Below are 121,896 nucleotides of genomic sequence, written 5' to 3' on the forward strand. Positions count from 1 at the left end.
GAAGGCTTATTCAGTAACCTTGATAACTGTGGCTATATGAGCCACATGAACATACATTAATTTGCATGCAAATCTGATCAAAAAGCTATATACACTGCTCTGCCCTGGAGGATTTCAAAAACCATTGCTTAAAAACCTTTATCACCCTGATGAAGCCTCTTCCTAAACATCAAAAACACCCATTGCATCCCAACTGTGCATTTGGATGTATCCAAATAGTGATCATTTGTCCTCAGGCAAGGTGGGTATAAACATTTTTGCTGCTATTTTAAGGTGAAACTGAGGAAAGAAGGTGAATGAAAAAAAATCAGTGACTGACTTGCAATTTTTAGTCATGTGATAGAATTTGAAGTTATACCTATTAAGCTATTTCCCAGGATGCCTTGTGTCAGATTCTCTGATTCATCATCTTTCAATTGATTTTATGATCTTCATTGCATAAATTAGGGTCTGATCAAAGTTTTCTGAGAGAGATGTGAGTACTGATTTTGGCAGGGAAATCTAAATTGCTTTTGCCCTGTTGAAGTTCAAGCAAAGCTGTACTGTTTGTACAAGCCTTCCATTCTCATCCTCATTGGCTTGAATTTTGTTTTCTTTGGAAAGCGGTGACAAATAAACAAAACCTTCTATCAAAAGCAATGAGGAAGTCACAGTTTACAATTATATTCTCTTTAAAAAAATTTAACATCATTACATTTATTCCTTATATGGTCAGCGATCTGTCCACCCCTGCATCCTCTGAATGTGGAAGACATAATGGTGAAATCATATTGGCCTTTTGTTGCCAGGATCGGGCAACAAATTAATGGTCCAGTTATGAACATATTGTATGTGTTCTATGAGTATGTTGTAAATTACTGATAGAGTGTTTTTGCCCCCTTGGTTTTTAAAATGCAGGGATCCAAACACTGCTATTGATGAAAAGGAAAAGCACAGCCCCTACTAACTGTCACTCATCCATCAGTTCCTTCCAGCATGCCCCGATTTCATACAGTGCCCAAGAATTGACCCTTTCCAAACCTGGACGATGAAATAGAATTGGTGATATGGTAAACTCCACTGAAACACATCTATCCTGTGTTCTACTAGTTTGACCCCATCACCAGAAACTGTGTGTCCTTGGCATCAACTACACTGACTAGTGCATGAAGAATTACATAAATTATTTTGACTTTACTTTTTCTTCTTCAAAATGAAGATGGAAATCTCTTTCTAACAGAAAACATAAGAAGCTTTGGAGTTTATGCAAGAATATGCCATTCATATTGACATACACCTGAACATGAGTTTTCTTTGTGAGTAAAAGCAGTTTGAAATGGTAATGTTCCATGTAAATGTACTTGTAATTTTGTTTCTGGAACTTTTCACTGCCTGTTGGTGGTTACAAGTTAGGTGTTTTGCAAGCCTACTTGATATGAATTGGTCTGTAGCTTATACTTCACAAATTGCCCTCTGCTAAAAAGAAGCACAAAGTTTTCCAGGCCTAGCTACTGAGGGTAGAGTCCTGGGGCATGGTGACAAATTATGTGGAGTTTTCTTAAAAACAACAACAACAACATAGAATTTAACACAGAATTCAAAAAGACGTGTATTCTATTTATTCATTCATTACTCAAACATTTACTCACCACTTATTGTTTCATCCACACTATATAGTCCCTGGGAATTCAAAAGTAACTGAAACAACTTACTCTTCAAGAATCCATAGTCTAGTGAGGAAAGTGGGTAAATATTTATAATCAGATAGATAGTTGTATGAAAGTCTAGAAAGATGGATGATAGATGATGAGACAGTTGTATTTTATAGTTCCAAGAAAAAAATGAACTTGATTTTCATTGCTTCAAATCCACATAGCCTTCCTTGGAAATATCTTCTCAGTAAATTAGGAGAATTCAATAAGAATTTCTACCTTTTTGGACTCTGATTCCCTAGTGCAGGGAAGAAGAGGAAAATGATTGATTTTTACTCACATGGCTGCATGATGGGCCATCATCATGGTCAGAGTCAACTCTGCAGCATAACTCACGGTTCTTATCTCTGCAGCTTCACACAGGGCTCTGAATGCTCACACAGGGGGAAGCAAACTGATGATGGAAATCTCTTTCTAACAGAAATGTAGGTGAGATGAGCTTTCTATTGCTTTAGATTTATTCTCTCTCTCTCTCTCTCTCTCTCTCTCTCTCTCTCTCTCTCTCTCTCTCTCTCTCTCTCAGCAAGTTCTAAGAAGGGTGGACTGTAGGCTCCTTGAAAGACCTCATTATGCAGAAAGAGGATTTGAGAAAGACTAGAAGGAAGGGAAAGAGGAAAAAGGGAAAGAAGAAAGGGAGAGAAGGAGAAAAGGAGGGAAACAGGAAGAAATAAAGGCATGCAAAACAGCTATAGAATTTGGAATAAGAGAAGTGTTTTAAATAACAAAAAATAACAACAAGTTGCACATCATCAATTAACACAGGGAATGAAGAAGTATTTTGGGAAGTAACAGCTAGTCCACAGTCCTTTCATAAATGGACTTTATCACTGGACAGTCATCTATTATTAAATATACTAGGTCAATTCTTACCTTGCCTGCCTGTCTACCCATTAGCAAAAGCAGCAGGGTTAATTTTTCTGTAACCAATTCTGGTGTGTGGAGCATACTAGCTGATCTAGAAAATAACAGTCTTTGGAAACAAAATCCTAAGGACCACAGCATATAATTCTCCCATTCTAGAGAGTATAATTGACATAGATGGTGGAAGTCATACACAATCACATGAACTCTTATTAAGGATTAAGGAAGTTCAAAGATTATTGTTTAAAGCCCTTTCAGAAGGGAGAACAGCTCACTATGTGTTGGGCCCAGGCTCTGAGTACTCCTCCTTTCCTGGATGTTCTCTTCCCTGATAACATTTCTTTACTATAATCAATCAATCAATTGATCAATCAATCAATCAATCAATATGCGTTAACATGCTCTGAGAAGGGAGATTCTCTCTCTTAAAATAAGAGTCAGGTCTCCTTTCTTTGCTTAATATTTACTGAATATTTCCTAGGACATGCAATTTGCTACAACTTTCTCATATTTGTCACAGTAATGAATACATACAGTTGTTAAGCACATCAAATAATATTTTTCTCCTGGAGGGAAATCACAGAAGAAGAGGATTGTCAGAAAACAATTTTAGAAGTTTACATTAAACATTGTTGCTGTGTGGTTAAATAATGAAACTTAAAATGGTAACAACTTCTCAGTATTTTCATTAAAATGGTATTTTATAAAGTTACCTCTAATTAGGATAATAGTGACATTGAATCATTCATTCAGTAGATATTTATTGAGAACCCACTATGTGCAAGTCACTATTCTACGCTCTGGGGGAAAAGTGGTGAACAAATTGACCTCTGTTCACTCATATATGGAATGTAAAACAGTAACAAACATTCTAACAAAACAAACAAAAGCAAGCTCATAGATACAGAATGGTAGTTACCAGAGGGGAAGGGGTCAGGGGAGGCAGAAGTGGGCAAACGGGGTCAAATATATAGTAACAGAAGAAAACTTTACTTCACGTGGTGAGTATGCAATAGAGTATATAAATGTCAAATTATAATGTTGTATCACCTAAAAGTTATATGATGTTATTAACCAATGTTATCCCAATAGATTTTTAAAAAGAAAAAGACTGCTTTCTTATGTGAAGTGTGTATTTCAGCAGGAAAGACAGACAATCAATGTATAAACAAACAATTATATAAGATGGTTTCAAGATTTCTGGCAAAGATGGCGGAGAACTGTGTACTGTGCTTACCTCCTCTCATGACCACATCAAAATTACATCTAACCTGTAGAACAACCATCCCTGAAAATCACCTGAAGTCTAGCCCTACAACTAATGACACAGAAGAAGCCACCTCAAGACTGGTAGGAGGGGCTGAGACATGGAACAGGCTAGTCCCACACCCTCCTGTGGTCCATAAAAATCAGGAGGGATATCTCTGCTGTGGAGGTGCCAATGGAGGAGCAAAGGATCCCAGCACCATATCATGCTCCCCAGCCCAGGGTTCCAGGGCTGGGGAGAGAAGTCCCCATCATTTCTGGTTATGAAAACCAGTGGAAATTGTGGCTGAGTGAGATGGAGGGCTGCTGGAGTCCCAGGTGCTCCTCTTAAAGGGCCCACACATGGACTTACTCACTGATGGACTCACTCTGAGCTCCAGCACTGGGGTAGCAGCTTGAAAGCCACCAGGGACATATGCAGTGGAAGAAAGTTTTCTGACTTCAGGGCAAGGGCTAAAGGTGCAGCTTTCTCCCAGAGGGAGGAGCTGGTAAAAGCCATTATTTCTTTGTTGTGATCTACCCCCTCCCAATATGCAGATGTAGGCGGCCTGAATATCTGAGTTTCCATCAACCTAGTTAACACCATTCATCTGCCCCACCCCGATGATTCTGAGACCCCAACCCTCCCAACTTCCAGTGGCGTTTCCATACATAGCGCCTATCTGTCTCATGCTGCACACTTTCCTAAAAATCTGTCAAAGGTTCACAAAATGCAAACAAACTACATCTGTCTTCAGTGTGTCCTGTAGCTCTGGATGAGCAGCCCTAAGCCTGGCAGTAGCGACAGCTGGTCTTGGTTCATGGCTTGACCTTTTGAGGTACCTCCAAGGAGAGTGCAGGCTGTGGCCATCTGCTGATTGCTTTATGGCTCATGCCAGATGGCCCAGGGCAGGGAACAGACTGTGGCTGAACTTAGCCTGAAGTGGGTTGTCTCCCAGGAGGATCCAGGGCTGGAAAAGATGATGACTAGCTTCAGATTTAACCAGAGTATCACCCAGCTGCCCCCAAGGACAACACTGGGCAGACTCGGCAAGCACCAGAGATCTGCTAAAGTGAATCCTGCTCTGTAGGGTCAGTCCTACACCACAGTTCCTCACTGTGGTCACAACCAGTCCTCACAACCAATCAGCCCAATGGTCAATCCCTCCCATTGAACTGCAAATATCAACCAAGGCTCATCTACAAGAGGACACGCATGACCCACATGAGGGACACTCCTGGAACACCTGGTTCTGGTGACCAGGGAGACTGCGCCACTAGGCCCCACAGGACACCTACTACATAAGATCACTATACTAAGACTGTAAGAAATGGCAGCCCTACCTAATGCATAGAAACAAACACTGGGAACCAGCCTAAATAGGGAGACAAAGAAATATGTCCAAAATAAAAGAACAGAACAAAGTTCTAGAAAAAGAACTAAACAAAATGGAGACAAACAATCTACCAGATGCAGAGTTCAAAACACTGGTTATAAGGATGCTCAATGATCTCAGAGAGAACTTCAACAAAGAGATAGGAAACATAAAAATGGAGAAAGAACCAGTCAGAAATAAAGAATAGAATAACTGAAATGAAGAATGCCTTAGAGGGAATCAACAAATTACATGAAGCATAGGATGATATCAGCAATTTAGAAGATAGCAAAAAAACACCTGATCAGAACAGCAAAAAGAAAAAGAGAATCCAACAAAATGAGGACAATTTTAGGGCCACTGGGTCAACATCAAGCATATCAACATTTGTATCATAGGGCTACCAGAAGGAAAAGAGAGAGAGCAAGGAATTGAAACCTATTTGAAAAACAATGAGGAAAAACTTTCCTAACCTGGTGAAGGAAATGGATATTCAAGCCCAGGAAGTGCAGAGTCCCAAACAAAATGAACACAAAGAGGCCTACTAAAAAATACATCCCTAATTAAAATGCCAAAAGTTGAAGTCAAAGAAAGAATCTTAAAAGCAGCAAGAGAAAAGCAGTTTGTTACCTACAAGGGAGCTCCCATAGGAATACCAGCTGATTTCTCAACAGAAACTTTGCTGGCCACAGGGGATTGGTAGGAAATATTCAAAGTGATGAAAAGCAAGGACCTACAAACAAGATCACTCTACCCAGCAAAGCTATCATTTAGTATCAGAGGACAGATGAAGAGTTTCCCAGACAAGAAAAAAACTAAAGCAGTTAATCATCACCAAACCAGTATTACAGGAATCTTAGAGGGACTTCTTTAAGAGGAAAAAAAAAAAAGATAAAAAATTTTAATAAAATGGCAATAACTACACATTTATCAACAATTAATTTAAATGTAAATGGATTAAATGCTCCAATCAAAAGACATAGGGTGGCTAAATGGATAAGAAAATAAGACCCATACATATGCTGCCTACAAGAGTTTCACTTTAGATCAAAAGAATGCACACAGATTGAAAGTAAAAGGATGGATAAAGATATTTCATGAAAATGGAAATAAAAATTTAAAAAATGTTGGGGGCGGCCAGTTAGCTCAGTTGGTTAGAGCGGTGCTCTTAACAACAAGGTTGCTGGTTCGATTCCTACATGGGATGGTAGGTTGTGGCCCCTGCAACTAGATTGAAAATGGCGACTGAACTGGGAGCTGAGCTGCGCCCTCCACAACTAGACTGAAGGACAACAACTTGATTTGGAGCTGATGGGCCCTGGAAAAAACACAGTGTTACCCAATAAAATTAAAAAAAAAAAAAAAAAAAGGCTGGATAGCAATAGTTATACCAGAAAAAAATAGACTTTAAAACGAAGACTATAACAAGAGACAAAGAAGGAGCCAGTAATCCCACTTCTGGAATTTATCTGAAGAAACACAAAACACTGTTTTGAAGGAACATGCGCATCCATATGTTCATTGCAGCATAATTTACAATAGCCAAGATATGAAGGCAACATGGATGTCCCTGAATGGGTGAATAGATAAAGAAGAGGTGGAAGGTGGTACACATATACAATGGAATATTACTCAGACGTAAAAAAGAATGAAATCTTGCCATCTGCAGCAACATGGATGGACCTAGAGGGTATTATACTGAGTGTAGTACGTCAGACAGAGAAAGACAAATGTCATATGATTTCACTTAGAAGTGGACTCTACAGAACAAAATAAACACACAAATGAAACAGAACAAATTCATAGATACAAAGAACATTTTGATGATTACAAAATGGGAGAGGGGTTGGGGTGGTGTAAAGGGGGGAGGGACTAAGAAATACAAAGTGATGTAGGTTATAGCATATGGAATATAGTCAATAATATTGCAATAACTACGTATGGTGTCAGATGGGTACTACATTGGGGTGATAGATGGAAGGAGGTTTGGGGGGCAGGGTGAAAAAGGTGAAGGGATTAAGAAACACAAATTGGTAGTGACAAAATAGTCATGGAGATATGAAGTAAAGCATAAGGAACATAGTCAATAACACAGTAACAACTATGTGTAGAGCCAGATGGTACTATACTAGTCAGGAGGATCACTTCTTAAATTATACAAATATCTAATGACAATGCTGTACACCTGAGATTAACATAAAATAATATTGAATGTCAATTCTAATTGAAAAATTAAAAAGCGGGGGAAGGTGAAGAGGAATAAGAGGTCCAAATCCCCAGGTATAAAACAAATAAATCATGAGGATGTAATTAATGTACAGCATAGGAAATAGAGTCAATGATATAGAGATAGTGTGGTACGGTGTCAGATGGTTACTGGACTTATTACGGTGATCACTTCTTTAGGTACATAAATGTTGAATAACTGTGGTGTACACCTGAAACTAATATAATATTGTATGTTAGCTGTATTTTAATAAAAACCTTTAAAAAATTAAGATGGTTTCAAATATGTATAAGTGCTAGGAAGATAATAAAATGTTACAGTGAGATAGAGAATGACTGAGTCAGTGTGGGGTATGGGGGCCATTTCAGTGTGGTCAAACAAGACCTCTCCGAGCTGAAACAAGAATGATGACATGAAACGAGATGTGCAAGGATCTAGGATAAAAGCATCCCAGGTAATGGGAACAAAAAGTGCAAAGGACTTAGGACAGTCAATATTTTGAATATCAGAGTATGTTTTGTACAGTTCTTTATAGCTTGAAGCACTTTCATATATATTGTTTCATTTGATTCTCACAACAACCGTGGAATATGGGTACTACAGGTAATATTATTCTCACCTTACAAATGATCAATCACACACCCAATGGAGGATCAGACAAAGTCTTACGATGCCTATGCTTTCCAACACATTGTGATAATTCTCTGTGTTTCAATAATTATGAAAATGATATAAGTTATCTGAGTGGGTGGTTTAATGCCATGATTAGCCCCCATTTTTGTCTTCCTTTTGTATAGCAAGTGAATAAAGCTGGAACTCCAAAAACTTTTACTTGAGTTCCAGTCCTGCCTCAGTTGCATGTGCTATCTTGCTGCCAGGTACCACAAATGGATTGTCCACTCACCTACTAAAGTCAAACCCTCCACTTGGACCCTGGATCCTGGTTACTCTAGCCTAGTAAGGACATCACTGCAGAAATTCTCCCCTCTCTCTTGCATCATTAAATTTTGTTTCTCTACTGGACCATCCCCATGAGCCTATTAATATGCAGTTATTTCTCTCACCTAAAACAATGTTCTCCTGACTTTTTATCTCCTGTAATGAGCACACCATGTATTGGCTCCTCTCTTTACTAATACTGCCCCAAAGAATTGTTCATACTTATTGTCACCAACTCTTTTTTTCTTATTTGTCATATTCTCCATAGTCCAGCTGATCAGAATGAAAACTTTAACTCTTTCATCGTCCTTCTCTAATCTGGCAGCAAATCCTATTGACTCTACCTTCAAAACACATCCAGAATCCAACCATTTTTGACCACGTCCACAGCTTCCACCCTGGTCTAAGCTATCAACATCTCACACCTGGATTACTATAGTCTCCTAACAGGCCTGCCTGCTGCTGCAGTCTATGCCCAGTGCAGCAGCCAGAAGGATCCTTTTCAAAAGTAAGCTAGATTGTATCACTCCACTACTCAAAACTCTCCAGTGGCTCTCATCTTGCTCAGAGTTAAATCAAATGACCTGTAAGGTCCATATGATCTGCCCCCACCCCCAAGCCCAATAGACCTTATTTCCTACTTCCCTCTCGCCAGCTCACCCAGTTCTCCCCACACAGGCTTCCATCCCCTGACTCATTTGCTAAAATGTGAGCTCCACAAAAGGCAGGTTCACACATGTATCTCAAGAGCCAGGAACAGTGCCTGGCACATAGTAGGCATTCAGTATATATGTGTAGAATGAATAGTCCATGCCTACCTAACATAAAGTTAGGTGCAGATTTGCCTGATTTTCACTTAATCTAATTAGTGTATAGAATTCCACCAGATCATGTCACATTCTTAATCACTGAGTAAGATATCTCTTAAATAAGTAAAAATACAAGGTGTAAGACTCCATCTCACTATGCATTACAGACATAGCCATTTATTAACATCTCTCATGTACGGAAAAGCCACTCCATCGGCTGCTGCCTCAGTTTAAGGGCCTAATCTCCACATTGAGGGAAATATTGCTTCTTATTATTCAGATTATTGGTTCACCACTACTTAAGGGCCTAGAAATAGTTAGAAAATATCCTTAAAATAAGCAATTTATTCCTTCCCAAACAGAATCAGAGCTACTATTGAGTTTCCTTTGGGATCAGTGAAAACTGCCATGAGAACATACAATTGTTTTTAACTCGTTCACATAAAATTGAAAATGGTTATTTATGAATACAAACAAAACAGTTTCTTATACTTCCCCACCCTTCATTCTTGCTTAAGGAAGAAATCAATAAGGAGATTCTAAACCCCAGACACCGTCCTACTGACCTCTTCTATAGCTTTTCTGTAGCATTTGAATCACAGCACAATACTCCAACACATCTGTGTGCAGGTCTCCTTAATCAGGCCTATTCCTACACAGTTTGTCTTACTTTGTTTTAAGGAACAGGATTCTCAATTTCTAAAAAGCTCTACAAGGTCGTTATAACTTGGAATTGAAGGAAACCCAAAACTGATTGCCTAGGAACTATTGTTGGATTATCTAGTCTTCAAGCATTTCACTTTCATTCATTCCTACAGACATATATCTAACTTGCTGGCCTGCTACTAAGCATTAGGCCAATAGGTATGGCTCTGCTTTTAACATAGTAAATGCAATGTTGGAAATAGGTATAGTGTGCTCAGTAATACAAACGAGGTGTGTTTGCCTAGCCCTGGGATTCAGAGAAAACTTTTTTGGACAAACTTATGCCAGGGCCAAATTTTCAATCCAAGTGTAAACTGAGCAAAACAAGGTGGAAAGGGCATTTTCAAATTCCATTGATCCATTTTCACCAATTTGGACAAGAGAAAGGTTGATGCCCAGTATTTTAAAGGAGGCTGCATTATCTGTTTGTCTTAGTTTATTTTTGGTTTCTTCACCTTGGCTGAGCTGACTTGAAGTAAACTGTAATCCCATATGTAAGATGTTTGATTTATTTTGCCTCCCATGGTATAAGCTTTGTCATAAAAAACTAGTTGCCTGGTCTGAATTTTGAGAGTAAAACTAGTATATCCTGGATAAAGTCTAAGTAAAAATACATTTTAACTCTGTTAAAAGACATTCATTTTAATAATCAGTTAAAATCTTGATTGTGTGAGATTTTTAAAAGAAGTAGTCAGCTTGAGTTTTGTTTACCAATATAGGAAGAAATCCTAACTTAAAAAAAAAAAAAGAGGACTATATTCCAGTTTCTTCAATCCTTTGTTAGTTTGTCTTCCTTCATGCACTCACTGCGCTTGTTTCTCTAACATAAGGGAGGGACTTTATACATTAAAGCAAAGCTGTCTTTGTAAAAAAAAAAAAAAAAATCTGCTGGTTTTAAATTTCAGTTTTTATTTCACGTATACCCTATTATAAAAAAGTTACAGATCATTGCTATTTTTGCCTACATTTCACCCTACAGAAGTCCCTTTATTAAGAAATGAGAGTTAATGAAAAGTAGGGCCACTGTTTATATGGCTCTAAATATCACTGGGGAAATATTTCGTGTTTACATTTTGCTGAACTATTTATAGCAGGGCCTCATACTACTGTAAAGCCCTCTTTTCCCCATATAATGGATATCTTTGTGCCTGAATTCTACATACTTATATGGTTTACATTTTTATCCAGTCTGACCACATTTCATTCCACATTACTTTGTCCTCCAACCCCAGCTATATCATAGCAACACCTTCTGGCAGAATGGAAACACTGAAAATCTAGTGAAATAAAACAGCGCCTGCCTAACAGTGTCTTAAATCATTATCAGGGAATGCAAACTAAATTTAGCTTTTTAACAAATCTCTCCTATCAATTATTAGGGTCTTTTCTATCCCCACTGGTGGTCTTGAAAGCTCTCAATTTTAAGCGTCTGAGTTTCTTCCTCTGAATTAATGGCTAATACCTATTGCTGTATTTTACCTATATTTTACCTATTTAGCATGGTGTATTTATAAATCTAAATCTTCAAAAACATTTCTTGCCTGAAGTATGTTATCGATGAGTGAACTTTGGAATCCCTCTGGTGGCCCGTTTTAAATGAGACATTTCTCATACCCTCTCTTAGCCACCAGCCTCAGCCATCCACCCTCCTATCTCTATACCCCCACATCTAGCCACCTTATGCCACCCCTACTCCTTGCCACACACAATTCCTCACCCAATCCTATGAAGTATATAAATACAATGTGAACAATTTCTACAAATTCTTAATATGAGGTTGTGAGAACATTTTGCCCAGGACATTGGATTTATAGTAAAATACTCACATTTTATGACACTGCTGAAAGTTAAAACTATTGCCAGTTCCCTGGTTCCTCAATTAAAAATCGTAGCTCTGGCTTCTTCCTTACTTAAATAGGTTTTAGAGATGAATTTTAATTTTTAAAGAATATATTTCTGTGGCCCTTGATGACTTGTATTTCTTTTCAGTCACCTGCTTTAGTCCCTTTAAACATTTCTTTAATTTCAGTAATTCAAAATCCCAAGCAGAGGACAATTTTGCTGAGAATAAACCATGGCTTGGGGTAGTTACTGTGCATACGTGCTGTCTTTCCCTGGCTCCTTATTTTTACCTACATAGGAGTGAAATCTTTGTGGGGCTGGCCCTTGAGTTATGAAGGAGGCTTTCAAATAGATAAAGTCTTGAACTGTGCTTAGAAGAGATTAAGAAGTTATTTACCTCAACAAAAATAAGATGTCTCCTTGACATTATATGTTGTCCCCTTGACATTTTTGTCATTATCTATGTTTCTAGTCAATGGTCTCAGAATTTCACAGCATTCAATGTTCAGTTCCCATGAGTCTGTGGTTTTTCTGTGTAGATGTGCATTGCCTCTTTCACTCTCACTTGGATGATATTCAGTCTTTAGGTCTGTGTTTGCTTTTATTCAGAAAATGAGAATATTTAATTCACTATTTAGAAAAGGAAAGGGATGAAAGTAGTGACTGTATTGATACTGAGATCATCAAGTCTCCTAAATCTTTTCAAACACATGGCTGGCTCCCTGAACATCTCAGAATGCACCTTCTTCCCTCTTATTATAATGGATTTATGTGAGTACCAAAATGTTACATTAAACATCACTAGTCATCAAATCCAAGGTCTCAACCACCCATTTTATTAAAGTAGACTGCAGAGAACTGATTATAAAACAATAGTCAAAATATTATCATAGCATGGATCATGCTTTTAAAAATGATAATAATCAAAAATTCACATACACACATACTTTAAAAATAGTCAAACAGATACAATGTCCACGAGGAGCTAAATATAAATAACACTGCATGTGTTCAAAGTCAGCAAAGAAAAAACGTGAATGGCATCTGTCACTGCCTTTTCTTAACTGTTGCACTATACCATATAAGAAAAATCAAACAGCAGCATAACTTCTTTTGCAGACATCTTTTCCCTGTGGTGTCTGATCTCCAATTCACTTTCATATACTGTGTGGCCTCAGGGTGTTCAGTGTTTTTGAAAGGAGGTTGGAGTCCACATTTTAATATTTTTAAGGGGATGTAAGCAATTCGATATAGCAAATAGAAGATATGTCCCATTGTTATTTGGCTTTTTAATAAGTAGTCACTGTTCAATTATAGCAACCAAATCTCCCACAGCCTGGTGTTCATCACTACTCTGATGAAGGTTTTCTGAATCTGAAACCATGTGATTTGCAGACTTTCATGAGTAACTGTTTCAACTGTTGTCATATGGTCCTAATTATTTTAAATTGGGGGATCTGGCTGACAATACTAGAAACATGGATACTTAGCACCATCTATTGTTCAAGAATAAAACTGTATTACAAATAAAGGAGAAAGTCATTTTCGAGGTAACCCTTTTAAAGAGATAGTTTGTATTAGTTTTCTATTACCGCTGTAACAAATTATCACAAACAACACATTTATTACCTTTAAAGTTCTGTAGGTTAGAGGTCTGCAACAGGTGTCACTGGGCTAAAATCAAGGTGGACAGCATTCCTCCCTGGAAAAGCACCAGTTTCCTTGCCTTTCCCAGCTTGTAGAGGACACAGTTTTTAGAGGCTACTCACATTCCTTGGCTCATGGCCCCCTTCCTTTCCCTTCAAAGCCATTCTTTTATAGTCACATCTCCCCCTGATGCTGACCTCAGCTGAAAATATTCTCTGCTTTTAAAGACTCATGTGATTAGGTTGGGCCCACCCACCCAATCTATACAGAATATTCTCCTCATCTCAAGGTATTTAACCTTAATGACATCTGCTAATTCCCTTTTTCCCTATAAAGTAACATATTCACAGGTTCCAAGGACTTGGATCCAGACGTCTTAGGGAAGTCGTTATTCTGCTTACCACAGGTTCTGAGAGTTAGAGCATTAATTAAAAACCTTCTGCAAATGTCCAAAATTTAGTCCTTGACGTTTGGTGGAATTGATGGTATATTGTCATTTATGTTGGAGGCAGTAAAGAGGAAGGCTGCACTCTACGTTTGCAATGTTTGTCATTTGTATCATTTTAGTTCTTATAAATTCAAACTACAATTGTTAATTTTCTCTTACTAATGCATAGCAAGTAAGTATTCTTAAAATGGCCATTCATTAGAACGGTCTAAGTTTAATATTCCTTTGGGGAAATCTCCATCCTTATTTCTCCTTATCTTTCAACATCCAACCTTTTCCCCTCACCCCATCTCACTCTTCAATCTGGTCACCGATGTGCACACCCCAGGTATACACACATCTACAAATATAAGCGTCATGAGTTTCCAATGTTTAATTTCTATTCTACTAAGGGATTCTGCTTTGAATGTCTCTTTTATACCATACAGTAGTCCCCCCTTGTCCGCACGGGATATGTTCCCAGACCCCAAGTGGATGCCTGAAACCACAGAAAGTACCAAACCCTATATATACTATGATTTTTCAAAGGCATACATGGCTGTAATAAAGTTTAATTCATAAACGAGGCACAGTAAGATATTAATAACAATAACTAATAAAACAGTTAAAACTATTTACTGTAATAAAAGTTATGAGGATGTGGTCTCTCTTTCTCAAAGCAGGTTATTGTCCTGTACTCACCTTTTCTCGTGAACCAAGAGCACTTCACGGCTTCCCTGTGGCATATCCGAATGGCGAGCATCACTACTCTCGCGCTTTGGAGGTATTGTAAGTAAGGGTTACTTGAACTCTGCAATAATGAGACAGTTGACCTGATAACCGAGAAGGCTACTAAGTGACCAAGGCGCGGGGAGTGTATGGAGCGTGGGTATCAGGCAAGGGGCTTAGTCACTTCCGAGGCGGGATGGAGCAAGACTTCGCGAGATTTCATCACGCTAGTCAGAACGCTGTGACGTGTAGAACTTAAGAATTGTTTATTTCTGGAATTTTCCATTTAATATTTTCCGACCATGGTTGACTATGAGTTGCTGAACCTGCAAGAAAGTGAAATAGCCAGTAGGACTACCGTGTAGATAACGTTCCCACTCCCCTTACAACACTGACATACCATCTGTCGTTAGTTATTCTTATGTCTTTTCTGTAGTAAGGTTAGTGATAGACAACTTTGAGAATCAGCATCCATTTTTATTGTATTTATAGTGGTAAAACAGACGCACAGTGCTGCTGGCCTTTCAGGATGCTGCTAGTGTTTGATCACTAACCTAGAAGAAGAGGCAAAGAGCAGTTGCTAGACGAATGCCTAGCAGACTTGTCCATTCCTTCTCTGACCCAGAGACACGGGTGGCAGTTGAAAACAGAAGCCAGTTTTGGGCTGACAACATTGTTCATAGTTCTCACTGATTTATAACCAATACCCCCACTTTAAGATCTCTAGGGAGGCCGGTTCTCCCAATGGTTAGAGCGCAGTGCTCATAACCAAGGTTACCAGTTCGATTCCCATATGGGCCAGTGAGCTGTACTCTCCACAACTAGATTAAAAAAAAAAAAAAAAAAGACTTGACGTGGAGCTGATGGGTCCTGGAAAAACACACTGTTCCCCAATATTCTCCAAAATCTCTGGGGGAGAGAAAATACCTAGAAAATAGTGTGCTCTGGCCACATTCACTTTGAGATGTGTTTGATGTTTCTCGCTTCAAAATGGGAACAACGGTCATTTTGGAAAATAGTGGTCAGTCTCTTTACATAACTTCTCAAATGGGGTAATAAAATAAAAGCGCTGAGTTTTTAAGAGGACTTGAAAACCAATGTAACCATTTAAAGTCTATCAGAATATTGTTCTCAAAATAACTAGAATATATACAACGATTATGATTTATAAATCATGTTCATAGCCATCTAACTTGATAATGACAGCTATCCTATGGGACAGATACCATTTTACAACTGAAGAAGCTAACACTCATGTCTAATTCACTACGATTCTAAAAGAGCATACTTGTTGACAAGGATATGGAGAAATTATCACTATTATGTAATGCTGGTGGGTAAAGAATTTTTTCCTCAGTGAAATCAGTCACTTTTAATGGCAGAGAGCCACTTTTTATTAGTTAGTATATAGGTTCAGTGGCTACAACTAAGACTCCAAATAGCAGGCTTATACACACTAGAAGTCTACTTTCGACATGTGATAGCTCTGTTGTAGGGAGTCCTGAACTGGAATGCTGTCAGCGACATAGGCTTCCTTCAATGTTCTGCTCCAGAATTCCCAAAGCAGTGGGTTCCAAACTCAGCTACACACTGGAATCACTTAGATATTTTTAAAAACACTGATGTCTGGCTCCCACCCCAAGAATTTCTTATAAGATTGCCCCCAGTATAACTTTGGGCATTAGGATTTTTTTTAAAGCTCCCCAGGTAATACTAAGGTGTAGTAAATTGATCCAACTTTTCAGAAGGGCAGTTGACTTTATAAAAATGCTAAAACGTGTCTTAAAGTTAGTCTTTGACCCAAAATTACCACTATAAATAATGTGTTCTAAGGGAAAGCGTAAGAATGTGAACAAAGATTGAAATGAAGTGGTGTGCATCTCAGAGCTGTTTATGATAGCAATAAATTGGAAATAACCTATGGCAGAAACTGCGGGATAGTCAGCAAAATCTATTTTTCCTGCCTCCTGGACACACAGCTGGAGTACATTTCCTGGCCACATTGCCTGGCCTCTTCTGCTGGTAGAGATGATTTGGGAGCCATGTTCTAAATGATGGAATATGGGAAGAAATAACACAAAGAGCTTCAACTCTTAGTCCACAAAAACCTCCTGAGTGATGCTCCATGCTTTCTTGTCCTGCCATTGGTGAGATACAAAGAATTCAGTGAAGAAACCCAAAGCTCTAGATGATGCTAAAACTACTCGGGGAAGGAACCTAGGTCCTTCCTGGAATAACCACATGGAAGACTATCTCCAGCCAGGAGCATACAGATTATGTTTCATGTGTGAGAGAGATAAACTTCTACTGAATGAAGACACTAAGATTTTAGGATACAGCAGTTAGAGTTGACCCGAATACAAAGTTTAGATGTCCAATAATAGAGAAATTAGGCAAATAAATGTAAGTGAATTTCTTGCAACATAGACTTTCTTTGGATGACTTATTGGTTGCAATCTGGGCAGTAGACAAACCTGAATATATGTAAAAGCATGTATTTTCATTCTGTTTTATTATCATCAATTTTAGTATCAGGCTACTAATTCATGCACTGCTATTCATTTGACTGTAATCACCTTTATGTGCTTAAGCTGAGATTGTTGTGTTTTACATCTCTGTTTTTGATACGATAAGAGGTAGCCAAAAAAAAAGGAAAGTCACCTTTAATGGTGCCTAATTAAATTCTTTAAAAATTAAATGACACTTTCTGATCAGTGTTTTGTCATGGAATCATAGAATTGGAGAGTTAAGATGAATTAAGTGTTGATTAAGCCAATCACTCAGATAGCTTGAATTCCAGCCACATTTAATCAAGGAGGCATCTGCTTTTCCTTGAACACCTCCAATTATGGGGACTCAATGATCATAGAATAAAAAAGCACTTAGGTTTTGTGTGTCTATTTGTTTTGCAGAGCTAATAACAAAGATAAAAAGAGGAAAGTAGGCAAGAAGACAAGCTAGCATTTATTGAATGTCTATTGACCAGGTCCTAGGTATAGCTCATCCGTACATATTATTTCATTTAATCTTCACAACAACCTTTTAGGGTTGGTGTGCCCATTTTTTCAGAAGACCTGAAGCTTACAGAGTTAAAATAATTCATATATCTGCCAAGTTGACAGGTCTACCAAAATGATAGAGGCAGGCTTACCCCACCAGAGTACGCTACCTCCTGAACCTTGAAAGGAGAAAATAGGAAAAGGCAGAGGAAAAACAACATTTTGTTATTGATTGGTGGGCTGACATTTGTTTACTTGGAGGAATGGGCAAAGTGGCATTTTGTAAAGCACTTGGCTTCTAGAGTTACAATGCTATGATTTACATCCAATTTCTTCTGCTTCCTAACAGTATAACCTTGGGAAAGTTTCCTTCCATCTCTGGGCCACAGACTTCTTATCTGTACAATGGAATAATGTATGATATCTACATTTTGTCGTTATATTGAGGATAGTTTGAGAGGATGCTGATATAGTGCTTTGCATGATGCTTCACTCACTATCTAGTGAGCAAAAAGGTGCAGGGTTTGGTGCACAGAGAAGGGAGGATGGCCATAGCTGCATCAATTAAAAAATTAAAATACCTCAAGGTGTCTGCAGTTTTCTCAGAGACATATAAATAGATATGAAAGTTATACAAACACACATATAGTTTTAAAATAGCATAGATTTTATTTCAAGTTCACATAATTCTCATCAGGCAAACATTCTAAAATATCTTGTGCTTTGTACGTGAACATGATTATTGATGTGTGTTTTGAAATACAACGCTAGCCATCATCAGGAATTTGTAGTTGGTATTCTCCACTCTCTTTCCCTGGACATTTCCTAGTTAATTCTTGAAAGTAACAACATAAGATCTTAGGGATACAGTCTATAATCATTAAATACAGAAGGAAAAATCTAATACTTTCATTAAACAGCAAAAACCATTCCTTTAGCATAGTACTCTCAACTTTCAAGTACACTGAATTCAGGTTTTGAATATTATGTCAAGCAAATTAAGTACTCTTTGGTTTCAGAACATATTAAAATAAATGACAAATATAAAAAAGATCACATAGATATATGTAAATTGTGTTCAAAGGAAACCTGAGGCATTTTCTTTCAGGGTTTCCATTTTGTAATTAAGTGCATGCAATGATATCAGTACTGAGAGAAAAGTAAAGGAGTGTGTGTCTAATTGGGGTATTAACAGCTCAATTCTGGTTGCCTGTGAGAATCAGGAAGAGAGAGAATGCAAAATGGAAAGAAGTGTCCTGGTGAGTTACAAAAGAAGAGCATTTGGAACTTTGTACTGCTACTGAGGAATTAGACAGGAAATTATGCAGAATTGAGGAGAGCTATTTGATTATAGAATGGTAATGGTAAAAAAAAAATCAATAGAACTCTTTTAGTAAATAAAATGCAGTGGAACCCTAATGTATAAACAAGCTAAAAATGGAGTTGCTCTACTGAAGTAGGGTATGTAGAACGTCATCTAATTAACCTCTCTTCTATTGAAACCCAAACCTCTTTAGATTACAGTTTGAAGATCTGTTTCTATCTGAATGCATGATAGTCACCTAGAGATGCTTGTTGAAAATGCAGATGTCCAGCTCCCAACCCCAGGAATTCTGATTCAGTTAAGTCTGATGTGGGATGTGAGAACATTTTTATTACTGAAATGCCCTCCTAGGCATTGTGATGTACAACGAGGTTTGGGAAATACTAATAAAGCTGCCCACTACAAGCTTTTTAAGCTAAGGATGTTGAATAGATTCTACAAATAACTTACCTCTTCAGGTATTTAACAAAATAAAGCCATGTTATAGGTTGATGTGGGTAACAACAGCAACAAAGTAGATTAGTCGCTCTATATTTAGCTTGAACTGAATAATGGAGGCAATGGAAAAGGTTAAAGTTATATGGTTAGAACACGACCAAAGCTTGGCTCAAGAATTTGGCAAAAATGAAAAGAATATACAAATGCACCCAAAGAGAACAGAATAGCATCTCATCTCCACTATGCAGCAGTCACTACAAGTGGCTAAAAAGCATGGACCCCTTCATTCATTTTCTTGAGCATGAATTCATGCTCTTTCCACTTAGCTGTTTGACCATGACCAAGTTATTTAATTAGGACACAAGAAAGTACAGGGGTCCCAGGAACGCTTCCAGGGATGATCCTCAGCCACCTGCTGTGACAAAGAGGATAACTCACAGAAGGACCCCAGCAGCCAAAGGAAGCCACAGAGCATGATTTCAGCTGCCACTGGAGAATAGTAGTTCTCCCTGTCTGTACTTTCCAAACCTCATGAAAATGTCTCTCACTTAGCAGAATTTAACCCAGAAACATATTGGGAACGAATTCTGAGAATTATATCTCTGGAGTTTTCTCCAACAGAAGGAAAATGTAGAAGGAGGCAAGTGAAGCTATATTGTTAACAGACAATCCAGTGTCCCCATGTCTGTTTGCTATGTTTCAATGTCTTTCGACTCTGCTCACTCGCCCACCATATTCTCTCTTGCTCCTGGTATTTGCCAGGCTGTTAAGAATCCAGAATTTGCCCCAGCCAAATGTTTGTATGTTGCTTACCACAGATACGAATGCCACAAAAGTCTGGCAAGAATACAATGAAAAGCAAGAAATGCCACATCAAGTTTTATAAGGGCTTACTACCTGATTTCTGTGAAGATGACCTGATTTCTCTCAGGGCTCATAGGCGCACAGTAATTTCCTCAGCTAACTGACACTATATTCTTTTACTCTTCTCAGGCAAAGAGAAGTTCATTTTGAGATAATGTTATAGCAACATTGCCTTGGGCCACTTGAAATATATGAGTCAATTGTTCCTTGACCATCTGTAATTGGTACTAACTTAATTCACTCCTCTATGCCTTTCCCACCCTTCCCCAGCATTACGCAAATACACACCAATACAGTCCTGTTTGGAAATGAGAAAGACATTATTGAACCGTAAGATTTTTAAAAAGTAAGTCCAGGTCCTTATCTGTCCCTAGGGCCATATTCTAAAATGGAGTGGAGTTAAAATTAAATTGACATCCCATCCCTTTTGGAATAAGATTGCTATACTTACTAATACAGAGTGCTATATACATTTTAGAAATATACCCAGGAACTCACAAAACCAGGTTAAATTTCTACTTAGGTAGTTAGTTGGCAATTTAGTCCTCTTAGAAAATGAAAAATTCCCTGTATACATTTTATAGCATATAGACAAAAAAAGAAAAAAATCATAAGAGAGGATAAACCAAACCATGTCAGTATTAGGAAGATTCAAATGTACTTAAAAACCCAAATGCACAAAGTATCTATAAAAAAACTTCCAAGATATGTTTCTGTCTCATTTTTTTCCTAAATATTTAAAAAACAGAAGGTATTTCTAGAGACATGTACACATGTAGCCTGGGCACTAAAACTAACCAAAGAACTATAAAGTCCTATGAGATTTTTCAAGGGACTACCTCTAATTAAAAAGATTTGATATAAATTTAAAATAACTTAAATGTTACATAATGAAACAATAAAAGAGAACATACCTATCTTGAAACCCAACTAGGGTGAGGAGGATTCAGAGGATATAGTTCTTATTTATGGGCAACAGAATGTGTATATTAATTTTTAAATGTTTAACTTCCTAGAACAAGAAAAATGGCAGCATCCTTCATTCAAATTCATTTGTTTTTATTCCTCTTTTTCTACAAGTATAGGGATATTATTCAAATTGTTATATATATTTGATGATATACATATCATCAAAATTTAATTCAAAAGTAATCACTAGTGAATCTTGTAAGTAAAATCATTTATTTAACACAGTGTTTCAATTTTAAATGAATTCCCATTTCTACATCAGTTGGGACAAGGGCTATTACATTGCAGTATACAAAATTAACACTTTTTGATAACTAAAAAGGAATCCCTAGTCTTTCCTTAATAATAACCAAATTGGTCCTATTTATCCACCTCCAGATTTTAATCAATGCTTCTGGTTTTTAGTTGAAATATTTGTAAAACTCCATCATGAATCCATTGCTCATTTTAAAAAGATTAAGGTAGAATTAAAGCAATATGAGGACAGATGTTATATATTGATAAGCCTTGGACTTGTTTAATACCTGGTATGCAAAATGCACTCAAAAGTGAGTCAAGAAAATAGTATGGGCCTTAGAAGAAACAAGGAGAGAAGAATGCTAAAGAGAGAATGTTTTCATTCCATGACTTGACCCCTATATATCTCAACCACTCTCTCAGTGAAAATTCATTAGGGAAGATTCTTACTTTTTGAAGTATTTATCTACAAAACTTGTGATTTATGGGCATTAGCCAAACATGCTGTGCAAGGATTTACTCATATTTTGCATGGAAGTAAACAGTAATTAGGTTAACACCTAAAAATAACCTAAACTAAGAAAAAAACCACAATACCATCAAACACCTTTTTGAAACATTCTTTTACCACACATGACCCTACCTCTTTATGGCCCATTGTTTCACTTCTCCTCTGTCCACGCTGGTATCCATTTATTATTTCACACCCGCTATGTGTGTTGTATGTGACACCTTCCTGGGTTGCTTGGTTTACTGCTGACAATTCCATGTGGAACATCTGTTGCTCAGATGCTCAAGTCCTTTCTGTATTAATCACTTCTCATTCAACCCTAGAATGAAGGGAGTTAATCTCATCTCACAGGAAATTATAAAATCAAATTGATAAAACTAGGTCTTCTGAATTTGTCTGCATTTCCCAAGGGAGGAAAAAATATGCATATACATTAAACTAGAAGGTGTCCATATTCAACCCACAAAACTATAATCATATCAGTTTATCGTTAGTTCCGTATTGAGGTTGCAAAGTCAATATAGATAAATATAAGAAATAGGCTCAACAAGTCTTTTAATGTTATAAAGAAATCAGAAATCTCTAGGAAGTCATCCATCCAGTTATACTCCTAAATTATACCTATAAATTCACATAATCTAAGAAGTATCCCCAAATTAATCCTACCCATTCTTAACAAGCTAAGGTAATATTTGATTTTTCCCTACCCTTCTCCCCCATATAAAATCTTATGTTTTTTGAGAAAAGGACATAATTTTCTGTTTAGTACACTGTAAGAATTCTCAGGGACTTGCTGTCAAGGACGAGAACTTAAAGATGGAAAAAGGACATTGAAGGAATTCACTGATGAGGAGGAGTGAAAACATACAGCAGGAGCAGTATTCCTTTGTATTGGGTGTAACAAATCAGACCTCAAAGCTAATTTAAGACAGGAAGAAGAGGCCTATATGGCTTTTTGAAAGTGAAAGAGTAATTGTGTCTACCTCAATAAAAGAGGTTTAGGCAAAATCTGTTGTGAAGAGTAACCTGGAGTGATTCTAGCAGCCAAAGTCAATGAGGAGCTCTCCAATCACTGCAGACAAGTTTCAAATGTTAAATGAGTTAAGAGTTGAAAAGTGTATTTTGTCAGGAAATGTATGCTCAAGCCACTCAAGCAATGAAAATTAGATTATTAGAAAAGCCAAAATCAGAAGAAGATAAAAGTGAAAGTAATGGTTTGCTTAGAAAGGCTGTGGAATTAATTTAATTACTTAAATTAATAAACATTAATATAAACTCTTATGGAGGAAGGTACAAAAACTAGAATCTATAAAATTGATCATCATCTTCCACATATTGAAGAATACAGTTTCTCTGACACAGGTCTGATTTTCATGAGGACATATTTTGCTCTTTGAAGAGAACAAATGTACTCTTTTACCTTTAAAAAGCCCAAAATATCAAGTGTGAGATAAACTACAGTAGTATTGAACATAGTTTTTAGTACCCTTGTTAAAAGTTTAAGCTTTGTAGAAATTTACATCCAAAACCAAAACAAACTAATTTAGTAAGAGTGACAATGAGGGAAAAGAAACACCTAATAATCCATAGATATGACTGTCATATAACTACAACAAATAAAGAATAAATGAGAAGTAGTTTAATCAACGCAATAAAATGGTCAATATTAAACAGAGAGAGAAAAACTGGTCCATTATTTTAAGAACTATAAACAACATTATACTAGGTTATATCTATCTATCTACCTATCATCTATCTATCTATCTATCTATCTATCTATCTATCTATCTATCTATCTATCATCTATCATCTATCTATCTATCTATCTATCTATCTATCATCTATCATCTATCTATTTATCTATCTATCTATCTATCATCCATTTTAATCCAGGTATCTAGTTTCTTAATAATACTAAAGAAGGTGTGTGTGTGTGTGTGTGTGTGTGTGTGTGTGTGTGTGTGTGTGTAGGAAAGGCACTCAGATTAATGCTCTAAATGAGAGGATCTCAGAGAAAACTATAGAGTTACCGTGTTTCCCCGGAAAATCAGCCCTAGCATGATTTTTCAGGATGGCATTCCCTGAATATAAGCCCTAATGCGTCTTTTGGAGCAAAAATTAATATAAGACCCGGTCTTATTTTCTGGGAAACACGGCATCCTCCTTATTTTCAACTTCCAAAAATAGGACATTTACCTCAAAAACCCATATTTTTCTTAGCATAACTAATGGTGGTACTATCATTTGGCAACATATCAAAAACTTTTTTGAATTAATATAGCTGTAAATTCTACCTTTCTTTTTTTTTTTTTTTTTTTTTTTTTTCTTGTGTAAACCCTGTTTATTGTGTATAAGTATACCAAAGTATGGCCTCCCCCCAGCACAACCAGAAATCAACATAAAGAGACAAATATACAGTGAAAAACGTTTGTATTTAGAATTAGCCAGCTCAGTTTAGATGATCCCAATTTTGTTGGCAACATCCAAAGCATCGTAGTCAGGAGCCAGCCGAACATATGCCTTCTTCTCTCCATCAGGCCTGATCAGGGTGTTGACCTTGGCCACGTCAATGTCATAGAGCTTCTTCACAGCCTGTTTGATCTGGTGCTTGTTGGCCTTGACATCCACAATGAACACAAGTGTATTGTTGTCTTCTATCTTCTTCATGGCCGACTCGGTAGTTAGGGGGAATTTGATGATAGCATAGTGGTCAAGCTTGTTTCTCCTGGGAGCGCTCTTCCGGGGGTATTTAGGCTGCCTCCGGAGCCGCAGTGTCTTGGGCCTTCGGAAGGTGGGTGACGTCCGGATCTTCTTTTTTTTGTGGCTGTGGACGCCTTTTAGGACGGCTTTCTTTGCCTTCAAAGCCTTCGCTTTGGCTTCGGCTTTGGGAGGAGCAGGGGCTTCCTTCTTCGCTTTCGGCGCCATCTTCGTGAAAAGTGTAAATTCTACCTTTCTATCTCTCAGTGTAATGTTTCATGTCTATTTATTCATAAGAAACATGATCATTTTATTTATCTGAGAATAACTGCCTTTAAGCTTCAGTGCTTGTCAAGGCAAAGTAAGCTAAAATTTACTAAAATAGCTTTAACTTTGTGCCAGGAAAAAATTTAAATCTGGGGAAAGCTAAACCAACTGGGACATTGCAAGTTGAAAAGAGTAGTTGGGAAGCTAGAAATGATCATTTTTAAACAGATATTAAATGCCAACAGTTTTCTGGGTATTCTCCTGAACTAACAATGACTTGATTCCTAGAATATAGAATCTGAGGAGGACCCAGAAATTACTGAACAACTCTCCACCTCCTTTTTTTTTTTTTTTTTTGCAAGAGGGGAATTTGGGATGGCTAAACCATCACCTAAACAAATACTTCCCCATTCTCAGAATTGAAAAAAAAACAAAAAAAAAAAACAACTGTAATGCACGAGACAATATTTTCATTGAAAACAAATGAGAAATAATCCAGACTATATGGGTAAAGCTACTGAAAGAAACAATACTAATCAGGAGAAAACTACATCCTGGGTTACTTGTATGTGATTTAATGTCCTATTTAGCCTATTAAAAATACTCCACAAGTATTCAGAGCTACACTGTAGAAAGAGTGTGGATGGTACCTACCATAAATACCTGATCTGTAAAGCACACATTTAAAAACACATTTTATAATTTTAAGAATAGGCATAGAAATATACATATATATATACACACACACATATATGTGTGTGTGTGTCTGTATGTGTCTGTGTATGTGTGTACTCAGTAAAAATTCCCCAGAGGAGCTTTTTCTCATATTTGAATTCAAAACATTGTTAAAAATTTGGTTTAACAAAGCAGTTCCAGGAACACTACAAGCATGTTCACGCTGGTAACTTTCTGTCAGAAATGATCAAGGAAAAAGGAACCGGGTTAACAAAAGCCCTTAAGGAAAAAAACGCATATGTTATTTCAATTCTTTGAAGCTGAGCAGTTTTTATCTAAAACTTCTAAGCAACGTGAATATCTTCAATAGGTGAAAAGGGATTCCCAGACTTTCGTACTTGGAAACGGCTCATCAATTGCAAGAACTAGAAAGTTGGACAATAAAGAAATTCCCAAGATACAGCTGTTTATGTGAACAAAGTGTTTTACAAACAAGGCATTAAATGACTCTGCTAAAGTCAAGTCGAAAGGAAGCTGTCTAAAACATACAGGCCATCACTGTGTGGGGCAATAATTATTCATTTTTCTTACTGGTAATACATCTATGGCATTTAAATTCAAGGAAGCCAAATCCTCAGTAGAGCCTGTTGTTCCGTTTTATATCTGGGTAGTTCATTGGCAGAGAAAAACTGCACATAACATATGATTAATAATCCTTTGTTGAGAACATGTCCTGTAGAGCTGGTGACCCCCTTATAAAAAGACTTTTTGTTTGTTGTGTCTGAAGGCTTAGGTCTTGGGCAAAATAATGGCCTGCTGTGGCTTATTGAATCTCTCTGCTAGAAATTTTGAACAGACATTGAGAGTGTGGTGGTGGTTATAACCCTAAAGTGAAGAATTATGTAAGGAGTTTTCCTAATAATCAGCTTGTCACAGACTTGAAGCTACTTGCCAAGGAGAGTTGAGGCACGTAATTCTCTTTTTTTCCTTCAATAACCGCAATACCTGGATCACTCCTAACAAAAGTAAGAACGTTATCTAAGAACGTTTCATTCTCGTTCTATATCCTAAGTTTTTCTAATTTTTCCCAAAGGCCTTGACAGCCAATTTTGTTTTCCAGCCAGGGTGTGATCGATGTCCACACACTGCTGTTGCCCTGTCTCCGGTGGCCTTATAAATCGTAAGCAAGACCTGCAACACCACTCCCACCCTCATGTTAATTATTTTAAATTGAAATTGTTATTGAGATTATTATAGTTGCACATGCTACATGTAAGAATACACAGAAATCCTGGGTATACTTCCCCAGTTTCCCCAAAGATAAGTAATGTTTTACCAGTGTAGGATTCTATCACAACCAGGAGACTGATATTGATATAATTCACTGATCTTATTCAGATTCTCCTTGTTTAACTTGCACTTGTGTGTCTGTATGTGTTTAGTTCTAGACCTATGTTCATTTTTGAATAATAATTTCAGCTAAAATATGTGGAATACCTGCTATCTGCCTGGCACTGTTCTAAGTTCTTTCTGTGTATAATCTCATTTAAGATTGATATATTAAGTACTACTCTTATCCCCATTTTACAGATGAAAGAGGCTAAATGACTTGGCAGTGGCAAAGCAGTGTCAATTTACTTAACTGCTATCCACATGGCTCATTATTTCAGAGCACCTCTCAGTACACAACGTAGAACTACACTGTGTCCTAGGGGGAGTGAGGATGGGACTGCACTTCTATTAATAAAATAGCTATAAAAGTCAATGTCTCTTATAGGGCTTTTTAGGGCAGTGAAATTATTCTATATGATACTATAGTGGTGGGTACATGACATTATGCATTTGTGAAAACCCATAAAACTGTACAACACGGAAAATGAAACCTAAGTAAAGTGTGGATTTTAGTTAATAATAATGTATCATCAATATTGGTTCATCAATTGTAACAAATGTACCACACATTGCAATATGCTAACAGGGGAATGGAGGGAGGAAGTTTACCTCCTTTGCTCATTTTTTCTGTAAATGGAAAACAGCTCTAAAAATTTGTCTATTAATTTAAAATTTTTTTAAAAGTCAATGACTCTTTCAGATGGACCCAGCTAACAAAGTAACTAAAAATACTTTTATCTTTGGAAATCTCCAAACTGTGGTCACTGAGCATTTGTATTTCACCAGCTGCCTTGCATTATCTGAAGTGGCAGGAAAATCGTGACAAAAATTCAGGCACTTAGAGGGTGCCTTGGGGATGTGTGGTTTTTTTCCCCCTTCCACATCTACCCCTGCACTGACCTCAGCAGCTGAAGAGAACAAGGGAAAACAGAGTAGTGTCTGTAATTCCTATCCATTCCAGAACCCTGTGGAATTTGAACTTAAGCTTGCTGCATTGTCACTTGAACATTAAATCTTAAATGTCAAAATATTCTCCAAGTCAGAGGGAGGACTTCAACATGGTATCCCAAAATCTCTTTTCCATACTCTTTTTGGCAGCTCTGAAAGAAAATTTTGCTACTGCTTTCAAAAATATTGTTTTCATGTTCTTGTGGAAATTCACAAAGGGAATATTACATTTAATCTTTACCACAAGCGGAAATACTTATTCCGAATGGAAATAATATTAGACATGAATATAATGGACAATAATATCTAAACTTTTATATTGGGTAAGAAATTCATCCTGCACGTTAAGAGCATTGTACACCTACAACAATCAGGAAAATTGCCAATGGCTGCCCACTGTGGAACTTGTTCCTTTGACAAACATGCTACGCTCCCAGGCAAATTGTACCACCACACATTATCATAGAAAACCAGAGAGACAAATCAATGTTAGCGGTTATTTGGGGGAAGATACCTGAACATTCTTCACCCGCCTCCACCCCAAATCACAATCCAATACTAACTCATAATCTTTTCCATCAGCTTTGGTAATTGTACCCTTTGAAGACAACCTATGAATATGCATATGGCCTTTAAGCACTTTAATTGCCATCTCATCCAATTAACAGATAATTAAAAATGCTTGTATGAGTACCTTTCCCCCCCCTTCCTTTAATCACCAAAGAGTGAGCAATGACTGTAAGGAGGAAGTGCAGGAAGCAGTCCACATCAATGGCAGATGTTACGCGTGTCAAAGGCAAACATAGCCAGCTTCCATCTCACTTTTTCACTTGATCCTCTAGATTTGGGTTTAATGATTGCTATTCTCCTTTAACTAGTTATCTACCCCTTCTAGGACTTGTTATGAGATCTTCCCAAAGTTCCAGTGTGTAGCTAGTGTCATTTTTATGTACATTGTCATCGGTGGATCATTTCTAGAACAAACAAGGGGTAAATCAAACTTACAGATAAATTGGTGGCGAGATCCATTTGTAGATACACTGACCATCCTTTTCTACACTCATTAATGGGAGGAAATGTGCATATCTAGGTTCAAGAAATAGAACCTGATTTGATAGAATAATCAAATAAATATATTTAAGGGTTTTGTTATTTTTTTTTATAGCAACCAAGGTAGGCTATGTTACCCTATGGTAATGAATTAACCCTCAAACCTCAATGACTCCATCCATGTTTATTTCTCATTCGTGCAACATGTCCAACATGCATCACCAGGGGTCTCTGCTTAATTTAGTCTCTCAGGGACCCAGGATGACAGAAGCTTCATGCTAATTCATGATTCCATGATTATTGAAGCAGGAAAAAGGAAGTTGGCCGTAGAGCACGGCCAATTAAATGCTTCCATATGGAAGTGACACATGTCACTTCCACTCACATTTTATTGGCTGAAAAAAGTCACTGGTCAAACTTAACTTCAAGGAGTCAGGAATCACAATCTTAATAGGGCCTCCTAAGGAGAAAAACGAGAATATTTGTGAGTAGCTCTAACTATTACCATACTGCCTGTTCCCTGTGATTGATCCACCAGAGTTCAATAATTCAGTTGAGTTTGGTGAAGTTTGAGAATTTAGCGCTGATTGTTTCAACTATATGTGAGTGACCCAGAAAGTCTATGATAAGGTCCAATGCCAGGTGGGAGGTAGCTATTTAGCTAATGAGTTAGTTTTGTGGTTCCCTACTTGCTGTAACTGTTGTAATTTGAGGAAGGTGATAAAAACTGTACCACTTATAAGCATACTTAGCGGTCCTTTGCAAGAACTTTTTTATTGTTTTAAGTACTAAGAAAGGCTTTGTCTCTGTCTGAAGAGTTGATTGTCTCCCCTGATAAACAATTAGAATCTATTGACTTTGCAGAGAACCAGGTTATATACTTAGCCTCAAGAGTTAACACATGTTCTTACATGCTTTTAATCTCATTTTCTCCTTAGTAGTTAATTTTAAAATGATGATGTTATGTTTATCCTTTTTCATAAACTACCTCAAGCCCTTTTTTGAAAGAGATGATGAATGAATAAAAAAATTGAAGAAGAAAAAAACCCAAAACCCTGTCATTTCATTAAAAACAACAGTTTTCCTGGTTATGCTGCACTATAGTAATGCAAGATGTTACCACTAGGGGAACCTGAGTGAAGGGTATACAGGATTCCTGTGAATTATTTCTTATAACTTCATGTGAATCGATAATTACAATATATCAAAATAAAATTAAAAAAAAAATTTAAGAAAATCTGCACTAGTCCTCAAGGATGTTTGACTTCTAGGGCTGGTGGTTTAAGTCTTTTTTAAAAATTTGAAAAGGCAAAGATTCTCTCTCAAACCAATAATTTAGTGAAGACGTGTCCAATTTACCATGCAATAGAAATCACTGTGGCAAAGACTTGGAACCACAGTCAATAGATTTTTCCATGAATTAGTAAAAAACAAAAATAAAAAAATGGCAAAAGACACATACATATAGTGCATACTCTCTTTTATTCCCTCCTTTCTTTCCTCCCTCCCTTTCTCTCTCTTTCTTCCTCCCTCCCTTTCTCCTTTTTCTTTTCTTTTCTTTCTTTCTTTCTTTCTTTCTTTCTTTCTTTCTTTCTTTCTTTCTTTCTTTCTTTCTTTCTTTCTTTTTCTTTCTTTCTTTCTTCCTTCCTTCCTTCCTTCCTTCCTTCCTTCCTTCCTTCCTTCCTTTCTTCCTTCCTTCCTTTTTCTTCTCTTTCCTTATTTTCTTTTAAAAGATATTATTAAATTCCTTCTATTGCTAAGGACTATGGTAAGTAATTGATAAATAAGACAAAAAAAGTGTCTGCCACATAGTGCTTATATTTTAATGGAGGAGGCAGTAAAATTGCAATTGTGATACCTGCTTTGAAGAAAACTAAATGAGTGCTGACATGAGAATAACAGGGGTGAGGAGCCACTCTAGACAAGGTGGTCATCTGAGGAGAAGAAAGAGAAGAAATGACTTGTGCTGTGAAGAGCAGGATGGGAGTATTCCAAGCAGAAGGAACAGTATGTGCTAAAGGCCTGGAGGGAGATGAACCTGCATATATTTGAGAACTTAGGACTTGGCCAGCATGGCTGACAGGTGATTAGCAAGAAAAAGGCAAGAGATGATGCTGGAAAAATTGTGAGCAGAATCCCAGCCTAATAATTCCAAGTGTCATTATAACTGACTGCCAGCTAGTATTGATATAATTACTGATGTTTGTTTTAAATTAAACAAGTTCAGTGTTGAACTAATGGAACTTAAAGTAGTTGTTCTTTCTCTCTGCTGTATAGATCATTATTATTGCCATATTCTTCCATATTTAATTCCAAATCAGAAAGCTAATGCACAGGGAAGTTAAGCAAATACAAAATGGAAAAGTCAGAATTAGAACTGCTAGAGACCTACAAATATAAATAAAAGACAGTGATATATAAAATCCATTTGTTAATATACATAGGACAAAATATGATTATATTATGTTTTTCAGAGCCAGTTATTACCACTGGGAAGGACATCCTGCTCCCCACATGTTTTTCATCTGTCAGAAATTCTGCTAAAGACCTATATAATCTATTTATTTTATCATTAGAGATTAGACTTGAATACACTATCCCTTGCAGGAGTAACACTAAGACTTAAATTTATATTAAAGACTAAATGACTATCCTAGAGAGAGGTTACCTCCTAAGGATAGAGAGGGAATTACAAGAGATGAGAGGATAGCCAGGGGATTAAACTTTATGGTAATGTTTTATTAATGTTGTCAGGTGTATACATGGATGATGAAGGTATTAATCTTTATAATGTTTTGGATTTTATATACATTTCTTAATAGTTTCTCTTTAAAATGTAGATGATTGCCTTCAGATTCCCTCTCCTGAGTAACTTTTAAGCAAGTGAGCTCTAGAAACAGGAAATTTAAGGAAGAGTGGAGGAATGAAAAGGATATTGGAACAGACTGAGTCCACTAATGACAGGTTTCTCAGAGTTGAGGAAGTCCAGAACAAGTAGGGATCTTAGGGTTCAATTAATTGAAGCCCTCCTTTTTAGAGGAGCTAATCTGTTCAAGGTCCTGAGGCCAGCTGGCAGAGCTGGTGGAGGAGGCAGGGAGCCAGTGTCTTAAATCCAAAACTCCTGACTTTAGACTGTTGCTCAGCATTACCCTACAACTTCCTGGAGCTCCCTTTTTGTTTGGTCACTGGTAACACGAAATTTCATTTTAGTGACAAAAGGAACATCAGGGAGTTTGAAGTAGACCTCAAAATGGTATTTGTTGGCAAACTGGAGAATGCATCTTAAACACAGATAATAAAGGGCAATAGGGACAACCACCACGGCCGAAAGGAAAATGACACTGAAGAAATCATTGCAATTGTTTACCCAGAAGGAGTAAAACAATGTCACAAAATTAGTATCACATCAAGAAATGTACAAGTAATGATGCTTAAGGGGAGTATGTCTTCTCCATTAACCAGAATTTTGCTAAAGTACCTTGTTCAGGTCCGGAGTCTGAAGGTGGAGAGAAGCATGGAGCTCTGAGAGGTTTAAGAGAATGGGCACAAAAGTAACCGAGCAAAAATGAGGCACAAAGAAGAGAATTGGCATTTCCCCTAGAGAAGTGAGAATTATTGATAACTGAATAATAATATTCTATCATATGGAAGGTTATTAAAGAGGCAAAATTAGATTTTCTTCAGTTTGTAGATGACTAAAGATGGACTACGCAAATGTCTTTGTTTGGCAGCAAAAAGGATATAGACTTTGGAGGGAAAAAAAAATTCCTAACACTTTAAATATTAGAATGATCACCTAAAAAGGCCAGCTGCTTTTCCTGTTTGGGTGATAGTTAAAAAGGAATAAATTCCTCAGATCTGTGATGGTTTAGATGCAGTCCAGCCCAGTGTAAGAATTACTTCTGGTCTATTAGAGAACAAGAAACCATGTTTCTGGTAGGCACTAAACCCAACTGACTCAACTCTCAGCAGCCTAATTTCAGGTTCTAGGAAACCTATTACACTCAGAACTTGGGGAGATTAACTCATTGGGGTCACTAGGGCCCAGCACTGCACCTGCAGTACCTCGCAAAAATACTCACATCCCTTAGGTTATCAGCCAACCAACCGTCCTTGCCAAAGAACGTACTTTAATGTAAAAGGGAGCACTTATCTAGGTTAGTATTCCAAGAAACTTAAGAACAGCTACAACTTGGCTGGGAACCTTGTTTATCTTTTTAATTGTATGTATATGCCCAAAGGCTCTGTAATAGTTCTAAATATAAAGAATAAATAGTGTGCAGGAATTCAGTAATTAAGAGTCTCCTGTTGTTTCCTGTGTGGTAATTTTCACAGAGACCACCATAATAATTTACTTACTTGAGACTGAGACAGAAAGGAAGTGCCAGAAGAAAAATCAGAAGGAATTAGCAATTTAGGAGGCACATTTCATAATCAAACTTACATATGTTAGGTTTTGAGCAAACTCAAGTCTACCTTGAGTTCGCTGATGTAAAATCACTTCAATTTTGGAACAAATATCTTTATTTATAAAACTGATTCTGCCTTTCAAATGATTCTTGTTTCTAACCTCACAATAGTTTCTCAGTAGTACCTCCAATTTGATATAGCTGTGTTCAACTGGGAAGTGTTTAGGTCAGCGCTTTCAAATTTGAGTGTGCAGATAAATCATCTTGTTAAAATATAGATTCTGATTCAGTAGGGCTGGGGAGGGGCCTGAGATTCAGCATTTCTAATGAATGCCTAGGGGCTACTGGTGCTGCTGGTCTGGTCATGGTGCTTTGAGTCACAAAATTTTAGACGATTTTTAAACTCATCCATCAGTGGCTAATGTAGATTTTAAAAGACACTCAAGGAAAAAATAAATTAACTAAGTCCAGGCAACAGGAAGCTAGGCTGATTTTCAGTGTTAATTGGTTATTTCTCTTTGGGCCAAGAGGGAGCTCTTGCAAGTTGAGACCTCAAGAGCAATCTGGCAAATAAATGCAGTGACAAGCAAGGCTCTACCCTGTGGAGGAAGTAGAGATCAGCCCAAATCACCATGTCCAAGGGGTTATGGCAAATTCAGGTCTAATCAAGGCCATATTCAATAACAAAAGAGTTAGTCTGGTTGGTGGGGTCCAGCAATAAGCATAATCAAGCAAGAGGCAGTGATTTGTTCCAAAGGTGTCGATCTAGATTGAAACTAGATTCATCTATGTCTGGGTGGTAAGAGACAAAATTTAGGCGTGAGAAGGTTTCTGGGCCCCTGTCAAATGGGCTGAGGCTGTGGGCAGGGTAACTACTACAGAGAAAAGCTATACCAGAGCAGAAATCCAATAAATCGAGAGGGACGGACACTCAGATTGAGGGTGAGGGAGAAAGCTCAGTAGGATCCAGTGGCTTATCCAAGAGGCATCACATGCTGGGATTAGGGCAGCAAAGGTAATTTTGTGTCCCAGAACCTCAGTGCCCTCTCAGAGCTGTTCTCCATTAACTCATGAATTGGGTGAGATGGAGCCTGAAGACAAGAAGTATTCACTATTTGGTGGTAAGTGGTTGTCCTGCAGGGTCTCTGGTCCCACTCCTTGGACAAGAACACAGGATATGGTGAGGCCAAAAAGGAACACCAACAGAGCTATAGATAGGGGAGTCATACCATTATATTCTCGCTGGCGGCCAGGTTGGAGACACAGGAAGCAGGAGCCACATGATCCGCAATCTGCCGTCTGCTTCTCTACCAACCAACCAACCAATCCTCTAGCGTAGCCACGGCAGTTATATTAGTGGCTAATGGCTAACTGGTTACAGCTGATGGCCACCCAGCCATAGCAGATGGCCATTTGACTACAGCTGATGGCCATCTAATAACCGAGCCAGCACCTTTCCACATGAAGCCGAGAGCCTGTAAACTACTCTTTGAGACTCTGTTCCCACAGTGGTGCTTTGAGAAAGGAAGGTGCGGAGCTGCCAAATATTGAATATGTACAGAGGCTAGGCACTAGGCTGGGTGCTTAATACATTCGTCTTATATGTGGTTAAAGAATTTTGCTCTGGGCAAATAAGAGAATTAGTGAAATGTAATCCTTTGAAGAGTTACTAATTTAATAGGAGAGTCAACAATTGACATAATTACAAGTGTCACGCAGGGGACCCTGCTCGCTGCGCCATTTGTCATGCAGGGTCTCAGCTCCCACTCCCCGCCCAAGAACGCAGGACACGGTAAGGCCAAAAAGGAACACCCATGGAGCCATAGATAGGGAAGTCAAACCAATATATTCTCGCTGGCGGCTGGACTGGAGACACAGGAAGCAGGATCTACATAATCTGCCTAACAGCAGTCCGCGCTTGCCAGCCACCATCTTCTTGCTAGCCCCCATTCCATTCCTGCTAGCGTAGCCACAGCCGTTATATTAGTGGCCAATGGCCTACGGGTTACAGCTGACGGCCAACTAGCCACAGCTGCTGGCATCTGATCACAGTTGATGGCCATTTACTACCCGAGCCAGCACCTTTCTATGTGAGGCCGAGAGCCTGGAAACTGCTTTTTTGGGGTTTTGTCCCCACACTCCACCCCTACAGGGTCTCGCCTCACAATCTACGCGACAAGCGTCTTCTGCGAGGGTCCCTGTGCAAGGAGCCTGGAGGTGAATGCACTATCCTGAACACAGCCAGGCTCTCTGGGCACAGCCAGGGTTTCTCAGGGCACCACCACAGTACTTCTGGGCACAGCCAGACATCCTGGGCTTCTTAGGGTACCACCTGTCTCCCCGGGCACAGCCAGGTTTTCTCAGGGGACCACCACAGTACTTCTGGTCACAGCCAGACTTCCTGGGCTTCTTAGGGTACCACCTGTCTCCCCGGGCACAGCCAGAGTTTCTCAGGGCACTGCCACTCTCTCTGGACACAGCCAGACTTCCTGGACACAGCCAGGGCCTCTCAGGGCACTGCCACTCTCTCTGGACACAGCCAGACTTCCTGGACACAGCCAGGGCCTCAGGGCACTGCCACTCTCTCTGGGCACAGCCAGACTTCCTGGACACAGCCAGGGCCTCTCAGGACACTGCCACTCTCTGGACACAGCCAGACTTCCTGGACACAGCCAGGGCTCTCAGGGCACTGCCACTCTCTGGACACAGCCAGACTTCCTGGACACAGCCAGGGCCTCAGGGCACTGCCACTCTCTCTGGGCCTCTCGGGGTACTGTGCTGGAACAACAGTGGCTCACATCAAGGTGCTTACATCTTATCAATGGCGGCCAGTCAAGACACAAAAGCAAACATCAACCAGTCCCACTACATGATGGTATGTTCCCAAACAGTCAAGCATCCATTAAATTAGGGATAGAAGGCAATTCCCCATAGTCCATAGTCATTCGCCAGGGCTGTCCTGGGGGTGAGGGATGACCTTGACCTCACCCTCATCTCCCACGGAGGACTCAGCAAGCGTTTCCTCCTGGGACTAAAAGTCCTGCATCCGGGCTGCCCCAGCAAGCAGTTCCCAGCCCACAGGGCGGCAACAACCTTCGCTTTTCGCCAGGGCTGTCCTGGGGGTGAGGGATGACCTTGACCTCACCCTCATCTCCCACGGAGGACTCAGCAAGCGTTTCCTCCTGGGACTAAAAGTCCTGCATCCGGGCTGCCTCAGCAAGCAGTTCCCAGCCCACAGGGCGGCAACAACCTTCGCTTTCTCCGCTTTCTCCGGCCTCTGCTGGTTGGGGAACCATCCACGTCTTTCCACCCCTCCACGGGAATCGAGCTCTCCGGCAGCTGCTCCTCCTGGTCTTCCTCAGACTGAGCTTTCATACGCACAAACTGCTCCACTGCCCTTCGGAAAGCTTTGGCCAGCACCGTATCCTGCCGACTACGCCATGTGTCACGCAGGGGACCCTGCTCGCTGCGCCATTTGTCATGCAGGGTCTCAGCTCCCACTCCCCGCCCAAGAACGCAGGACACGGTAAGGCCAAAAAGGAACACCCATGGAGCCATAGATAGGGAAGTCAAACCAATATATTCTCGCTGGCGGCTGGACTGGAGACACAGGAAGCAGGATCTACATAATCTGCCTAACAGCAGTCCGCGCTTGCCAGCCACCATCTTCTTGCTAGCCCCCATTCCATTCCTGCTAGCGTAGCCACAGCCGTTATATTAGTGGCCAATGGCCTACGGGTTACAGCTGACGGCCAACTAGCCACAGCTGCTGGCATCTGATCACAGTTGATGGCCATTTACTACCCGAGCCAGCACCTTTCTATGTGAGGCCGAGAGCCTGGAAACTGCTTTTTTGGGGTTTTGTCCCCACAACAAGTCACCTAGATAAAAGGGGAAATATAAAAACACCCCTGGGGGCTGGCCTTGTGGCTCAGGCGATTAGAGCTCCATGCTCCTAACTCCGAAGGCTGCCAGTTCGATTCCCACATGGGCCAGTGGGCTCCCAACCACAAGGTTGCGCCCTCAACAGCTAAGACCGAAAGGACAACAACTTGAAGCTGAACGGCACCCTCCACAACTAAGATTGAAAGGACAACTTGACTTGGAAAAAAGTCCTTGAAGTACACACTGTTCCCCAATAAAGTCCTGTTAACCTTTCCCCAATAAAAAAAGAAGAAAAAAAAAACCTTTAAAAAAAAACACAACTGTCTATGGTTTTCATACACGTGACTGAATACTAGCCATTCAAATCAGTGATTAGCAAGAAGAATAAGTGTTAAATCAGGAGGAAGACTACTGCCTTAAAGAAAGTTTGCATTAAACTGAGAGAAAACACTCTTGTAGGAAATGCAGACATTAACCTGGTGATTATGACAAAAACAAGACCAAGAAAAATATTGTTCCTTCTCATAGGAAATATGAAATCACCTTCTCCTTCTGTGAGAACAACCAAACTCACGAGGAGCTATTTGGATGATCTCTGTTCTCATTGCTTAACCTCATTTGGGCTTCTTATTGCCTTTTAAACTGCTTTGTCAAATCTCATTGGAGAAGCAGAACAATTTATTCTCTTTATTCAGAAGTTTTAGAAAAGATGTCTTGCAAAATGTAACTTTAATAGATGGAGTAGATAGATAAATAAGTCCAAATGACAACAAAGATGATTCCTAAATTGAGTGTGGTAGTGAGAGCATCAGAAAGTACGGAGTTGAACCAGGTTGTCACGCTATGTGGTCAGCAGGGTCCAGATGGCTCCCGCGATGGTCATTGTAGCCCTACATTTAGGAAATCTATGAAACTGATTTTTGTCATTGGGGTGGCTACTTACCTGACAAAATAACCCCATCCCTCAATTATGCCAAAAAGGGAGTTCTTTCCATTTACTTTTGGCCACATTATGTTCTCAGGGTATACATTCAGGCCAGAAACACTGAACTAACAATATTTTATGGGATATTTAGTGGTCCAACACAAAAACATTTTTCTCTCTGATGCCTGAAATTTCATTGGTGATGTCTGCCTTCATTTAGTTGGATTGGGTTGTGCAACCTTGCTAGTCCTGGAACTCTTATTTTCTCTTATGTACTGTGTTTGCAGTTAGAGCAACCTATTGCTGGTGCCTTATGTGATTAACAATTTTCTGAATGTTAGGCATGCCACAAGTTAGATACTTGAGTCAAAAGAGAATAATACAGGGGTGGTCAGGTGGCTCAGTTGGTTAGAGCGCAGGCTCTCAACAACAAGGTTGCCGGTCCAATTCCCGCATGGGACGGTGGGCTGCAACCCCTGCAACTAACGATTGAAAACGGCGACTGGACTTGGAGCTGAGCTGTGCCCTCTACATCTAGATTGAAGGACAACGATTTGGAGCTAATGGGCCCTGGAGAAACACACTGTTCCCCAATAAAATTTTTTAAAAGGGGGGGAATAGCACAATTTTCTTTTTCAAAAGAGAAAAACATAAGAAGGTGAAAAATGTCATTTATTGTCTTAGTGTTCTATAGAGAAATAGAACCAATATATATATAAAACTCATATACATACAATGTCATATATTTTATATATATAATGAAAACCTTATATATATTTTTATATGACAAAGACATTTGGAGAGAATGACATGGATTTGAATATAATAATTAATCATGTTATTAATTTTGATTATATATAATCTATTATATTAAAATAATGTATAACACATATATGCATATATATGTGTGGATATATATAAATATATATATATATAACATATATATATATATATATATTATATATATATATATATATATATATATATATATATAGAGAGAGAGAGAGAGAGAGAGAGAGAGAGAGAGAGAGAGAGGAGAAAAGAAAGAAAGCCTTTAAGAAATTGGTTCATGGGATTGTGGGAGCTGGCAAATCCATAATTCGTAGGGTAGACTGACTGGTGGGAAATTCAGATAAGAGGTGAAGTTTCACTCTTAAGTCTGAAATCTGAACTACAGGCCAAGCAGGCTGGTGCCTCAGGCAGGGTTTCTATGTTGCAGTCTTAAGGCTGAATTCCTTCTTCTTTGGGAAGACTGTTTGCTCTTAAGGAACTCAATTGATTGGATGAGGCCCACCTATATTATGGAGGATAAGCTGCTTTACTTAAATTCTACCAATTTAAATGTTAATCGCATTGAAAAATACCTTCTGTACAGCAACATATAGACTAGTGTTTGGCCAAACTGGGCACAATAGCCTAGTCGACACATAAAATTAACCATCGCAGTTGTATTCGTGTGGAACACAGAACTTCACTCATATTTCTAAAAACTAAAAACATCTAAGTACTTCTCAATATTATTAGTCATTGTTTAATCTAGTCCAGGTTTTTACCTCTGGGATTGAATAAATCACACATTTTTAACTCACCTTAAGCAAGCAGTTTGGGCCATAGATTCGGCCACTTGTACTGTGGCAACTATTTCTGCTGCGGATCTAGAAAATTTCTCCACCTCCTCCAGGCATAGAGGGTGGGGCTGATCACCACAGCATTTTTGTGAAGTATCTATTTGCCCCTGTCTTTGGATTCATTTATTTATTTTTAATGAAATTCCATCAGCTTCCATTTTATACATGAACTGTTATAAACTCTTTACATACAATATTAACTCATTAACCCTTATCACCAGTGAGGTTGGTACTATTATGGTCTCCTTTTTTTCCCCTCCAATTCAAGTAATTGGTTTATATCAGTGTCAGTTGGTAGCTTACCCATTCTCTTAGTTATTAGACAACCTATATGTTAAGAAAAAGGTTTTGTTATATCCAGACATGGCTTTGAAGAATTCAGAGATTAAACATTGCACTACCTCTGCTTATTATCATGAATATTGATGAGAAATATTTACTAAATTATGGTAGTTATCTTTACAACAAATGCAGTTTAATCACCTCTTTTGCATTTGGGTTACAATCAGCTCTAAACTTTTCAACTCTAAAATTTTTCATGAGTTGATCTTGTAGAATTGTCAAAACTCCTATTTTCTTAGTGATGAAGATCTTTGGAAAGGACCTCGGGTTTCAATCAACTCTGTCCCTGTTGCAGATAGATATACTACAGAATGAGCCCAGTGATTGTTCTACATCCACATTAAGAAGAGTTTACATCTTGGCTGTGGGATTTTGGTTACAGGAATGTGATCCTGCAAATTGTCACCATTATAAAGGCAGGCTACAATAGACCATTTCATCTGTGGTGTATGGCCACTATGGTATGTCAGGATGTGGAATCAATTCTTTTTTTTTTTTTTATTGGGGAAGGGGAACAGGAGTTTATTGGGGAACAGTGCGTACTTCCAGGACTTTTTTTCCAAGTCAAGTTGTCCTTTCAATCTTAGTTGTGGAGGGTTCAGCTTCAAGTTGTTGTCCTTTCAGATTTAGTTGTGGAGGGCGCAGCTCAGCTCCAGGTCCAGTTGCCGTTTCTAGTTGCAGGGGGTGCTGCCCAACTTCCTTTGCGGGACGCAGAGGAATTGAACTGGCAACCTTGTGGTTGAGAGCCCACTGGCCCATGTGGGAATCGAACTGGCAGCCTTCGGAGTTAGGAGCATGGAGCTCTAACCGCCTGAGCCACCGGGTTGGCCCTGGAATAAATTCTTAATTCAAAAAGTATGCTTAAAATCAAATTGAATGAACTTAGCCGAAAAATAATTATAAAGGTCAAAAATTCCCCCTTCCCCTTGCCCTTTTTTCCTGTTTCTGTTAGTAAGCCGATGTAGAAGAGACATTTTCTACCCTGAAGGAGACTGCTGTCTCATCACATAAATCACATAAGCTCCAGTGAATGTTAAGTCATCACCCTCAGGGATGACAAGTCTATCTTTGTCACTCTTGTGAGATTTGAGCATTGACACTGTAAGGAGAACTTGACTAATAACTTTTACCTGAACATTCCAAACTCGGCACACAACTTTTTAGTAAAGACCTTAATAATGACCAACATTTTCAGTTTGACAGAGTCTGGAGAAGACGGGCACTGAGCACTTTGATACTTTTACATTGTTTACAGTAATTCCTTGATAAACCTTAGGTTTTGCTGCAGTTGCAATCATTGGGACAAACCATAAGAAAATGAATATGAAATGTGACCCTCAGATAGACTGCATTTGGCAATATTCTAAGATAATTGCTTATGAGGGCAATTTATACAAGGCCTGGTTTGATTAAAAGGACACATCATCGATGTTCTCTAGGTTTAGATCAAACGTCTTTCACTTTATAGTATCTTTTACTCGAAAGCTGGTTAGGTACATGAATATGCTGTTTTATCAGTGGGATAGGTTAATTATGACAATGAATGGGAAGAAGTAATATATTTCCCTTATTCTGTGTGAAATTTCAAAGACAAAGCTAAATTTTACTAAAGACAGATTCATACCTAGGGAAAGGACAATCTCAAGTGCCCATTGTATTTCTTATCCAAATGTCTGAAAATATGAGAGCCATTTAGACTCTGCCCAGTTGTGTGAGTTCAGGGCTTTCTGGTGTACTCAATCCTTTTCACTCTCTCAATGTCATTTTGGTTTAAAAATACCACACTACCTTGACATTTCATGATCCAAAACTTTGTAACACCATTAAAATGGTAATTAAGCATTATTATTTCATGCATCCAAAAATGCCATTTCAAGATACTACACAAACAGGATTCCTTTAAGTTGTTTTATTGATGACAGAAACAGTGCATAATTAAAGATTTGATGAGGAACCTGCAAACAATGAAGAATGTGTCTATTGCCAGCAAGTTACAATTATTGCTGGTCTTTTAGACATTACAGAGTTCTTTCACACCAGATGGTTCGTATGTAACACAGCCATTTTATGTTTAATTGTGCTTCTACAAAACCTTTGAAGAATGAGGTAGTTTCCTTTACCCAGTATATTTTCCACATTTTCATCATGTTTTTAGTGAGCTTAAATCCTTTTAACATACAAACTTTAAACAGTTTTTCATGAACGCCAAGCCTTATTTACAGTGTTTATATTCTTCTACTTGATTTTTCTTAAAGAAAATATCAAGAATCACCACACAACTAGAGAAATTTGATGAGCAATGGCTGTGGTTTATCATTACAATCAGATTTAGAGGCAAGAACAGGGTCCAAAAATTCAATAGTTAAGCTGATATTCTCCTTCTCCATAAACTCTGCTTTAAAAACTGCTTCCTCAAGCTTCTTATTTTCTCTCACCCACCGTATCCAATGAGCCCAAATTCTTCAGAACAGTGGGTTAGGCTCCATGGTGTAGCTAGTTGGGTTTATTGCAAGATCATTCATTCTCCTACATCAACAGGGAAACAATTTATAGACGCAGCTTATTTTTAAGTAGCTAGCTTATTTTGTAAGACGATTCAAAATCTACTTACAGCCATACTTTTCAGAGAATGCCTTCATTCTTTAAAAACTTACCAATGAAGTAGAAATTGAGACAGGTATCTGAATTCCTTTGTTACTTAAACCTGAGGATGACTTTAATGACCATGTGAAATTAGCTTGAGGAAACTGCATGTTGTTGTACATTTTAAAAACTAAATGATAATCAACTACTTTCCAAACAGTTAACTTTCACCAAGGAAAGGAAATAGCGGTAAATACTGTTTCTAAGCGGGGGGGAGGGGAGGGGTAGAACACCCAGTCTACTCCAATCACAATCTAGAACACCCAGTCTACTCCAATCACAATCTACTCCTTGTCACTTACTTTTATTCAGCCTCAAGAAGCTTCACAAATCTTAGAAGGAAATGATTAAGAAATGACCCAACAGATCTTGTAGGCTACGCAATTATAAAGAGTTATTCCAATAGGTAGTAATCTAAAGTGGTTTCCAGGTAGCATAACTCTCGGATTATTACCTTACGATCATGGCCTAATTCTATTATCTCAAAAACCAGCCACTACCATTGGTCACTTCCTAATTGGCACTATTGGTAGTTGACACCTGTGTCGAAAGCTGAATATTCCTATGGCTGACAGAATAAAAAAGAAGCTCCTTTGGACAACACAGAAGCCAGTAGGAATTTTCCCCCTCTATCATTCCTTTCTTGCTCTACATCCAATTGTTCTTCTGACAGCTTTTGTAAATAAATTTTACTCCATAATTCAATAACTAGGTAACAAGATATGCAGCCATTGTGATAGCAATATACAGAGGAATCTGTCAATAAAACTATAATTCAATTCATTCCCATACCATACACAGTCAATTCTTACCATCCCAACAGTACTTTCTATAAGTTGAATGCTATGCAACTTAGGTTTTAGGCCTTCCTAACTGGATCTATTATGGGGTGAAAAATACACTTCCAGACAGAATAAGATTACTTAAAACTTCAGTGCTCGTACCCAGCAGATTTTAAAGACCACTTCATTTTCTAAAACTAAATTCCATGGCTATCATTCATTAAAGCAACTATTTACATATCTCTGATCTCAAGGAATTATTTACCCATAAACACTACTATATCCTGATGATGTTTCATTACCACCCTCTCAAAAAATTATCTGATGAGTCTTTTACTATGGTATACATGCTGAAGATAAAAAATAAATCACTTTCTTCTACCTTTGTACTTTTAAAAGGGCTTTAAGGCAGTGATAAAAATGAATCCTGCAATAGTTTAAATGGCCTTTCTTTTAAAATCTCAAACCGTGCAAAACCATTTTTATATTAAAGTTAGTCATCCATTTGTTATTTTCTGAGTAGCTGGATCTATCATTTTCGAGCTAACGCTCTAAACAGTTTGATTCCTAATGGACATTTTCCAGAAAAACTCACTCTAGGAATATTTTGTTTATTTCAGTATTATCTGATTTTAAGATCAGCAAAGACACTGCAGTTTGAGGTGTTCCTTTGTTGGATGGACCACGACAACTCAACGTTACTTCAAAATAATGCAGTGAACAAATGTGCTAGAGATTGGCAATAAGTAGTAAACCAGGAGGCAACTCACACCACGCAAGCAGTTGAATAACCCCCAAAAGCTAACCATACTGAGTAGTTTTGACTAGAGGAAAGGAAGGAGCAAACAGGACAAATGTCCTTTAAAAATGAGACGAAAATATTCACTGTGATTTCTTGATAAGAGATGTCCTCTGGCCTTTGTCTCATTATATAACTGCATTAAATACTGCTTTTATACCTAGAAATTTGTTCAAGTACTAGAGTATAAACATGAGGGTAATATCATATATATATATATATATATATATATATATATATATATATATATATATATATATTTTTTTTTTTTTTTCTAAAGCCAATTTCCTAATCCCTATTGCAAGTTATGTTAGATGCACATTTGTGGATACTCAATAAACATTTGTCAAATTAACTATAATCTCCAAGATCCTTGTCAATTAATAGGTAATGATTATTGAAAAGCTGGTACCTTTTGCCTCCTTTTTGGAGGAGATATCTGGAAAAGAGATAGCAGAACAAATTCTATTTATAGCAAAAGAAAGTGACAGGTGTTATAGTGTTCACTAAAATTACTTGCCAGCATTACTATCTGTAACTTAGGTTTCTGCAAATGCACATCAGGAATCCATATTACGAGGAAGAATTCTTTGATCATCTTTAGAATCAGGACATGAAATATGGGATCCTTACAATGTTTCTCTAACCCATCTAAGCCGTGCTTCAGTGCATCCAGTGAATATTTACTGCTCTAATATTTTAAATATCACTCACTGAAAATGAACAAATGCTATCATTTTCTGCTTAAAACACATTTTTCCTATCATAAGCATAAACCAAGTGTGTAATTTTAAAAGAAACAAGAAAAAGAATACAGTGATTGAACACTGAATGGGAATGGGCAAAATAAATAAATTTATTTGGCAGCTGATTTCACAGCACAAATCCCCTAAAGCAGAGTTCAATCTGCAGCTTTAATAAAAAGCTCCCACAATTCTTTTGACTAAGATATACTCGTTAATTGCCTTCAAGTACCCAAGAGTGGTCTGATTTGAGGAAAGCAAGACCAATTGTTTAGGTACAATTCTATCAAGCAACAAAACTGATATGAAGAATTTTAACCCAGGGTGTATACTGTAGGTTTCCCATATCTTCAGGCATGTTGGCACTACATGTCACATAGTTGGCATTACACTGCACTTTCTTGCTGCTACCTCGGGTTTTTTTTTGTTTTTTTTTTGTTTTTTTTTTGCAGAAATCTTAATAAGAATAGAGGGGGCTGAGCAGGTAGGACAAACACGATCCCTTAACAAAGTTTCTCAGTCATTTCTTTCTATTTTACCTTTCCTTTGTACTTTTGAAAGAAAAGGTTAATGCAGATATTATTTATTCATTTCAGCCAGCTGCAAGGTACTAGACAGCATGGTATATATCCCTGAGGTTGACTCTTCTTTTGGTGTATCATAAATTGAATCCTTAATAAATGACTATAACAAAGAAAATTTCTAATAGCATATGTCTTTAGGAAATGCTCATCTTTTGTTTATGTCTGAATACTTCATTTTAAAATCTTGGTTTCTACTAATGTATTTTGAAAAAAACTAACAAATTTGGTCTGAAATGAAAAAGAAAACTGAAAAACGTAGAAGAGAACATGTAAAATAAGTTAATCATCATTGTAAGTGCCACCAGTTCTGTTTATATTCATGCAGATGTGAATTGCTGAATCTCATTTGATCAACCCAATTAAACATTAAATAATTGCAGCCAATTATGCAAAAATCAGCAACAATATTAATTTGTTGATCTTTTTGAACAGATTAGCCTATTACATGTTCCTAATGCTAGACTATTTTATGCCTTAACTGATCAATTAGTGTTACAATAACTAAGTCTTGAAGAACGGATAATTGCCTAGTTATAATGTGTCACTCTTGCTGTATCAATCCACTGCAATTAAACAAATAGTGCACAAGGGAAAAAAATGTGCAGATGTTTCTTTTAAATGTATTTAACAAGTTAGTGTCAAGGTCTATTTCCTGTCTTACTACTTAAATAAGAATGGCAGACTATGCTCTTTGTTTTAGGAGATCTTCAGTTTTTTTAAAAATGTATATCCTTATTCTTCACTAAGTCTGATAGGAAGGGTTTAAAATGTTCTTAACTTTTAACAAAAGAAATCATACAGACATATTGTCAAAACATTGTTCTCTATCTTTTGTATGTAATGGACCTGTCTTGCCATACTAAATTTAGAAATGCAAAGTATAAAATGAATGTACGGCAAACAAATGATTCCCATTTCTTATAGGAATGTGAGTCTAGTTATTTATATGCTACTTAACAGGTTAAAATTACCTGGAAGTCTTTTCTCGAATACTATATTAAAAATGAGGTCACATGATTTAGCCAATGCAAGTGCACACCCTTAGAATACTACTTGGTGAAGGACTAGAGGACAGGTAAAGTACCTGAGGCCTGAAAAGAACAGACTCTCCAAGACTTCAGATCAACAATTAAAAGCCCCCTAAAATATATTTTTACCATTCCTTTTCATCTTATACTTCCCTAATTTTCATTTTACCATTTCTATCTATAAAAGACCCTACGGCCAAAAGTCTTGGAAAAGAATCAAAGTCCCATTTGCTATGTGCTGCTAACTGCCTTAAGGAAAATTTTCCAATGCATCAAACCTTTAGAATGTTTCTTTTTTCCTTGCTTTGAAAAGAGAATGAAATAAGATCAGCAAGATGAAAGTTATTAGTATCGCAAGAAACCAAAATATAATGTCTGAGAGTTGACCTTCCAGAGTGAATGTTTTCTATCAAGATTTGACTTTCTTCTAGAAAAACCAGGATACAATTTTAACTCAGAGTTCCTAAACAAGGAAAATATCATCTATAAGTGCTCTCTCTGTACCCTAACTTTGTACTCATCCAATCCTTCCTTATTCAACAGCAAAGAGCACATATAAAACCGAGTATAAAAACCACAGTATTCCTCTTTGCTTTCTACTAAAAAACTAAATAGGGTGAATTATTTTGTATTTAACACTTAACATGTATCATTTGTCATTTCCATTTGGTATGATATCACAACTTCTCTCTAGAGGTACAACTTCAATTTCAAGACAGTCTTTACAGATGAAAAAATTCCTCCAAGAAACTACGCCTCTGAGTATCTCTAATGCTTAGCAGATCATGAGAAACAAAGACAATATGAGGTAAAAATACACAATGTCAGAATCAATCACAAATTCTAATAAAGAGGTTTCATAATATAGAAACAAAGAAAGTTCACTTCTATAGAAGGTAAATATTCATTTATTCATTATTTACTGAGTACCTATTATGTGCCAGGCATTGGGGATACAAAGATCTCTAAGGCACAAGACCCTCAGTGTTGTACAGACACTAACAAGCTGCCAATCACAACACAACATGGAAAGGGCAATGGTAGAAATGTGCACAGATCTCACTGATGCACAAGATCTTCGAGCAGACTGTGACATCAGGAAGAGGAAGAGATTTACCTTAAGATAGACAGGGGGGGCCTACCAAAACAAATGTGACAAGAGAAAATCCAGTTTTTGAAAGTCTTGATCTAAAAAAACAAAACACTTTCTGAGGATAAAAATGTGTCACAGGCAATGTTACATGTGAATTTTACTCAGATCAGCTTTCAAACACACACACACACACAAATTCATTTGGTTGAGGAGTAGAATATAACCTATGCTAAAGAATAAACAAACATTTTTGTATCTGAGTGAAGTACTAGGGAGGCACTAAGAATACTGAGGAAAATTCTATGCTATATGGCTTACATTATCATCTTTCTAAGGGAAGGTAAGATAAGCTTCTACTATCAGGTTTACAATACACCATTTGATGATTGCAATTCATTTTCTCTAGTATGAGGAAACAATCCCCTTGGTAACACTGATCACACAAACTATATTATGCACAACTAAAAACAGGTAGCCAAAGAATCTATCATAATTCAGATGCAATAGTCTATCCCAATAGCACACAGGTAATATCCTGTATTTTCCATTTAGGATACGATGATTGTCCAGTCACTCTCTTCTCGTCCATACTGCAACAAAAAGAAGAAAACATGTTTCAGTTTAAAAGCTAACAGCGCTGTAACTTATAAACTCAACAATACAAATGACGCTATACAAAAGATTTGCTTCTGTTTTGAACATTAAAAGCATATTCACATTAAAAATAAGACTGGAGAAAAACAACCAAATATCTGGAAAGAATCACACATTTTACAATTATTATTCTCCTCAAATGTATAGTTGATGTAAGTCCTGCGTATAATTAAGTCAAGGCCTTTTCATTACCATTCTGCAGTTAGCGTCTGCTCTCCAAATGATGTGAGTTTAACTATTGTCAGAAGTGACGCTCACAGTGCAGTCCCCAAACCAGCAGTATCAGCGTCACCTGGCAACATGTTAAAAATGCAATTCCTCGAGCCCCACTTCAGATTCCCTGAATCAGAAACTCTGTGGATGGTTCCCAACAACCTGGGCTTCCGCAAGCACTTCAGGTGAGTAGTCCGATGGGAGCAAAAGTTTGAGAATCACTACTAGAAAAACCCCCTTCTTGAGAGAATTTTACGTTCATGGACAAAAATATTAAATTGACAAGCCTGGTGGATCGAAACAGTGACTTGTTTTCTAAAAGAAAGTTGTTTATGTTACGTTAGCATCCCAAGTGTTTTTATTCCTTCAAAAATTATGGAGCTGCAAATAATCGATTAGATTATTTGCATTAGCAGATAATTTGCTCTAGCAAGCCTAAATTTTAATATTTAAAACTGAATTAAATGAAACGTAAAGACATTCCAGATGTCAGAAACACAAAGCCAGTCCTATGTTCATTTGTTCATCTATTTATTCATTCACTCATTCATTCAACAACCATCTCTGTGTTAAAATGAGCTTTCACCGTTGAGCAAATACTGCATGCCAAAAACAACTACGCCAAGAGTTTACAGATTTGCTGCCTCATTTATCCTCTCCATAACCCCAGATAGTAGGTGCCATTATCAATCATGTTTAAGGGATGAGAAAACTAAGTATTAGGGAGATTAAATACCTTATTTAAGGTTGTGGTTAGTAAACGGTAGGGTCCAGACCCTAGCCAAGATCTCTCTCACACCCAATTCCATCTTCTTGACCACCATTGACGCTTCCCTTCACATAGTCACGTGTGGAAACTAACTTGGGACAGATCTTCCCTAACCAGAGGAGCACGCCATTAAGTCTGCCACCATGTGTTTGCCTAAGTCACAGGATGTCCCCTTTTCACATGAAGTGGCTCTTTAGTCCTAATATAACTTCAGTTGAAATTAATGCAAAACCTCCAAATTTCAGAGCTGGAAAGAACCTTAATGATCATCTAAAATGATCATCTTATTTGGATGAGCAAAATAAGCAGGGCTCTGGGTTTTGTTTCCTTACTTCAGGACAATTCCACTCTTATCAGTTTTGTATACTGGGATTCCAGGAAAGAAGTCTGCTGTAGAAAGTTTTTCTGCTTAACAATTAAAGTGTGAAGAGCAATGAATTTTTAGGACAAGCTTCTCATTTTACATATAAGAAGACCAAGGCTCCAGGAAGCTCATAACCACAAGCCCAGTTCTCTTGCTTCTCTCTGTCCAATGCCATTTTTCCCATGTCACATTTTCCATGTGCTGTGTCCGTTTCTCTTAAAGAGCTTTAAAGACCTCACTGAGCAGAATTTATCAAATTGGTGGAAAAAAAAAAAAACAGGAGCCAAGAATGGGTCTACCTACAACTTTCTGGATTACATGAAAAGGAGAATGAAGGAAGTCCAATGACTATAAGTGATTTGCTTAATCCACCTTGCTTAATCCACATCAGAAAGAGTTACCTAAAGAGTACCTCCCGCTATTGACTCTGTTGATTCATAGTGAATGCTGGATACAACATTCCCAAATTCTGCCTGATTTACGTATGGTGTCAACGTGACTTGAGATAAAAGCAAAATATGTGTTCTAGTTCTCTTATTTGTATTCCCATCAATACATTGGACACTTTTGCCATTAACAATACTTGAATGTAAGCATGTTGACATTTTAGCAGATCTACAGAGTTGTGATTCATGACCACTATAATTTCATCTTGAATCTCATCAGTTAATGTAAATTTGCTTTCAATTAGTTGTTTTAGTTTTATACACAGTGAAAAATCAATTTTGGTTAGAATGACAGTCATAGGCCATATGACTCTGCAAACCTGCATAATATGTATTAAGTTTTACCACACTCATCCTGCAATTTATGCTTTTATGTAAAATCATAAAACTTTGAGATGTATCCAAGAGATAATCTAAGTAATTCATAATATTTAGACCTAGGCAGTTAGCAATCAAATTTTTCATTTGGATGATGGATAATTCAATTTAATTTTTCAAGGCAAAATAATTCAAAGTAGAGATGACAAATGTTAGCAGAGATGGAAATTACATTCTTTCAAGAGTAGGTGTCCAGAGAAGGAGGACAAAGTGAACACATATCTGCCTGGGCTAGGCTGTCATTATACCACTGTCAATGTTGAAGGCCCACGTCTTCAACATTTGGCAGGCCTGCTGTAAGTCACAACTCACTTGATTGTGTTCACAGAATCAAAAATGGGGTTAAAGCAACACGGCAAATCACACGGAGCCTGTGAGATGACCCATGAGTTTTCTTCAAGCCCATGGAGAAAACTATGTGATGTGCAGAATTTTTATCTTTTCATGAATTCCGGTTAGAACACTAAGGCAAAACATGACTAATGACAAGTTCATTACTTCACATTCGACATATGTATATATGGCAAATAATTTCACACGAGTCTTGCTAAAATACTTTTTACATTCAGCAAAAAATTCTTAGTAACATAAAAGGACAATCTGTGTCATGCACTTACTTTCTACAATGCCAACAAAAATATAATAAGTGCTGCCCACCAGGTAATAATTTGTCATTCTTGTTCTAAATCCTATTCATTGGGTATGCAAAGCTCTGCAAAGTCCCACCACATGTGGAGACGAATGTCTTAGGGAATGAGGAGAGGCTGGGAAGCTAGTCAAGGAACTGAGTCATCTAAGCAATCTGGATCATTCACTTAGAATGCACACAAAGAAAGCTCTGGACATCGGCAGGGAAAAGGGGTGGGGCTCCATCTGCTTATATAACTAAAAGGCATCAAGCTGTTCCACTGAAAACAAGCAAAATACAATAACCGCTAACGGTCATTCAATCTTACAAAACTGTAGCCACGTGTGGGAACATAGGTGTTTTTTTTTTAACTCTATCCATTAACCTGTAATCAATAGAGATTCTGCTCCTATCATATTTAGGCTTTCCTTTTCCTAAACTATTTAAGATGCCCACCTCTCAGTTTTTGCAATCACTACTCTCCATTGTCTGAAACTAAACCTCAACAGCAGCACTGCTAGTTACTCAAACATGCTGTCCCTGATAGTTAAGACCCAGGTTTCAGCTTTCATCTCATCCTGACAGCAGTAGTGATGTGTATGCCACTTTGAAAAATTCTAAATCAGGTTTTCTTAATTGTTTTTTGAAAAATAATTTGCCATTATTGAAGACCTTCCTCCCACCTCTTCTCAGAATGTGGTAATACACAAGAGAGCAATATGCTTTTGCTCTTTAGTGAGTGTTTGGTGAATCATTCACCTATTCACTCCTCTATTTATTTATTCAGGAAAGACGACTGAGTATGTACTACGACCTAGACCTTGTGCTGCATACTGTGCTTACAAAAAGAGAATGAAACAATTCTCACATTCAAAGAACCCTAGAACAAAGACAAGTGCATGACTAGAATATAAGTTAAAGGTCACATGTGATAATCCCAGGCACTATGGACGCTGGAGAAAGAAGCAGCATTTAAGTGGATCAGTGTGTGTTTGTACTGGGAGGAAAGGGATGTTGTTCAAGAGAGATTTAAAAGATTCCTAAAAGACATATGTCTTGAAGGACTACCAATACCTTATCAAGTGGGCAAACTATAGAGGGAAAAGAAACAGGAAAGAAGTAGCAGAGAGCAGAGCATACTGGAGAACAGAGAGGAGCCCAAAAGACAGGAGCAAAGATCAGTATGACGGTGAGTAACTGGAACAGCAAAGAGTAATGGGAGAGAAAGGAAACATGGCAATATGGAAAATGTTCTCCAAGTTTAAGTTTGGTTAAGTATGAACACAGAAGTGTTTTTCTTTGTTGTTTAAAAAGAGAAGGGGGGGGGCGGGCGGAGGGGGAGTATTGTCATTTGAAATATTCTCTTTAGAGGTATTAGTATGGCAATCTAAGACCCAGGGAACCATATGGATAATCAGCCAAATGGGATCCATACTTAAAAAGAGAGATTCTTGCTCATATATGTAAGTTTACAAGTTAAATGAAAATCCAGTCTTCAGTTAAGAAGGAATTGCGCCCCCCACCCAGGTCAACACTGGCAAGAATCCTAATGGTTTTTTGATTGTTGTTATTCTCCTCTTCTTCAATTTACCAGAGCACTTTGTGGGAAATATCCATGTTTTCTGGGAGAGAAAATATCCATTTTTCTGGGAGAGAAATAGATAACCTAGTAGCTTGGCTGACAGCACTAATTTGCCATCTTGTAAGAGAATAATTTTGAAGCTTTAGGTGCTATGTCCACAAACATAAAATTGTTGAAGAGGAAAGATGTGATCTTAGATTCTGCATGGATGGTCCATGGATGGTCCAAACACCTCTATTTAGATCTTCCTTTCAATTCAAATATAATAGAATTTGATTTTTCCCTCAGCCTAGTTTTCCTTTGCTTTAAACCCTTTACAACCAAATCAAATCAGGACAAATTTTCTTATTTCATATAATCTCCAAGAGGTAACGCTGAAATCTTGTTTTATGTATTAAGTGCTATAGAATGAAACATTCTCTTCCATACAATTTGTTCAAGGAAATTTTTCTGGTGGTCTTCCTTTCTCATCACTATAATCACACGTCATTCCTCTCTTAAAAATCTCCCAACTTCTGTTTTGGATAAAACCTCCCATAATCTAGACAATCATATATTTTTGTTCTGTTTATGTTTTGCATTTGAGCAAAACACTAAAAACTTACTACCTTCATCAGATTTACTCAAGATTTTAGATTTAGAAAACTCTAAAAAAATACGAAAATACCTGAAATATCCATACAGAAAGTTTTAATAAATTTCTTCAAATTACTTCTAATTGTTTCTATATACTCGTTCAAAAGTAGAAAATAACTCTGAATAGATTGTTATGTCTTCAATATTAACATATTCCTTTATTTAACTTACAGAAAATTCCTATAGAAAACATTTGTTGAAGAGTGGGGGTAAGACAGCTCATTGATTCAAAAACCACAATCATTGTTTTCTTTTATTAATATTAGTTTTGCATAAAAGTTGTTAAATATTCAAAAATACCATTTTTTTAACACTATCCAAGGACCTCAATTGCTCTGTAAGGACCTGCTGCTTTCCCAAACAACTTTAAATCTTTGCTTAGTTCTAAGACCCAGCACTACCTGATGTCACTCAAACCATCAAACTTTATTTCATGTTTCAATATAAATCTCAGCTCTCCTGGGTTATTTTCATTGACTGGCAATGATGGCTCAACAAAATCCTCCAAGAACTTTTTGAAGTGCTTACAAATTATAAAACAGTCTCATGTAGGTGACCCAGGGTTGCTTGGTATTCGTTATGTCTGTGTAGAAAGATGTTTAACTGCCTTGCGAGACATTACTGTAGGTTGTTGCTCAAAATAATAATAATAATAATAATAAATAGGTAAAACAAAGTTAGTGAAAAAACAAAAAATAGGTGTATACACCCTTTGACCCAACAATGACAATCCCAGGAAATAATTATCCTAAGGAAATAATCAGGGAGGTACTGTTTATAGTAAATAGTGAAAGAACTGCCAATATTCAATAAGAGTTCTTTAAAAATTATGGTACATTGATATAATGAAATTCAATTAAACTTTATACATGGAATTAAAATGATTTATTGATATAAAAAAGCAAATGATTTATTAAGTGAAAAAAGCAGATAATAAAATTATGTACACTCCCATTTTTTTAGAAAATATATTTACTACAAATATATAAATGCTTATAAAATCTTAAAAGTTGAGACACTGAAAATTAACTGTGGTTATATCTTGGTGCTGGAATCATAGGTAATATTAGGTTTCTCCTATGCTTTCTTCTATTTTCAAAAGCGTATGTTACACTTTATAATGAGATTTTTAAATGTTATTAAAATCTACATATTTTTAAAATGTTAAGTAATTTGGAGTCTCTGACAATATTTTCTTTCTTTTGTTTTAACATGTATCTTCTTTCCCATTTCTGCTTTGCTTATGCCCACACATCGTATCAGGAATGCCTTCCTTATTAAATTTAAATTTGAATTTGTTGACCAAATGAAATTTAAATTAAATTTTAATTTAAACAAATTTAAGTTTGTTGACCCAAAATTGTACTATTTACTCTCTTCTCAACATTGAAATACGATTTGGTTCTAAGTGCTAATTGAAATAAGATGACAGAAAGAATTCCTTACTTGAATATTGGTCAATTTGTCCAAAATCTGGCTTGCAAGCTTAGGCCCATTCTCCATAGTTGGAATGTGGATAGTCTATGAAAGAAAACCAGACATGAGATAATTGAGGATAATCATATATACAGTGACAAAACACTCTGCGATGCTACTGTATCAATGCAATTCCACTGAAAAAAGGAATGGTACTATGATAACCTGATTACGTATGTTAGCTCCTTATGCCAAAGCCTCATTTCTGTTCCAAATTTGAATAAAAGCTAACTACCTGATTTTAGGGCACTAGTTTATATGCCAGTCTTCAGAATGATTTGAGGAAACAATGAGAAGCTGGGGGGGGGTCCCTAAAACAGTGGCTAAACTTAAAAGAACCCTACTCCTTTCAGGATTCCCAAAATCTACAAGGATAAATGATTGGCCCCCATATTTAATCCTCTTGGCAAGAAATGAGAAGCCAAAAGATATTTTGCCACTAATTAAAGCAAATCATTTCAAGGACATAAATTAAAGCAAGTCTATGCCTTCACAAAAGGGGCTTCCGAACCTGTGTCTGTTCTAAGCCAAACCTCCAAAATGTTGGATAGCATGATTAAGTTCAGGGCTGAGAGAGATTTCACGATCCTAATTTATATTTCAGTCAGACCCATTCATGCCTCGCTAGCTTGCAGGACTTTGATAGTTTGATTTTAGTAGATAGTCCATGTTCTTACCTTTCTTTTTATGCCCTTTAGGGCAATAGGATAATTAGATGTACATTTTGGCTCTGAATGCCCTCTAAAACAAGACCACTAAGAACATGATAAACTTTATAAACTTCTTGGTTCTACAGGCAAAATAATAATTGGACTTAAAAATATCTGACCTAATGACCTTAATTCATTAAAAAAGTGGACCAATAATACATTACCGAGATACTACAATAAAATATGAAACAGTAGGTTTATGATCAGTACAAGTATTAGGTGATAATAGAATAATTGTTTTCTCTTGAAATAATCTGTAGCTGGAATTATGTCAGGAGCCATTCCCTAAAAGCAAGTTCAAAAATCTCAAGCAATGAAGCAGACACCATTAAAATCGGCAGGAAAAAAAAAAAAAAATCAATACAACCAGCTGAGGAAAAAATAATTATAATGTTAAATATTAAAACAATGGAATCTATATTTAATACGAGTAACTTAAGCCAGTTCACATTTTTAAAATAACACCCACATGACTTTGAATTATAAAGTCAGTTGGTGATGTTAATCATAAGTATTGGAGCTTTGTTATAAAGGGAATAGCAAAAAATTGACCAAAAAATGAAAGTACAGCACATACGAAATCATACTAGTTTACTGGGAGGAGAAAATTTCTTACAACTAAATGCTTGAATTCCTTCTGAAAATTTTAGTAAATGCACCAGTTTTGCCAAATTAAAAAAAAAAAATTGTAGCCATAATAATAATAATAATAATAATTAATGTAGGAGTTGATCATTCAACTAAATTTTCCATTACTATTTGCTATTTCTACTCCAATAGTTTGGAAGTATATTTGGAAACCATAAATTGAACTCTAACTAACTACCTGTAGAACCTTCCTTAGTGAGCCAGTAGAAAGAAATGACGGAAGTCAATTGACACATCTCCAATCCCCAAATTGACAAAAGATAGAGATGATACTTGTCCAAGAACAAAACTGACCCCCCACAATGTTGGATCTTACACAACATCACTGGAAAGATGAGAGTAAGTAATTTGTTAATACAGGGTCATCATGACAAACGGCCCCAGTTAATGAAATGCCAAATATAGAAAAAAAAAAAAATGCTTTGCATCCTGGGGCCAACTCATATTTTGTTCACACGCTGAAAAAAATTTAATTACAGGCAAATGATTAGAAATTACCGGAGGGGACTGAAGAAACACTGTCTTACCTCCCCCTTGTACAGTATATCAGAAACTGGGCAAACAATGCAGGCCGTGCCAGAGCCAAACATCTCTCTAACTCGGTTCTGCTCCAGGGCTGTAGTCAAATCATCCATGGTGAGGTATCTCTCCGACACCTTAAACTCGCCCTGTTTGGAATGTAAAAAACAAAAAGCGTATATTTTCAAGGAAAAAGCATGCAACAAAGCCCTGTAGTCCTTACCTTTCTGCTAAACATCCGGACTGAAGTTGGATAACAGCAGTCATACTTAGAGGGAAAGCTGGACAGAATGAACAACGCCATCGTATCTGTAAATACACTGAGGTGTTATGCAACCTACTCCAAGGTCACAGCCTCTCTAAATGAGAAGATCAGAATGTAAATTATAAGAGTATCACTATAAAACGCATGGTATATTTCAATACGTGCCCGCCTGTTTTTTTTCCCCCTTTTACGAGGCGCACTTCATGGCTAAAGTCTCACAAACTGATGTAGCCCAAGTGCTACTTAATGGGTGCGCTAAGACAGACAGTCTTCAAACTATTTATCATAAAAATATAACTTTAATAATGATAGCTACCATTACTTGAGAATCCAATAGCATGCCAAATTCTCTCATTTTTAAGGTGGATATTCGTATCCCCATTTTACAGATGAGAAAAGTAAGATTCAGGGAAGCTGAATGACATCCCTAAGGTCACACAGTAAGTAAATGGCAAAAACTGGATTTGAACTCAGACCTGATGTGACTGGCTCCAAAACTGGTCCTCTTTCTACTGTGTCTTTTATGGAGTAAAAACATAGACTGAGTTTAAACATCCAAAATATTTCATTATTTTAAAACATTAAAAATACATTTGGACTTTGAGAAATTGCATTGTGTGTGTGTGTATATATATATATATATATTTTTTTTTTTTCTTCCTAAATTCGCTGTTCAGTTGACTTTACAACAGTAATCCTCTTCCTTCTCTTTAGTATCATATTAGGTTGAGTTTCATCACAGAATTATTGGCATGACCTCATCAACTTCTGCTGAACTACTGGAACATTTTATTTGCTCAAGGATATCATATGAAAAAAAAATGCCTTTAAGTTATCTGTTGAATACTCATTCTTAAATCTGCTTAATTCTCATTCTTTTGTTAGTGGTTAAAGTTCAAAGTTTGTCAACAGGCTATTTGAATTAAGGACAATAGAGAATGGACAGATTTTTTAAATAAGAGAGAATTTTTTTAAAACTTACAAATCCACAATAGATAAAAAAAGAAATCACAGCCTGTGGCAAGATTCAAAATATTAGAAGAAAAATGCATCATGCTGTAAGTATATTTGGAAAGGTAGGAAAATATGCCTGCAATAGAAATATGGCTTTTTGCAAGTTTCAATTTATCTCAGTCTGCAATTGCAATTGTGTTGTTCAAAGGTAAATAAATCCCAGAAAATCAGCCAAGTTAACTGAAAACAAGCTGAGCTCTGTGTTCTGGAAAAGAAAAAAAAACCTTGTAAATAAACAGAATTGTTTTTCCTCTGCTCTCCCTTACTTATCTTTGGACAATTTCCCCTTCTGGCAAATAATGGTAACCCCCTGCATGCCTCTTGGCATTTATGTCTCCCTGTTTTAAAATAGCTTTTAAAATAAATTACAGCTAAGGAGTCAAGAAAAAAAATTCCTTCATAATAACCTATTTTTCATGCTAGCAAATCATTAGTGTGGGAAAGCATTTCCCATTGCAACTTGTCATCAAACCTTCCGTACTTGATTGACTTTTTTCTTTAATAAAACAAAAATTACTGAGCTTTGAAAATACATCTTTCCAACTGCAAGCATATTTAGGACAGGGCAAGCTGTTTGAAATAATACCAACAGTTTGTAAATGTCATGCCCAATGTGCCAGCCAGCATGTGGCAGTTGGGTCTTGCCTACTTCAGGGTTTTGTAGAATTATTTATAGCACATTTCCTCTATTTCCAAAGTCTTTTCCAGAGAAACTGTGCTAGTACTCTCATAGACACATTGTGTGTATCTAAACATTTGTCCCATTTTTGACCACAGTATGCTCAAAGCCTTTTCACGTCCCTTGGACATCATTTTAACACATGGGTCAAAAGTTCCATCCAAGAACCTCTGCCAGATCACCAACTCATTCAGTATTCATCTTGAGTATGTTATAATGTCATTTCCAATACCAAACAGTTTAACATGCTTGCCTGTGTCACATGAATCAGAAAGCTTACTAAAAATAATTTTACATTTGCTTGAGTGTTTTGATTTTAATAAGCATGTATGTGAATTTGGGAGGACAGGGAGCAGAAGGGGGGGAAAGGCAGTCAACATAATTTCTATGACAAGCATGGTTACACTGGAATAAATAGAGGAAGGGAGAACTACGAATCATTGCCATTTGGAAGCAATGCACTTAGACTTGAAAAGTTAAGAACTGGCTAAAAGGAAGAACACAAAGTATAAACCAGGTGAGTCCGGAGGAGACACCTGATACAGAGCTTGAGACCAGTACTAGAATACTTCTTCACTAGGAAAACTTGACAAACTGGTTTCTTCCTGCCCTCCCTATAAACAATACTTATTTGATAGTCTTTCCAAGACAGTCCTTTTAGAAGAGTTCTTTTCATTGGAGGTAAGACTAAGATTAGATAACATGGGTTGGAACTACTACATATTATGTCAACACTAAGCTGGGCTTATTTTGATTACTTTTTTTGTTGCATGCTTACAAAAGCTGTTCATGTCAAAGGTACCCACCCACTTGCGTGCGAGGTCCAGGATGCTCTGTCTTGTCACTCCTGGAAGAATGATGCCATCTAGCGGAGGAGTTGCCAGTTCTTCTTCTGTCAATTAGAAATTGGAATATTTTCAAACTCTATATTAGCCATGCTTTATGTCAATAGCCATTAAAAAAAAAAAAAAGACAAAACTGTTTCTTACAAATTTGCTAGTAATAAACATGAAGATCATATCACTGTGCTGCATTGTCAAATTTCCCAAATCAATTCACGCTTCAGGTAGATCTTTATTTTTAAAAAGAAAAAGACACTCATGTAATCATCTTCAGTGTATCCTTCACCAGTAAAAAAGGAGATGGTTTTCCACTTACAAACAATTAAGAGTTATAAAATACACTTAAGAGGAACATTCTGAAGTCAAAATTTACTTTAGTGGATTGAAGCTGGTTAGTGAAGAAGAATAATGTACATAGGACCTTAATAAGGAACACTGTTCACTACCAAACCTAAGAATACTGTGCAGAAGCCCACCCCCAAGAAGTGTGCATGCCGATTCAGGCCGGTCACTGCTCCCATACTTCCCTTGATAATCTCTCTGTAGTGATTTTCAAACTTTATGGAGTTACTGATGTCACCTTCTGAGATTCAAATGTAATGGGCTCCAAGTGGATTAAGCACTTATAGGGCTAACAAAAAAGAAAGAAAAAAAAAAGCAATCCAGAAAACCAACCAAAACTCCACAGGTGACTCAGAAAGCCAAAGCCGAGGCACTGGTCTTCCTGAGAATGACCACAGGCACTCCAAACCACCGTAAGGGCTGGCATGATGATGGTCCGTCAATGTGGCCCATCATCTGCACATGCCCTCCTCACAGAAGGGCATCGTCTGCACATGCCCTCCTCACAGAAGGAAATCTCGGGTACTCAATGTGCCTCTCTCCTGCCTACCTCTGACATCCACGAACAGGAATCTAGTGAGAAATTAGAACCTTACATCATCGCTTTATAAAGATGTTGAACCTTGTGACAAATGATGTGTTGCCGACATGTTTGCAGAGGAATTCAAAAGGTATGCTTGAAAGGATCACCAGGTAGCAAAAGCTGTGTAGAAATCACACTGGTGTCTCTGAGCTCCCCTAAGCCATATTATACAGATAAAAGGGACTTCAGAAATCACCTAGTGCAATCCTTATTTTACACAAGAAACTGAGGCCTTATAAAGATAAGTGACTTGCAAGGCTAGTGACATTGGGAATCAGCACCAGAGCTTAAGTGTCCCAACACTGGGGTCTTTCCCTTTCCCTTAGTATACTATGGTCTGGGCTTGCCTATTCCATTGTGGTTACATCAGATATCCCCGACCACCAAGCTGTCTAGAAGACCAAAACTCTATATTCATCCCTGTGCCTGGGCCAGAGTGGTATGTAATAAGTGTTTTTGAATAAAAAATAAACGAATAATCATCTTTGCTAGGATAGAGCAGCATGATTCTTTTGAATTTTGTTGCTGAAAACGATCTGCTGGAAACTATTTTCTGGAAAGAGGAAAATTTGGTTTTGGCAAGTCCTTAGGGCTACTTTTTGTCATGTTTAGAAATAGTGGTCTCAAAATAAGCTCATGTTTTGCAATAGCAAGCTAGCTAACTGGATACATAATGTATGGATCTACGTACGTGTGTGTACACGTATATGCATATACACCACACATAGATAAACGTACTTCTAGTGCCCCCAAACTGGGCCTTTCCTAAAGCTCACTGAGCTCTAAGACGACATAAAGTTAAATGAAAACAGCAGCCCCGATGTGCAAATCCAGTTTTGTGAAATAAATTTAACACCCAAACTGTAACCACTAGCCTGAGGTCAAAGAAGAGAACATCTGCTTCTCTGGATGCTAGACAGAGATGATGACATGACAACATTTGGGTGAGAAACATTCATTTTCCTCTGCAACCACAAACATGCTTATGAGAGCCAGAACTAGCTCCAGATTGCCCAATGTAAGAAAAACAGAGCCTACAAACGCAGCTTGTTTTTGACAGAGAAATCATTTTTAGGAGCTGATGAATTTGGAAGCAATAACAGCAGGACTCATCTGTGACATCCCAAAGTCAAGCGCTAATGGGAACCAGGAATGTGGGTTTGTATAAGTGCCCTAAGCACCACCAGCACAAGTATTCATTTATTCAACGAATATACAGACGGACCCAACCACCAGCACAAGTATTCATTTATTCAACGAATATACAGACGGACCCAACTCTGATTTTTTTCTTTCACTTTAAGATGGTGTGAAAGCTATATGCATTCAGTAGAAACTGTACATTAAATTTTGAACTTTTCCCAAGCTAGTGATGTGTGGTACATGTCTCGTGATGCTGGACAACAGAAGTGGCAGTGAGCCTGTCAGCCACGTGATCACGAGAGTAAATAACTGATACTCTACAGTGCACTGCATTGCCAGCATTTGGGGGGATATTTTGTTTGTTTGTTTTATTATTAGTTTCAGGTGCACACAACAACGTTTGGGGGATATTGTGTTCTGAGCACGTGTAAGGCAGGCAGGGCTAATTTAGCATGTTTGGTAAGTTTGGTGTATTACATACATTTTCAACTTAGTGATTATTTTCAACTTACGATAGGTTTATCGGGACATAACCCCATCATAAGTTAAGGATCAAAGTTGAGGAACATCTGTGTATCGAATGCACGCCATGTGCAGTTGGCTTATCTACACCCTAAGGACACAGCAGTAAACAGAACCTCTGTAACTCCTTGCTTACTTTCTAATAGGCAGAGGCAAACAATTATTATGTTAAACAGGATGTTAGACCATAGGAGCAAAGGAAAGAGGAAAGGTGATAAATGCTGGGAAGCAGTGGGGAAAGGAGCTTGGAAGGAAATCCTCACTGAAAATTGGGTATGCGGGCAAAGACTCGAAGGCGGTGAAGGAGCAAGCCATGCAGACATGCCTGAGGGAAGTGTGCTGCAGGAAAGATGGTGTAAATGCCTGCTGTCCAAGAAGGCTCCTGCGGCCTGACACTCACTGCAACATCAACACTCACTGCCATGATCATTTTCCCAAACTAACTGTGAACTCAACCACAACAACAAGGTCTTCCTCTCAAAGTGGCTTCAGGGTCCAGCGAGAGGTAAAATTCTTTGTTCCAACAGTGACTAGCAAGTGTGTTAAATTACGCATCAACAGAGTAAAAAGGAGAATCGGGGCTGTGTGGCTTACCACCAGGCTTGCTGTCACTGGAGTCAAAACCCACCTAAGTTACAGGCCAATGCCACATACAGTTATTGTGCATGGCACTAGACTGTGAACACAGATTATCTACTGTACTGCCTAAGAAAGGACAGCCTTGTCCAAAAGAAGCAGTGAGTGTGGGTGCTGCTCACGGAAAGATGACAGGTTATGACTGAAAGAACTCTGCTTACACCTCCTGTTGATAAAGTTTGTGAAAAAGCAGTATTTTGCTGATTTTCAACTTATTCCTCTTTCTATTTTCTTAAAGCCACATGATATAAATCAAAGTTACTACAGAGTTGCTTCAATGTCTTCCTTTGGTTTTAGCCCAAAGGTTATTCCTGACATTTTTCTCTCATACTACTGTCCAAACATTTATTTCATTGCCTTTCTTCTCACTTCAAATTGTATTTCATCTGTTAAGTGAACACCCTCAAATTGAAGAGGCACATTTCACATTAAAACTAAAGTTATATCAGGCAACCATAATCTGAATAATAACTCTCACGGTCTTGTATATTTTCTAAGAGTCAGAAGACAAATTCTCTCATTTCTTTTCTGATCTTTAAAAGCCATGGTGGAAATGGTCCATGATTATTGTTTGGATAAGGGGTAATTTTTCACCAGGACAGTTTCTGGTTAAATCATGTAGCTCTTATTTAGAGTGTGCTTAAATCCTGACATCTTTCATCCATAAATAACGACGTTGCCACTTTTGCATGATGTGACCATTTTTGTTTGGGGTTGTGTGGGATTTTCTTGGGGCTGGGAAGGTAGGGGTGGGCAAGTGGGATGAATGAATTGAATCAATTTATTATCTCCTAAGTGCAGAGTTCAGCACTGGCTGTCATCTTTCAAGCATAGCTTTTAATGTATGTCATATGCAATAATTCAAATGTAGAAATCACAAATATGCCAGTATAAATTTTGTTTTTAAATAGTGGCGAGTACAAACAGCAGGAATGGAAGAAAGATCATGACCTGTATCTGACTTTTCATATGCCAAGGATGACCAAACATAAGGCTCATCTTGTTAGCCTCTGCAACTAATGGTGAAATTAGTGCATCGTTCTGAAGTCAGCCACATCTCAATCACCATCTTCCTCTATATTTATAGCCAAATAACAAAAGAGCAATCGAGGCTACTATAGCTATATAAAATAAAATTTTCATTAAAAATACTAATTAAAACCAATATTGAGACTACATAAGTATTTGGAAACTTTGACATTTTATATGTCTAGTCTCTATGCTTATTACTGTGAAATAAACAGTCTAACTAAGAATGTAAACAAATTTAAAAATGTGTTTTTTCAAAAATGTTTATGACTATTAAAATTCTAATGGAAATAAGTGTATATATCTGTATTTTCCCCCCATACTTGGCCATTTCATTCAATACCATAAACAACGACAACACTTCACCGAACTCCTATGGTCTCTGCCAATAAAAATAAAATAAAATAAAATAAAATAAAATAAAATAAAATAAAATAAAAACAGCAAAGAGAGATAGTGAGCATTCAGGACATTAAAGGTAATAAACAAATATTGATTTTTACAGTAGACATATATTAATAGACTTGAATGAATCAAGATCTAAGTGCAATCCAAAGATAGAGCAGTATGTCCTTAAAAATAGCGTGCTTCAATCAAATTGAGCTCCAGAGTAAATCTGGAAGGCTTCTGCTATGTTATCAAAATGTGCATAAAGGGGAACAACTGTTGAAAGAATTATAGCAAGAGAGTATACTGAATTTTATATCGGTAGAATCAGAAGATTATGTTTATTACTATAGCATTTTATGCATAGTATATGGTGAATGACCATTGAGTTAATCTGAGGCCTATCTCCAAATACAAGGGATTTCCGATAAGAAAAAAATGGTAAGAAAGCAAAAGGGATGAGGCAGCAAATCTTCAAATCGAGATTTTAATTCCTTCAGTTGACAGCTCAATAATAAGTACATCTAGAGTCAAAAAATAATGACAAAACCTTTATAAATTCTATAAACTTCAACTCATGTCCACTTGAACAGTAGTTCTTAGGCCCTGGAATTGTGCTCCTCATTCTCCTGTTCAAAGGTTCTAGTTCTGTTTTCTCCAATCCCAAAACGTCTGGCGGGGGCAGGGAAGGGGGGAGGAGCAAGAAACTAAAATCTGAATGGGTTACCTCCATCTTCATTGATCCAGAAAAGAAAAAGATTCATAGTTCCAACTTCTGTTATCTGATTATCCTCTCCGTAGAGCCACAGAACCTGCTGACACGCGTTATCCATTGCTTCACATTGGGCAAAAAGAGATGAGCCATAATTCCTTTTAAGAAAAAGGAAACATATTATCACTATACTTCAACCCCTACATCTTATATTAAAATATGCATCTTTAATTCACATGTGCATGTAGTCAATGCACCATGTTCTTAATATACACAGAGGGTGCCAAAAAAATGTATACACAATTTAAGAAAGGAAAAAAACTGTATTAAAATTATAATATTTAATATATACCAATAACAAAAGATGAATACAATCATGAATATACATTTTTTGGGCACCCTTGGTATATACTATACTCTCTAACAGCATAACATTAAAGGAAAGTTATCAGAGCACCTAAATGATCTATTAATAACTGCACTCATTTGAGAGAAAGATAGCAAAGCAAAATTGTGGAATTCTAACTTGAAAAGTAGAGCTAGGAGAACCACAGGTAAATAGCCAAGTTAATAACAGTAAAAAGTTATTTATTTTATTTTATTTTATTTTACCTACCAAGCAATATTACATGACTTATTTCATTTTAACCTCACACTAGTACTATAAGTAGGCCCCTATGATTATTTCCATATTCAGATGAGAAACTGAGGCTTAGAGAAGTAACTCATATCAAGTTACAGAATTAAGTAGTAGAACACAAAGCCTTGTGTTGTCTTAACTGAGACATTTCAATATATCCAAGAAATGCCTAATGGCCAATATCTACATTCCCCCAAAGATGGGACACAATGTTAAAAATCCTGATTTTAACCAAAAAGTATTCTGAAAGCCCATTTTTCTCAACCTGCCTTCTCATCTTGTATTATTCAAAATCATGTTTAAACCATCTTAAGCAGAAAAGTGATCTACAGTGATCATGTATTCTGTGATAATACATTATATTACTTTATAATAAATAGCAAACTACCCACAGACCAAAACTAAATATTTTCTTGTTCCTTGTGACATTTGTGGCCAATGTCACAATGGTCGCATGTTATCTTTTCCCTAAGTAGGTAGGGGGAGCTAGAAAGCAAGATTTAAAGAAGAAAACCTTTAAATATTATTATCACTTTGTGCACTCTAAGAAAAGTTTTAAGAAAGTAATACAGATGGTATGTAGTCATGTACATAAAGAAGTCTGAACGAGTAAAAAAGAAATCAAGTGAGTAGACAAAATAGTTACAACCTGGCTCGCCTAAGACATAGGAAGAAAAGCTCTAAACCAGAGAGAAAGTGATTTCTTAGTTTAACGAACTCCATTAGGGTTTGCTACCCATTGAGAATGCAGTTGCTGAAATTGAACAGGGATGATGGGACATAATACTGAATAACCCTTTTTGGTAGAAAATAAAGAAAGACTGCAGAGGGAGGTCAGAGCCCATTGTCAATGTCTCTCTCACATCCCAGCAGCACGTCATTCGACTCTCCCAGGACTTCCTGAATCTACATGCTGTACCTGCGCCCAGAAGGCTGCCACGAGGTCACCTTCTGGACAGTTGCTGCCCCGGGCATATGATACGCATCAGTACTTGGTACACACCAAAGGTACGGGCCATACGGATTAATGCAGCTATTCTTGTTCAGTCATAAGGGTATTCCCCATTCACAGCCAAGTCCACCCCTGAAACAGTCTAACACTTTCAAATGCTCTTTTATTTCCAGCTAGCTACATATGGCCTGACAGAGCCAAAGCCAGGCTGTCCCTCAGCCAGTTGGCAACAGGTATGGCTACAGTCTGTGGCAATGAAGACAGCATTTCAGTGAAGCAGGCCCTTCCCCAGACAGGACTCGTTGAAGCCAACTGAGGGCCTCGCTCCCAGCACCAGGTGCTCCGGTAGTTCGTTCAAAGCCCTGATTTGATTCCCGTTTTAGTTACTCATTTTCGTTCTTGCCCATGCATAACATTCACTGTTTCTCCCTTATAGAAGGCCACTGGTTATCCTTTAAACACTGAAAAAACTAAACACAAAACAAAAATGAGCATTACAATCAGAATATTAATATAGACATATTTGTTTTGAAGTGAAATGGCAACTAAATTATTGTGAGGAATTTTCCTTTAAACAGAAATGCAGACTTACCCTCCCATCTTGCAGTCCCCAGTCCCACCTTTCCAGGCTCTTACAAACTTCGGATTAGCCCACAGGGACACTGGGTTAAAGGTTCCACTTGAAAAATAAGGTCCCACTGGGCTCAAGATTACAAAGATCAGGGCTTTGGTAGGCTTCTTGACTCCAAGAGAAGGCTGCAATAAAGTAAAAGTACACGCACAGTTCATTTAAAATCTAGAATAAACGATTTAAAATTTAAAATTTAAAAGCCTTAAAATCTAGAATAGATCTGTAATTATCTCCTACAGGGGTTATGTAAGGACAGGAGCTGTTACTTCTACATTGAGTTACACCAAGTCTGATGGTCTTTTAAGAAGAAAACACCAAGAATGTAGTGCTTAAGTTTCATTTTGCTTTGCTTCCTGAGTTGTTTTGATTTTAGAGGAAAAGCAAATTTGTCAAAATTTGTTTTTGTTAGTAGGGTTTTTAGAGAAGTATATTTTTAACAACTAGCTATGCAGCACCTTTGAATGCTGCATTGATTGGAAATTGAAAAAGAGAAGAACTCAAGACACGATTTCAGTCTTTGGGGTGAAATATATTTGCTTCTGACTTCCCCTTCTGTTTTTATGGATTATGGACCCCTTCGGGACATGGCAGGGCCTCCAGCTGGTGGTGGGTGTACAGGAGCGTGCCATCCCCAGACCTCACCATGACAGGTACCAGACTGCAAGAGTATAGCTACACTGGAGGCAAAGACAGCAGACAAGATAAATATCCCCCTAAAAGGACTCAGGAACTTGTCTCATGAATGACAAACACAGAAGATGGCCCTTCCCACAAACATTCACCACAAAGCCCATACTGCAAAATCATACAAAGTCCTTCAGCACAAAAGCAGTTATAAGTAACTACTTTCAGTCATTTATTAAGGAGGAAAATTGAGAGACTGAAATTGTGGGGGCTACGTATGATACAGGCAGAAAGGGTCACTGGGCTATCCTGTGGCATTTAAGAACACAGAAAGCAAGAAGACAAGTCAGGACTATTACACTGAGTGTCGTGGGATGTAAAGTGCTGGTGTCCAGTCTCCACCAGAGCCTTGTTTGGCTGGAAGGGGTAGGAATCTGTCATGGAAAGAATGAGAGGAGACAGTTCCAGCCAGGGAAGAAGATTCCACTCTCATTCCAATGAACATTAGGACCAGAGCCAACGGACAGTGGATGATGAGTAATCACGTTAAAAAACATTAGTCAGCAAGCAGTTGGTTTTGTTTTTTTGCTTGTTTGTGTTTGTTCTTTAACAGGGGCTGAACTAAACTCCCCCACCAAGAAATGAGTGAAGAGCCTTAAAACTTCATTTGTCATTTTTGGTTTCATTGTTTGGGAGAGAAAACCTCAGAATATACACATCTGCCTTCGTTCTCAATTTTGATAAAAACTGACTATCTTATCTCTGCATTTTTATTTACCTACCAGTTAAATAAGTATAATGATTCCTTCATTAGAGGAGCTTTGAAGCGTAATTTAAAATTTTTTATGAACCCTTATGCTGAGGAATTAAGAGAAACTCCTCAACATAATTCAGAAATGCGATATGCAGGATACAGTCTCTAATTTATCTAGCTCCTAAGTTTCTGAATAAAATAGCTTATTTGTGGACAAACTGATAACCATTTTACTAGCGATCCCATGAATGCCTGGACTTTTTTCACTCTGAACTCAAGTATTTTTTTGCAACCTGCATTATACTTTTTAAAAAAGTAACAATAACTCATCATCATGGAAATTTTTTTTCTGAGATAAGTTTCATCTTATTCATTCCCTTCCCCCAATTTTAATTGACAGGCAAAGTTCCATATATTCCACTAGGTGGTAGTATAGAGAGCACAGATGGGAAATGGGGAATAATTCCATGCCTTAAATCTATTTCTGGAAAAAAACAAATCTCAATAAACCTTAAGTAACACTTTTATTCTTAGCAAGCAGGTAAATCACAGACTAGAATGTCTCAATACTGAGAGAAAATGTGTTTATGTGTACTAACATTTTATTTTCTGAAATTTAAGCAAGATCCACTCATGTTTTACAAAAGTACTTCAAGTACTGTGTTCATCACAACTTTATCCTTAAACGATTACTTAATAATTATTGCCTTTTCATAAAAAGAATCATGACTTTACTGAAAGTGGTCATACTGCTTTAAGAGTGAGAATAAGTAAAATGTAACTGCATCAGGAAGGGATCTTGAGTTTCCACCCTCAGGAACTATTATTTGTTTTTTTTGTCTTGATTCTCCTTTCTATCCTGGGAGGCAATTTAAATTCTGTGCTAGTGTGACAGTTCTGAGTAGTTCATTATATAATATTAATCAAATGGTGTAAACATAATTCTATGATGACAAGGTCAGGCTTCTGATCAAATAAAGCAAAAGCCATATAAACAGAGAGAAAATATGAATGACAATGTCTGATAAGTTGCGTAAATCAGTTTCAATGAGTCTCATTTCCTTAGGAACACTTTGATTTTTTTAATTCTTCTGACTAGTTCCTCTGATTATTTTAATACATAAGGAATTGAAGAGGGCTTTTTAAAACTCCCAGGGAAAATGAGGAATATAAAATTTCTGATGCACAGTATATAACTTCTCAAGGGACCACAATGACTTTGAAATTCTGATGTGTCCAAAACAATATTCTTCTTTATATTATTTCTCACAAATAAATACATATACAAGCATATTAAATACATATATATTTTGCACAGAATAAAAAGACACTTAAAAAAAACAAGACACTCGGGTGTGATGAAACATAAAGACACATGTCACAATGAAAATTACCACTTCTGTCTGTGTCAGTCGGAAAATTAGTTTATAGAGAGCTTGCGGAGCTGCTCCCCCAATCACGGCTTCCACACCTCACTCTACTTCAATATGGCAAAAATGTCCAGCCCTACAGAGAGCAAAGAGTGTATCGAGTCTCAGATTGCTATTTTCCAGAGTATGTTGGAAAGGATGATAACGAGTACAATCTCTCCAAGACTGAGTTCCTCAGCTTCATGAATACAGAACTGTCTGCCTTCACAAAAAACCAGAAGGACCCCACTGTCTTTGACTGCGTGAAGAAATTAGACATCAACTGTGATGGGCAACTAGATTTCCAAGAATTTCTTAAACTTCTTGGCGGCATGGGAGTGGCTTGCCGTGACTCGTTTACCTGTTCCCGGAAGTATATCTGAGGAGCCCTTGGAGTTGGCCTCCAGACCCACCCCCTTACTTTCTGGCCTTCTATCCATCATCTCAAAGACCACACATACCCTGAACCCCGCGCACCTACCACCCCATGCAGGCCATTCCTGCTGGTAGTAATACACACACACACACACACACACACACACACACACACACACACACACACACACACACGTTTATAAAAAGGCAGGATTTCAGAGGTAATCTGAGCAATGACAGAAAGAGCTCCGTGAGCTGAGAAAAGTACATGCTTTGTCCAGGAAGGCAGGGAAGCACAGCAGCTTTGTGAAAGCTTGGGACTAATTCTGCCTTAGGCAAAGCAAGTAAGAGAGAGAAACAAGATAATTGAGAATAACAGGGGAACATTTTTCAAAAAGAACAGCATGACCTTTTTTTTTTTTTAATCCAAAGAACAGCCTGTTGTTTTGTTTTAACCTTACCAGTTTTTTAAAGAGATTAGTTAGAGAAGAAAATGGTAAAGAATATTGAACTATTGAACTGATGGGTGCTGTAAAAGATGTGGAGAGGACCAGTGGTCCATATAGGGCCTGGAGTGTGTAAGTCATAAAACGAGGGGATAACAAATTCACATAGTGTTTTTATAGGAAAAACTAGTTGATTTGGTGAAAGATTTTTTTTTTAAATTCTCAATAATTACATAGTACTTGTTGGTTTCTAAGACATTTTAAGGTCATTATCTTCATCCTATGCTCAAGCCTCATAGAACCCTTTTCCCTTTCGATTCCTCACCTTCCCACCTCTAAATGTTTTCTTATACTACTCCCTCTACCTGGAATATTCTCCCCATTATGGATTGAAATGTGTCTGCCGGATGATCGGTTGGCTTTGTGGTTAGAGCATGGTTAGACCTTGGTTAGAGCACCAAGGTCACCGGTTCGATTCCCACATGGTTCAGTAAGAGACAACGGCTTGAGCTTGGAGCTGAGCTGCCTGTAGGTGACCAGTTTGCTCAGTGGTTGGACCGCGGTGCTCCTAACACCAAGGTCATTGATTCGAGTCCCACATGTGCCAGTGAGCTGTGCCTTTCACAACTAGATTGAAAATAATTACTTGATTTGGAGCTGAGCTGCGCCCCCCCCCCCCACAACTAGATTAAAAAACAACTTGACATCCTGGAAAAACACACTGTTCCCCAATATTCCAATAATAATAATAATAATAATAATAATAATAATAATGATAATAAAAAGAAATGTGTCTGCCCTCAAAATTTGTATGTGGAAGCCCTAACCCCTAATGTGACTGTGTTTGGAAATAAGGCCTTTAAGGAGATAATTAAGGTTAAATGAGGTCAAAAGGGTGGAGTCCTAATCCAGTAGGGCTGGTGTCTCTATAAGAGAGACACTAGAGGATGAGCCTCCCTGACCCACCCGTCTTTCTCTCCACACAGAAGACCCTATGAGGACACAGGAAGAAGGTAGACATCTATGGGGAGGCCCCACCAGAAACTACCCTATTGGCATTTTGATCTTGGACTTCTAGCCTCCAGAACTTTGAGAAAATAAACTCTGGTGTTTAAGACACTCAGTCTGTGGTATCCTGTTATGACAGCCATAGCAGAATAAGACATACCCTTTTTCCCCTAAGTAATACAAACCCTTTAATCTCAATTTAAATGCCATTTAAATGTCACTTCAGGAAATAAGACCTCTAGACAAGGTTAGGTGTTTGTGTTATGTGCTATTATAGCATCCTGCACTTCCTTAAGTTTAGATAAAATGCCTATTACACTTTCTTACAACTGCTTATTTAATTATGTAATTCTCTGCTTCTTACTAACCTGTATATTCCATGCAGTGCAAAACCATCTTTGTCCCCTACACATAGATAGCAGCATACATTGTTATACCTGCTTTACTAAATATTTGTCTAACAACTATCCATCTTAATAAAATGTGGTTTATAGAAAAGGGTTGTGAAAAAAAACCATAAATGACTATTTACCATACTTGAATTATTTTGATTTTAAACAATTATGCTAATGCTAATATGTTGCATTGATACCATAGAGAAATGTGCCTTTGTCTCTTGCCTGATTTCCTTTAGTGCTGGCCTCTGGACTAACAGATAATTTATATGCAGACACTGAAAGACTATCATGGGGGAAACTGAAGTCCAGAATTTTCTGAGGCTTGCTATAAAGTGGGTAAGGGATAGCGCCGAGTTTATTTGTTCCTAGTTCCGTTCAAAGAGAAAGATGGTATAAAGTTAACACTTCACAAAATGAAGGCTGAACACTCAACTTTTTTAGTTTTTAAGTAAGAATGATCTTAAAATTTATTTTAAAATAGTTAAAAGAAAACTAAAGATAAGATGAAAAAGACTAAAAGAACACAACTATCTCACCTAACATGTAAAGGCAGTTATGACTGCTCACAGGGTTAGTATAAGGATTATATTAGATAATCTGTGGAAAGCACCCAGGGCCTGATCTTTCTCAAATGTTTAACAAGTAGGAATTGTTATTGTTTTATGAATAATAACTAATGATAGTAATAGTGGTAAAATAAATTCAATATGTACCAATACATAGAGTATTAAAATGACATGAAGAAGATTGTAGATATGATCATAGAACCACACTCAATACTTGGTGTTGGAATTGTGGAGAATCAGTACTTGGGAAAAACACAAGGATTATTATACTAATGACCTGGGACATACGGGGTGGTACATTTGAAATCCATTCTAAACAGAAATTTTAGCCTGGATTATTAAACAAGTAATCAAGATTACTTGAGGGAGAAGTGCTCAGAAGGAGCCAAAATGAGTAATTCTTAGAAAAACCGTGCTTCATTTCCCTTTCTGAAATGACTCTAGGTCAGGGGTTAGCAAATTTTTAAAGTTTTACTGGAACATGCGCACTCATTCATTTACGTGTTGCATATTGCTGTTTTTGTGTTACAAAGGCAGAGTTGAGAGTTGAGCAGTTACCTATCCCTTCACAGAAAGTCTTCCAGGCCCTTTTCTAGATGACAAAAAATTGCTACAAGTTGGTTTTCCTTGTACTAAGAATGGCCTTGAAACCAGGATCTCCTCACTGACCTAGCCTCAGCACTCAGACTTGCACTTTGTGATTCCGTCCAACTTGGTTCAGTTGACTGAGCCAAGCACGGCACTGACCTTGAAATAGAAAGACAAATAAGACCAACACAGGGAACTCACAACTGCAAAGAGGATGTACCCCAAATAGGCAAGTACCATCCCAGCTGACCAAGTAAGGGAGTCCTGAGCAGGCTGGTGAAGGGGAAAGGGTTGTATATTTTCAAACGGCTCACTGCAGTATTATATGAGGTAACAGGGAATTGGAATCCCAGTAAGGGAACTGGGACAAAGTGTAAAGTGATAGACTGCATATAGACATATAATAGTAACCAAGACAGAAATGAAAAACACAAGGCTAGGGGAAAAAGTTAAGAAACACAATGAGATCTGTAGGGCAAAATCATTTCTATAAATTAAAAATACAGGTATGCAAAGTAATAAGAGATACTTAAGAACAAATTAAAAGAATATTCATTCAATACATGAGAATGATTTCCAATGGGGGAAGAGGAGATAAGTGGGGAATGAAGACTGAAGAGAATAAAAAAACCAAGAGAGGGACCCCATATGCCCAATGATGATAAGTGCCATGAATTGCCATGAATTGAGGGGTGTAATAAGTAACAAGTGCACCACAACTCCAGACTGAAAATAAAGATAATAATAATAATTATTATCTTGATATGGATAAGGACAACCTCAAGAGGATGTCCATTGGTAGGAGTGGCCTGATAATAACAAGCTGATTATCACATGCTACAACCAATGCAAATGAGCTGGATCTTTAAAAACAGACTCAAGGTTTGAAGATATTAAAATGGCACTATTAATATGAAATATGTTAATAGTTATGCAAATGAGAATTTAATATTATTTATAAAGAGTGGAATGAATATACACACACACACAAACACACACACACATCAATAAGGTTGCAAAAGAATACATTAAAAGTGTGAGTTAAACCCAAGTTAATGATTACAGATTGCTGTTGTAACACCTAGTTTTCAAATCTGTTCTGCTTCTTTCATTTACAGAGGCTAATTATGAAGAGAAAAGATAAGATGTCTAAGCATAAACAAAGGCAGTGAATAAAGAGAATTCTTTTCATGGGAACTGTTATGATTATTGGTTAAATTATATGTATAATATAAAGATTTTACAAGGTCATAACAGGAAAAGAAAGACAAGTGTATAAAATTGACATTCCCTTAAGTCCCTGTGGAGTGAACCAGAAATCAAGGAGTGGACCATTTCGCAGAAAGATTTTTAAATGCAAGCTCTGATGAAAATTTCATACTGAAAGATTTCCAATGAAGTTGTGAATGGGAAAAATGTTCATATGAAGTAATTTAAAATGTTTCTGCATTGTTCAAATTGTATTGTGTTCATCTGAGGCTGGTATTAACCCAAAACAGACTGCTTCTCTAGTTGAGCTCAACTCCAAAAATGCATTTAGGAGCACTCCACTGTGGAAGCATGAGTTAACTGAACATGAGGAATTAATCAACTTCCACATGAGCCAAGGTCAGTTTGTCTTTGAGTGCAGCTGAAGACGTCAAATTGGCCAGTAGCTTGCAGATATGTGGCAACAGCCTGGGACCTGTTCAAAGGGGCTGAGAGCTGACTCCAGACAGCATGGAGGGTTGTCCCTACCATCAGACTCAACACTTCCAATAATACTTCTTCTCAGCCCTGATATTATTTAGTACTGTCTTACTCTACCAGCTACCTCTCTAATGGACAGAGTGTAATTAAATGGGACTGTGATCAGTTGAAAAGGTGGAAGGCTAGGAGCAATGAGCAGAAGAATTTCAGGGTCTGTGGTTGTGCATGTATATTTTGCTATTGACCTTGGTCAAAGCACCTGTACACATATCAGTATCACTGAGAAAATAAAGGTGCGCACTTGTGTGTGTTCATATGGTCGCACCTGCCCATAGTTACTAAATAGGGTGAAGTTGGATAGAATAGATGTTAAAATCAGCAAAGCCAAGCTTCTTTAGATGTAGGGTAGCTAAATATCAGTAGTGAACCTGACAGTCATGTAATTTTAGCTTATTGTCTAGTAAAGTAAAAGTTTAGAAATGTGTTCATGTAGATCCTCTTTATTTAAATATTACAATTTCAGATTTTATCTTAATTTGCAATTGACATAGTAGTTTGAAGCACTCAAGCTTTCAGTTTCTCTTTAAGTTTTTACCTACCTATAAATATTTCAGAAAAGATTGATTTAAATGATGTTGAAATTGTTTTTAATGAGCAATCTTTTGGTAATATGAATGATTTTATCCTTTAGTTCAAAAGTTTTACAAAAGGTTAATGTACTCAGGTTTAGTATTTTGTTTAATAATGTGAACTTTATAGAAAAAACTTTTTTTAATTTCTACCCACTGGCAGTGTGGTATTTTATTCATAATCCCTACTCACTGGTTATGGGGGAAGAGACCCCTACACTTCCACTCTTTACCAACTAATCCCAAGACTTTAAGAAAATGAAAAATAAAAATAGCAGCTCTCCTTCCTCCAAATTTCACAACTATGACCACCTCTACCCTGAGGAAGTATTGCCATGACCAGAGGTACTACACTGATAAACTGAGGACATAATGGTTAGTTTTGATTAGGGGGAAGGCAAACAACCTCATTCATTGCTCATTTCTTTATTAATCTATATTTCAATCCATGTCAGCTTCTGTGCCATAATGGCAGAGTAGAGTAGTAACAGAAACCAGGTAGCCCACAAAGCTGAAAATATTTACTATCTGGCCCTTTCAAGAAAATATTTGCTGACAGGTGGTCTTGAGAATCAGAAGAGAGGAGTCGTTAATGATGCTACCAGGGGGCTGCTTCAAACTACACACTACTAGAAGTGTCACACAGGGAGACACAATGATAACTTGCCCACCAAAGTACCCCAAAACAGGGAGTCAATTGGCACCTCAGTTCCGATGAATGTAGGACGAATATATAGACTAGCAGATGTTGAATATGGCACCCATTCTTGATCCAATTTCACAAGCTGTTGAATACACTTTAAAAGCTCTTCCTTGTCAAATCCCTGAAGGAATGAAAAACATAATGAATAATGGAATTTTCTTTCATTGTAGCAATAGAAAAGAATGCTCATGAAAACTTTAGACTGTTAAAAAAGTAATAATAAAACCAAACAAGAATTTTTTTCTGTGATTTTCCCCCCCAAATTATGATGGGTCAATGGACTGTCTATATGGGGAAAATGAAAAATTGGATCCCTATCTCTTATCACACCCAAATATCAACTATAGTTGGATTATACACTAAATGTGACTAAATATTAACACTTACAAAAAAATATATAAATATCACTATCACCTTATGATAGAAAAGAAATCTGTAGAAAGCTATCTCATGATCATGGATGGAAAATAAGAGACATAATGCACAAATCATAAAGGAATAGAAGGGTAAAATTTGACTTTAAAACTTAAGGACTTCTGTTCTTCAAAAGATGTAAGAAGCAGCAAACTGGGTGGAGTTATTTGTAACATAACCAACAAAGGATTGTAACTGGAATATGTTAAGATATCCTAAAAATTAGTAAGAAAGAGACAGATAACCCAATCAGAAAATGGGCAAAAGCTAAGAGCAGTTTGTTTCTAAAGAGAAAAAGATTTTCATTTGCTGAATTGGCACCAGTTTGTAAAATAAGTAGTTTCTACTCACTTGGCAGGACAGAGAAACATTTTCAGAGATGCGATGGGTTATCCAAGATATTATAGATATGAAATCAGAAACATGCATTTGAATAGAGCTCATGACATTAGGATTTGGCTATTAAAACACTAATTTGTAATAGCAGTCATGGTGTAGTAATATTACAATCATATAGGACATATCATCACCATGTATCACCTACTTGGGTCTCTGGTACTGCTGTCTAGAGATAAGATTTAGTGGGACGAGAACCTGACTAGGAATTTTAAAACGCATCCAATTTCTTGCGCTGTTTCTTTATTCTGTGTGACTTTAGCTAAGCAATTCATTTAACCTCTTTGGGCTTGGGTTTTCCCCTCTGTGTATGAGGGTGCTACTAAAATTTACAATATATACCTCTTGACAATGGCTGTTACGATTAAACAGATGAAGAATGTAAAACCACATAACACAGTTTGTAGCAGAGTTGATGTCCGATAAATATTACTTCCCTATTTTTCTGTCCCCATTTTAAAGTTTTCCCCAGTGATCTGTCTGTAATGGTAGAAGAGTGAAACTGGGGCCCATTCCAAAAAATGTACCTTAGTTAACTTTCTACTTCCATATTCTGGCCTCTGAAGGAGGTGAGTGAAAAGCGGGTTACAACAACAGGGAGAGAAAGAAACTGGCTAAAAAGAAGTAGTTACTTGGGTTAAGCTGTTCCCAGGCTTCTTTAATGCACAGCTAGAGCTAGGTTCTGGAAGGTTTGGTACTCAGAAAACATAAAAGAAGGAAAAGATGTCTTTCATTTCAGAAAGGCAGCCTGGTCATATCTCAGGGAATGGAAATCATATGTCACCTTTGCCTTGACGTGAGTCTTAGCAACTAAATCTAATACACCTTATAACGAATTCTGTTCCATAACAATGTTATGGCCAGGGTCCAATTGCCATGAAAAACCATTTTGTGATCTTTTTCCTTTTAAAGAAAACTTGAGATAAAATATCTATGAATTAAGCGTATACTTGCTAGTGTCTAAACCAGTTAGGCAAAATATTCCCAAAATACCTGTGCGACATGTTTGATGCTATAATTTCATACGGCCTTTAATTTTATGTGTTAGTTTGAGGCATATTTTTATTTCTTATCCTTCTATCTCCCACATACACCGTAGTCCCACACAGACATGCAAAGAAATAAGTTGTGGAATTGCCAAATGGTATTGGTTACTTCCCTAAAGTAAATCAGAAATAACTTCAGTGTTCCTATAGCTGGCACTGAATATCTATGTATGCAGAAATTATTTCTTGGGTGGTAAGCTCACAGTGAACCATGACGTCAAGAGAAACACAAAAGAAAGTCTTAAATGTACATACCGGCAAAGTTGCCCTCACAGCAGATCGGTACATCCTGTCCATGTTGAGGTTTGGCCGAAAGAGTCGAATTTTATTATCCACCCCTCGAAATGCCTTCATTCCTTCGAATAACTGAAGATAAAAAAGAAATAAACCTTAGAGGTTAACTAAACGAAAACAACCCCTATGTTCAAAAAACTGCCTTCTCCCTAAGTTGTTCATCATCTCCTTCATCATATAAAGCTGTGGACACAGACCTCAACCAGAGAGTCCCCAAATCTAGAGAAGCCAACAGTCAACAGACTGGGTAGAGTAACTGGGACAAAAAGAAGTCCTTTTATTACTAAACTTTGGTGGGTTATCCTGTTCAGAGTTATCCTGCGCTTCACAGAAGCGACACTGCCAAGTAACACATTAATGGAAGTTGGAAGAAAGCATCACCAATCACATTACATGGGCTAACTGCCTAGACAATGGAGGCAGAAATCAAAGGCCCTGGGGTACCCCACAAAATACCCATGTATCTTTTCATTTAATCTGGCTCATTCAAATTCTAGACCGTAGATAAGCTATATGTGACCAGAGCTGGTTCAGTCCCCAAAGTCATAGGAACCAAGCAGGTCAAGACTATAAGCTGTTAAGGCTATGCCAGCTTCTCAGAGTGCTATCCCAGACAAATCACTGCACAGGGATTTGAAAAGACTGGGAAGTAGGTACGTACTGACAAATACAGAGAAAAGGGAAAAGTCAGTAATTTTAGTAGGGAATTTTAACACAGGTTCTCTAAGTAAGCAACAGAACAAACAGACTAAATTCCATAAAGATACGTGAGGTTTGACAAACGAATCTACTGGACATACAGAACCCTGCACACACCTCCTGCAGAATGCATGTTCTTTTCACATGCTTTCCACTGAAAGATACTCCAGAAATCAATACCAGAAATACAACTGGAAAATATCCACATGTTGGAAAAGAAGAAACCCATAACTAAATAAAGTATGAGTTAAAGAAGAAAAATAATAGAAATTAGAAAATACGTTGAATCGAATGATAACGAAAAGCGAGACCATGAAGAAGCTTATATATAGCCTTAAAGCTTACATAAGAAGAGAGACATAAATCATGCATAATAGCACAAAAGCACAAAATTCAATGTTATAAGTACAAATATGAGTAATTTATTAAATATACTAGGAGTAAAGCATCAGTTAAAAGATACGTTTGTCAGATTGGACTCAGCTGATAACATCTGGGAAAAAAATCTGATAAACAAAATGATATAGAGAGCAACATATAATACAAATACTTTCTAAAATAGAGCTGGTAGGTGTATCTGGTATATAAATAAGTCCTGGAGCCCTAATGCACAGCCTAATTATTATAAACAACAATACTGTACTATAAACTTCAAAGTTGCCAATAAACTAGGTCTTGTTCCCACCACAACAAAGAAATGGTAATTATGTGACATGACAGTGGTGTTAGCTAAGGCTACAGTGGTAATCATACTGCAACATATAAACATATCAAATCCACACATTGTACACCTTAAACTTATGGAATGTTATGTCAATTACGTCTCAGAAAAAATGCTGGTGGGTTATATTACTAAATACAAAACAAAATAGACTTTAGGGCAAAAAGCGTAATTGGCATGAAAGTAACTTCATAAGATCCCATTTTATTTCACAGTTTGAAAATTATACGCACTTGATGTAGGTTCAAATAGATGTAAAGGTTATATGATAATATTGAGTAGATGCAAAATATAGATGCAAAATCCACAAAAGGATAGCACAGCATGACTAATTTGGATTTATCCCAGGAACAGAGGTTGGTTTCACATTAGAAAATCAATTAATAAGATTCATTATAGTAATAATTTATGTGAGAAAAACTATGATCATCTCATCAGACGTAGTAAATGCATCTGATAAAAATCGAACATTCATTTATTATTTAATTATCATTTATTATTATTTAAAACTTTCCTAAATAATTAAGAAAAAAAGGGAACTTCCTTAAGTGACAAAGAATATCTACAATAAACTTTGAGTAATAGTACTTAACTTTGAGGATTAATACTTAACAGCAAAATTTAAAGCTTGATTTTTCAGATTAGGAACATCATAAATTACCTATTGTAACTACTTTAATTCAACACTAGGCAGCCAGTATAAGGCAAGAATAATGAAATAAAAAGCATTAGGTTTAGAGAAGAAATTTAAAAAAGCTCTCATAGATTATGAAACACAGAGAAGACTAAATATGCAGAAAATCCAAAAAACTGACATAATCTCTTGAAATTATTTGTTTCGGCAAGGTAGCCCGATGTAAAATTATACTTCCCTAACAGCAGCAGTTTAAAAAAACAACATTATTTACAATAGAATTAAAAAAAAAATACTTAGGTGATGGGGAAAAATCTAAAAAAGAAGTGAAAAATGTGTAAGGAAAATATAAAATTTTCCCAAGTGATCAAAGACCTAACCAAATGTAGAAAGCAATCTCATGATCATGGATGGAAGGACTTAATATGCTAAAGATACAATTCTTCCCAAATTGATTTATATATTCAGTGCAATCCAAATGAAAGTCGTGTCAGGGCATTTTATTTACGTATTTATTTTTAACAAGCCTAATTCCAAAAGCTGATGGCCTTGAGCTGAATCTGAAAGTCATATGGGAAAGCAAATGACAAAGAATATCCCAGGCACTACTGAAGAGCAAAATAGAAAGACTTGTCCTAGCATACATCAAGACTCATTATAATGATTTGGAAATTAAGACAGTGTGGCATTTGTGCAGGTAGACAAGGAAAACACTGAAACAGAATAGAGGTCCAGATAGACAAGACAAGAAAACAAAAATGGAGATCCTGAAGCAAACCCATGGGTATATGACAGGTGCCATGACACAGGAGAGGGAAAAGAACAGTCTTTTCAAATGGTGCTGGGACAACTAGCATCTTTAAACAAGATACAAAGGTACTACACATAAAGCAGAGATTGGTAAATTCAAGTTTTAAAAACTTAACTGTATTTCTTGTCATCAAACAATTACATAGAGAGGAAGAAAAAATGTGGCAGAAGATATTTAAAACACATGTCACCAACAAGAGGACCCCTTCTCAATCATTAGAAGATCAGAGAAGAGAAATGACTTGTAAAATATTAAAAGTACAGGCTCTTCAATTGCTACTTTTCTTACCAACTGTCCTTCCTATTTGCTCTAAATGATTATTTATTGACACTATAGAAAACTCAAGATTATCTTAAAAATTAGTTCTTAAGACTTACCTGTAATGCAACTGTCTATAGGAAAAGTCTTAAAGACATTTATGATTTCCTTAAGTAAATATGATAAAGTCCATACAGCCTCAAAGCTATTTTAGCAGGGGGAGCTACTTAGTGCCCACAAGGAAGAACAAACATGTTACCATCCTTATTTTTCTGTACTTACCTCCACTGCATAGTGCAAAGCAGACGAGCCAGGATGCAATGACAAGTTTTGAAGAGCCTTGATGTGTGGTTTCTCCCATCCAAACTCTGAGGACCACTCGACTGTTAACATGTGATCCGTGAAAACAGTTCCAAAAACCAGAGTATTTGGGTCTGGTTTTTCCTTCAAAACGGTGGCTGGTGTGATTATTAGATCTTTAGCCTGGGGAAGAAAAATCAGCACCATTAAAGAAGAGTAACGGAACATCTAAAGGTAAACAGGCAGGTAAAATTATTTAAGTCATTGGCCATTAAAAAGTGAAATCACGTGACTCTTTATTTTTAGCCCCACAATTTATTTATCTTATAACTGGAACTTTGTACCTTTGACCACCTTCACCCATTTCTCCTGTCCCTTATCCCACCTTGACTTTTAAAGGTTGGCAACTAACTCAGAAATTTAACAACACAGTGGGAGCCAAACAAATCATGCCTGCATTCAATATTTGTTTGAAATCTCAGCAATGTATACTGCCAAGTAAACATCAGAACCAAAAACCAAAATGCAATATTTAGAAACAGGGGGGAAAAATAGCAGATGAGGTAAAATGATACAAAAAGGAGAATACATCTTTTCTTCGTTCCTTTCATAGGGTTGACGTTGAGCACTTTGGAAAGGAGGGGTGTCTCCTGTAATAAATACAGCAACACCAACAATAACTTGTCAAACTTAAATGAATGTCATTAAGAACTGAACCCCTTGGTGATGGTTATACTTCAACCCTCCCCCTCAAAGAATTCTTGGAATAAGCCTTAAATCTCCTGGGGTGCACTGTAGAAATGAGCAGAGCAAAGGAACTGTTTTCTTCTTTGAAACAGAAAAGTAAAAAATGAACACTAACATATTAATCCTCTGTTCTGTGTTAAAGAAACAGTGAACAAAGGAGCTCTTATTGAAAGAAAGATAAATAAGAGTAATAGGAAACAACCTCATGCACAGCATGTCACCAACAGTCCACATAACCATTACAAATGACCAAACACATAAGCATAAAAATCTCAGACAGTTATCGCTAACTCTATACCAGCCATAGAAGGCTGACAAAAACCACAAGCAAGGGAGGTCTTTGACCAGTTATAAAACAGTTTTAAGTGGGCACAGAATCACCCTGTTAACAGGTTGTATGGAAAGCCAAGCTCTACTTATTTCAGTACACAAAAGGATTCATTCGCCTACCCCCAAAATCAAATACAGAACTTCACTTTATATCATTGGCTCTTATCATTATTTTTTGAATGATCTAATTACTTCTGATTAATTCAGTCATACAGCTGCCTTAGTCATTTGATATATTATGAATGATAATCAGATTTATTTTTAGAATAATATTCGAGCTAAAAATGTATTCTAAAACAAGCAGAAAGGTCATGTTACAAATCTAAAATGGAACACAACATTTCCTCCAAAACTTGGACCCTATTCCCAATATTCATATTACTTTCTACTTCTTTATTTCTTAACCTTTAACTTATTTAATAGGAGTAATGCATGTTTATTATTTTATTTAAAAATTTGACTGTAAAGAAGGGAAGAAAAATTTAAAGAATAAAATCCCCAACTACTACCCTGGCCACCACATTCCCACTTCCCAGAGATGGCATCCATTAACAAAATCATTGTGTATTTTTCCCTACATTTTCTTTGCATCTGACCTTTCAAGGTCATTTAGCATTCTCACAACCCTTGGCTTCCCATATCAGTCACTGAACTGAAACACTTGTTCTTTCAAGTATCTCTTTAATAAGTCTGATTCCTCCATTTCTACTACCCCCTCAGTAACAAATATTCTTTTTTTTTTTTAATTTTTTTTTAATTAATTAATTTATTTATTAGTTTCAGGTATACAAAACAAGGTAATACTTAGACGTTCATCATTTATATCCCTCATACTGTGAACCCCCCTCCCCCCATCCACTATTCCTCCGACCTCACACTGAACCATCACATTATATATATAAAATTATAGTTGGCATTCATTAATGTTTAGCTTCTGATGTACAATGCCATGATCAGGTATCCACAGTATCCCTGAGGTGGTCTCCCAAATAGGACGCATGTCCATCGGATACCCAACAAAATCTTTACAACATTATAGAATACCTTCCCCAAATTAATTTTCAAAAAAAAAACCCTGAGGCCATCTTGTGGTTACCAGCTGCTTCCAAATCCCTTCACCTTTCCCCTTATCCCCAACCCCCTCCCACACACCCATCTAACCACTCTCGGTTTTTTCTCTGCGTCCCCAAAACTGTCTCTGATTAGTTCATTCACATAGTCTTTTCTTTAGATTCCATATATAAGTGAGATCATATGGTACTTGTCTTTCTCTTTCTGACTTATTTCACTTAACATAATGTTCTCTAGATCCATCCATGTTGCTGCAAATGATAAGATTTCTTTCTTCTTTATGGCTGCGTAATACTCCATTGTATAAATGTACCACAGCTTCTTAATCCAGTCATCTACCGATGGGCATTTTAGTTGTTTCCATATCTTGGCTATTGTGTAAAGTGCTGCAATAAACATAGGAGTGCATACAGATTTTTGAATTGGAGTTTTGGATTTCTCCGGGTAGATGCCTAGGAGTGGAATTACTGGATCATAGGGTAGTTCCATTTTCAGATTCCTGAGATACCTCCATACTGTTTTCCATAGTGGCTGCACTAATCTGCAGTCCCACCAACAGTGCACTAGCGTTCCCTTTTCTCCACATCCGCGCCAGCATTTGTTGTTTGTTGATTTATTGATAATAGCCATTTTGACTGGAGAGTAACAAATATTCTTAATCTTTTCCCTATAATCCCTCATGAACATAATTACACACATGACCAGGACCTTCAATGTCCAGGAACAGCTAAATGGCTACAGATTCAAGTCCAAATATTTTAGCCCCAAAATCAAGGATCCCGAGTATGGCACCAATTTCCTTTTTCAATTCTACCTCTCACTAATGTTCTGCACATGGCTTTTCCTTATTGTTGACCAATACATTCAGCTGCAAGTAAATAAAAACTCATAGGAGTTGGTTTTCTCACATCAGAAATCTGAAGGAACCAGACCTGGCACTACTGCATAATGTCAAGGTTCTGTGATTTTCTTGGCCTTCTCCTCAAGGTCAAAAAAAGGAAGAAAGAAAAAAGGCTGCTGATGCTGTCGCTTCAGTTTTAATGATCTAATGAATGTCCAAAAAAAAAGGGTGGGCAGTACAGTACCAGACATATCTGTTCCCTTTGATCACAAAAGCACAATTTTCTCAGAAATTCCCTTATGCCTTGTTGGTTAGAAATCTGTCACATGGATCTGTCTAGCTGCAAGGGACGCTAGGAATACAAGTTTGTCATCCAGGGCTGGTCAGTAGACTACAAACAGACTCAGGATTCTGCTAACAAGGAACATGGGTGAGGCTGTACACATTTGGGGCACACATTAGCCCAGTGCCTGAAAATGACCCAGTCGTTACAGATTCTTGTGTCCATGCCTTTGTCTAACATGGAAAGAGAGGTGAAAGGGCCCAAACTTGGCTACACACCCATGCTCATCTCTTTTTCTCTCTGCCACTTCCACCACTTGTAGCACTGGACATGAGGTGCCTCCAGTTTATTCCAACTCTTCTTTCTTCCTCCAGCAGTAAGCATGGAAACTGTAGCACCCCATTTAGCTCAGTAATCTGCTGTTACATCCTCAGCTTTCAACCTCCTAGCGCTTGGCTTCACTTACTGCTCTTACAACCCCATTTGGAGAGAACTCACCATCCAAAATGCTTGATTTGACTCTATAAAATCTTTTTAATTGATATAAACAGTTGGGAAATAGGAGTCATTTTTCTTTATTGTGTTGCTCTGTCATTTAGCTCAGTAACTATTACAGATATCACTTTTGTCCAGTTAATTCTGTTCTAAACTTCACTAAACTTGGATTAATCTTCATTGTTTGGGATATTGATATACTATCCCAAATAAATTGACTACTACAATTTTTATTAAAAAAAAAAAACAAAAGCTTATACCTACTATATTTCATAAAAGACCTTTTTGTTGGTGTTATAACCCCTTAAAGAATCACCTTTAAGAAATGATCATGACCCAGTATATAATTTTTACTTTTCTGAATACTCTCCTTAAAATACCTCTGGACCATCCATACTGACCCACTGGCCCAGGGAGAGCAAGTTAGTTAACGGTAAAGCAGAGATAAGATGTTTTTATGCTCAACTTAGTGCTCTTGTAATAGTAACTTGCTAATACTAGTTAAGTTTCTGGAAATTAAAAAAAAAAAAAATGATTATGTTACCAGGGACTAGTTCTGTTTTAGTAAACCACTACATCTTTTTGTCAGACATGCAATTTTTTAATGATGTGATTAGCAAGCCTCTAACTTTCTGATTTGTACATAAGTACTGCCCTATATGTAGTTTTTCAAAGTAATGAAGTAGTGGGTGGCTTCAGAAATTCATCAAGACCTCCAAGTGTTCTTTATTTGAAAAAAATTCCTGCAAATCTGGAAACTAAAACTAACTGGTTTCGATCTAAGCTCAAAGAGAAATTACCTAAGAATACTAAATCTAAACAAAGGTGATACAGTTGAATGGAGTTCAAAAGTAAACAAACTGTTAACTAAAGGTGTATGATTAGTTTTGAGTATGTATGAAACGCAGTTCTAAGGGGGAAAAAATCATTGGCATAAAAGAAACAAATTTTATCAACGATTTTTATCAGTGTTCTTCAAAAACTAATTTCTTTTTCTATATTTCCTTTCCACAGATGGATTAAAAATTAACTATTTGTAAAATGATACTTTCTCCTGCATAATTAATCTGCCTCTTTGTGATGTTCCCTGTTCTCTGATGACTTCAGGATGTTTCAGACCACATGCTTATGAAAGAATTTGGAAGGCCACAATGACTGGACTGTGAAATGACAAGAAATATTAACTCAAACAGAGCATACTAAAAAACAACAATTTCCTAACTCAGGATGTGTGGTTGGGTAACTATTCACTCTGAAACGGGGAGAGCCATAGCAAGCTACTAAGACCTGGTCAAAGACTATCTCTGTGTTACAGTTGTAGCAGAAATTGCATAACTTTGTTCTACAATATGTGCATTTTTTTTTAACTCTACTTGGAAAGCATTAGGTGCTATGTTCATTATCTTTTAGAGACACCCTTAAAATTTAATAAGGAAGTACGAGGAGCAGAATTACAGAATTTGGAGTGTCACATTCTGTGGGGATCTGTAAACGGGGAATGAGGAGAAATAGATGGCTGATCTCTTTGAAACAAAGAAGACTCTAGGGTCCAGAAAGGGATCCCCCAGTAATAAGGTATCTCATTGCTGGGCCTTGTTGGAAAACTGCATTTTCACTGTAAAATGACCATATCAAAATGGAGGATGGGACGCAATATGAAAACTATCCATAAGAGACCCAAAAGGCAATTTAAAAGTTATAAATGGAGTAAATCAAAAACAAGAAAACTATGTCAAAAGCAAAGATGGTCCACCATTCTTCACCCCCAAATTACAATTTCATTTGCCTCATCACATATGCATTATGACTACAACCACCATTACAACTCATGTTTAGACAAGCAAAACAAGAGTGTAGAATGTCAATACGACGCCCCTAACTAAAATCTAATACACAGAAAACTAAATTAACAAAGAAAGAGATTATTTACATATGAATTCTTTACTTTGCAAAAAAATTATTCTACGTATAGAAGTCTAAAGGTGTTTTGGGAGAAACTGTATTTATCTGTGCCCTTTGAAGAATTTACTTACTGTATTAAGATAACTCTATTATCAAGTAGGAGTCCCTTTTAAGGACCCATATCTCAATATCTAAGTCCCCAAAATGTATTAGAGCTTAGTCTTCATAGACTAGCAAAGTATATTGGCTACAGAGGATATTATCCTTGAAAGGAGCAGGAAAAATATGGACAAAATAATTTACAAACTTATTTTAATAAGGAAATTACTATATTCCATTATGTTTTGGTTTTTAAAACACCAAGAGCAGAGACCTTATCTTGAATATATCTTTGGATTCCCAATGCCTAGCACAGGCCCTGTACATAGTAAGAGCTGGGTGTGTGTATAAAATTGAAGAATCAAGTTTCACTCTGTCTCTGAACCCTGCCAAAATGTGAGATCATTAGGACACTCTGTGCTATGGACGACAATTGACAGTGACTGAAACAGGCAGCAGGAGAGCAGAAGAGGAATAAAATGAAGCAAAAAACGTCCATGGTTGGGCTGGGAGAGTACAACAAGGTGTTGATAATGAATTATAGAGAAAAAGAATACACCCTACATTTGTATTTTTATGATTTTCAAAGGACTTTTACAAGGTTCTTTCTCATTTGCTCCTCACTATTCCTCTGTGAGCTATGCGATTTAATATATAAACCCCAGTATTCAGAGGGAAAAGAAGAAAATATGACAGTTCTATTGTAAAATGTTAGGTGCTGATTAAAGAGAAAAATCATGAGTTTAACTTTTTCTGCAAGTGGAATGAGGGTTATGGTTATACTTAACTTACACAGTCAGATAAACCTTTAGGTGAATATTCAAGATCACTTTCCAAGAAAAGTTTACGATTCATGAAATCATATAAGCAATTAACTGCCAGGTAATTTTAGATGTGATGAATGCACAACTGCTCCCCGCATTACTTCTCCCCTAAGAGTGGAGTTTAAAATGCATGGCAGTATATATAACTACTGTATAACCTACATACACAGTGAAAATTGCTCCAAATCCCAATCCAAAGGAATGCATTTATTCAGTTGAATTGCTGTTTCACTTCATCTCTGGCAAATAACTTACCTTAAAAGTTCCCATCACCTCTTTCGAGCCTGCTTCTCCGGTACATTCGGCGGCGCATCCATTATTGCAGTCCTTGAAGAAGAATTAAATCCATTAAGTAAAACCAGGTGGACAACTGGGGCCTGGGGTAATCAATATCACTCACCATGACAACGTGTGCTCCGCTCAGGTACCCAAGCAAACAGGAAAAGGAGGATGGAGCACCCAGGCACCGGCCCCAAATGAGAGCGTCCTGAGAGCCGCCCTTCACTTCCCACCCTGCCAGAGGTCGGGGCTGTGTTTTGTCCTCCACCGCTGGCTTAGGGCACACTGCTTAAAGTCCAGGTTCGCGCTACAGAGCCACAGTTCACCAGCTAAGAACAAGAAGCTAATCGTCTCCCTTATATCCGAGTAAATCCTCTAGACTAGGGTTTTAAGCCATTTGTACAAAAACCCCCTGGGCGCGCTCAGCCTCGTGGTCTTGTCAGTCACTGGCGCACAATAGCAAGCCTGGAAAAGGGATGGGGACGAGAGTGAACCATTTTCTTCACGAGCAGGGTCCTCCCACGCAGGCGCGTGGACACCAAACCCCACACGTTAAGGACAGAAACCTCATGGAATTGGGGGTGATTTAAAAGATCCTTAGGGACACAAAGAAAGAGGGGCGAATGGGGAAAAGGTGCAGACCTTTAAAAAAAAAAATCAGAGAACAGCCTCATCTGCTAAGTAACTACGGGAGAGAGGAAAGAAAGGGATCCAAGGAGGCAGAAGGCTGCGGTCACAATATTTTGGGGGTGGCGAAGGAAGGCACGCAGGGTGAGACTGTCGGTTCTGGCAGCCCAGAAATCCCACTCCCGCCTCCTTCCCCAAAACGGCTTCCATGGCGACCCTCGCGTCCCGGGTGGCGGTCACCGCGAGGGCTTTAGACCTGGCCGGCGGGGCCTCTCCGAGACCGACGTCGCCTGCTGGGACCCTAGATTTGGGGCAGGGCTGCGGGGAGAGGAGTCGCCTCGGCGGGGGGGGGGGGGGGGGGAACGGCGGTGCGAGGCTTAGCAGGACGGCGCAGGAAACCGCAGCGGAGCGCGCAGCGAGGCCCGCGGTCTGCCGAGCCCAGGGTCTAATCCGCCCTCCCCTCCCGCCCCTTCCGCAAACGCCCGCGCTCCGGTACCTGGCGGGCGCGGCCCGCGGCGGCGGGGGGCAGGCCGGCCATGCGGAGGCTCGGGGAGCGGCGGGATGCGGGGGGCGGCGGCGGCAGGCAGAGCGCGGGGTGAGCTCCCGCGCACCCACCGCGCAGCGCGGGCGGCCACCGCCCGGGGCCCGCAGCCAGGGCGAGGCGCAGCGAAGCACGCAGCGCCTCCAGCATCCTAAGGAGGAGCCTGCACCCCTCTGGTCCCTCTCTTTCTTCAGTCGGGGAAACCGAAGCCCTGGTCCCTGCCACCCGGTCCGGCTGGGGCACCAGAGTGCGTGCCACCAGGGAGCGCCTTTCCTCGTGCAGGCACTTCTCCAGCATCCTTCGGTATCACACAACCCCGGGCTGAGCGGCCCCTAAACGCCCCTCTCTAAGGCGAAAGCAACCTCAGGGAAATGCTATATTTACATTAGGGTAGATTTTCTGCCCACACACCGACAAAAGGCAGTTTCTGCCGCTGTCAGGACTACGCAGCCTGGTTTGGACCGTTGGGCAAGGACTCTTGTCTGCCACCGACCCCAGGTGCAAACTGAGTCAGATTTGTAACTCAAAACAGGGTTGCAGGGCTACCAGGCTCACATTCCCGAAGCGCTGTTTCTGCCTAAAGACGTCGATGTCGCTTTCACCCACCAATTCATCATGGTTGAGCAAAGCGCTCCCAGTGAAACCGATTTGACAGTTTTCTGATGTAGGCCTGTGATAGCAATATTTAGAAAGAGGACTGGGAAAAGGATGTTTGAAATACCACTCAGGTTGGAAAGAGAAAAGATTGTAGAAGTTATTACCTCCTCTGATGCGTTCTCCCCAGGCAATAGGGCAAGGTCAGCCTACATCATGAGCCTTCACAGCTTTTAAATTATTAGGAAGTGGTGACTTTGGCTGACTTGATCTTGGAAAGAGAGAAGGGCAGTTTATTCTGGGTAAGAGCAGTTAAATCCAGTCTGGTTTTAGAATTGATTTTATACAGTGCTAAAGGCAATATAGCTGTAATCTTATCAGAAAATAGCATTCACTTCTTCCTTCCTCCCTCCCCTTCAAGGCACAGAAAAACCTCTTTTACTGGGGTGGAGTCCCAAGCTTCAAAGGCCGTAACAGCCCAAAGCAGGTCGAGTGCCATCCCAGTGGCAAGTGTCACTGGAAACCTGGAGTCTCTTTTTAAAGAAATTTAAAATCAAATTTTAAAATTAAAAAATAAAGTTCAGACTAAATAAACTCTAGGGTGAACAGTTTGAGACCCTACCCAAAGCTTAATAATAAGAAAAACTTAGTTGAAGTATTATAAACTATCTATTTGCATTCAAAAGGTTGCTTTAAATGTCTATACCAGACCTTCATTCCTTCAGAGCCTGTTACTTTTTTAAGGGCAGCCGCTACACAACTTCAATTTTCTTGCTATTTTAAAGGTTACCTGTAAATCTGCCCTTTTCAGTCAAGAAAGCATATGTAATACAAGAAGTGTTATTAAAGAATGCCCACAGTGCCACCTCTCCCTTTCCTCCCTTTCTTCAGAGACAAACTCTGTGAAAGTGCCATCTGTATTCATTGCTCCCATTTCCTCCTTCTTCAAGTGACTATAGTTTGACTTCTGTCCAATATTCCGCCTAAACAAGGTTCCTAATAATTTCATTTTGCTCAACCCAAAAACCAATGGTTTTGCTTCCTGTGAATCTTCACGGATGCGCCTATATGCTGATGACTCCTAAATGTATGTATTTTTTTCATTCCAGCTCTTTCCTGAGAAGTACTTACAGGAAAAATTCTATCTACAGTATTTATGATGTAAGTTACATTTGTGAAGGTAGGAGGATGGGGACGCAATGTGAGCCTAGTACCTCCAGCCCATTATCATGAATTGCTTCCAGCCAGTTAGAAAAATGTTACTTGTGTTAAAAAGTTTTAACTAATCTTACAAACACAAAATGTAACAAGTGCTTGTTTATAAAATGTAACAAGTGCTCCCCATGCTTTAAGAGCCTCAAAAAGTGGAATGTAACAGACTCAGGCCTAGAAATGCTTTCCAGAAAGAGATCCTTAAACAGAGATCTAGAGGATAAAAACATTTATTATAGGAAGAACGGGTGAAGGGCTTCTGGGATGAAAGTGAGTTCAAGGCCAAAGGCACATCTCTGAGAAGGGAAGGAACATGGTGCTTGCAAGGGCCCCAAAGAGAGCCAGGGCTGGGGCAGAGACAAGTGGAGGGTACTCAGTCCAGGATGAGAGTGGAAGCAAAGGGCCAATCATGTTGTGCCTTATAGAGAGAGTTAAAGGGTAAATTTCCCCCCAAAAGGTAAAAGCATAACTATCATGTAGATATAAAATAGAAACAGGGCCCAATTGGCACCCTCATAGTACAAAGTAGTACATAGTACTACTATGTACTATACTACTACTATACTACATAGTACTACTATGTACTATAGTACATAGTACCCTCATAGGCCTCTCTGCATCCCTGACTTCACCTTTCTTTGACCTATCTATAGCTTAACAATAGATCATCCCCCTGTGGTTTGAGCTCAGAATGTCCCTGTCTCATCCAGTTCCCTATTTTAGAAAATTATCCTGAAACTTGTGATTAATACCCTTAGGCTTATTGATCAGAATCTCTGCGGTCTAGCATTCTTTCCAGGCTAATCCCATCATTGTTCCTGGGGTGCTGATGCCACCTGAGAGCCATGTTGCCAGAGGGAAGGCTCCATATAGACTCCTGGAACCACCAAGTTGCCTCTGGAATAATACCCAGATTTTCCTTTAAGTACCCCAAGTGGGTCTGAGAATGGGAAGGAAGGCAGCTTTTGGAGGTGTTAACCTGCTGCCTTCTCAGACCACTGGAGCTCTAATAAACACTTACCATGTAGCCTAACTTTTGTGTCGGTCTATTGGCTGAGTGGCACAGGCAGCACAAGCCCCAAACTCATTTGGCCTCTGGTTTCAAAATGACCTTGTATTATTCATAGCATTTTTTAAAAAACTCATTTAGTGAAGTTATTACCAGGAAGATGTTGAAACTGATTCAAAGAACAGACACATTTCTGGGTCAAAAATACTGAAATGAATTTGCTAATGGACATAAAACTGGCTCTTCCACAGTAAGGGGGAGGAGAGTAGTTAATTGAACTCCAGGATTTATTCGTGTGTCTGCAGCAATAATTATTTTGCATTTTTATCAGTTATCTTTAAAATTACTCAAAAACAATGAAACAATGTAAAAACTCAATGAAAGGGTCCATGGAATACTAAAAACAAGAAAAACCGTTCAGAAACAAATTCATAGTACAGAGAACAAATCAATGGTCACCAGATAAAGGGGCCTAGGGGATGGGTGAAAAGGTGAAGGGGATTAGAAATACAAATTACCATTTATAAACATAGTCACGGGGAATGTAAAATACAGCATAGGGAATACAGTCAGCAATGCTGTAATTACTGCATATGGTTGGTGTCAGGTGGGTGCAAGACTTAGGATGATCATTTGTAAGTTATATAAATGTCTGATCACCATGTTGTACACCTGAAACTAATATAATATTATGTCAACTGCAATTGGAAAATACATTTGATAAAAAAAAGAAAAACCATTTTTAGGATTAAGTAGGGAATGGAGGTCGGGGGTTAATAAGATTGAAGTGTGCTCTGGTTGCAGTTGAGAAGTTGGAAGGGGGTGGGGAGTGCCTGGGTGGAGAGGAATGGGTTTACGAGAAAGCTATTACAGGACCCACGTCTGAGATGATCCTATTAATAGGTTGGACTTGGCAGGTGGTAGGTGTTACAGATGGAGAGAAGCAGTCACACTGCAGCAATCTTTACATAGAATGATATAAGAAGGAATCTGGGCGAGAGATGCCAAGGAGGCTTCTCTGGATTCTGGATACTCTACGGGTTGGCAATATTCCCTAAGAAAAATGGAACACTGAACGATAATGTCCTTTGAGGGGATGAGCAGGAGTCTGACTAGGGGCATACCGAGTTTTGAGATGCCTCTGAGACTGACGGTTAGAGATATGCGTATCTGCAGCTCAAATGAGAGGTCTGGATTAGAGGGTACCCATTTGATGTGTCACTAGCATGTGGGCGGTAGCTGAGGCTATGGGTGTGAATGAGATTGTCTTATCTGGGCCTCGTTTTTCTCACCTGTAAAATGGGACACTAGTAACATTGTAAGGGTAAAATTTGGTAAAATCGATCACGTATTTAGACTTAGCTAGTTTGCAGTTTGACTCACCACATAGCTAACTATCTATCTACTGGTAGTTCAACTTAGTTTGCAGTTAGATCTACCCTGATGTTCAGTTGTTTTCTCTGTTTCTCCCCTCACTGACTGACTTAAGAATTCTGTTTTGTTCCCTTTCTCAAGGCCACACATAGCTCATTAATCCATGTAATCAATAGAATCCTAACCTGAAAAGAGCAATTTCTTAATCCTGAGGCACCCAGTCACCGGAATCCAATTTGCATCTCCCTTGCAGTTTTTACTGGTGAGGCATAAAGCCTCAGGGCTCGGTGGCCTAGTCTGAGTCTGAAGATTACTTTATCTTAAAACAGGCCAGACCCCAGGAAGCAATGTAACCCTTGGACCTGCTTGACTGACTCCCCCTTTCTTTTGTTCTTATGTACCTATAAAACCTTCTGCCTGCTCTGTTCCCAGAATGGGGAGATGGCCTTTGGACAGCAGTCTGCCTTCCTACCAGACTGCCAACATTCTGAAGAAACCTACTTTTCTTTCCACCAACCTTGTCTCTCGATTTTTAACTCTTTCAAGTCGAAGGCAGCTGGACCTTAGCTCGGGATCAACACTTCATGTTTGTGGATTGGGACAGATGTTTATAACATACGAGTATTTAACATGTAAATTTAGCACCTTGCCTGGTGAGTCTTACTCCCTCAGTAAATGTAGGTAATCATTTTCCACCCCAGTTGGCAGACATTTTCTGTACAGATAGTAAGTATTTTAAGCTTCGAGGGCTACATAGTCTCTGCTGCAACTACTCACATCTGTCAGTATATTGCAAAAGCAACCATGGACAACATATAAACACATGGGCATGGCTGTGTTTCCATAATACGGTATGTACAAAAATGGGACAGAGTGGATTTAGCCTGTAGTCTATAGGTTGCTGACCCCTACTCTATGCAGTTGCCCTACACAGACACATAAAGGACATCCTTCAAACACAACCAAGTGATCACCAAAGTCTATACATTCTAGCTCCAAATATTCTAAATCACCATTCCTCCAGCCCTATCACCATCATGCTAGTACCAAATAGCTTCCAAGTGGTACTCTACTTCCAGCCTTGCTTCTCTTTAAGCCATTCTTAGCATGATGACCAGTAAAATCATTTCAAAATGGAAATCTGAACATATCTCTTCTTGGCTGAAAAATCGTCAAGGATTTGCATCATCCTTACAACAAAATATTTTCACAAGCTCCCTCATCCATCCCAAATTCTGGCTCCTGTACCTGACTCTCTGGCTCAATTTTGCTACTTTCCCCCTCTTCAGCTACATATTTATTTCAATCCTTCTTTTTGACATCAGGCTGTCTCACAGCTGGCCATATGGCCAACACTCCAGAATTCTTCCCTTCAAAATGATTGTCATCCTTTTTTTCCTAAGTATTTGATTAAGGCTACTCTTATTTTTATAATGGGTAGGAAATTGTTATCTATTTTGTTCACCTAGCAGTCCCCCCTCACCCAATGCTAGGCACAGAGTTCAGACTTAACAAGTATCTTTTGAATTGCCGCTCCCTAATTTTTTTAACTGTACATTTAATATACTTTAGAATTTTCACTGCCAAAGTCTACAACATAAAAGACTACAAATGTCCTCAGACCCTACTCTTCCCCTCCATACAGACTTCTTTCTCCACAGAACTACTCTCCCTCACTCTAAATTTTTTCCTTCCTTTTCCTCTATACTCTCCCTTTCACTATGCTTTCTCTTCCCTTAACCAACCATAATGTGGGCTTTCAATGTATGATAACGAGTAAGGGATTGAACCAGTGCTTTCCAATAGAACTTTCTGCCATGATAGAAATGTTCCATATCTGCTTTGTAGCCACAAAGCCACATGTAGCTATTAAGCTACTCAAAATGTGGTCAGTGTGACTTAAGGAACTGAATTTTTACTTTTGCGTAATTTTAATGAATTTGCATTTAAATTTAAATAGCCATATATGGCTAACATCTTAGTGTAGGTTTGGGCATTGCCATGTTCGGTCATAGCTAAGGGTTGGTATCCTCTCTCTATACCTTAGCAAAATTACTAACCTCTTTTGAGTCTCACATGTAAACTCAGGGTAATAAAGTAGTGATGAGATTCAATATAAAGATGTGTATAAAGAACTCAGCAGTACTTAGCATACTGTAATTGTTCCATAAATGTTAGCTATTATTATATTTCTTTTTTTTTAAATCACAAATTGTTTTTTTGGATTAGGGTTTATTAATGATAACTGTTATATAAGGAGAAAACTTTTTTTAATGAAAAATTTGTGAAAATAAAAGGGGGGGAGGCCTCAGTTTAGTTTATAAAACAAACTGCACACCTATTATTTACATGCTTTCTGCTTGGCATCGGGAAGACAAAGATGGCTGAGGCACAGCTCCTACCTGCCCTGAGAAACCCTATCTCATGTCTCTGGAAAGGTGAGCCAAAAAGTAATCTTGACAATAGACTTCTCAGTTGAGCTTATTTAATGCCAAGTCCCCTTTAACCATGTAAAATAAGCAATTCTTTGTAGTACGCATATAGTTACTGTATCAATTTCCTAGGGCTATTCTAACAAAGTACAATAAACTGGTAGCTTAAGACCACAGAAACATATTGTCTCGCAGTTCTGGAGAGTAGGTTTGGGCAGGTCCATGCTTTCTTTGAAACCTGCAGGGGAAAATCCTTCCTTGCCTCTTCCAGGCCCTGGGAACCACAGGTATACCTTGGCTGGTGGCTGCAGCACTTCCTCTGCTTCTCTGTTTCCCTTTTACATAGTCACCAGTCATATTGAATGAAGGACCCACCCTGATTCAACTTGACCTCATTTTAAGTTGATTACACCTATAAAGACCCTATTTCCAAATGATATCATGTTCCCAGCTACTGGGGTTAGGACTTCAACATTAGCTCTTTGGGGGATACTTCGACCCACAACAGTTAAGTAACTTTATATTTAATGGTCATGATGCTATCTTTCATGTTTTGTACTTCAAACACTATTTTTTTAACCAATAAATTAATTGGTTTATAAAAAAATGTGACTTTCACACAACTTTTCATTAGAATTTTATGCTTATATGGGAACAGGTTCTTAATAAAATTTACTTATAGTCTACAAAAAATTACTCACAAAAACATGGCTTTAGATTTTTCCATTCCCTTTCTTACTCCATTCAGTAAGTCACCAACTCACACTGAGATTTCTACCGGCACATTTCTCTACCTTCATTGCTGCTTCTCTTTCCTGAAGACAGTCTCCCAGGTGGTACCCTGGCGGAGGACGATCTTCCACCTCCTCTCCTATCTGATATATCCTCCATGCGGTCAGAGTGTTCGCCTTAAAAAGCTTTTTCTAAACCAGTTACTCTCCAACTCAAAACCAGAGTATCTGCCAGTGGGTCAGCCAGTTATTATATTCTGGACACTCTGGGTACACATTTCTTATATAATACTCAAAACAGCCCCCTCTCCACCAACACTCTTACCACCACCACACACCATGGCTTCTATTTTATAGGTTTTTAGAGAAATCACCTAAATTTCCCAAGATCAAACAACTGTAGGTCAAGTCAGTTTGACCGCAAGGTATGTATGGAATCTTGCCTCCAATTCCAGTGGCTTATTAGTCTGCACCCCTATGAGTAAACATTTGAGTATGTGTGACAGATTGTATTTTCAGACTGTATTTTCCAAAGACGCCTGCAACCTTCTCTTTCATTGCCTATGCTCTATCTGCTCAACTCCATTATGAAGTGGAGTTTGTTTCCCCCACCCTTTTGAATCTGGGTGGGCCCTGTGAATGGACAGATAGAATATGGCAGGAATGTAGAAGTGACGCTGATCCCCTTCTAGATGACAAATTAGCTGGCCTGGCAGTTTTGCCTTCCTTCCTCTTGTGGAGGTTCTTGGGACTCCTCCACTTGGAAACCAGCCACGGTGCTGTAAGAAGCCCAAGACCCATGGAGAGGCCATGTGCAAGCGCACTAGTCAACAGTCCCAGATAAGCTCCCAGCCAACATCAAGCATCAACTGCCAGCCACGTGAGTGGGCTATCTTTAACATCCAGTCCAGTTAAGCCTTCAGATGACTGAGAACACATTATAGACCCCAGAGTAAAACTATACAGCTGAGCCCTGGCAACCTAAAAGACCCTAAGAGATAATAACATAAGGTTGTTTTAGCCACAAAGTTTTCGAGTGGTTGGTTATATAGTATTATTAACCAAAACAGCGTGTAAGCCTAACATATTTATTAGGTATTTATGAAAATAACCTCATACGTAAGTCATACACAAAAATGGGAATATGAAAGATGAGATAAACATGAAATAATTAGCATTTAAAAATATCTTCCTAATTATGATTGTTTTCTTGTACCATTCTTGGCTAAAGGTCCAATATGCACAAGGGCCAAGTTATCATAAATTATAGTAGATATAAACCTCTTTTAAACAGTCTTCTTGATGCTACCAAAATCTTCTAGGCCACTGTCTGTCAGTTCTGACTAAATCATTGATATTTTTATCTCAGAATATGGATAATGGAGAATTTATAATAAGAATTGGAAAAATATGAGCTCTGCCTTGTTTTTGTCATTTTCTTATTTGGATATTACTAATATGTTCTTTATTCTGTTTTTATGCTGTTCATTTTTTGTGTTTCTTTTGTTTGCAGAAATCTTTTAAAGCCAGTCATCCCTTTTGCAAGGATTATCAATTAACACTGGCTGACATCACACCCATCTGTAAATCTCCTTAATCAGACTAACATACACCACCACAATCACAGCGTGTGAAAGAGGATGAATGTGCAAGGCTGCATAGGATTCTCAGAGCAGTGGAGCTCTTCCCCCCACCAAGACACTGTCAGAGCCTGTGACACTGTGACAATGGGACAAACTGAGCAGAGGGTGCCCATGTCAACCCATGTGAGTTAAATATAAGTACAATTGAATATATATATATATATATATATATATATATATATATGTATATATAAAAACCAGTGCTTCTGACACCCCAGTGGGCTCTGTTCCACATCCTGGGTGCACACATCCCACTTTGAAACCGCTGGGCTCGAAGTGCAAACTCAGCTCAGTCTGTGGGGAGCTGCCTGTCAGAATTCTTTCTTCATCTCTCACTTCCTGACCTTCCCTTGCCCTCATTTGCACTTTCTACTTTCCTTCGTACACAGAAGAAACCTTAGCGTTGCAAGTCTCTAGGTCATCTCAAAGTACGCTAACATGGAGTGACAGATGGACAGAGAATCAGACACCCCAAGAATTTAGACAGAAAGACTAGCAATTTCATTTCATGTTTGGAAACCATTAAGCTTACGGTTTTGCTTTTTATAGAAATAGAATCACATATCAACTTCTGGGAGGGAGAAATTAATCCTAATTAAATGAGGATTTTTTTTTTAAATCCAGTGGATTATATCGTAGATTGCTTTGGAGAATATTTTGTTTTACACTGGAACATAAGTACCTGTTCTGCTTTTATGAGTACAGGTTCATTTACTTTGAGGAAATTAACAGCAAAAAGAAAAAGGCTTTGGGCCATGACCGAGGCAGATGTATTGAGTTTTATTCATGATTGTTAAGTGCATTATGTACAGTAGAATCCAAAACATACTCTCATTAAGATAAATTGTTAATAAGTACGTGGTAAATAAAAAAAAATTAGAAGTGTGGTTGATGATTGACAATAAGCAAAAGATATGCACCACCGGAAAATCAGGTATTTTGGAATACAGTAATCTTTTGGAAAAAGTTAATAAACATGTTTTACCAGTGAGCATAATATATGTTCAGGAAAATATAAAATACTAACTTCTCTCAGATATGTGCTTTTTCCTCTAAGATGTACTCTTCTCTATTGGAAGTAAATAGGGCACTTATGTCCTCCTCCTTTTTGAGATCCTTCCAAGTATACAACAGAGACACAGATGGGATGAGAGTCCATCAAGCTTTCTCATGGTGAAAATGGCAAGGACACTCCTCTTATGTCTGTCACTCCCTGCGTGCTTTTTATAAACCTCAAGTACTCTAATTGTAATATGAAGCAAAAAGGCATGGCGCTATGCCATGTATCTGTCACCTGGATGAAATAAGGGCCTTCCACCTTCAGTGCTCCTTTCCAGCCCTGCTGATTCCTAGTCCACAGTCAAGGGATGGAACAGGCTAGGTCTTTAAACAGAACGGTCTCCATCATTAACATCGTCTGAATGAAGAGTATCAGCAAGCACACCCAAACTTCCTATTTCTAATGCCACACTGCACCCTGAGTGGAAGAGAAACAGCAATACGACAAAGACATGAAGCCTGATAGGGTGTTTGTGGTGGCTTGATTAGAGGATGATTAGAGGATGTTTTGCTGATACAATAATCTGAATTATCCATCTGTTTCTTTACCCCTGATGGTTATGCAGCTCGCTGGACAATTTGGAGTGGATTAAAAAAACAAATGAAAAAACATGTTTTTCTTTTGTAGAGTGGGAGAGAAAGGTGTTGTGAAAAGGAAGGAAGAAAAAGACTCCCGGTAAGATGCTTCCTCCTGGGATGTTTTCCTGCAGGCAAGGTTTGGGAAAGACTTCAATACAGGTTGACAGCCTGGAAGCTGATTGGCTTCCTAACACTTGTCTGATCTGTGTATCACTTTGGAAAGAGTTCCTGTATCTTCAGAGGTATGCGTTCTGTAAGTTGGATGGATACACTAGTTTAACCTGACATTTGCTAGAGCAGTTATGGCACTTGATGGTTACCTCCTTGCCAGTCCCCTCTGTCTGGGCAGTGGCTTCATTCTCATTTAGATTCCAGTGCTTAGTACACAGCTAGGCAAATGTGAACCTCAAAAAAATATTTTTTTGAATAAGTTGATTGAATGTTTACATCCACTATGTTTTTGTTTAAATTAAAAATTGATAGACGGGCTATGTTTTACACATACACATATACACACCCATACGTGGGAGAGAGAGAGCAGAAAACAGATACCTATAAAACTCAATTGTGTTAGGTATAAAATAATCAAAATTAGATTTTCAATGTGACCATTTGCTCAGGCTCTGTGTCATAGATATATTGAACAAAACTTTCTAAAACTGCCTTTATCTGTTTATAAGATAGTTTGCCTGTTTCTTCTAACTTCCACGCATTTCTGGATAGACACTGAAATGCTCCTTACTTGGAATTTTTTCTGAATCTTATTAAGGAGTGAGTTCTAAGTTCATTAGATTTTGTTTCAAGTTCTAGCTCCATAATCTAGTAGATATATGACCTTGGGCAAATCATCTAATATCTCTAAACCTTAAATTAATGTCTCTGAATCTCAGCTACCTTCCCTATAGAGGGGAAAAGGAAATATGTAAGTTAGAGCATTTTGCAAGCTACTGAACAGAATATTTCAGTCGTTTCTTTATTCTAACATAAGGTTATCCTACTTATAGGCAGACCCTATAATGCAGTGGTGAAGCACATGCTTCTGGAGTGACTTTGTCAGATTTGATAGCTTTGCAAGCTTGGTCTAGTTACATAATCTCTCTGTGTCTCAATTTCTCCACTTGTGAAATGCTATTAATAATAGAGTTTCCATGAAGACTAAATGAGATAATTCACATAAAGCCTGTGTTGGACCCAGTAAGCTCTCAATCTACGTTAGTTATAATTAGTACAGTGAAGGTTCATATTAAATCTGAAGGCCTTTTGAGAAAATTTGGCATCTGTGCAGCTTGAATTACTCGTGAATTTAGAAAGAAGAAAGGCTCCACAGAGACTTCACCTCTCTGTAAACCTAACCTTGTGACACGGCTTCCTTAGAGCCCTGCTGCCTGGCTGAGAAGTGGTGATTTGACCTTAGATGCTCTATAAATCCTCTTGGCAAACTGATCACCCCATATGGCCAGCACATCTACCCTTATAGTAAGAGGTCCACTGGCTTTTAAGCCTTTTCTCAGATTACTGGAGCAACATACAGAAAAAGTCATTTGCTACTGGGGTCTCTTCAACATTTGGATTTGGTGCAAGTCTCAAGTAAGTTACAACTTGCTTCCTCAAAAAGTCTGGTTAATTTATTTTCCTGCTTTTAAAAACTAGTATGGAAGCTCTTCCTCACAAATGATGGTAGCATCCATTTTTTCCCCCGTTATAAGTTTGCCCAATATACGTCGGTCTCAATGTACAAACCGGATATATCATAGGATTTCTAATATATAAAAGTTTTGCCAAAAATGGCTTTTAAATAGTAAATTCATTGTGTGCATTTGAGTGTAATTAGTTTACAAAATAAAAGTAGATAGCATGACTTTACAATATGCAATCACCTATTGAATAAAAATAGGTTCAACAGTAAAGAAGTACATCTCTCCCTACCAATCTATCTTCTGCTACAGAAAAAGATGATTTTAAAAGTGTGAGCATATGTGTGTATGTTTTGTTTACATGTTTTATGCCAGAGTGATTCCAGCTACTGCAAACCATCAGAATAATGCCCTACTTGGTCATTATTTCTGATCAAATAAAATATCCTACAATGAATCTAAAATGCAATTCATTATCAAACAACTTCAATGCAGGTAGCAGCAAAAAGTAAGTAAGGTTTAGAAATAGGAAGTTGGGGAAAATATAATATAAAGGAGACTAATGAGAAATAATTTGGTGAGGTAGTATGAGGATTATTAAGTAATTTGTATGCCAATAATTTATTCTATGGGCAAGAAGGAACATTTTTAAGGCACTTGATTCAAAAAGTTATATGTGATATCATTCTCCCAACAATGTAGAGAATGAGTTGAAGCAGGAAGAGCCAGAAGAGGGAGTATATGCCAGTATTCTGGGGTCTAACCTAGAAAAGAGGAGCAGATAAATGAAGGGTAGAAATTCCGCAGTCCACAGAAATGATCACTGACTTGATGACAGAGCAAAAATATAATTAATTTTCACTCTAAAAACTCCATTCTCCCCCATCATATCTTAAATATGTAAGTATTAATGGGCAGTTCCCAAGGGTGAATGCTTTTCCATATAGACTGTCCTAAATCTGGAGCCACAGAGCCAAGAGCCAGTATTGCCCTGGAATTCTGCCTTGAATTAGTGTGACTTTTCTTGAAAGTCAGCTTTCGTATGCAGTACAGTACTTGTGGCGTTGAGGCATGTCATGTACAAGTTGGTGTGTGTTCTCAGTGGTTTGCTCTCTTGATTATAAGAGCTATTACATACCTTGGAGGTCCTTGTATTAACAAGACATTGAGCAACATTTCCTCTACCTCAAGGCAGCCAAAGGATAAAGTTTGTAAAAACAAAAATAGCTGTAGAGGGTGAAGATTTATGATGTATCCTTGGTCCATTTTGTTTTAATAGCATCCATTAGTCACAATTTGATAAGCTGTAAAGTTCTTCTCTAAATCCTAACTCTATGCCTCTTCCTCACTTCTGTCACTTTCTGCTGTTAATATATGTAGCGCATGCTTATTGTACAGACTGCCAGGTGCTCATCAAAGGAAAGCATAAAGAAAAGTGTTCTAGTTCATTCAGGCTGTTGTAACAAAATACCACTGACTAGGCAGCTTATAGACAACAAACATTTATTTCTCACAGTTCTGAAAGCTGGAAGTCCAGGATCATGCTGCCAACATGGCCAGGTGAGGTCCCTCTTTTGGGTTGCAGACTTCTTGTGTCCTCAACTGGTGGGATAGGCAAGGAATTTCCCTGGAGTCACTTTTATAAAGCACTGATCCCACTCATGAGAGATTATTCAAGTCCCAAAGGCCCGACCTCCTAATACCATCACATTTGGGAGTTAGGATTCAATATGTAAATTTTGACCACTAGAAACAACACTCCAAAATTATTTCATATTTGTTAGGTGATGAAACAGACACATAAATACACAGACATTTTAGTGAAAGCATCAGGGGGAAGCTCTGAAAACCAAGTAGAAGTAATCCTTTTTAGAATTACATTTGTAAGTGAAATCTCCATTTGTAAGGGTGTCTCCCTGCCCTACCAGAAAGAATGGGATGACCTTATCTTTAGAAAGGCTTATCAATGCAGAAGTAAATGCTAGTTGATTGTGCTTTTCCTCAGAACATGTCTTTTGTCTTTAGGTGAAGGTGGTATTTAAAGATAGTGGCTTCAGCCATTTTGGTGAGTCACTCAGTTTTCCTGGGTCTCTCATGTATATAGGAGGTACACATCTTATTAAACTTCTGTTTGTCTTTCTCCTGTTAATCTCTCTTTTATTACGTTGATGTGTCAGCCAAGAACCTAGAAAGGTAGAGGGAAAATTATTTTTCCTCCCCTACAGAGCTATAGGTTATACCACAAAGCCTAGGTTTGTAGTAGGCTATACCATCTAGGTTTGTGTAAGTGGGTCTCCATGCCCAGTCAGCACCACCAAGACATGGGAGGTTTATTCGCTGGAAAACTGAGCCACAAAAAGATCCAGGCTTGAGAGAATCTAAACACAGTTTTCGGGGTGATTAAGTGAGAATCCATACACTAAATGATGAAATATCTAGTCTCCTAACTGGTGGGCCTGCAGGACACTGGCAGGAAGTCCTACGCATACTGGATGATTCTTTCTGCAAAATCTACATAACACCCTAAGAAAAGCATAGAGTTAATAACATTTAGGAGTCCTTTGCTGAAATGGCCTAGTCACTTCCATGTGGGCATATAACAGTGATACAACCAGAGAAGGTGCAATGTGTGTGCTCAGAGCGTCTTATACGCTTCTTGTAGGCTCATTCTTAAATATAAATGGATTAACACAGGTCACCAGATATTTGAGGAAAGCCTCCTACGTGAAATGCACCATCCCCCCCAAAAACAAACAAACAAACAAAGGTGTGGGGGAAGGAGAATGCAGAGAGCAAAAGGATACAGTTTGTCCTCAGAAAGCTAGGTTTTAATTATAATTAGTTTCATCTATGAAACAAGAACATGTTATTTAAAAAATTGAGACTTAAAAATTCTTAGAAATATGAAGGGTAACATTTTAAATTAAAGGAAAGGGTTGGAATATAACATTAGTAAAGCCTTTCCCACACCCAGAAAAATACAACACTAGGAGAGAAAAACTTAAAAATTAGAGGATCAATCAAGGAGGTCTAAGATCAAACTAATAAGGGTGTAAGGGCGGGGGCGGGGGGGGGGAGCAACAGGGAAACAAAAGAGGAAGAAATTATCAAAGATATAAGACCAGAAAATTTCCTAGGATGATTGACTAAGGAGTCATGTCACCATAAAGTTTCCAAACACTAGCAATAAAGAGAGATTCTGAATACTTAAATAAAGAACAAAAAATGGGTTCCATATAAAAAGGATCTGAAATAAGAGTTCCCTTGGACTTCTCATTAGTGACACAGGAAACTAGAAATCAATAAAGCAGTTCCCTTAAAATTCTGATGAAAAAATCATTCCTAACCTAGAAGACTATTCACAATCAAATATCAACCTAGTGTGATAGTAGAAAAGTATTTTCAGGCATGCAAGGAATCAAAATATTTACCTCTCGTGCACTGTTGACAACTGTTGTAGGAAATACTCTACACAAATGAGGAAGGAAACGAAACAAGAGGAAGCCACAAGACTCAGAAATCTGGAGACTTAACAGAGAGAGGACAATGGGTGACAAGCAGAAGTCTTAGAAAGACAATTGTGCAGCTGGCCTAGAGAGACAGCAGGATAGATTGGAGTGGGAAAAAAAGGAACCAACACATAAATATAAATAGATAAATTTGACTTATACAAAATTATATTGAGAAGCTATCAGATTGTTGGGAAGAATTCATAATCAACACATAGTAAAGTAAGCAAATAGAGGAAAATAATGCAATAATTAACTAAGAAAAACAAAATGCTACGTAAGGAAAAAAATAACCATTGTCTACTAGACTCAACATTGACTTTTAAAAATGTAGTTCCATCTGCTGCTCCAAATCCTCCAGGGACATTCCACTGCACTTCGAATAAAATCCACTCTCTTTAGCATGATGTAAAGATTTTAGGAGGTGGCCTGTCTCCTGTAACTTTTCCCTTCACTCATTAAACCCCAGGAAGTCTCATTTGCTGCTTCCTATGCATGGAGCACTACTTCCTGATTGCCCTGTGGCTTTTATGTTTTAGTATTCTTGGTGGCACTCAGGTCTTAGCTCAAAGTTCACCTTCTCTGTGGAGCTTTCCCAGACCAGCCGCTATGAATTAGTACCAATTTCACCTCAATTCTGCCACTATAAAATATTTCATTTTATATCATTTTATTTTATGAGGTCTGACAATTAAGTTCGCAAACTTGCCCCTGTACGCTTTTATTGGCAGCACTGTACAAACAGCTCGGTAAGGTTTCATAACCTTGGTATATCAGAGTCTCATGGCTGTGTTCATGTCGACGTGGCAGTGTCTTGCTGAGTGGCATTCATTACTGTTATTGTGTGTTTTTGTGTGTCGTCACGAGAATGTCTGAGCTTGAATTAGAGCAATGAACAAACACTAAGTTTCTTGTTAAACCTGAAAAGAGTGTAAGTGAAATCAGGCCTATGTTAGTCCAAGCTTATGGAGATAATGCCATGAAAAAAATTGCTGTGTTCACATGGTTTAAAACATTTTTCTGAGGGGAGAAAACACATCACTGATGAAGAGACGTCAGGGTGGACAATAACAAGCAGAACCAATGAAAACATTGCAAAACTTCATCGAATTGTGTAAAAATCATCGGCTGACTGTGAGAAGCATAGCAGACTAAGTAAACATCGCTAGAGAAACAATTAAGAAAATCTTAACTGAAAATCTTGGCATGAGAAAGGTGTGTGCAAAAATGGTCCAGAAGGAGCTCACCGGTGAACAAAAGCAAAGGAGAGTCGAAGTTTGCGAAGACCTTTTGGAGAGGCAAGATGATGTTTTGGGCCATGTTATCACTGGTGATGAAACATGTGTGTACCAATACGACCCTGAAACAGTGTCAAAGTGCACAATGGAAGTCAGCCAGTTCTCCATGACCAAAGAAGTTTTGTCAGTCCAAATCAAGAATCAAAACGATGTTACTAACCTTTTTTGATATCAGAGGGATTATTCATTATGAATTTGTACCAACTGGACAAACAATTAACCAAGTTTACTATTTGGAAGTGCTGAAAAGGCTGCATGAAAAAGTTAGACGACCTGAACTTTTCGCCGCAATTCATGGCTCTTGCATCACAACAATGCACCAGCTCATATGGCACTGTCTGTGAGGGAGTTTTTAGCCAATAAACAAATAACTGTATTGGAACACCTTCCCTACGCATCTGATCTGACCCCCAATGACTCTTTCTTTACCCAAAGATCAAGGAAATATTGAAAGGAAGACATTTTGATGACATTCAGGACATTAAGCATAATACAACGACAGCTCTGATGATGATTCCAGAAAGCGTTCCAAAATGGCTTTGAAGGGTGGACTAGGCACTGGCATTGGTGCATAGCTTCCCAAGGGGAACATTTCAAAAGTGACCATAGTGATATTCAGCAATGAGGTATGTAGCACTTTTTCTAGGATGAGTTCACTAAGTTAATTGTTAGATTAATTGTTGTATTCCTATTGCATCACTAATTGAAATAGTTTTGTTACCACAGCCAGGCACCACTTAATGACAGGGATACGTTCTGAGAAAGGCACCATTAGGCAATTTCATCGTTCTGCAATCACCATACTATGTTCTTACACAAATCTAGATGGAATACAGAGGGTGCCAAAAAAATGGACACACATTTTAAGAAAGGAAAACTGTTTTAAAATTGTAATACTCCATATATACCAAAGACAAAAGATGAATGCAAGTCACGTTTGACTTCTGCAATTACAAGAGGTGCTCAAAGTGGTTACCATCAGCGTCCAGACACTTTTGATTACGGCAAGCTACTGCTTGAGCAACGTTGACCAAAGTATCCACTGTATACATTTTTCAGCGACCCCCAATATAGAGCCTACAACACACCAAATTTTCCCTCTACTCTTCTGGGTTCCTGGCTGACGAGTCCTACAGTCTGTCATTGACAAAAACATTTTTATGTAGCACGTGACTGTATATAAAAGTAAATTGTGGCATCAATTAATATTTATGTAAAACTTATTTGGACATTGTTATAAGTGCTTTTTTTCATTATTTTATGTAATCTTCACAGCATCCCTATGAGGTAGGTATTGTTAGTGCCACCAATTTATAAATAAGAAAATTGAGGCATGTTAAGCAACTTGCCGGAGGTTACTCGAGAGCAGAGCTGGGATTCACACCCCAGCAGTCTGGTCCCAGTTTGTGCTCATAACTATGTTACGTGGCATTTCCCTGTGAGTGACATGGGAGCGTAACTACCTACTCTTTATTCTTGTAGCCCAAAGATCTTAAGCAGTTACTGCTCCTTACACAGTGAGTACTCTTCAAACATTTGTTCAATAAATGCAGTATGGTAATCTGAGTTAATCATCAGGAAGGGAATGAAAAGAAGGGCTGGCTATTTGTCCTCTCCTTTGCAATTATTTGTACCACTTACTACATATCTCAGTTTTGTCTACCTTTGGCGCCAGCTGATCTGGTTCTTCTAGTTTTACAATTTCTTGATCAAGATATTTCTGTCTTTACAGGCTGCATGTCATTTTGTAGCTCCGTAACCTTATAATTATCTCTCTCTCTCTAAGTATGTTACTGTTGTATTAGCACTTGTCCACTACCTAGTGCCTGGAAGACATGATGGCCCCACCCTCTGGTCTGTCCCCAAGGCGAAATGAATGTGATGGTGATTGTTCCATGGACCAAGTGGATCCAGCAAGTTTCCTGAAAGACATTCAGAAGACTTACTGATGGAGTGGTGTCGGGAAGAGCAGGAAGCTACAGACCACTCCTCACTGGATCTTCAGTCCAGAGAGGAACCCAGAGTGCACATATGCAGAAAAAGACAATGGGTTCCCAAGGGACAAGAAGACAGAACATTCCAGAGAAGATTTAGCTGGTCAGACAGCTCCAGGGAACCAGGACATAGAGAGCTCTACAGAAATGGAGCCATGTGTCTGTTTATAGGCTCCAAACCATTACCACTCCGCTAGTCCAAGTACCATCACCTCTTCCTTGCGTCCCAGAACAGCTTCCTATCTCACATCATAAGTAGCTCAACCTTAGGTTTCCCACCAGATCATGCTTTCTAATGGTGAATCCCCTAATTTCAGCATCTTTTATAATCTAGAGAGTCTGATAATTTCCCAAATCATCAAGTCCTGGTTCCTTTTTGCGTAACAGTTCTTCCCTCAATTTATCTCTTTTCTCTTGCATTTTACTAGAATTAGCAAGAAGAAACCAGTCTGCATCGTTAATATTTTACTGGGAAATTTCAGCTAAATACCCAAGTTCACTACTCACAAGTTCTGCTTTCCACATACCTGTAACTAGGGTTTCCGGGTGGGAATAACCGCCCTTTCTCAGGATTTTTTTTTGCTTTTCCGTTCCCGAATCCCAAGAAAAGTTGGTTGGAAAACCGGGAAAATGCGCTCCTTGAATCTAGGTGGTTGGTACTATCAGCCTTCACTTTGTGGAAACGATCATCGTGAGAACAGAAAACAGTTTATATCTCGGGATTCGGGACCGGGAAAGTGAAAAAAATTCCTGAGAATGGGCAGGAATTCCCAGCTGGAAACTCTAACTGTAACATACAATACCACTAAGCTTCCTTCTACTATATAACAAGGATCCCCTTTCCTCTGGTTTCCATAAACATATTCTTCAATTCTTTCTGAGCTCTAATCAGCAGTGCTTTAACATCCATATTTCTACCAACCATTTATTATTATTTAGATATTCTGGAAAAATCTATACATTTTCTCTACTGTGTCCCTCATTTCCTTTCGAGTCTGTACTAACAGCACATCTTTAACTTCCATATTTTTACCAACAGTCTGTTCAAGGCAAGCTAAGCTTTGCCTATCAGGCTCTTTAAAATTCTTCCATCCTCTGCCCAGTGCCCAATTCAAAGCCACTTCCACATTTTTAGGTATTTGTTACAGCAGCACCCCATTTCCAGGTACCAAAATCTGTATTAGTTTCCTATGGTTGCTGTAACAGAGTATCACACATTTCATGGCTTAGAACATCAGAAATTTATTATCGTTTTGGAGGCCGTAAGTCCTAAGTCAAGGTGTCAGCAGGGCTGCATTCCTTCTGGAGCTTCTAAGGTGAGAATCTGTTTCCTTGCTTTCTAGTAGCCCCCTGTACCACTTGGCCCATGGCCCCTTCCTCCATCTTCAAGGCAAGCAGTGTAGCATCTTCAGGTCAACCTCTCTCTGTCAATCTCTCCTTCCTCCCTCCCTCTCTCCAGTCTGCTTCCATTGTCACATCTTCCCTGTGATGGTCCCGCCTTCCTGTGGTGAAGGCCCTTGTGATTACATTGAGCCGACCCAGATAATCGAGGACAATCTAACCATCTCAAAATCCCTAATTTAATCACATCTGCAAACTCTCCTTTACAGTACGTTTCTGGAGATTAGGACATGGATGTCTTTGGGGCGGCCATTTGGAAGGCCATACCACACTAACCAACCACATATGGGCCAGGCACTGGTCTATGTGTGGTTGCAGAGGTAGAAACTACCGTGTTTCCCTGAAAATAAGATCTAACCAGACAATCAGCTGTAATGTGTCTTTTGGAGCAAAAATGAATATAAGACCTGGTCTTATTTTACTATAAATATAGGACAGGGTCTTAATATAATATAATATAATATAATATCATATCATATCATATCATATCATATAATATCATATAATATCATATAATATCATATAATATCATATAATATCATATAATATCATATAATATCATATAATATCATATAATATAATATATAATAATACTGGTTCTTATATTAAATTTTGCTCCAAAAGACACAATAGAGCTGATTGTCCGGCTAGGTCTTGTTTTCAGGGAAACAGGGTAGATATGCTCTCTACCCTCAAGAAACGTGCAATCTAGTGGGAGAATCAGACATCAGTCCCAAAACCACACTGATAACCACACCAATAAATAACTGCAAATTGCAATTAGCACTCTGAAGGGCTTGGAATCCTGGGGTCGTGAAGGCCACTCTGAGATAGCAAAACACTAAATCTGAGGCTGACAGGGAGATAAAGAGCCAGCTAGATGAGGACTAGGAAGAAGACCTCTGGACAGAGGGATCAGCAAATGCAAAGACCCTGAAGCAACTTTTGGGGGATGAGGGGAAGGGGACACAGCGGCAACCAAATAAGGCTGCAAAGGTGAGAGGGTCCAGTTCCCTTTGGAACTTCTAGAGCATGGGAAGAATTTTAGGCTTTATTCAAAGCATAACAGGAAAGGATTGAGGAGTTTTGTTAAGCAGATGACTGATGTGACCACTCTGCTCTGTGGAGAACAGATTAGGGGTGGGGGATATGGGGAGCGAGAGGTGAGCAAAAGTAGAAATGTACATAACGAGTGGAGACGGTAGTGGCTTGAACTGGGAACATGGCTGCTAAAATGGAGAACTGTACCAATGTAAGGTAGATCTTGAACCAAAAACGACCCATGGAACTTGGTGTAATTAAGTGTCATTCAAAAGTTGGGATATGGCAATAGGTATGGGTGGCATATGAGAAATACAGCAAGTTAATGGAGATGAGAAATTAAAGGCATTGCAATGCCAGAAAGGGCATGGGACATCCATGTACCTTGAAATAATATGTGAAAACAATACTTGGAATGAAAAAGAGAGAATCATGAGCCAAATGCTAAAATCATCGGTGGATAATGAGAGCAGTGACCAGGATGTTTTTCAACAATAGTTACAAAAAAGAGAAGTAGCACAGACTGATGGTGTAAGTAGCGAAGAGGGGTTTTATAGGAGTCTGATGCAGATATCACATTAAGCAGAGTAAAGGACTCCAGCCCCCCTCCAGCTCTGCGAGGGGAGAGTGGAGAAAATGAGCGACCTCCACTCAAGAAGATGGCAGGGAAATGACTTCACCTAAGGGCAGGAGGAGCAGGAAACATTTAGGGAAGGTGAAAGGGGATGTGCTAATAATACTGAGTTACAAAGGCTATTGTGGACAAATTTGCATGGGAGGTTCTAGTGAAGGTTCAGTCAGGAGAGAAAACACAGAGTACCACAGGAGAGTGAAGGTGATGGAAGCACTGTGAAAAGATTTCGACATGGTGAATTTAACTGGTTGCGGGTTGCCAGTGTTGTGAGTTCCAATAGTTGATTCCCTGGAGGATGTTGAATACTCAGGCCTCTGTGTTCACCGTGGTCTGGAAGGGAGGCGAGGCATGCTTTTCCTCATGGCCTTCTATGGTAGGAGAATGAGAGATGGAATCTAGGTCCAGAAGTCTGGGCTTGGGTGAAAATAGACCACGTATGTATCTAAAAGTCTCTTCCTTCCTTGTTCCTCTGGCCTTCTCTCGTGGCTCTGCTCAAACATCACCTCCATCGTAAAGCCTCCCCTGATTTCTCTGACTAATCTTTTTCATGCACCACTGTACCTTGTACAGAATTCTGTTATGGCACATTTTTTTTACTTGATTGTGTTTGATTTTTATATATTTATCTCCCTGAATAGAGTTATTTCTCAAGAGTAAGAATAATGCTTGAATTATTTCCATTTCCCTTTTACTTAGTATAAAACCTAGAAGTCTTTGTATGAGCTATGTAATTAAATGAAACTCGAATCAGTCAGTTTGCTGGTCAGTATTGTAACATAGAAAGGTTAGGTTTAGAGTTTATATACTCTTAATAGCTACTCTAAAGTTTGGTGAATACATTATGTTTAACCTGGTTTCTTAATAGGTCATTTTCAGTTAGTTATAATTAAATACAATAGTCTAGAAATTTTGTCAAGATATAGACCCTTTGTCTTAACTAAATTACACTGAATTACCCAGTATTTCAGATTTTTTTAAAAATTTTTATTGGGGAATATTGGGGAACAGTGTGTTTTTCCAGGACCCATCAGCTCCAAGTCAAGTTGTTGTTTTCAGCCTAATTGTGGGGGATGCAGCTCAGCTCCAAGTCAAGTCATTGTTTTCAACCTAGCTGTGGAGGGTGCTGCTCATTGGCCCATGTGGGAATTGAATCAGCAACCCTGGTGTTATAAGCACTGCGTTCTAACCAACTGAGCCAACTGGCCACCCTAGAGATTTTTCTTGATAATGGTTCTAGAGTCAAGTTAATTTCATCATAAGGCATTTCCATTTCTTTTTTTATTTCAGTTTTGAATCTAATAAACTCAAGGTGTCAAAAATCAAACAATATGTAAATGTATACAGTGAAACGTTTCATGGAACTTTTTCTCTTATCTATATAGAGAGCTTATTCCTTCTTCCCTCCACCAGTTTTTTTTCACCTCATTCTTTTATACCTGATGAATATGTGATTTCCAATTTTTTGTTATTGCAAACAATACTGCAATAAATACTCTTGTTCATATATCATTTCACACATCTACAAATAAAAACAAAGCACTTCTAACTAGACTAAGCATTAATAATGATGTTGAGCTATTAAATCTATCTCAAACTATGTAGTTAAATTTATGTGGTTGCAAATGACTCCTCATTCCCATCTTCAAAGTGTTGTCCTTTTACATCAAATGGTAGACTGATGGGCTACTGTAAATAATGTTCTAGAACATTGATCAAGAGGAAAGAATGTGACTGGTTGACCAGCAAACACAATGTTAATGTAAGAGGTAAACATGAAATTATTAAAGGAGCATAAACCTTATTAATGTGAATACATTATGTTACCAACCTTACTAATGTGAATGCATTATGTGTACAATCCTATATCTTGTACATATTTACTGAATTACTGACATTACTAACAGAATATTTGCTCTAATGCTACTAAAAAAAATGCCAGTTTAGTTAACATTGTGCTTTATAAACAAGTAATGAAAACATACATAATGTTATATGATATTTAAAAAATAAGCATAAAGACTTGTGGCAAACTATCAGTGGAGCCAAGCATAAATTGTTGATGTATATAACCAAAGAAAAGGGAAATAAGAATTATCAGGAAACTTTTAAACCCTGAACATAGTAGGTAGCAGAACTGTACACAGAAGACTTGAGAAGTCTTGGTCCTTAAGGTATTCAAATGGAATAGATCTGAAAGATAGAAAAATAAACTCAAAAGAACAATCCTTCTTTGGCAGAAGTAAATGCCTAAAATGACCTAATAGATTTTTTTCTTTCAAAATTCCAGTATTCAATGAACGCTGCCTCTGAGTGCCTCTTTTGTTGGATTTGTTTGTCAGTGTATGCATTAATTAGTTTGCTTAAAAACGGCATTGTTTGCAACAAAAGAAAACCATGTTAAACAGTATTGGAATTGGTTAACATTGCAAGACACATGACTTTGGTTCTATATTCTAAGTTAGTTCCTTGGGATGTGACAGGGGCTGTTTCCCTTTATATATTGTCTAAGTCTGAAAACAGTAGTGATTTAGTAGACTGGCATTGCCAGGCTTGTTTCTTGTGATTTTTGTGGCGTTCAGTTCATATTGCTTTGTAGCATATTTTTCTATGAACTTTCCCAGAAACGTTTACAATGTATGCTGACAGTCCATTTACAGTCTATATACAGTTTCACCACTGATATTCTATAAAAAAAGAATCAATGAGAAAATAGCACCTATATAAGACGAGTTTGGCAATAGGCAATAAAACATATAAATATTTACTCTTCTTTGTGTTTTTATAACCCTCTGTCTTCTGGGAGTCAATTAAAGCTTTGACTCCAAACAAATCCAGATATGGAAAAATGTATCTCCTGTTCAAAAACAAGTGTAAAACAAAGTCAATTAATCTGTATCTAGGAAGTCTGGAAATTGGTATTTGATTTAACTCGACTAATAGTGTAAAGCACCAATATCCAGTTTCTCATTATGCTCTGCTATTTGTGATCTTAAGCAATTCTAGTAAGTTTTTTGATCTTCATTTTCCTCATCTACAAACTGGGGCTAATAATGATAGCTGCAACGCTTTCCTCATATGAATGTTTTTTGTTTTGTTTTTTAAACTTTTATTTATTTTAAGTGTGTTTTTCCAGGACTCGTCAGCTTCAAGTCAAGCAGTTGTTTCAATCCAGTTGCAGAGGGCACAGCTCACAGTAGCCCATGTGGGGATCGAACCCGGCAACCTTGTTGTTAAGGGCACACCCTCTAACCAATTGAGCTAACCGGCCACCCCCTCATGTGAATGTTTTAAGGTTACAGTTCAACATTATGTAATTTGTATGACATTTAAAAATATAAAGCATCATTATCTTGGTAAAGCAAAGAAGTCTTTCCTCAAGCCTGGATGTCTTTTCCCTATAATCATCAGCGCTAACCCTGCAAGTATACAGAACGTTCACTGACACTGGAAACCGTGGAATTCCTGACTAATGCATTACGCTTGCCCATGTAGACATTATAACTCTTCCATTTATCTTCACAGTTCAAAGAAACATTTATTGCGGTTTCAGATTTGTGAACTAACATCTAGCACTAAAATCAAAATAATATAAGTTTGAATCTGAATCTGTAAAAAGGAAATGAAATGTACATGGCAAAATCATTCTTAATACCGGGGGTGCCAAAAAAATGTATACACATTTTAAGAGCTGTTATCTTAAAATGTGTGTACATTTTTTTGGCACCCTCTATATAGTGATGGAATGCTAACAACTGCTAAGTGATCCTGTGCAAATCCATCCTTGGCCTCATGCCCAAACTGTGTTGAGATCTTTTTTGGTCATGTAAGAGACATCTCCGGAATGTTTGGCCTAGAACATCACAACAGGTGCTCCTTCTGTCTGGATTCATAAGGAGTCAGACATAATTTGAACTCTCTAATTATGTCCTAAGCTTCTTAGGGCTCCCAAAGGCAAATAACCAGGTACAATCAAAATAGTAAAAACAGAAGCAGCCGGATGGCTCAGTTGCTTAGAGCAGGAGCTCTCAACAACAAGGTTCCCGGTTCAATTCCTGCATGGGATGGTGGGCTGAGCCCTCTGCAACTAAAGAGTGAAAATGGTGAGTGGACTTGGAGCTGAGCTGTGCCCTCCACAACTAGATTGAAGGACAACAACTTGGAGCTGCTGGGCCCTGGAGAAATACACTGTTCCCCAATATTCCCCATAATTTTTTTTTAATAGTAAAAACATTTCTCAGACTAGGGGATAGACTGTAAATGCAATTGATCAACTATTCAGATCTACATATCAAAATAAGAACTTTTTAGATGAAATACAGAATTTGTTCTTTTTAGATGAAATACAGAATTATTGTTAATGAAACTAGCTAATTTTACAAGTATTTCACAATTTTTCAATCACAAAGAAGCGTGTATTTTTCATTATGACTTCTCTGGATTATTGCTTGTTGTAATTTCCCCCACTTTTTTTTTTTTAACTTGTCTTTCACTTTTACTTTCTTTTTGACATTTTTTCTATATTTTTGGAGCATGATTATCTCTTTAAGATTTTCTTTCTCTCATTAATCACTGAACAAAAGTAAAATGTTTTGCAAAAATAGCTTTTCCCACACACATAAAAAAGCATGGCCTAGGTAACAACAGAGAAATGCTTATGTGATGTGCTATGCTATATTAATAAGGTGATCTAATTTCTAAGCTATTTTGAGGATATAAATATTCAATTTCTAGAGGTAGTAGTAGCAGATTGTGAATTTGGAAAGGCTACTTAGAAGCATAGGCACAATTAGCACTTGAACCTGATAGAAAAAAAAAATCAATTATGCTTTGGCTTTGTATTCACCACTGACATTGTGAATCATAGATTAGATTTTATGATCAAAAAATGTTTGCAAATATTTGCAAAGTTATGTTTATGAATCAGAGCATCCCAAATCCTTAATTTTGGAATATTTTAAATATCTGAGTTGCACCTCTCATTTATATCTCAGTTGCTTTATATAGAATCCAATTTCAGTTGATGGGCCTTAGTTGATGGGAACTGACTCGTATTGCCAAATGGGCTACAGGATCAGGGAAGTCCATCAGTCAGAATGTCTACCATATGCTATGTTAAATATTTAGCACATTTGGACAGCTGTTAAGGGGATAAAGTTACAGCACAAAGAGTGCTCACGTTTACAACAGTAAAGTGAGCAGACAAGTCAGTGTCCTCCTGTGCTCAAAAAGAATGATAGTATCACATAGAAAGCAGAGGATGCCTGGGATTATGATGTCTATCATGGTAGGTTCCAGATTCTCACTCTGATATGGTAACCAAATCCCCTTGGGCATAAGGCTGAACAGTCCACTAGGTTTCTCCAGGATGGTATCTGTCATTTAGAGGAACTGTGGTTGCTAAGCTCAAAGGGTAATAGAGAAAGCTCTTCCCTTTTCTGTCTTCCTATATCCATAAAGAGGCCATTCAAAGAAGCAGACAACCTGAAACCCCAAAAGATATAACCAATCCAAACACTCAAGCTGGCACTGGTTTAGAAACAAACCTTCACTGATGCACAGAAATAGTTTACTCATAAACCCAGACCTCTCAGGTTAACAACACTACCACCCAGCTGTTCACTCCCTGGTCTGTATCTTGATATTAGATATAGGAACTGAAGGGGAGCAGAGGATGGCACCCCCAAAATATGTCTCTTTGGCGTAAGGATTATCTTGGGCTAATTACTTGAGTGGCTGCAGACACAGAAGAATCTCTGAAAACAGAGTAGAAGTTGCCTTTTCCTGAGAGAAATTTACATTTGTAAGGGAAATCTCCTTGTGTAAAAGTATCTCCCTCTCCGTGCCAGGAAGAGGATAACTAAATCTCTAGAAACTCTTACCAATGGAGAAGGCTCCTACTTAAATCTGAATACCAACTTTCCCTTATTTCCTGTGCTTTGCCTGATAACCTCCATAATTGTGCCCCCGAAATCTTTCTTCTTTTTTTTCTTTAGCTGAAGCTATTTAAGGTGGTGGCTTAGACCATTTCAGGGTCTAAACCTCAGTGTTCCTGGGTGTCTCCCATGTACACAGGAGGCCTACATGTTATTAAATTTGTTTGTTTTTTCATGTTAATGTGTTTTATAAAAGAGGGATCTCAGCCAAGAGCCTAGAGAGGTAGGGGCACAATTCTTCCTCCCCTATAGAACCAAAAGTCCTGGCCTGAACTAAGAGACAAAATCTAAAATTATGAAAACAATTGGAAGATACATAGCTACTGAAGGAAACTATAACTTGGTTTTAATCCTCAGCATCAACATCTGTAATAATCAAATGACTGTTTTCAACTTCCTTTCATAAGGTTTTAAACCGATTTCAAATAATTAGACCTCAGTTTCAATGAGCTGACAGGCAAGAAAAATTCTTGCGTACAGGTGGAAAATTTTCTTAACTCTCCTTCCTTTCTTCTAAAATCAAATCAAGTTATTCATTACAGAAACTCATTAATGAAATACTGCCCCAAATTAAATTCTTGTCTTTTTTTTCCTCCCTGTTTCCTTTTTCTCACCACCACATGTTCCACCAGTCGCCTGATTAACTAGCTGTGCAACTCTGAGCCTTACCTGAGGAGCCACATTCTGTGTCTGGAATATAAACCCCCTCTCCCCGCCAGGCCTCAGGTCTCGCATCCTGCAAATGTACAAACAGCCCTCTACCCTTATAGCCGGTCTAAGCCCTCTCACTTTCTTCATTTATCCCTGACAATGATTTCTCTTGTTTCTGTCCCTTTAGGATATGTGTCTCTTTAAAATCTCCACCTTAATTTAGTAAAACATAATATGTGCTTACCATTTGTATACAATATATACAATATACAAGAGCACATATTATTCAATGTATGTACTGTTTTTCTCACTCAGTTGCCTAGTCTGCAAGTGTCTATCTTAAAATTTAAACTCCCAGACAAGACCATGTCTTGAAAATTTGCTGAGGACAGAGCTTATCATAGTGCCATGTGCAAATAACATTTAAAAAAAAATGATCATGATAGCAGTAATTAGGTAAAAGGTTAAGTAGACAGATTTTTTTTTTTTTAATAATAAAAACAAAAAGAAACCTCACCTACTCCTTAGGTCATGCCTAGAATACAATCCTTTCTCTCCAAATCTTAGTAAAATATCAGAAAACAGAAAAGAGATAACTTAAAAATATCTTCTAGTTTTTTTGTGTATAAAAGTTCTTTGTAAAAGGGGCAAGATTCCTTTTGAACTCACATTAAAGCTCCCATGAACTTACAAAAATGCATAATCAACTATTGCTCAACACAAGATTGGGAAAAGCTGGAAAACCAACACTGTTAATTCTCATCATTTTCTCCTTTTTCTCATTAACACTACTCTCAATCAAACTGTATTTTCCAGCTGAAATTAAACAGACATCAGCAAGCCAGGAATAGAATATATAACTATAAAAGAAAAAGGATGTTAAATTTTTCACTGTGACACATTTGCATGATCTCTTTTTAATACAAAACTGTGTTTCCACTCAGTTCCTGCTTAATCTTAGTGGACATTTTAATGAAAAAGGCACCATATACTTGTTATTTCTTGTAAGTGAAACTGTGGATAAGCACAGTTGAGAACCATACTTCATCTCCCTCCTTTGAAACTGTGAAACATGGCTTACCCTGTTTCCCCGAAAATAAGACCTAGCTGGACAATCAGCTCTAATGCGTCTTTTGGAGCAAAAACTAATATAAGATTCAGTCTTATTTTACTATAAGACCAGGTAATAATATAATATAATATAATTATATTATATTAAATTAATAAATATAATACTGGGTCTTATATTAATTTTTGCTCCAAAAGACGCATTAGAGTAGATTGTCCGGGTAGGTCTTATTTTCGGGGAAACACGGTATTTCTCCTAAAAGTTCTGATTGCATACAGGAAGGAATCCCTTCCAAGATGTTATTAGATTAGTGCAAAAGTAATTGCGATTTAAAAGGTTAAAAATAATTGCAAAAATTGCTATTACTTTTGCACCAACCTAATAGATGGCAAGACTATTTGCACATCATTCACTTGCCTTTTAAAAAGCTGGTCTTTGGTTTTCAAAGTCATTGCAGTTTTCCAATGTGTAAGACCAGGAAAACACAATACTCAATGTTCATTCTTAAACCTAAACCTTCAGAAGTAATAGGCAACTAGGCTAGTTATCCATGTTTAGCATGAGAATAAAAGCCATTAGGCTGCTCACTCAGTTTAATAAAAGAATGACCTGAGGTTTATATGATTTTGTAACTCCTAGAAGCTGTAATTTCCACAAGAAACCAAATAAGAGGAGACGTCTACTTTTAATAGCAATGAGACATTTTTACCTCCCCCTGCTAGCCTCCTCACCTAGTTCTGCACCCCTCTGTCTCATTACCTACACCCAGCAGAAAACCCGTCTACAGCCAGGACACCCCACTCCTCTAAAGTCCCCCACCTCCTATACATCTTAGAAACTGAGAAAATCTTCTTTTTTTCCAAACTACTTAACAGGCAGGGGAAGGAGCTGCCAGCAGCCTTTTATTTCCAATCACAAATGCAGCTGTGAAAAAGCCTGATGAGGCACATCCTGTGAGCAGAGGCGAAAAAGAACTCTGAAAAGAATGGAAGGTCCCTTCCAGTGATGATTGACAGAGACGATATTACAAACGTTTGCGTGGCCACAAACCATGGGGGATCCTTCCTCCGTCCCCTTTTCTGCCAACTGTGTCTATGAAGAGTCCCAGGCTCAATGCATACACACCGTTTTGTAAAATACAGTCAAAACCATAAGCAGTTACCTTCATTGTTCCGGCGGCTGTGGGGATAGCTGGAGCTGAGCGAAGGACAAACCCGAAGTGCTCCTGGCCCTCTGTGTGTTTGGGTTGGAGGCTGCGGGAATGTCTGGGGAAGTGGCTGGGGTGGTGGCAGCTACACGTGGCGGCAGGAATGCAGATTGGCCCTCTCGCCGGGAGATGCTGGCTCTCCGGCCGATTGCATCAGCAGGAAGAGCTGTAAGAGTGTATTTCCCCCAAACCGCCCCCTGAGGGTAGTCTCTACCAGCAAGAAAATTCAGATCTCTAGTCCAACCCTGAGTCTCACCCTCCTACCCCACCGCTCACTCCTGGGACTCATCATTTCCAGAGTAGAACACTTTGTAGTTGCCAGAACCGTTTTAGTGGGCTAACACCAAGTACTGCGACATTTAGACTTTCCATTTCTTGTTTTACAATTTCCAGGACCTTGGTTCGTGCTTCTTATGTCCCATATTACCCTGTATGTGTGGTGCCAGCGTCGTCGTACTTTCCTTTTGCCTTTATGCATGTCAGATGATACACATCCTTTCAGCTTTGGTCTAGTTGTATCATTAGCATCAATGCTTCTGATGCGTGTTCTCTGCTCTTCCCCAGGAACTGTTTGAGTGTTTTCCAACCTGGGAGTTTCATCTTTCAGCAATACAACCACTGCTAGCCACAGGTGGCAGTGGCGCTAGTGTGACTGAGGGACTAAATATTTTATTTTATTTAAATTTAAATAGCCCCTGGTGGGCTGCATAGTTTATGACTTCAAATTCTTCCAGAACTTCTGGTGTGGTTCCAGAAAACGGGTGGTGTGTATTGTTGACGAGAAACATCCAGCCTAAAAGAAAGCTTGTAGGAGTTTATTTGAGCCAAACTGAAGACAATTGCTGGGAAGCAAAATCTCAATGGATCGAGAAAATCCTCCAGAAAATGGTGGTTTTGCAATATATTTTATACATTAGAAACAAAGGCAGAGGATTACATGAAATCCATTGGTGGTAGATTA

The 121,896-nt window shown here is 38.0% G+C and overlaps 2 protein-coding genes across 7 annotated transcripts; both read right to left on the reverse strand.

Moving 5' to 3' along the window:
- Positions 1–24,294: 24,294 nt before the first annotated feature.
- Positions 24,295–24,774, reverse strand: LOC308501963 (large ribosomal subunit protein uL23; the record flags this gene model as incomplete). The annotated part of the gene is made up of 1 exon (XM_081059019.1): positions 24,295–24,774. The coding sequence occupies exon 1, from the start codon at positions 24,763–24,765 to the stop codon at positions 24,295–24,297; it is 471 nt and encodes a 156-aa protein (XP_080915145.1). The 5' UTR covers positions 24,766–24,774.
- A 17,182-nt stretch (positions 24,775–41,956) lies between these two features.
- Positions 41,957–121,215, reverse strand: BCAT1 (branched chain amino acid transaminase 1). Of its 6 annotated transcripts, none has more exons than XM_081060433.1 (13): positions 120,891–121,215; positions 88,740–88,811; positions 81,875–82,075; positions 78,431–78,541; positions 76,321–76,440; positions 67,092–67,255; positions 64,923–65,065; positions 59,518–59,603; positions 56,762–56,902; positions 54,847–54,921; positions 48,288–48,320; positions 43,004–43,033; positions 41,957–42,584 (listed from the first exon to the last, which is right to left on the reverse strand). In XM_081060433.1, exons 1-12 carry the CDS (start codon positions 120,894–120,896, stop codon positions 43,016–43,018), a joined length of 1,170 nt encoding a protein of 389 aa, XP_080916559.1. In that variant the 5' UTR covers positions 120,897–121,215; the 3' UTR covers positions 41,957–42,584; positions 43,004–43,015. The 6 variants fall into 6 exon arrangements, with proteins under 6 accessions (XP_080916559.1, XP_080916558.1, XP_080916556.1 ...); XM_081060432.1 differs by lacking the exon at positions 43,004–43,033 and adding an exon at positions 42,713–42,772 and having other exon boundaries at positions 120,891–121,021; XM_081060430.1 differs by lacking the exons at positions 43,004–43,033; positions 120,891–121,215 and adding exons at positions 42,713–42,772; positions 89,887–90,179.
- Positions 121,216–121,896: the final 681 nt, after the last annotated feature.

The sequence above is a fragment of the Rhinolophus hipposideros genome, assembly GCF_964194185.1.
Source record: "Rhinolophus hipposideros genome assembly, chromosome: 9".
NCBI classification, from domain to species: domain Eukaryota; kingdom Metazoa; phylum Chordata; class Mammalia; order Chiroptera; family Rhinolophidae; genus Rhinolophus; species Rhinolophus hipposideros.

What these genes read in the sequence shown, in the direction of transcription:
- BCAT1 (XM_081060429.1), bottom strand. Translation starts at nt 90,228, where the DNA reads ATGCTGGAGAAGTGCCTGCACGAGGAAAGGCGCTCCCTGGTGGCACGC. An exon ending in AGGTGATGGGAACTTTTAAG is followed by an intron (nt 82,076 to 88,739) that starts GTAAGTTATTTG and finishes TTTCTTCCCCAG; the next exon opens with GCTAAAGATCTAATAATCAC. An exon ending in CTGGATCAATGAAGATGGAG is followed by an intron (nt 59,604 to 64,922) that starts GTAACCCATTCA and finishes TCTAATTGACAG; the next exon opens with AAGAAGAACTGGCAACTCCT.